At 46.4% G+C, this 143680-nt stretch overlaps 12 protein-coding genes across 12 annotated transcripts in view; 8 read left to right on the plus strand and 4 right to left on the minus strand.

The window, feature by feature from the left end:
* Positions 1 to 1628, minus strand: part of PtA15_3A822 (uncharacterized protein) — a gene marked incomplete at both ends in the record, with an annotated part of 1890 nt that extends 262 nt beyond the window's left edge. The window contains 5 exons of the mRNA XM_053167828.1: positions 1 to 194; positions 269 to 461; positions 579 to 861; positions 969 to 1449; positions 1552 to 1628. The exon at positions 1 to 194 is cut by the window's left edge and continues 113 nt beyond it. Of these exons, the coding sequence (XP_053019006.1) occupies positions 1 to 194; positions 269 to 461; positions 579 to 861; positions 969 to 1449; positions 1552 to 1628 (1228 nt within the window). The remainder of the gene's footprint in view (positions 195 to 268; positions 462 to 578; positions 862 to 968; positions 1450 to 1551) is intronic.
* A 367-nt stretch (positions 1629 to 1995) lies between these two features.
* On the plus strand, positions 1996 to 2352 carry PtA15_3A823 (uncharacterized protein; the record flags this gene model as incomplete). The annotated part of the gene is made up of 2 exons (XM_053167829.1): positions 1996 to 2170; positions 2261 to 2352. 2 exons carry the CDS (start codon positions 1996 to 1998, stop codon positions 2350 to 2352), a joined length of 267 nt encoding a protein of 88 aa, XP_053019007.1.
* Positions 2353 to 4053: 1701 nt separating this feature from the next.
* Positions 4054 to 66452, minus strand: PtA15_3A824 (uncharacterized protein; the record flags this gene model as incomplete). The annotated part of the gene is made up of 16 exons (XM_053167830.1): positions 4054 to 4215; positions 4314 to 4503; positions 4583 to 4698; positions 4786 to 4962; positions 5039 to 5227; positions 5365 to 5523; positions 5626 to 5770; positions 5869 to 5959; positions 6032 to 6245; positions 6332 to 6682; positions 6830 to 6938; positions 7071 to 7606; positions 22118 to 22356; positions 66157 to 66180; positions 66255 to 66266; positions 66365 to 66452. 16 exons carry the CDS (start codon positions 66450 to 66452, stop codon positions 4054 to 4056), a joined length of 2802 nt encoding a protein of 933 aa, XP_053019008.1.
* A 5481-nt stretch (positions 66453 to 71933) lies between these two features.
* On the plus strand, positions 71934 to 74550 carry PtA15_3A825 (uncharacterized protein; the record flags this gene model as incomplete). Its single annotated transcript, XM_053167831.1, has 9 exons — positions 71934 to 72023; positions 72121 to 72266; positions 72365 to 72500; positions 72581 to 72694; positions 72794 to 72928; positions 72993 to 73347; positions 73446 to 73691; positions 73795 to 74132; positions 74242 to 74550. 9 exons carry the CDS (start codon positions 71934 to 71936, stop codon positions 74548 to 74550), a joined length of 1869 nt encoding a protein of 622 aa, XP_053019009.1.
* A 1067-nt stretch (positions 74551 to 75617) lies between these two features.
* PtA15_3A826 (uncharacterized protein) lies at positions 75618 to 76291 on the minus strand (the record flags this gene model as incomplete). Its single annotated transcript, XM_053167832.1, has 3 exons — positions 75618 to 75797; positions 75868 to 75966; positions 76073 to 76291. 3 exons carry the CDS (start codon positions 76289 to 76291, stop codon positions 75618 to 75620), a joined length of 498 nt encoding a protein of 165 aa, XP_053019010.1.
* Positions 76292 to 76774: 483 nt separating this feature from the next.
* PtA15_3A827 (uncharacterized protein) lies at positions 76775 to 78945 on the minus strand (the record flags this gene model as incomplete). The annotated part of the gene is made up of 6 exons (XM_053167833.1): positions 76775 to 76992; positions 77076 to 77493; positions 77558 to 78095; positions 78162 to 78386; positions 78458 to 78628; positions 78713 to 78945. 6 exons carry the CDS (start codon positions 78943 to 78945, stop codon positions 76775 to 76777), a joined length of 1803 nt encoding a protein of 600 aa, XP_053019011.1.
* An 8186-nt stretch (positions 78946 to 87131) lies between these two features.
* Positions 87132 to 89567, plus strand: PtA15_3A828 (uncharacterized protein; the record flags this gene model as incomplete). Its single annotated transcript, XM_053167834.1, has 6 exons — positions 87132 to 87200; positions 87339 to 87985; positions 88055 to 88306; positions 88376 to 88670; positions 88773 to 89330; positions 89427 to 89567. The coding sequence occupies 6 exons, from the start codon at positions 87132 to 87134 to the stop codon at positions 89565 to 89567; spliced, it is 1962 nt and encodes a 653-aa protein (XP_053019012.1).
* Positions 89568 to 97179: 7612 nt separating this feature from the next.
* On the plus strand, positions 97180 to 97926 carry PtA15_3A829 (uncharacterized protein; the record flags this gene model as incomplete). Its single annotated transcript, XM_053167835.1, has 4 exons — positions 97180 to 97264; positions 97363 to 97499; positions 97627 to 97727; positions 97905 to 97926. 4 exons carry the CDS (start codon positions 97180 to 97182, stop codon positions 97924 to 97926), a joined length of 345 nt encoding a protein of 114 aa, XP_053019013.1.
* A 9854-nt stretch (positions 97927 to 107780) lies between these two features.
* Positions 107781 to 109598, plus strand: PtA15_3A830 (uncharacterized protein; the record flags this gene model as incomplete). Its single annotated transcript, XM_053167837.1, has 10 exons — positions 107781 to 107849; positions 107950 to 107979; positions 108127 to 108153; positions 108255 to 108340; positions 108422 to 108597; positions 108696 to 108765; positions 108838 to 109182; positions 109288 to 109378; positions 109458 to 109471; positions 109571 to 109598. The coding sequence occupies 10 exons, from the start codon at positions 107781 to 107783 to the stop codon at positions 109596 to 109598; spliced, it is 936 nt and encodes a 311-aa protein (XP_053019014.1).
* A 4904-nt stretch (positions 109599 to 114502) lies between these two features.
* PtA15_3A831 (uncharacterized protein) lies at positions 114503 to 114802 on the plus strand (the record flags this gene model as incomplete). Its single annotated transcript, XM_053167838.1, has 1 exon — positions 114503 to 114802. The coding sequence occupies one exon, from the start codon at positions 114503 to 114505 to the stop codon at positions 114800 to 114802; it is 300 nt and encodes a 99-aa protein (XP_053019015.1).
* Positions 114803 to 134828: 20026 nt separating this feature from the next.
* Positions 134829 to 137291, plus strand: PtA15_3A832 (uncharacterized protein; the record flags this gene model as incomplete). Its single annotated transcript, XM_053167839.1, has 8 exons — positions 134829 to 134871; positions 134976 to 135094; positions 135177 to 135408; positions 135528 to 135664; positions 135758 to 135850; positions 135922 to 136039; positions 136113 to 136219; positions 137160 to 137291. 8 exons carry the CDS (start codon positions 134829 to 134831, stop codon positions 137289 to 137291), a joined length of 981 nt encoding a protein of 326 aa, XP_053019016.1.
* A 1603-nt stretch (positions 137292 to 138894) lies between these two features.
* PtA15_3A833 (uncharacterized protein) overlaps positions 138895 to 143680 on the plus strand; it is a gene marked incomplete at both ends in the record, with an annotated part of 5318 nt that continues 532 nt past the window's right edge. The window contains 6 exons of the mRNA XM_053167840.1: positions 138895 to 139157; positions 139248 to 139367; positions 139484 to 139595; positions 139686 to 140027; positions 140098 to 140316; positions 140397 to 143610. Coding sequence (XP_053019017.1) covers positions 138895 to 139157; positions 139248 to 139367; positions 139484 to 139595; positions 139686 to 140027; positions 140098 to 140316; positions 140397 to 143610 — 4270 coding nt within the window. The remainder of the gene's footprint in view (positions 139158 to 139247; positions 139368 to 139483; positions 139596 to 139685; positions 140028 to 140097; positions 140317 to 140396; positions 143611 to 143680) is intronic.

A 143680-nucleotide genomic window follows, 5' to 3' on the forward strand; every position in this document is an offset into this window, starting at 1 on the left:
TTCCAAAAAAGCCAAACGAGAGCAGTGAGATCATCTTGTTGTGAAACGGTGAAGAAGGCTGTCTGACAGTTGCCAACTTGTGGTCTGCCGCAGGCTTTGGAGTTGCTGGAGGATATAGTGGGGCGGAGGGGCCTTGGACGGTATCGAGGAGAGTGTTAGTAGAGACGATATCTGGGATACACATTTTTTCGGAGCTTTTGGAGGGGATCAGTGTGATGATTGATCTGCTCCAAGCCCACTAATACTATAAGCATCGAAGAAAACTTACTCGATTACACAAACCTGGAAGTCAGGAGTCGGGGGGCTCGATTTGGGGAATCGATTGTTTGGTTTGTAGACGTAGTAAAAGACTTCATAGCCTCCATCATTCCTTGCCGGACAAGTTGTCGGAGCCAATGTAGCTGTTGGCAAGCGAATCTTTGGCCCCGACGGGGTCAGACTAAGTACATTGAAGACGGATTCTGGAAAGTGAATCATCATTCAGAATATGCAGCTTATAACCTGATGAGGTAAATTGAGAAAAAAGTATTTATATTTATTTATGCGGTGAGATGGAGAGGAAGTAGGGAGAGAGATACCATATGTTTTCCAAATTCCATCATGAATCAGACTGCGGTTCGCAACAGCGAGAGTCGAGATATGTTGACCGACCCAGGACTGCGAGTTTGGTTCCCAGAGTAGTTTAAGCCAGCATTTGAGCTTGAGCAGTGGCCGACAAGTGAACGAGAGAAAATTCGCAAGAAAAGAGCGAGGGGAGTATGTAGATGAAGTAGTGGTTCGAAGTGTTTGTGAACGCCAGATCGAATCGACATGTTCTTTTCGAAGGACGATGTAGCCCAAACGCTTGAGATACGCATATACCTGGTCGGGCGACCCATACAACAGGATGATCAGCATGTGACTTTTTTGAGTTTGATGTCGAAATGAAGATATTGGATTTGTAGTGCTGGGTAAGAAACCAGAAGTACCTGATATCGCTCGAGTGATAATTGACTTGTTCCCATGATCTCAGCCCATGCGTGTTGGACAGTCATCGGGACGGCGCCCTGCCCACTTGCTCGGTCCTCTGCAGTCCAACATTCAACGGTTCCTCTTTCGACCAAGTACAGCAACTCTTCCGGGCTCAATTCTAGTCTCTTTCTCTCCCGGCTCCATCTCCCAATTGAAGAGAACAAGACTCCCTTGGCCGTTCCGTCAACATAGGGGGGGACGACTGGCTCGTCTTCGTACCGTTCGCCCCTCTTGCGGCTCGTCCAAACACATCGTACATGATCCCGTGACGAGTGACCACGAACACCAGCAGATAATGCCGTAAAAAGAGCTTGGCGTGATTCCTGGAGCGCTTTGAGTTGCGTGGGAGCAAGGGCTTCGGTGGGCTCGAAATCCTTTTCGCCTCGTCGGGGGATAAAAGGGTCCGCATTTCCTGCTGCTGTTTGAGCACCTAGACTTCTGTATGATTATAAGGGTTTTTTTTAGGATGGTTAAAGAGGGCAATTATTCGATCTGTCTGGTGGCCTTCAGGATGATTGATGAGGAAGGGGTGAAGCGGACTTGGTATATTTGAGTAGCATTCGCCAGTCGGGTGCCTCTTCTTCTACTGCGTCCTCTTCTTCGATAGGTCTATCCATGGTAGCTCAGCAACGTTTTCAGATTTGTCCTACAAGAAGCAGTTGAGTGAGTAAATTTCCATTTATTGGCAAGTCAAGAGGACGAAAACGAGAGCCTCACAGTCACTGTGCGTCAAAGTTTTGGCTGGCGGCGCCGACGGAAAAAAAAGTATGTATGCATGTATTATGAGTTGGATGAATGCGGCTGTCACTGATCGGTGACAGCCTCGCCAGCCCGGTTTCACAGTCGCCGGCAACCCGCACTTCCGCTGACTCCGGTTGACAGTCCGCTTCATCGTCACCAAGCAGTCAGCAGCTCGGCGGGGAACATCAACAACCAGCTATAACCACACCATTACCGACATCCACGGAGAACAGAAACAGACAGATGGCTGCGCAACCCACACCCAGCAAGAACAGCCCCAACCGGGACCAGGCTAACCCACTCCATCCACCCCCAGCTTCGAATCCAGGGACGGCGAATAGCGGCAGTAACAGTACGAGCACTACTCCCGCCCCTCCCCAATTCAACTTGGCAGAATGTTCAAAGTATCTCTCTTCTCGTACGTCTTCTGTCTCTTTATTTTTCTTCGGCCTCAGTTTATTCCTTAAAAACGCATTCTTACTCTGTTTTGTTATCCCGGGTCTCGCAGGCAACACGGCAGCAATGGAAGCCTTGTCTTCGCAAGAAGTCCCTGCAAATGGTACTGCCAATCTCACCGCTTCGAAAAAAAAGAAACACTAATTTGCTAACTGATCCGCCCGACAGAAAAACCAGAACTGTATAAACCTCCCGGTCCGAGCTCGCTGGCAGGGGGGTGGGGATCAGGAAAATGTAAACCATCATCCATTCCCACAGACACTCTCTCTCACTTTTGTAATAACACTGGTTCGAAACTAAGAAAAGAAAAAAAAGAAGCTGATGAATTGATTCCTTGTTTATATATCCGAACTACTGCTCGATTGGATGCGGGCAAAAAGATACTTCGATGACCAATGGAGCCGATTTCGTGACCAGCTTATTCGCAAAAATCGACCAACAACAGCACCATCACCACCAATACCAACACCAACACCAACATCAACATCAACATCAACACCAACACCAACACCAACACCACCAACAGCAGCATCAACAACAACAGCATCCACAACAGCATCCACAGCAACACTCACATCATCACCACCATCAACACAAACCCATGCAGCCTTCCAATCACCATCCTCACCACTACCCCAACCATCCTCAAAAGCAACCACATCAACATTAGATCATAGATAAATAAACATTATCTTCCTTAATCAATTCCTCCCATGAATTTATCAGAATCAATTTGTTCTCTTTCCTCCTTATTTTTTTGGGAGTTGTGTGACTAATTTGTCTCACTTATCCACCTACGCTTTTCTCTATGTTCCTCCTTACAAGTGAGATGTGTGTGCGTATGTATGTCCATGTGCATATGTTGTAAATACCTAATTATGGAGTATATCAATCACCCCTTGACTGTGAGAGTGGTAATGGAGGGCTTCCTGTCAATCTGGGTACTCAGATTGTTCCAGATTATGCAGGGAAATATAGGCTTGATTGTCCCAAAGCCTAGATGTGCATAGGCTGTGAAATCTGAGAGAAAATCTGGGTTTCTAGATTGACAGGAAGTTCTCCAGTAAAAGGAGCAGATCAGAAATATGATTACTGTTTATATTTGTTGCCTGTTTCTTGTTACAAATAACGTCACTGGAAACATAACTGTGTGTATTTTCAGAGTCAACCCGTGAGCATCATGACAATAACCAATAATGGATGACTTCCTGTCATATCTGAGACCCTTCCAGTTGATGATATAGACCCGAAAGGTTTAGATTTTTGCAGAGAAATCTAGCTTTTTGAGCTTCAGATCACTTCTGGGAGGCCCTCAGATCTTGAAGGGAAGTCACCCAATGGAGGACTTCCTGTTGAGTCTGGGAGCCTCCCAGATCTCAATTTACACACCCAAATTCTTAATTTTTGACAAAAAGGAAAATGTTTTCCTAACCCTACAGTCCATCAATTTCATGTGCACTGGTTGAGTTTTTGATAGGTGTCTTAATTTAGGATTTAGAGGGGCATCTAGAGCTCTCTAAATGACAACAGGAAGTCATCCAATAGATAAATAACTGCATAACTAAATAAATAGGTAATATATCAACAACAAAAAATCCCCCTGGAAAAAAGAAGGCAAGAGAGGTGAGAAGTTTGGAAGTGGGTTTTTCAGATGAGGCCCTATGTTTATCTGTTTGGATGAAGAAAGAAGACAAATGTGTTTGCACCTAGAAAAAAGATCACAACAAAAGCTAATATATTTGAATGAGAAAAAAATGGAGTGGGATATAGTAAAGATAATTTGACTATGGAGGTAGACTTCTATGAAAACAAAACGATTGAGATGTTTGTAGAAGCTTCGATTGTTTATTCATTATCTTCGTCATCGTCCCATTCAAGACTTTCCATGTTCACTTGCTGACTATCTTCATACAATTGACTCAAGCCAGTCAAGTTTTCTAGGTACTTGGGATCGTTAAAGGCTTGCAACAACATCGAAAACTTCGACTTCTCGTATTCGTTGATCACCTGCATTTTAGTTTTAGTTTTTCAGTAAACGAATCCATTGAAGAATTAAACAATCGGCAAAAGAGGGGGTTAGAATGGGCGCAAGAAACTATCTTAACTTTGTGGCTACATCCGGTGCATTTATCATATGCAGGTCCGACCAATTTGAGGTTCTCAAATTTGGCCAAGAAGCCTCGAATTTGATGAGGCACCAATCCGAGCACAGACTCTTGGATGGATGCAGGTCTACCTGCTGCTTCTTCTTCTTTTGATCGACTCTTATCGATCACTTCAGCCAGCACTTCAACCCTATGGTAAAGGAGAAAGTGCGTTAGCCAGCTAATTTGCGAAATGTTGGAGATAGACTTAGTGGGTCTACAAGACTTGCCCTTGTGGATGTTGGAGTACCGATGCCATCATTTCTACCGCAGTCGCACTGGCAATCGGAGCCAAGCCTGGCCTAGTCACTGTACACATTTGATCGAGAGTTCGATCGGTCAAAGACTGAGCCCCCCACCGCCCCAAGAAAGGTTCATTACAAAAGCTTATGGAGTCTTATCTTAGTCGCGCACGAGGAAAAAAGATACATACGTCAGAAGGAGCTACAACGTCGTTACAAAAGTAACAGCCCAATTGTCGGATCTGTGGTAGTACCGAACCAGAAGGTTTGTCGTCGGCCACTGGGGCTGGAGATTGAGATGATGATGATCGGACGCCATGTCGCATGACTAGATAGGAATCAAAACCTAATGCGGCATTGATGACCAACTAAACAAAATTGATCAAAAAAATAGAACGGATTATTTCCAAGAATCTTTGGATGAAGGGTTCAACAATGATTTACCTTTCTTTTGCTGGCCCCAAGCAGGGTGGGGAGCCATCGACTTTCGCGGGAATCCATCAACAGATATACCACATCATGACCATCGAATAATTTCTCTAACTGGGCCACCTGGGCCTTGGTTTGTTCGACTAGATTTGGTGGGATTGGATGCCCTGGCATAGGGATTGGAAGCTCTATCCCTTCGGTTTCCTATCCAGTCATTCCAATACAACTTGTCATTCCTCAAAGTTATCCTTACTCAAAGATAGAACACAAACAGTATTACACTAAAGAAACAAAAAGGGTAGAGGTTGTTTAAAGTGAAGAGATTTCAAGATAAGACTTACGAGACCGGGATAGATCCGTTTCAGCGCGGCTGAAGCACACGCAGCTTTTGGTTTACCTCCTTCGAGACAATCCTGAAATTCGAATAAAGGTTGACGAACTGGATTGGAGAAGGACACTTTAGCCGAGTCTACAAAAGTCACTTTTCGAACTCCCCAGGCCTGATTGACGAAGGATGTGCAAAAGATTGAGACCAATCATCAAGAGGGAAAAAAAATTCCAAACATAAAGACGATTATGATGAGAGAAACGAGATAACTGACGACGAGCGTTCGGGCAACGTAGCAGCCTAAGGTTCCGGCACCCAAGAGTAGACAACGAGTAGAAGATATCTTCTCTAGGTTTAAGTCAGGTAAAATTCTCCATCTCATAAGTTTTAAATTGAGATCAACAGCTTGTTCCGCTAATCTATCAACCAAAAGAATCATAATCGATCCATTTGGGGACCAATGAACACAAGCAAAATGGGCTACTTGGTAATTTGAGTGACTGATTTCTCTATGTACCTGGTGGGATCCATCATTGGTGCGAGATCTGCCATCCGAGGACCGAGCTTACCAGCCGCATTCTTCTCCCATCCAACTGCGGCTGGGCGACCTGAAAAAGGAAATGTTGGAAGTGAGTGTAGAGGCCTCACATGGCTTTCATCTTTCGTCAAAGAAAATTTACCTTGTGTACTTTCTTGTTCAGGCAATTCGATCGTCACTACAACGCTTCGCGCAACCGCAAGTGATTGTTTCTCTGCTAACGGATCTCGATAGCCAATCAGTTTGAACTTTCGCGCTTGATTTCCGTGATGTGCCTGCAGATGGGCTAATAGATTACGTAGCGGCCATCCAGTTGCTTGAGGGTGGACAGCAGGATCAATGAAGATCAGGTATCGCTGTAACATAAATGAGTGTTATTGTCGCGTTCACCAGTAGATATGCAAAAGGAAATAGACGAGACAATAAACGAGAAGGAACCAACGTTTTCTTCTTCTACCTTTTGAAAGAATTCAGTCCATTGAGAGAGCGGGCCGAGAGACCATTGCTTCGATGCTGGATCACGTTTGCCAATCCAACAGTGATGATCGTAGTTATTTTGGAGTATTAAGCTGTTCAGTTCGAGTGTGTCTTCGAGAGGTAATATAGGCCAGTCCCCGTCATGTTCGTCTTGATCATCTAAGAGCACGGTCCACGATGGCTTCGAAAGAAATGCCGGGAACGCAAACCAATAGTAATACTTGTATTTCTTCAGGTCTGAAAACGTGATCAGAAGAAATTCCGGTGATTTGTCCTCCGCTGGAACCTTCTTCTTCTCTACCTTGTTTTTCCAGAGCTAGTTTACATAACAAAAGATGATAAAACATCAGCAAAATTAATCACAAAAGTATGACATATTCTGGTTGTAAGCCACGTGCGTTTTTGCAAACAAAGGGGCATTGTATGCTGAGTGGTGAGTATGTAGAATGAAGAATAGACGCACTTGATCTGAAAACGAATTGAATAAGCTTTGTTTGTCGCATGCTTTGAATTCTTCGATCGTGTTGAAGTTCTTCAACATTCCCCATACAGCCACCCGACCTGTCGTGGAACTATGTACATAGAAGACCCAAAATTTAGCTCGGTCTGCGATCTCTTACACCGTAGCTACTGACACTATCTATCTTGGAGTATGTTTCCAGTGATCAGGAGAGCCATGACATAATAATAATCGTGATACACACCTCGTCTGGGGATGATGATCGTCTTGATCGGATGAGAGGGACTTGCCATCAACTCTGAATTCATTTCCAAAGCCAACTTGATTGATCACTTTCGAGCTCTGGTCTCGTTCAACGGTCCATCTACCACGTTCGTACCATCCTTGGATCGGTACCGGCTCGTCTCCAAGCTTGAGGATGTCGATTTTCAGTTGAGTGAGTGAATGCCAAAAGGCCGGATCGATTGATGAGTTGAACGGGACGAACTGGAGTATCTTTGCTGTCATGGCTGGTCGAAGTGCAGTAATCAATCGGGGGTCGAGTTTTGTTGGCCCTGTCCCTGGGAGTGTTGGATTTACGACTGCGCGCGACCTTGTTATCGATATCGGGTTCGATTGTTTCTGTTTGCCTGTCAACTTGCAGTCTGACCCGAGCAGAATAAGGATCACTCCGATCCGAGCCGATCCGGCCCGTGGACGGGTGGATTTGAATATGCAGCTTCTCGTGCGCAGCTTGTCCCCGCGACGACCTTCATCACGTCGCAACCGCGTTGTCCACCGCTGGCAAGTCGCCCACAACTCAGCCCGATCCAAATCTTTCTGGTGGGGTATAAGACAGCTTGATATCCTCCGTTGGGGCCGACACCTGCAGTTGCCACCCACCATCAAGGCCAATCTATCGAGTGAGTTTCTTCTCTCCAGCTATGAAATCCAGGGCGTGTCGAAGCCATTTTCAATTCCATTCCTTTCCCCACCCCTCTGATGAAACTTGCTAAAGATTTGTAACTAGAGTCAAGCCATAAGACCTTCTAGACTCCTCAGTGGGTGAGAAGTTTGTCGATGACTATACCTAGCATTTTTTCCTGAGACTTTCACTCTTTCCCCTCCTCCCCTTCCCAGCAGCATTTTCTAGACATCGCTGACCTCTTTCACTGCTCTTTTCTACATCTGGGATTAGGAGCTTACCGACCCTAGTGACTGAGGCCCTGTTTGGCCGCGCGGCCCAAATCTCAATCTTGCGGCTGACATCAGAATCTGCCCGCGAAACACCCTGGCAGCCGAACATGCCACCGGGATGGGCTTCCCCGGACGGCCACTCGGTGGCTTGACCAACCCGCGTTGACTGTTAGCTGCCCGGTCCCTGGCCTCGTCCGCACCCGGCAGGCTACCGCCAAGGCTTTGACGGACACACGCCGGCCAGCTGTCCAGCCGCCCAGCTTGTGAACTGTCAGCCCGACCATATGATGGTCAAGCAAGCGCAATGCTTGCCAGACTTCGCCAGCTGGCCATCAAGGCTCGCATGGTCAGCTGCCAACAATATGAGTTCTGCCAAAACCGCACTCGCTCCTGCCGCTGTCTGGGTCGCTTGCCCGCTGCGGAGGGTCCATTGACCCTTGACCAAGACTAAGAGCACTCCCTGCATGCGCATCGGTGGTTAAGTTCGCGCGAGCTAACTTGCGGCCTGTACACGCCGGGAGGACACGGCGGGGGTGCTCCTGGCCAGCGGGTTTGTGTACACGGCCGGCGCGATCTGCGAACTCGCATTGGGTCAAAGAGTCGGCCAGGCCAGAAAAACAGCTCTCTGACTTGAAACCACAGCACGCCAACCGGCAAGGTTGAGGGGTCGGCGGCATGCTGCCTATTTGCCGGCCTTGGTCGGTGGCCCAGCTTTGTAAGAGATGATAGTACGGTGTGCTTACCGCCAAGGCCACCAAACAGTTGAAGTGGTCCTTGGAACCGATATACTTCAGTCATCTCTGATGCCGTCATCAGTGAGTGCCTCACTGTGCCTCATTGCAGACCTCATGTCCAGCTCGGTGACTTTGGCAGACTGATTTGGTCAAACTTTCACAACCCCATGGTCCAATTGAATAACCCCTTAGGGCAATAAGTTAGAGAACCGCAAGCAAAAACTCACCCCATCAATGAAGGGCAAGCAACCATGCCTGTGAGTGTAGCAGATGTGACGTCATCTGTTTTAGAATATAACATATAAAGTCCTTTGCCTCTCCTCCCCTCCCTGTCCCTCTTGGTCTCCCATCAATGATCTTGCCTCCATCCTCTTGCCTCTATCCTCTTGCCTCCATCCTCTTGCCTCCATCTCATCTCGCTCTCATCCTCTCCCCTCAATCGTGCCTTGCTCTAATCCCCACCCCCCTCCACCTCATACATTCTTCATTATTGATCCCTTCTTGATTGTGCTTGCTCCCCTCCCAAGCCCAATCAGGGCTTTCAATCCTTGTTTCAAGGTTGAACCACTTGTATATTGAGTCCAGCTCATCTGTTCTGTCCCATCAGACAATCTCTATTTGTTTCTCTAATGACTATGTACCATTGATTTGATCCTCAAATAGCTTGTACTTAAATAAACAAGTCCCCAGCTAAAAATTTGAATGTAATGAAGTCTCAGCCAAGTAAGCAATCGTAAGCAATCAAGAGTGTGTCTCAGTAGCCGTTCAAAAGCCTTAGAGTAAAGGACTACACCCTGGCTCTGTATCTTGAGAGGTTTGCACAATGCACTAGGCTTGGTCAAACCACTGGATTGCCTACTGTGTGCCTGTGTACCACTCCAATGACCACACAATGTTGGTCATCTGACAGATTTATGGGTTACTGTTGGCTGTCTAGATAGCGTCAGAGCACCCAATGTGATGACCAAACCAGTCAACGTTCCACTGCATGGCCAGCAGTTGGACCGTAATGACACTGGGTGGTAAGCTGTCTGCATGCTGGGATGTTTGCGGAAAACGTGCGCCCCGTACTCACATTGTCATCCCCCGCGGGGTCAAACTGAAGCGCAAGGACAGCAAAACTGCCGTACTGTGGGTGTTGAACAGCGCCAGCCGTGTAGACAACGGGATCACCGGCTCTGTGAAGCCCACGTGGATTTCGCTACAGCCGGGGAGTCCTGTGACGAGGATATCCTGAGGAATACTCGAGGAACCCCCGTAGTGCCCTAGCTTAGCACAACAGTTCCCTCGTTTCAGGGGCCGGGGGACCCAGCACGTTGAAGGCACCTTGCAAAGCAAGCCTCTGAAAGAGGGGCTTGTGAGGAAAGTCCCAGCCGTGGCCTTTTGTGGCTTTTTTTGACTTTTTGCAACTCAGACACTTGTAACTCCCAAACCATGAAGCCAATTAACATGCCTTGCACATTGGCATGTAGTATAACATCTTGGCTTTATGGCCATCCTGGCATGTGAGTGAGGGTCTCTCTTGCAGGCACCTTGTTCAATTGGCACAGGGAGCATATCAGCCACAGATCCATACAGTTACTTGGGTAGTACAAACACACAGGAAAATGAAAACTTCAATAATTTATTGACGGAGAAGTTGACAACCCCTAGCCATCTGTCTAGCGCAGAAAGATGGAGAAAAATCAGGCCATTTGGCCGGTCCATTTGGCTGAAAGAATTTCCTCTAGGAAGGGGGGGGAAATTTGGAGGGCAAGTTTTTCCCTGCCAAAGCGCCTCATGCTCTCAGGCCAAATTTTTGACATTAGTCACAAGTCCCTCCTTTGGAGGCTCGCTCTTTGCGCGAGGGGCGCTTTGCGCCAGCCCAGGCTACACCTGGGCCCTCCTAAGCAAGGGACTTGTGTTTGAAAGATTTCAAGAGACTAAGATTTGTATTTCTTGATGTTAGACTCTAGCTTGTTGCAAACAACTTTTAAGGAGAGACAAAACTATTAAGAGCTGGGGTGATTTACCTAAGAGCAGGAGTTTGAGCCGCTCTCTGGAGATGATGAGAATAGAAATGAATAACGGAGCAAAACAATAATCTAGACAATTGACCTGCGTCAGTCAAAGAAACATTGTTTTGCTTGTTAGTTGTATGTCCTTCATTCTCTGCTACTCAGCGCACGAAGTCCTTACTGTTGATGCGCTCTTGATCTTTAAGACCCAGTAGTTTTACTCTCGGCGAAACGGCGGAGGAGTGATGCGACGTTGCCTAAAGCAATGATACGTTTCACATAAGCCTATAGTTTCTGTTGCCGGTGGGGAACGCTAACTCTCACCGTCTCTGTTCATTTCTCTTTGAGAAGGATTGGTGGTTTGAGTGGTCTGATCCTCTGTGACTTTGTCCGGGACTTTGATGGATGATGCATTAGCTTTTCATCTTGACCATTTAGAGTTTGAATATGCAGCGGCTCACCTTTGGTGTTTGCTGATATTCTTGCTTGTAGTGGCTGAGGTTCGGAGTTATTCACGAGCCTAACTTTGCTGCTCGCTGGTATTGGACCTGCATACATCAAAAGTTGATGTGTCAGTTTTACGATGCCACGCGGCTGTTTTGGACTGCGGAAGTGGTTTGCTTTGCTCACCAGAATCCGCAGCTGATTGAGCTCGCGGCCGCTTTCTCAATTTATGAGCGCTGCGCCGTTTGCCTAAGTGAGAAACCTCACAGTGTTAAGTTAGCGTAGTGCCCCTGCACGGGGTTGGACCAGCAGCTGCTGGTCCACACGTTCACATGCTGTCCACCAAATGGATCACGGGTTAAGGGTGTTCCCTGGGGTTCAGGAAGGTGCATGAGGGTCATCCCAAGCCCCAGACCCCAACTATGCCCCAGTTCATGACAGTTTTTTTTGCACCGCTGAAAAATCCGTGGTATCAGGCTGTATTGAGATGGCCAAAGCACTTGCACAAATGCCTTGGCCTCTGGAACTACCTACCAACCCCACCAATCGAGGGGATTGAAGCCAAGATCACTTGCTATGTGAGGATCCCGAACCACAGGGGAGCAAGATCCCCCTGTCCACTAGGCAGCCAGTTAACAGAAAACCTATACCACCATTTGCAAATGGATTACAGCACAGAATCTTCTCTCAATCCCCGCAGCTTGCGCGGCTTCCAAATGTTTCTCCTTGGGGTTCTTACTTGCGCATCTCAACTTGTCTGCTCTTCTCTCAGTCCACCCATTTCCTTGGGGTTTTTGCTTGCGCCTCTCAACCTGTCTCCTTTGTCTCTGTTGCTTGGTGTCTTATTTTTTCCCTCAAGGTCATAATAAAACCAACTTATACACACCTGATGACCACTGGAATGACAAAACGACCATAAAATCCCAAGAAAAGACATCACATCCCCCAGTTAATCCTCCCTTTGCAAAAAAATTTATATTCCCCGGGGTTGGGGGCATTTTCAAGGCCAATCCCGATTCTCTGGACCCCGGGGCATGCCCCAAGCCCCGCTTTGGGGGCACAGCCTTATCATGGGGGCCCCTTGTGATGATCATCCAAGGATACCAATTCTGCCAGCCATAGAATCAACGTGGAGCATGGTACTAAGCTGGTGAAAAAAGGCCCCAAAAACAATGCTGATGGGAGTCAAACCAGAGCTTGTGAGAATACAACCTCAGGCAAATGGCGCAGCACTCATAAATTGAGAGAGCGGCCAGGAGCTACATCAGCTGCGGAACATGGTAAGCAAAGCAAACCATTTCCGCAGTCCAAAAAGGCAGCGTTGAGTTGTAAAACTGAAACTCCAAACTTGGTTTATGCAGGTCCGACTTCAGCAAGCAGAAAAATAAGACTCGTGGGAAATCCCAATTGTCAATCACTTGTAGATAGAATATCCGAAGCTAGTGCCATAGGTAAGCGGTGTGGTGGCCCCTCTCGTGGCCAGCTAGTCAGGAGCATCACCGCCGCCAGCAACATCAAGATCAAGACTCCACTCTCTTCTCACTCTTCAAGACTCATCAAGATCCTCAAGACCTTCAAGAATTCACCCTCTTTCCATCATCTTCCCACTTTCCACCTTCCCACTTTCAACTGGCTCCCTTCTCAAGATCTTCCCCTTTTCCCTTCCTTTTCCCTCTCCTCATCTTCCACCCCCTTCTCTTCCATACTCCTTCCCCTCTTTCACTTCCCCTGTCCCCTGCCATCTAACTCTTTCATTTTTCTTGGTCCTAACACAGCATGTGCTGTGAGTTTACTTCCTTGTTTTGTTTCTGGTTTCTGTCTCTTTCTGTTTGTTGTTTTGTCTGTCCGGAGTGTTTCTGTCTCCTCTTTCCTCTTTTCCTTTTTCTTTCCTCTGGTTCTTTTCTTTCTTCCTCATCTCACTGTGCTTTTCTTGTTTCTTTGGGTTGTTTTCTCTTTTCCTGCTTCTCTTGTTTGTTGTGAGTGTGTGCGCGTGTAGCGCGCGGAGGATGTGATGAAATGTATGTGACATGTCACCCTGAGTCCAAGTTCAGCTCAAACTTGGATGATGGGTGGCCATGGCATTCTGATCCCCAGAATACGGACCATCAAGAGTATATCGATCATATCTTCAGAGTTCAAACCTTCGAGCTCAGCTCGCCGATCTTTCTTCATCTAGAGTTTTCGCAATCCCCCTTCTTTCTCTTCGTTAAGATCACCTCCTACCCCCCCTTCAACAACAACAAACAACCGCCGCCGAGGATCCAGACCCCGGCGAACCTCTCAAAACCACCTAACCCCAAAGCTATCACCGATCTCATCCGCGCTCACCTTCACGGACCATCACCTCGAGGGCAGCCTAAACAGCAAACATCCCCTCAACCGACTGCCACCGCTAGTACGGACAGGAGTCCCTCAGCGGCTGAATAAACTTCTCACCTGCTGACCCAGATGTTGTGCCAACACCGCATCCCAATAGCTGTTGCAGCCATAGCCAAACAGGAAAAGAACTCCCAAACTGATTCCACTCAAAGAGCTGGAGAGCAAATCAGTGAGTGGTCTCATCAGAACTCAACAGAGATAAAAGCAGAAAAAAAAGACCAAAGAGCAGAACTTCTTGCTACATGAATACAGACGAAGTGGAAGCACTCATATGTTGTTTTGCGAACTCCCAGCAAACTGGAAAAAAGAGCCTCACCAAGTAATTACTCAAGTAAGGAAATACCCTTAGAGAAGAAAGAGATAAAGCGAGCTAATCAAGCGTTCACCGCCACAGCTTGTACACATCCTCAACCGCAGAGAAAGAGAATCTCTCTTTTCTCTTGCCTTATATTCTTCATTGCATAAGACAGCGGCCAACTCACCTGCTTTTAGGCAAAATCCAAATCAGATTTTACTTCACATTCTTGTGTACATAGAGTAGTCTAGAGTTCTAACACAAAATAAACTTTTAGTCCTCTGAAATCTTTCAGAGCTTAGCGCCAGGACATTGTGAGAAAGTAAGCTGGTTAGCTGGTGAAGAATGTCCGCTGACCGCCTTCTTCAAGAATATTGATGTCCAGGCTGTGTGATTGTCGGTAACTCGGCTCCGCACTGCTACTTTCCGCTAGCCTTCAGCGCTCCTCTACTGAGCCTGATCTATAGCGTAATAATCCGCAAGTGAATAAAGCTCCGCACTTCGTAAGCGCAAAAATCCGCAAGTAACTCTCCAATAAGAATAAGAACACCGATAATCTCCCAATAACTCTCGTACATCCGTAGTTGTAAGTACAATGATGAGTAATCCCCCCCAGATGATAGGATAAGGATAATGGGATAATAATAGGATCCAGACCCCAGAAAACCATGAGCCGCCCCCCATCCTTCCCTCCACGCGTGTCACCGTTCCCACCCGATCCCGCACGCCTGACACTTTCCCGCACTAGTCCTCCAGCTCCGCCCGCTATCCCGCTTGTCACTCTCCCAGACTCCGCTCCTCTCCAACGCTTGTCCTCCCACCGTCCTCTGTCTAGCCCCCGTCAGTCGTTCTCTTGCCACCGCCTTCACCCCGGTTCCACCCGCTGGTGGAACCCTCTCCGGCAGTCATGGCTCACCCGCTGACGCGCCGCTGCTACCAGTCCACGTGTGTAGTCCCCCGCAGTCCAGCCCTGTCTTTTCCGCTCCGATCCGAATACCCGATCCTAAATCCGCGATCCGAAATCCGCGTTCCGCAATCCGCAATCCGTGCATTCCAATCCCACTACCAAGATGGATGAATTTGCGATGTCGTATATTGATCAATATAGCGTATATTGATCAATTTATATTGATCAATTTTTTTTTATTATTCTTCTTGATACCTTTCTCTGTTTTCCATGTCTCCTTAATACCATTCTATAATCTCTCTCCTTCCCCTTGTGTTAGCTTCAAGCCATTGGATTTTTTTTTTTGCCTGATTACATTCATAAATTTCTAAAAAAGACATTGCAAGTTTTAGGATTAATCCAGGGTGGCTGAGGGGTCTCAATTTTTTATTTATTTATTTTTTACTTCAACAATTGATCTGTTATCAGAAGTCTGCAAATTGACTTTTTTTTCAAAAAAGGAAAAACATTGACCCCTGCCCTCTCTCATGATACCATCCTGCACACATTTTTAATTTGGTTGGTTGAACTTGCTCAAGATATTGCATATCATACTTGAAGTGCTACATGCATAGGAGGCCTTTTTTGAAATTAGTTTACCATGGTTTAGCATATTTTTGTCAGGTTCTTTTTTTTATCTACTTTTGTTATCAACCACAGATTAATGGGAATATTTCCACATAAAATTTTGTTGGACAATTTTACTGAATATAAAACCCAGAAATAATGTTTTTGGGTCACATCCATTATGCAGCAGCTGCAATCTGATTGGTTTCCAAATCTCACTACTTTGTTACTTTCTTGGTATTTCTGCAACTATATCTCAACACAGCCTGGGAATTTTTCCATGAAATTGGTACCAAAATTTTTGAAAGCCCCCATAGATTCATTGTGTACCTTGAATGACCACAAAATCCCCAAATGTAGCTGCTACAATCTGATCAGTGGCCAAATATCACTAATTTGGTAGTTTCTTGGTGTTTCTGCCACTATATCTCAACACAGCCCAGAGGTTCTTCCATGATATTGGTTTCAAAATGATCAATATTCCCCAAGGATTCATTGTGTACCTTAAATGACCACAAAACTCCCTAATGTAGCCCCCACGACCTGATCAGTTGCCAAATATCACTAATTTGGTAGTTTCTTCGTGTTTCTGCCACTATCTCTCAACACAGCCTGGGGGTTCTTCCATGATATTGGTATCAAAATGTTCATTAGCCCCCAAGGATCCATTGTGTACCTTAAATGACCACAAAACCCCCATATGTGGCAGCTACAATCTCATCAGTTGCCAAATCTCACTAATTTGGTAGGTTCTTGGTGTTTCTGCCACTATATCTCAACACAACCTGGGAGTTCTTCCATGATATTGGTTTCAAAATGATCAATAGTCCCCAAGGATTCATTGTGTACCTTAAATTACCATGAAACTCCCTAATGTAGCCCTACGACCTGATCAGTTGCCAAATATCACTAATTTGGTAGTTTCTTGGTGTTTCTGCCACTATATCTCAAAGCAGCCTGGGATTTCTTCCATGATATTGGTACCAAAATAATCACATTCCCTCAAACATTGATTGGGTATCTTTGATGACCACAAAACCCCCAAATGTAGCAGCCACAATGTGATCAGTTACCAAATATCACTAATTTGGTAGTTTCTTGGTGTTTCTGCCACTATATCTCAGCGCAGCGTGGGAGTTCTTCCATGATATTGGTGCCAAAATAATCAGATGCCCCTGAAGATTTATTGTGTCCCTTGAATGAACACAAAACCCCCAAATGTAGCAGCCAAAATGTGATCAGTTGCCAAATATCACTAATTTGGTAGTTTCTTGGTGTTTCTGCCACCATATCTTAGCACAGCGGGGGAGTTCTTCCATGATATTGGAACCAAAATGATCAAATTCCCCTGAAGATTAATTGTGTACCTTGAATGACCACAATACCCCCAAATGTAGCAGCTAGGATGTGATCAGTTGCAAAATATCACTAATTTGGTAGTTTCCGGTGTTTCTGCCACTATATCTCAGCGCAGCGTGGGATTTATTTCATAATATTGGTATCAAAATGATCAAATTGCCTCAAAGATTCATTGAGTACCTGGAATGACCACAAAGCCCCCATATGTAGCAGCCACAATGTGATCAGTTGCCAAATATCACCACTTTGGGAGTTTCTTGGTGTTTCTGCCACTATATCTCACCGCAGCGTGGGAATTCTTCAATGATATTGGTACCAAAATGACAAAGATGAATTGTGTACCTTGAATGACCACAAAACCCCCAAATGTAGCAGCTACAATGTGAATGGTTGCCAAATATCACTAATTTGGCAACTGATCACAGTGTGGCTGCTACATTTGGGGGTATTGTGGTCATTCAAGGTACACAATGAATCATCAGGGCCATTTGATCATTTTGGTACCAATATCATGGAAGAATTCCCATGCTGCGCTGAGATATAGTGGCAGAAACACCAAGAAACTACCAAATTAGTGATATTTGGCAACTGATCACATTGTGGCTGCTACATTTGGGGGTTTTGTGGTCATCCAAGGTACCAAATGAATGTATGAGGGCATGCGATCATTTTGGTACCAATATCATGGACGAACTCCCATGCTGCACTGAGATATAGTGTCAGAAACACCAAGAAACTACCAAATTAGAACATTTGCCAACTGATCACATTGTGGCTGCTACATTTGGGGGTTTTGTGGTCATCCAAGGTACACAATGAATCTTCAGGGCCATTTGATCATTTTGGTACCAATAACATGGAAGAATTCCCATGCTGCGCTGAGATATAGTGGCAGAAACACCAAGAAACTCCCAAATTAGTGATATTTGGCAACTGATCACATTGTGGCTGCTACATTTGGGGGTTTTGTGGTCATCCAAGGTACTCAATGAATCTTTGAGGGCATTTGATCGTTTTGGTACCAGTATCATGGAAGAACTCCCACGCGGTGCTGAGATATAGTGGCAGAAACATCAAGAAACTACCAAATTAGTGATATTTGGCAACTGATCACATTGTGGCTGCTACATTTGGGGGTTTTGTGGTCATTCAAGCTACACAATGAATCTTCAGGGGCATTTGATTATTTTGGTGCCAATATCATGGAAGAACTCCCACGCTGGGCTGAGATGTAGTGGCAGAAACACAAAGAAACTACCAAATTAGTGATATTTGGCAACTGATCACAATGTGGCTGCTACATTTGGGGGTTTTGTGGTCATTCAAGGTACTCAATGAATCTTTGAGGGCATTTAATAATTGTGGTACCAGTATCATGGAAGAACTCCCATGCTGCGCCGAGATATAGTGGCAGAAACACCAAAGAACTACCAAATTTGTGATATTTGGCAACTGATCACCTTGTGGCTGCTACATATGGGGGTTTTGTGGTCATTCTAGGTACAAAATGAATCTTCAGGGGCATGTGATCATTTCAGTACCAATATCATGGAAGAAATCCCATGCTGCGCTGAGATATAGTGGCAGAAACACCAAGAAACTACCAAATTAGTGATATTTGGCAACTGATCACATGGTGGCTGCTACATTTGGGGGTTTTGTGGTCATTCAAAGTACAAAATGAATCTCCAGGGGTGATTAATCATTTTGATACCAATATCATGGAAGAACTCCTATGCTGCGCTGAGATATAGTGGCAGAAACACCAAGAAACTACCAAATTAGTGATATTTGGCAACTGATCACATTGTGGCTGCTACATTTGGGGGTTTTGTGGTCATCCAAGGTACCCAATTAATGCTTGAGGGCATGTGATCATTTTGGTATGAATATCATGGAAGAACTCCCACGCTGTGCCGAGATATAGTGGCAGAAACATCAAGAAACTACCAAATTAGTGATATTTGGCAACTGTTCACATTGTGGCTGCTACATTTGGGGGTTTTGTGGTCATCCAAGGTAGTCAATAAATGTTTGAGGGCATGTGACCATTTTGGTACCAATATCATGGAAGAACTCCTATGCTGCGCTGAGATATAGTGGCAGAAACACCAAGAAACTACCAAATTAGTGATATTTGGCAACTGATCACATTGTGGCTGCTACATTTGGGGGTTTTGTGGCCATCCAAGGTACCAAATGAATTTTTGATGTCATGCGATCATTTTGGTACCAATATCATGGAAGAACTCCCATGCTGTGCTGAGATATAGTGGCAGAAACATCAAGAAACTACCAAATTAGTAATATTTGGCAACTGATCACATTGTGGCTGCTACATTTGGGTGTTTTGTTGCCATTCAAGCTACACAATGAATCTTTAGGGGCATGCAATCATTTTGTTACCAATATCATGGAAGAACTCCCATGCTGCGCTGAGATATAGTGGCAGAAACACCAAATTAGTGATATTTGGCAACTGATCACATTGTGGCTGCTATATTTGGGGGTTTTGTGGTCACACAAGGTACTCAATGAATGTTTGAGGGAATTTGATCATTTTGGTACCAATATCATGGAAGAACTCCCATGCTGTGATGAGATATAGTGGCAGAAACACCAAGAAACTACCAAATTAGTGATATTTTGCAACTGATCACAGTGTGGCTGCTACATTTGGGGATATTGTGGTCATTAAAGGTGCACAATGAATCTTCAGGGGCATGTGATCAACATTTTACCAATATCATGGAAGAACTCCCATGCTGCGCTGAGATATAGTGGCAGAAACACCAAATTAGTGATATTTGGCAACTGATCACATTGTTGCTGCTGCATAATGGATGCGACCCCAAATAAATTATATTGTAAAATATTTCTGGGTTTTATATGCAGAAAAATTGTCCGATGAAATTTTATGTGGAAATATTCCTCATTAATCTGTGGTTGATAACAAAAGTAGATAAAAAAAAGAACCTGACAAAAATATGCTAAACCATGGTAAACTAATTTCAAAAAGCCCTTCTATGCATGTATCACTTCAAGTATGATATGCAATATCTTGAGCAAGATCAACCAACCAAATTAAAAATGTGTGCAGGATGGTATCACGAGAGAGGTCAGGGGTCAATGTTTTTCCTCTTTTGAAAAAAAGTCGATTTGGAGACTTCTGATAACATCAATTGTTGAAGTAAAAAAACAAGAAAAACAATTTGAGACCCCTCAGCTACCCTGGATTAATCACAAAACTTGCAATGTCTTTTTTTCAGGAAGAATTGAGTGGTGTATGTAGAAATTTATGAATGTTATCAGGCAAAAGAAAAGAAAAATTCCTGTGGCTTGAAGCTAACACAGGCAGAAGGAGAGAGATTATAGAATAGTATCAAGGAGACATGGAAAACAGACAAAGGTATCAAGAGGAATAATAAAAAAAAAAAATTGATCAATATAAATTGATCAATATACGCTATATTGATCAATATACGACATCGCAAATTCATCCATCTTGGTAGTGTCCGCATGTGAGTTTCCGTAAGGTTTCCTGACCTCATCCTCAGTGCTTATGTCACCGGAATGCACTCTGCCTGAGCGGCTTTGTGCATTCCCCGCCCGCGCTATCGCCGTGTGGACATTCTACCGCGCTCGCCTATATAAATCACCACATCCGCCCCAGTTTTTGAAGTCCTGCCCCCAGGATCTTCCCACACATTTGCCCGCTCCCACACTCGTCACACATACCCCATACACATCAACCTCCTTTCCCAACCAGCCGCTACTGTTCGAGCCGCGTCTCGTGACTCTCCGACTCCACGCCCTCAAGACTCGGCGGTACCTATCCATCTACGGCGGCCAACACTGGGTAGTTACGCTACCAATAACGGTAGCGTAACGGTAACGTAGCGATAATATTTCGTTATCTTTACCACTATCAGTAATGCTGGTATTTTTGCGTTATCATTATCCAACCTTCTGGGGTTTTGTTTTGCGTTACATTATCTTGCAGCACATGAATGTTTTTATTTCCTCCGTTACGTTACTCAGGGAGGCGCGGAAATGTAATTACTAGTAAGGAAACGGATAACATAATGAAATCAGGGTGTACTGAAAGCAGGGATTCACTTTTTTGAAGGGAGGGTCGCCATTAAAGCCTTCCCGGCCTCGGTGAAGTCACCTGTCAATGGGACATCCTCGCGGAGCCACATCAGGCTACTGACGCAGTGTGACATGGTCGAGGGGAGTAGGCTCCCGCGACGACTACTACAAACATCTGAGGCTGCCAAGAATAATCTCTTGACAGCGCAGGAGCTTCCGGCGGCTCCCAGATATGCACGAGCCATGATAGCCAGAGTCGGGTAGCTCCTCTTGTTTGCCTGTTAATTAATTGAGTAGATCCAATGAGCATATTGTTAAAAAGCACAACAACAGAGATTCATCTTACTTTCCACCACTTCAATGGAGTGGTCTTATGCTCAATGGCCCCTTGCTTGAAGGATAGATTGGCCTTGAGGTAAGTCTCGATCTCATTCTCCTGGGGGGTTGGTTGTTGTGTCATGCGCGAAGCGAGGCAGGCCATGAGTGATGTGGGCTCCGTACTACTACTGGGTGGTTTTTTGATTTCAGTTACGTCGGGATCTGAGGTTTTTGCGGAAGCAAGTTTCTGGCGTTCCTGTTCCAGTTGGAACTCATGCTGAAGAATAGCAAGGCACTTTTTAACCTCACTTCCTTCGAGCCCATAGGCCAATTGAAAGATATGCATCCGGTAACAGGGATGTAATATTGTAGCAAGCACAAGAGTTTTGCATTCCATCGCCTCATCTAGATACCTGTCGACTCGGGCCAGCATTGCGTGGTACATTGGGTAAAGAGAGTCCGTTTCAAGCGCTTGCAAAAGTTTTTCCTTGAGACCTTCTTTCAGCTCGAGATATGTGGGAATCATGTGCGTTCCTGTCGCCGAGTTACCCTCCATCTGAGAGGTGAGCTGCACAAAGATCTGAGGTTTCATTGTGTCAGTCGGTGTCTATTCCTGACAAAGACATTGAAATCTCACCTTTAACTCATTGTTAAGAGCCTCAATCTCTTGCCAATCTTTTGGGGAAAAGAGGACGTTGTCGAAGAAGCCAACTCCTTTTTGCAGTTGATCTTCTTTGAGGATCTGATCAATCACTTCTTTTGCCTTGATGGCTTTCCGATAGCTCTGGTACTTGATGTTCCAGCGGATGCCATAGCCCGCTATCAATGGAGAAACTCTTTGCTTGAGCTGTTTCGCGACACGATCAAAGTTGGCCCGCTGGGCCGATGAGCGGGTGATCTGTTTTATCACAGTATCAAGCTATGCAGCAAAGTCAGGAGGCAAGAATAACATGTAACATGAACATTGAATTCGAAGAAACTCACCTTTTTGGTCAGAGCTTTAAGCTTTTTTGAATTAGCATGTTTACTACGATCCAATGGACTTGCTAAGAGATCTTCAAGAGTTGATTCGCTGTCTTTGGGCCCGTCCTCTCCAGCATCGGAAGCCTCATCATCAGCATTGCCGTAGTCGATGTCAGAGTCGACATCGGATTCATATTCGTCCTCCAGATTGCTACTTTCTTCCCGTCTGACCTCTTCAACATTCACAACTGGCTGGGAATCTGTGGGTTCGGGTTCCTCAGTAAGCCGCCCGAGTACTGGAAAGAAGCCTAAAACGGATTCCTTCGCCTTCCCTGGAGGAAGGGTCTTGAGTGATAATGCGGAAAGGCCCGCGTTTACGATCAAAGCCAACTTGTGGCAAATGCACCGGATGTGCATTGTCGTTGGGTCCCACTCAAGATCACGCGCTCCGGTTGTTCCGTCGCCATTATGCAGTAATTCAGCCATGTAACTCGCCATTGTATTGTTATTCGAGCCCGAATCAGTTGTCTGGGCAAGCATGTATAAAATTAGGTAGCCAGCTTGGTTAGCATGGGAACAGCCAAGAAATGTGTAACGACACAACTTATCTTTTGATAAAGCTTTTTCTTCCTGAGTAAGGTTGCAATGGGCCTTGCTAAGAGGTGCCCAGCATGCTTCCAAGGGATCATCTTAAGGGTTAAATGACGGACAACATATTGCCAATCTTGATTGATGTAGGCGGCTGCTGCACCAATGAAAGCAAATCGATTGCCCTTTGTCGTCCACACATCGTGGATCAGGGTAAATCGAGTGTCGAGGTGCTACATGTTTTTGACGCGATAATCAAACAATCAGAAAGAAAATTGGCACAGTATGAAAAAAAGCAGGTACATTTAACTCGTTAAAAACTTGAGATTTGAGGACCCAGTAGAGCTTCTTGGCCTCATCGGCGGACCATCGTTGCCCGTAGAGCACGGCCTTTGGATTAGCGAACTGAAAGGCTGCTCGGAGGAAAGGATCTTCGATCCAAGACCATGGCAAAGCCTGGCGGATCTGCCACATCATCAGAAGTTGGTTCAAGACTTGGTTGACAAAGGCTGGCTTGATGAAGACGGTGAGCCCAGTCTGCTTATCATCTTTTTTGGAAGCCAGCTTTTCTGCGACCGATGGTGGTAACTCAACACCAGCTTTCTTTGCTTTCTCCCGACCCGCGCAGCCTTTCTGATTCTTATCTGCCTGGGTCGAACCATCCCGATGAGTTTTAAGATTGGCTCGCGAAGATAGTTGTGCACAGTAGGTTTTTGGGCACCACTTGCACTTGTAATTCAAGGCAGTACCCGGTAGATCACCTTCCTTCCACACAGGATCCTCGAAATATTCAAGAACATTCAGAGACTCGGCATCGCGATTTTTCTTCTTGTCTTTTGCACCATCGGCGTCGGTGGAATCCTGGTCATAGTCATAGGGCTCGCCATCGGGGCCGACCTGGATATTGAAGCAAGAAAGGTGATGAACAATACCAAAAGCTGAACAAATGAAGGAAATGATATTGAAGTACCTCTTCTACGGCATTAGCGTTTCCTTTCTTGGGCTTGCCAGCTGGCTTTTCCGGGGCCGTGTTCTTGCTGGTTGAAATAGTTGCTGAAGAAGCCTTTTTCTTCTTTTTTGGCTTATTCTTACTCTTTGTTTGGGTTGACCTGGACACAACTGACTGCACGGATTCTACATCTGAAGAGATTTCTGCCCGTCTTTTTTGAGTGGTTGGTTGACCTAATCTTACCCAAGAGTCTTGGGATGGTGTGACCATATTGGGTACAGCTACTATGGAGGAAGAACGCCTTGAACGGCATGGTTGAGTTTTTGATTGATTGGCACCATCTTCATGAACTAAAGCAGGCATCTTGGCACCCTAGCCGTCTGTTGGCTGGTTTTCTGGCGCCATGAGCTAATATGAAGTCGGAGAAAATTATAAAACAGGGCTGGGGATTTGGAGTGGGCTTCTAACAGGGGACGGTTGACAACAATGGTTTTCTGTTCAGCAGATGAACCGTTGCGGATTCTCATCCGGTTAGGTCTGTTTCACCCTGGATACACATTATCCAGGGGTAGCGCTCCATATGGCATCTGTTTCATTGTGATAATGCGTTATCCAGGGATGAAACACATTACGCTATCCATTTTTGGAGGCAAAAAAATAGGCCTGTCATTACGGTACAGGTCACAAACAAAAATCACTCGTTACTGATAGCAGTAACGCAGCGGAGAAATAACTAAGACCCTACGTTACTGAGATAACGCGGATAACGTAGGGTAACGTAATTACCCAGTGTTGCCGCCGCCTGCCAAGCCTGCCGCGGACAGTGAAGCTGGGTTGCTAAATCGCCAACTCGCGGAAATCTCTTGCGACCTACGCGACACCTGCCCCGACAACCCCCTCTGGGAGCAAGCCGTGTTCCCCGCCGCCGCCGTACTTGACTTTGTAGCACTACCAAGATGAATGAATTTGCAATGTCGTATATTGATCAATTTATATTGATCAATTTTTTTTTATGCCTCTTGATACCTTTGTCTGTGTTCCATGTCTCCTTAATGCTCTTCTATAATCTATCTCCTTCCCCTGTATTTGCTTCAAGCCACAGGAATCTTGTTTTTTTGTCTGATAACATTCATAAATTTATACATACACCATTCAATTCTACATGAAAAAAATACACTGCAAGGTTTAGGATTAATCCAGAGTGGCTGAGGGGGATCAATTTTTTTTTCTTGTTTTTTTTACTTCAACAATTGATGTTATCAGAAGTCTGCAAATCTACTTTTTTCAAAAAAGGAAAAACATTGACCCCTAACCTCTATCAGTATCATGATACAATCCTGCACACATTGCTAATTTGGTTGGTTGAACTTCCTGAAGATATTGCACATCATACTTGAAGTGCTACATGCATAGAAGGCCTTTTTGAAATTAGTTTACCATGGTTTAGCATATTTTTGTCAGGTTCTTTTTTTTATCAACTTTTGTTGTCAACCACAGATTAATGAGGAATATTTCCACATAAAGTTTCATTGGACAATTTTTCTGCATAGAAAACCCAGAAATATTGTGTTTGGGGTCACATCCATTATGCAGCAGCTACAGTCTGATCAGTTTGCAAATATCACTGCTTTGGTAGTTTCTTGGTGTTTCTGCCACTATATCTCATCCCAGCGTGGGAATCCTTCTGACATATGGTTACCAAATGTTGAAAGGCCCCCAAGGATTCATTTTGGACCTTAAGTCAACACAAGACCCCCAAATGTAGCAGCTACAGTCTGATCAGTTCCCAAATATCACTACGTTGGTATTTCTTGGTGTTGCTGCCACTATATCTCATCCCAGTGTGGAAATACTTCTGCCATATGGTTACCAAATGGTTACGGGCCCCCAAAGATTCATATGTACCTTTACTGACCAAAAAACCTCCAAATGTAGCAGCTACAATCTGATCAGTTCCCAAATATCACTACTTTGGTAGTTTCTTGGTGTTTCTGCCACTATATCTCATCCCAGCGTGGGAATACTTCTGCCATATGGTTACCAAAATATTATATAGCCCCCAAAGATTCATTATGTACCTTGACTGACCACAAAACGTCCAAATGTAGCAGCTACAATCTGATCAGTTCCCAAATATCACTACTTTGGTAGTTTCTTGGTGTTTCTGCCACTATATCTCACCCCAGCATGGGAATACTTCTGCCATATGGTTACAAAAAGGTACATAATGAATCTTTGGGGGCTTGTTAACATTTTGGTAACCATATGGCAGAATTATTCCCACGCTGGGATGAGATATAGTGGCAGAAACACCAGGAAACTACCAAAGTAGTCATATTTGCAAACTGATCAGACTGTAGCTGCTACATTTGGGGGTTTTTTGGTGACTAAAGGTAAAAAATGAATTGTCGGGGGCCTGTCAAAATTTGATAACCATATGGCAGAATTATTCCCACGCTGGGATGAGATATAGTGGCAGAAACACCAAGAAACTACCAAAGTAGTGATATTTGGGACTGATCAGACTGTAGCTGCTACATTTGGAGGTTTTGTGGTCAGTAAAGGTACATAATGAATCTTTGGGGGCCGGTAAACATTTTGGTAACCATATTGCAGAAGGAATCCCACGCTGGGATGGGATATAGTGGCAGAAACACCAAGAAACTACCAAAGTAGGGATATTTGCGAACTGATCAGACAGTAGCTGCTACATTTGGGGTCTTGTTGTCAGTAAAGGTGAATAATGAATCTTTGGGGGCCTCTAAGAATTTTGGTTATAACCATATGGCAGAAGGATTCCCACACTGGGACAAGATATAGTGCAGAAACACCAGGAAACTACCAAAGTAGTGATATTTGGAAAGTGATCACACTGTAGCTGCTAAATTTGGGGGCCTTGTGGTGACTTAAGCTCCATATTGAATCCTTGGGGGCCTGTCAACATTTGAGTAACCATATGTCAGAAGGCTTCCCACGCTGGGATGAGATATAGTGGCAGAAACACAAGGAAAATACCAAAGAAGTGATATTTGGGAACTGATCAGACTGTAGCTGCTACATTTGGGGGTCCTCTGGTGACTTAAGGTCCATACTGAATCCTTGGAGGCCTTTAAGCATTTTGGTAACCATATGGCATAAGGATTCCCACGCTGGGATGAGATATAGTGGCAGAAACACCAAGAAACTACCAAAGTAGTGATATTTGCAAACTGATCAGACTGTAGCTGCTAAATTTGGGGGCCTTGTGGTGACTTAAGCTCCATAATGAATCCTTGGGGGCCTGTCAACATTTGAGTAACCATATGTCAGAAGGATTCCCACGCTGGGATGAGATATAGTGGCAGAAACACAAGGAAAATACCAAAGAAGTGATATTTGGGAACTGATCAGACTGTAGCTGCTACATTTGGGGGTCCTCTGGTGACTTAAGGTCCATACTGAATCCTTGGGGACCTGTCAACATTTTGGTAACCATATGTCAGAAGGATTCCCACGCTGGGATGAGATATAGTGGCAGAAACACGAGGAAACTACCAAAGTAGTGATACTTGGGAACTGATCAGACTGTAGCTGCTAAATTTGGGGGCCTTGTGGTGACTTAGGCTCCATAATGAATCCTTAAGGGCCTGTCAGCATTTTGGTAACCATATGTCAGAAGGATTCCCACGCTGGGATGAGATATAGTGGCAGAAACACGAGGAAACTACCAAAGTAGTGATATTTGGGAACTGATCAGACTGTAGCTGCTACATTGGGGGTTTTGTGGTGACTAAAGGTACATAATTAATCTTTGGGGGTCTGCTAACATTTTGGTAACCATATTGCAGAAGGATCCTCAAGCTGGGATGAGATATAGTGGCAGAAACACCAAGGAACTACCAAAGTAGTGATATTAGGGAACTCATCAGACTGTAGCTGCTACATCTGGGGGCCTTGTGGTGACTTAAGCTCCATAATTAATCCTTGAGGGTCTTCCACTATTTTTGTAACCATATGGCAGAAGGATTCCCACGCTGGGCTGAGATATAGTGGCAGAAACACCAAGAAACTACCATAGTAGTGATATTTGGGAACTCATTAGACTGTAGCTGCTACATTTGGGGGTCTTGTGGTGACTTAAGGTCCATAGTGAATTCTTCGGGGCCTGCAAATATTTTGGTAACCATATGTCAGAAGGATTCCCATGCTGGGATGAGATATAGTGGCAGAAACACCAAGAAACTACCAAAGTAGTGATATTTGGGAACTGATCAGACTGTAGCTTCTACATTTGGGAGTCTTGTGGTGAATTAAGGTCCATAATAAATCCCTGGGGGCCCTTCAACATTTTGGTAACCATATGGCAGAAGTATTACCGCGCTGGGATGAGATATAGTGGCAGAAACACCAAGAAACTACCAAAGTAGGGATATTTGCAAACTGATCAGACTGTAGCTGCTACATTTGGGATCTTGTTGTCAGTAAAGGTACATAATGAATCTTTGGGGGTCTGCAAACATTTTGGTAACCATATGGCAGAAGGATCCTCAATCTGGGATGAGATATAGTGGCAGAAACACCAAGAAACTACCAAAGTTGTGATATTTGGGAACAGATCGACTGTAGCTGCTACATTCCGGGGTCTTCTGGTGACTTAAGGTCCATAATGAATCCTTGGGTGCCTGCAAGCATTTTGGTAATCATATGGCAGAAGGATTCCCACGCTGGGATGAGATATAGTGGCAGAAACACCAAGAAACTACCAAAGTAGTGATATTTGGGAACAGATCAAACTGTAGCTGCTACATTTGGGGGTTTTGTGGTCAGTAAAGGTGTATAATGAATCTTTGGGGGCCTGTAAACATTTCGTTTACCATATGGCAGAAGGATTCCCATGCTGGGATGAGATATAGTGGCAGAAACACCAAGAAACTACCACAGTAGGGATATTTCCAAACTGATCAGACTGTAGCTGCTCCATTTGGGGCTTTTGTGGTCAGTAAAGGTACATAATGAATCTTTGAGGGCCTGTGAACCTTTTGGTAACCATATGGCAGAAGGATCCCCACGCTGGGATGAGATAAAGTGGCAGAAACACGAAGAAACTACTAAAGTAGTGATATTTGGGAACTGATCAGACTGTAGCTGCTACATTTGGGGGTTTTGTGGTGACTAAAGAGACATATTGAAACTTTGGGGGCCTCTCAACTCTTTGCTAACCATTTGGCAGAAGGATTCCCACACTGGGATGAGATATAGTGGCAGAAACACCAAGAAACTACCAAAGTAGTGATATTTGGGAACTGATCAGACTGTAGCTGCTACATTTGGGGGTTTCGTGGTGACTAAAGGTACTTAATGAATCTTTGGGGGCCTGTCAAGATTTTGGTAACCATATGGCAGAAGGATTCCTACGCTGGGATGAGATATACTGGCAGAAACACCAAGAAACTACCAAAGTTGTTATGTATGGGAACTGATCAGACTGTAGCTGCTACATGTGGAGGCTTTGTGGTCATCAAAGGTACATAATGAATCTTTGGGGGCCTGTAAACATTTTGGTAACCATATGGCAGAAGGATTCCCACGCTGGGATGAGATATAGTGGCAGAAACACCAATAAACTACCAAAGTAGGGATATTTGTGAACTGATCAGACTGTAGCTGCTACATTTGGGGGTTTTGTGGTCAGTAAAGGTACATAATGAAACTTTTGGGGCCTCTTAAGATTTTGCTAACAATGTGGCAGAAGGATTCCCACACTGGGATGAGATATAGTGGCAGAAACACCAAGAAACTACCAAAGTAGTGATATTTGGGAACTGATCAGACTGTAGCTGCTACGTTTGGCGTTCTTGTGGTGACTTAAGGTCCATGATTAATCCTTGGGGGCCCATAAACATTTTGGTAACCATATGGCAGAAGGATTCCCACACTGGGATGAGATATAGTGGCAGAAACACCAAGAAACTACCAAAGTAGTGATATTTGTGAACTGATCAGACTGTAGCTGCTACATTTGGCGGTTTTGTGGTGAGTAAAGGTACACAAAGAATGTTTGGGGGCATTTAAACATTTTGATAACCATATGGAAGAAGAATTCCCACACTGTGATTAGATATGGTGGCAGAAACACCAAGAAACTACAAAAGTAGTGATATTTGCACTACCAGCACAATAGGATGGGTTGAGGCTATCCCAGTTAAACTGGGATGCACTTAACCAATTTAAACTTGGGTGATCTGAACTGATGAAATATAAATCCAAGGTACCCCCCTTGGGTTTATATTAAATTGGTTGAGATCAACCAAGTTTAAATTGGTTGAGTGCATCCCAGTTAAACTGGGATGACTTCAACCCAGCCAAATATGCTGGCAGTGTTGGCAACTGATCAGATTGTAGCTGCTGCATAATGCATGTGTCCCAAAACACAATATTTCTGGGTTTTATTTGCAAAACAATTTTTGGATGAAATTTTATGTCAAAATATTCCTCATTAATCTGTGGGTGATAACAAAAGTAGATAAAACAAAGAACACAACAAAAATAAGCTAAACCATGGTAAACTAATTTCAAAAAGACCTTCTATGCATGTAGCACCTCAAGTATGATGTGCAATATCTTCAGGAAGTTCAAGCAACCAAATTAACAATGTTTGCAGGATGGTATCATGAGAGAGGTCAGGGGTCAATTTTTTCCTTATTTGAAAAAAAGTAGATTTGGAGACTTTTGATAACATCAATTCTTGAAGTAAAAAAGAAAAAGAAAAAAACTTTGAGACCCCTCAGCCACCCTGGATTAATCCTAAAACTTGCAATGCCTTTTTTTCATGAAGAATCAAATGGTGTATGTAGAAATTTATGAATGTTATCAGGCAAAAAAAAAAAAAAGAATTCCCGTGGCTTGAAGCTAACACAGGGGTAAGGAGAGAGATTATAGAAGACTATTAAGGAGACATGCAACACAGAAAACGGTATCAAGAGGAATAAAAAAAAATGATCAATATAAATTGATCAATATACGCTATATTGATCAATATACGACATCGCAAATTTATCCATCTTGGTAGTGCCCCATCCTTCCCTCCACGCGTGTCACCGTTCCCACCCAATCCCGCACGCCTGAAACTTTCCCGCACTAGTCCTCCAGCTCTGCCCGCTATCCCACTTGTCACTCTCCCAGACTACGCTCCTCTCAGACGCTTGTCCTCCCACCGTCCTCTGTCTAGCCCCCGTCAGTCATTCTCTTGCCACCGCCTTCACCCCGGTTCCACCTGCTGGTGGAACCCTCTCCGGCTGTCATGGCTCACCCGCTGACGCGCCGCTGCTACCAGTCCACGTGTGTAGTCCCGCCGCAGTCCAGCGCTGTCTTTTCCGCTCCAATCCGAATACCCGATCCAAAATCCGCGTTCCGCAATCCGCAATCCGTGCATTCCAATCCGCGTGTGACTTTCCGTAAGCTTTCCTAGTGTGCTTTCCTGACCTCATCCTCAGTGCTTATGTCACCGGAATGCACTCTGCCTGAGCGGCTTTGTGCATTCCCCGCCCGCGCTATCCCCACGTGGACATTCTACCGCGCTCGCCTATATAAATCACCACAACGTCCCCAGCAGTGCTAATTAGAAGCTACACTATTCCAGATTGTGAGAGACCTTGTTTTTAAATATTTGACCCACTCAAGAAGCTGTTTGCGAGTTGATTTTTCAGCAAAGTTTTTTTTTCAACTTTTTTTTTCTTCCTTTCAATTACTTATTTTCTTGAACTTTCAACAATTCAGGACCATCCTGAGCTAGTCCTGGTTGGAAGTGAAAAAAAGGTTGTGGTGGTGGAACCGACGTGAGCAACAAGCCAACATGGTCTGCACAATATGTTACAGGAGTGTGCTTTGTGGAACCAATGGGGAAAAGTGACAAATCCGTCAGTTCCAAGGGGAAAATGATGTTCTGTGGAACCAATGAGCTTACCAAGCACTTACTGAGCCAATCCTTGTTGGTTCCATGGATCAACAGCTCCTTGTCGGATCCACAAACCTGCTAGCAAGGGAGTACCCCTGGCGTGTACTCCCCCCATCAGTACCACCGTCCCGTGGAAAATGGGTGGACACAACTGACTTTTGCATTGTCTCCACCCGCCTGGGATTTCCTTGTAAAGAATGACAAGGATTCCATGGCCGCCTGTGGGATTGTGGTGGAGCCCACGAGAACATTGATGGGAATCCCTTGTCACTTCCTTTAACAAGGAATCCACCTTTTGGTGGGAATGACAAGGCAAATGGTGAGCATTAGGGCTATTTTGGTGACAGCCGCTGTGGTTCAAAACTCTGGCCCGCCTTGTTGATGCTGATGCCCAGGGCAACAACGACTTGAGCTCTGACATCCCACTCTAAAGATTTTGACCAACTGATTTGCAGCATTCCACTTGGCCAAGATTGGATTCCAGAAAGGTCAGCAACAACAGACACACACTGAATACACTGACACCCTAACACATACAGCATCTGCCGAGCCAAGCAAAAACACAGATATCCTCAGACTCAAGTACGCCACCCACCAGCCACAGATCCTCAACAACCACTCCCCCACCAACTACAAAAACCCACAAAAAAACCCAAACTAACCTCTAACTATGGTTCCAATCCGGACCCCAAAGATCCGGTGCTACCCAACCGGATACCGGGTTGAGTTGGTTCACAGGATGGCTCCCAAGATACCGGGTATCTGTAAAGCAGAGGAGCAGAGGACAAGCATTTCATTTATTGAATCCTCTGCTCAAAATAGCTTTTTCCTGCCTGAAACTATTGAAGTTGCCCATCAGGCTGGCGTTTTGAGAGCCTGCAGCCCATTCAAGGTAGAGGATCAATCCGTCTGCTTGGGCAATCAATCCAAATTTCTCGTACCCTATGGAGAATGGATCTAATCCGCCTTCAGTCTCATCAATTTTTTTTCTGCCATCTTTAAACTTTAGAATGCTGATTCATATACAGCAGTGGTAGTCAGTAGTACTAGGGGAAGGAGAGACAGTCAAGACAAGTCACTTACCAAGCCTCAATAGTCTGAGTGAATGGCTCTAGCCTGGGTATTCTCCTCAGCACGGCGACTTTCAGTCAAGTGAGATGGATGCTCTTACGGCCAGGGGTTGTCAACCACCAGCTGAGGTTTCCCCAAATCACTTGTCATCACGGCCAGCAAAAATATGCTAAAGAATTGTGGTTTCAGCACCATCCTCATGCGTCAACCGTTTGTTTTTGGAGTCTGAATCAATGACAATTGGTTCGGGGTCTTCTGCAGCGCGTTTAGGGACCATTTCCCAGTGGCGGCGGTGATCAGAAATCACAGATTCCCACCAACACCCATCAGAGCCTTTAGCTCAATTTTTGGCCATACCCGGCGGGTACCCGGCGTCAGAGCCGGATATGCCGGGTACGGATCTCGGGAAGGCGGTACCCGGACCCGTCCCGTTGGTTCTGCGGGCCCCGCAGATCTCAGTTTAGAATGGAAAAAGCTAAATCTTTGGGATCTAAATTTAAACAAGGGGTACAATTGATTTTCTAAATCCTCATCCCTTCCGGCTTCTCCACCAGATCAGCAAGCACCACCCAATCATCAAACTAACACCCGCAGATCTCTGATTCAACATAAACCCAATCAACACATGATCAATGTCAGCCTTAGAGTCATCACAGCTGACCTAAAGTCTGCCTTTTCTACTTTTTACATATGAATTACTTCATATCTTTTTCATCTTAAGAGATATTCTTGTTTTGACTTCATATTCTGTTTCCTCATGCAATTGTAACCCTAGTTACAACTCACCAATTCTTTGTAACTCTACTCCTTCCCTGAGTTACTGAGTTGAGGTGCGCATGCGCAGTTGTGACGTGTCAGCGCTACTAGGCGCGCCAAACCACATGTACATATGTAATTACATAAGCAAACTGTGAAAATTTTTGAATTCAGGATCCCCCCTGCCTGAGGAGGATCTACAGACTTCAGCACACCAGAACCACACCTCAGATAACCCAGGATCACCACCAAAGAGACCACCACGCTCCCAGTATACCTACCGTCACAGGCGCCTAGAATATTGACAGTAAGTAGACTCTTTTCACTGAACCTTGCTTATCCAGAGTGAAACTCTGTTGCTCTTGATTTTTTCTTCTTTTCTTTAACTCTTCCAATCTTAAAAGATCAAAAGGGTATCTCTGGTTAAGACCTACAAAACCAGAGCAGAGTAGTAACCCTACTTCTGAATCCCACCAACGTCTCCTTGTTGTGAATGGAGGCTGTTGCACTCTTTCTTGGCCTTGCACAGCTGGCATCCAACTTTTCCAGGTTGAGAATAGCCCAGATCAATTAATTAAGACTTAAAGTCCAGGCCTGATCTTCTCTTTCTCTCTCTCTTTCTTCCTCTCTTCAGTTTGTATTTCTTTATCACAAGAAATCCAAACTATTCCCCCTCCTTTTCTTAGTGTCCTGCTGTCACATAAGAGACACAGGCTCACAATCAACCATCCAATCCATGCTAATCCAGCCTAATGATCATTTGGGCACAACCAGCTTGGTGCTTGACTTATAACTGTTAAAACTAACAATGCATTTTGCAGACACTTAGCAGAAAATGGTTGACTTGGGCAGGATTTGAACCAGCGACCTTAGCTTGAAGCTAAGACACTATACTAGAAGTGCTGCCTTTACAAACTAGGCTACCAAGTCCATGCCTGATGTGTTAATTTTGACCACTCAGGGTTACAACATTTCAACAGATAGTGTGCCATCAACAAGGATCACCTCTCTCTTTGCATGATGTTGGATGATTCTGGTTTCAAGTTGGTGCCGGTCCCAAACCTTGGGGTTGGTATCAACAATGATCAGTCAACCCCAAAACTCCAAGGAGCCAAGCTCCTTACGCTCAAGCCTCCGGATGCCAAGTCTAACTACTCCAACTGGGAGTATCAAGTGACAATGCTATTGGACAACATCAAACTCCTCTATGTTCTCACTCCCATAAAACCAGAGAAACATCCAGCAACCTACCTGAAGGACACCAGAACAGTCTGCACCCTCCTCTCTCAGATTGTTGATCCAGCTAAATTTTGGTACACCAAGCTGTGAAGCCCTGGTGCATTGCGGTGTGGTATGCTTTATGGTTACCCATCTATCCCATTTCAAAATTTCCTTCTTTCTCATATGTACACTCACAAATCACCCAATAGGGCAGCACCACTGGATTCTACGGCTAAAACTACACAGCACCATGGAGAACACACAACCTCTCTGGATCAGAAGATACAACCCCCTCCAAGACACCATTGGTCAGTTACATAAACAAAAACACCATACTCAGGTCATGTAATCCTTCACATGAACCACACTTACCCAGGAACATGTAATCTGTTACTTAATGGACCACTCTGACAACTTGTCTACGCTTTACATATACATTACTTCATCAGCTGCACTCATTACATTTTGCTAGGCACATGTCATGCAGTGTTATGCAGTGTTATGCAGTCTTATGCAGGTACATGCAGACTAATTTAATAGGGGCTGCAGTCTGACAGTTGACAGATGACATCATACAGGATCATGCAGGTGTCAAGATAACAAAAAACCCTCATGCAGCTTGCAGATGACATCATGACAGGATGACAGCATGTGACCATGAACAGGCCAGGCAAGCCAAAACATCTCATCTCCTATTTCTCACTAGCTAAATTCTCTCATATGACATCATGAACTCATGTGAACTGTCAATAACCAGCCAAAATACCTCATTGTAGTCTTCAGGGCAGCTAAAACCCCTCATTCTCTTGTTCCCCTGGAGCTGAAATGTCCAACTCTTGTCTATTTAAGGAGGCTCTCCTGCCCCCCAGTTGTAATTTCTCTCAGCAAACTACTTGCACTCAGCTTACCCCATAACAGTACAATACTTGCTCACTCTACAATATTAGACCCACTGCATATTGTGGTTTTACACCCTTACATACAAATTAAAACCTCATTACAACATTTACACATTAGCTACATCACCATAACCCTTAAGTCATCTGCTCAAAGTAGGCTATCTTTTGATACACCTCCAGTATCACTACATTAAACCTTCCAATCTAACATTGGGGGGCTTGTTTTAGTGTCTAGTGAACCAGGAAAGGCAGAGGTTCCCTCATACATCCCTTTCTGCAGTCAGCAAAAGGTTCTCAGGAACACTTTTGAGCTTTACAGTGGGTTTTCACAACAAGATGTCACAAGCCTTGTCCCACATCAACCCAAGCTTTCTTCCATGTCCTAGCCAGCAGATATCCCTATTCCCACATCTCTCTTGGCTAGGTAAGCAATCACCTTTCTAATTCTCTTGTTGTTTACTTTCCTATCCTCTCTTCCTCCCTTCTACCAATCCTGTACTGAGAGATCCCTGTTCCTACATCTCTCCCGGCTATTCTCTTTGATCTTTTGAAATCCAGGCCCGTGGACTAGATTTGCCTCAAGCAGCATCAGCGCTTTCCATTCCCTCTATGTTGAGCGAGACAGGGGCTGGAAGCAGCAGACACAGTGCGGAGTTGAGTAAGATTGTTGTGGAAGGATTAGTTTATCATTGCATAATGGTGAAGTGAGAGCGAAAGAAAGAGAAAAAGAACAGAGAAAGAAAGCAAATATGACTCTACCTGGAAGCAGCGGACACAGTCCAGAGTCAAGTTAGATGGTTGTGGAATGGTGAGGAGAAGTCTTTCCACGCACGCTGCTCCAGGTAGACTACAATACTGGTGACATGTGTGTGAAATGTATGTAGCATAAAATAAAAAATAAGATGGAGAGAAAACATAACTCAACTATCTTAACACTCTTCCCTTGATCCAGTGAAGGACTCCTGATCAAGTATGGCCTTACACAAGCACCACTGAATTGACACAGCCAAAGCCTGGGAAGCACTCCACCTAGCCCATCAAGATTGCTTGGCCAGAGGCCACATGTACTGGCTTAAAAAACTCTCCACCTCCAAAATGGAGAAAGAAGACATGCTCTCTCACATTGACTCCATAGCAAAAATGGCCAAACAACTTGATGAATAACTGAGGAAAACCCTCTCACCACAGAAAAAATACATGCAACAGCTTCTCTCAAATATCTTCCAAGCAACTGGATCAACTGCATATCCTCTCTTGTGAATCAGTCACAAATCTTGGTGGACCATGTTGCAATGGCTCTCCAAAAGAAAGGCTACAATGGTGATGAACCTGGGTGGTATCCTTGACCAAGGCCAGATCTCAAGCCAATAAGACATCCTCCCCCAACTCATCCACTCATGTAGTTTTACCTCCCCACTCATTTCATTGCCACTTCAATTTCTGCAATGTGGACCGCCACAACTTGAATAACTGCAAGAATACTTGTAAAATATTGGCGAACCACAAAGCAGGACAGAAACCCCAATCAGACACCAGAAACCAGGAAAAACACCAAGACTGCCGCTGTGGTAGAAGAAAGGTGGCCTCTGGTATGGAATGAACGGAGCGGAACATCTTCTATGCAAGATATTTCCAAGTAGTCAAGGGAGCTCCAAACTCTGTGTAGTATAAGCACGTAATGAACTCTGTAGAAGATAAAGAAGTTTGTAGAGCAATAATATTAATAGTAATATATTGCAAAAGTAAAGTAAACCATGGTAAAACACCACAAGTAATAGCCATAAAAGAAAGATAGCCACCAGGAAACCATACTCAAGACCCTCACCAATCACAACCACACAGAAAAAAGAGAAAGAATCTGTAAAATTACTCAAAAAGTCCGTAGAAGATAGCATAATGAGAATGTGAAGGAAGTAAAACACCCCCTGTATATAGACAAATCACCACTGCTCCGCTGTAGATAATAAACCAAGATAAAGCTCTGCCACATGTCATAACCCCCATAGAAATAGAAATCCTCCTCCCACCCCATGCACTCTGCCTGCCTCCACTCCCACATTGTCATCTGCGCCCCTGCTGCTTGCCATAGACAACCACCACACTTCTGATCATCCACCATCCACACTCCTGTCTAGCCTCCGGTCTTTGGGATCCCACTTGCCACCTCTGCCCCAGCTACTTCTGCTGACATAGCTTGCTTCAGCTGCCATGGCTTCACCCAATTAAGGATTGCCAAGTGATACCCGTTTGGCAGTACCCGGCACCGGCCGCCGTACAGTGGGTGCCAGGTGCGAGTGCGGGTGTTGGAATTTGGCAAAAAAAACACCAGGTACCCGGTTACCCATGGTCAACACCCGCCCCGCAGCACCCCTCTCAATGACCGGTTGGTGCTTGTATATCCTCTTGATGAACGGCACACACCAGTCATCAAGAAGGCATACATCCCTCTTGATTACTGGAACACACCGGCCATTGAGAGGGTACACCTCCCTCTTGATGACCGGCACACACACCAGTCATTGAGAAGGCACACCTCCCTCTCAATGACCGGCACACACCGGCCATTGATCAGAGGGTACACCTCCCTCTTGATGACTGGCACACACACCGGTCATCAAGAAGGCACACCTCCTCACAAATCCCTCTCAATGACTGGCACACACCGGTCATTGAGAGGGTACACAAGCCTCTTGGTGACTGGCACACACCGGTAATCAAGAGGGTACACAACCCTCTCGGTGACCGGCACACACCGGTCATCAAAAAGGCACATTTCTTCCCAGCAAGTACCCGCGGTACCCGCCTGCGGGTGCGGGTGTCTGTTTTGGGCAAAAAACCCAGGTGGTACCCACACCCGCCGCGGGTACCCGGGTTCACTTGGCGATCCTTACCCCCAATCACCCCGCTGCTCTAGATAGTTCACACTGGAATGCCTGGACTCAGAAAGTCCACTCCCCTCCGCACGCTGCAGCTCCACCGCCTTTGACTGTGCGCTCTGCCTCCACCGTTTGAAGATCCTGGGCTGCTCCAGCTGCCTGCGGAGCCCTTGTGCCATGAAACTCCGTTGGAAACTTTGGCGCCCCACGCCTGACTTGACCACAACATCTGCCCCAGACTTGGAGTCCTGTCCCCAGGGCTCCACAACATACAACTGCACCAACTCCCTCAATATCAAAGCCAACTCCCCACCGTTTGTCAACCAACAACTCCATAACTCCGCCACAATGAAACACACCGACTTTATTTGAAAAGGGATCCTGTGTGTCCGGAAAAGCGCTTCCCACACCTGCAACAGCTGTCGCCTCGCCCGACGCGGTTGCTCGCTCCTCTCAAATGTTCCAAGGGGTTCCCGCAAACACAACACCACTGATGACAAAACTGGTCCTTTGGAAAAGCCTAACCAAAAGAAAAAGAGGTTGAAGCGCAAATTTGACAACAACTTGTCTACACCCGCTTCTGGGAATCTATCAAGACTCGGCCCTAGGCCCTGAGCTCAGGAAGCAGCAGGAACTGAACCGTTTCCCTGCAAGGGGGACAGGTGAGTCCGCGCTTCTCTTAGGCACATGCATATGCATGCTGCTCCCAGGCAGAAGGATTAAGCTAACACTAATCCTCTGCTCTAAACCAGCCACATCAGCAAAAGACAAAGAGCATCAACGGTACCAGCAAACTCACCAATCAACAAGGTATGAGTATTGTGGTTTGTCACAGATAGGTCAAGCAGGGCTAATAGGAAACTTTGTCTTGTCACAGCACGCTTGTCACCGACGCCAACCCAGACCTTAAAGGCTCCAGCCTCAGCGACAGGATAACCAATCCTCCTCAAGGTGGTAACTCCGTCACTGCAGAGCCAACTAGAGGCGCCAAAGCTGATTGTGAACTTCATGAAAAATATAGAAGACATCAGCTCCAGCAGTCTTGCAAGTCAAATTGGCTAGTGTTGAGCACAGTGCCGTTTGAACATCTGTAAGAGATCCATAATCTCCAGCTTCCCGTGTGGGAAGTCCAAGCACTGACTAGGATCACAGTTGCTTCTACCAGACGAACTTTTCCTAATCACTCAATTGTGATTGCAGCTGCATTGCAGCCCAATCATTTCCACCTTTCTATCTATTCTCTCTATTCTACCAGAGACGGCCCCATTCCGCTCTTAGGTGCATTTGATTTTCTTTATTTCATTTCTCACTCCATATCACTGTCAGCGCAAGATTTAATAGTAAGAAATACAATCTTATTTCTGTGGGATTTTACAGAATCCTCCTCCTTGGGCATTGTCCAGCCAAGACCGTTGTCCCGCGTGATCTATGTCATCATCTCTCTACCTCCCAAGCGCTCATTGCCTAAACCAGACCGCCTTGATTTCCTGGATTTTGCAGCCTATTTGAGAGCTCTGAGATATTGGTCAACCCAACACAACATTAACAGACCTCTTCTCAATCCTTGCTTTGCCCAACAGGCTCAGCAGTATTGTGATTGTGTGTTGTTTTCTTGGTCCGGTCCAGTTCTGCAGGGCTCCGCCGCAGCCACCTCATCAAGAGTTTGCACCGCAAGCTCCATCGCCACCACCTCCTCAAGAGGGGGTTCCGCAAGCTCTGCTACCACCACAAACACAGCACCCCCATTCCGCTGAAAGCCCAACACCTCAAACTCCAGTTCACAATTGGAACCGTCCACCTGCCAGCTGGTCAACGTAAGTTTATTGGCTTTCTTTGTAATTTCCTTCTCAGCTGACTTCCTTGTTAAATCTTTGCAGCCCAGACAGCTACTGATCGATCCCTGCCAACAACCCTGAAGCTACACTTAGTTGCCACAATAGGCCGGCTAACACCACTTCTCCGCTGCTGAACATGACACCTGAAATAAATTAGGAATTTGACCACCAAACACAAATGTGTATTTCCAGTGCATCTTGTTGTGAACTTGAATTTATTGCAAAATCATTCTTGGGTCCAGATTTAATTCCTCATTTGTTCTTCTCACACTGGGAGAATTTTTAGGAACCTGACTGCTGCAATGGGAATCATGAGGACTAATTCTGTTGAAATTGACCAGATTTGTTCCATAGTACAACATTGTGTGAATCATCCTCAACAATATGCACTAGACTTTCAATGAGGTTTCATTGGAAATCTTCTTGTGGCTAGATCTTCAAGTAGGCTGTGGCCACCAACACATGCAAAAGTGCTAGCTGCCAGTTTTAATGATGTAGAATAAGATTAACATACCCCTGGTCCAGCAAGTTCAGAACTAGCACCTTCTTGAGCCAAAAAATCTCAGTAGTGAGAGATGGAAATTGAGTTCCTGGGCTGGAGGGTCTCAAATTCAACCAGCTTCTGCACAAGGGTGAAATTGAAGTATTTGATTTGTTTTTTAAATTTGCCTTCTGCCTGTAAGGAGCTGAATTTAATTCCTGTTCTGCATGGACCAAAGTCACTCCATGAGTGTGGCCCTGGGTTTCAGGTGCAGTTATTCCATTTTTCAGTTGTCCACAGTGTTCAAATACTCAAGAGTCTTGATGGTTGAAATTTGTTTCTCCTCAACTTGGTTTTTCAGGCTTTCATGTTTCTTTTTACTACTCTCTGTGTAAGGAAGAATTTAAGTGGAGTTCCAGGCAATAAATTTTAGGCTTTCTGGGAGCTTTATGTTATTAGATTGGAAGAAAAGAGTTCTGATAGAGGGGTCTTGATGGTGACTTTTTTTATTTTTACCTCTAGATCTGATTGGTGTAAAGTCATTGCACTTTTGTCTTGAAACATCTGCAGTGATCAGAACAATTTGCCATCTCTTGAAAGGAACTGTCCTGCCAATCAAATCACAAGACTACCATTTTTGAGAGTCATGCTCCGGTGAGGTGGAAAAATGTGAAGCTATGGAACATTAATCCATTGGAATCTGTAGTCTCACAAGCTCAGAATTTTCTCCCCATTCTGCAATTCAATTTTTATATGTAAAAATTATTACATGTGTGATTACGCATTTATGTGTGTAGTAACTTCCCCAAGTTTGGTTGTTGCCCATGTCCACCCTGTTGAGTTACACAGACCTATCACAAGATACTGGCAATTTGGCCGAGTGAGGAGGATTGACTGTGGCATACTATCATCTATTTAGGTTTCCCATAGCTTGTATACAAATGTGAAACCCAATGTGTGTAATTATCAAGAAGGTGGAGTTCAGCTGTCAGAAACCAGAAAAACATGCACTAAAACATCTGCTAGCACTTGTAAGAAGGCAGTAAAATGCCTGGTGTTGGATAATTATTTAAAAATCAGGTTTGGGTGTTCAAAATATAAGAAAAATGTGAGCAGAGAGCCATGATTCTCGCACATCTTTTGGGGTAGCTCACTTGGCCTCAAGTATGGTTGTGTAGCTGCTACATAACAAAACATAACAAAAGGTCCAAAACACCCTTCTGCTGCCTACTGTTTTGCAAGGTAGGGCGTGTCAGGTTGTAGTTCTGCTACTCTTAGCTTTATCATACCTTCTGGTGTCACTCATTCATTACCTGTCATTAACAGGTCTTACCCTCAACTAGGGATCTTCATGTGACACCAGTGGATGTTCATTCACCCACCTGCAGCCACTCATATCCAAGTGTTGTGGTGGCCCCTCTCGTGGCCAGCTAGTCAGGATCATCGCCGCCGCCAGGATCATCAAGACTCATCAAGGCATCAAGAATCCAAAACCTCAAGATACCCTCTCATCCCTCCCCATCACCTTCTAACCTCCAAGTGGCTCCCCCTTCAAGATCTCCCCCCCCCCCCTCCTCCTTTTCCTTCTTTCCATCTTTCCATCTCCCCTCCTTCTCAGTCCTCAGTCTTCTTCAGTTTCTTGGTCCTAAAACAGCACCTGCTGTGGGTTTATTCCCAGGTTTGTTTCTGGTTTCTTTCCCTTCTGTTTGTTTTGCCTGTCTTAAGTGTTTCCTGTCTTCTCTTTTTATTTCCTTTTCTTCTTCTCTCTGCCTCTTTTCTTTCTGTCTCATCACACTGTGCTTTCCTTTATTTTCTTTCCTTGTGTTGTCTTCTTTTCTCCTGCTTCTCTTGCTTTTTGTGAGTGTGTGCGCGCGTAGCGCGCAGAGGATGTGATGAAATCTATGCAACATGTGGCTCCCCCGGAGTCCAAGTTGGCCGAACTTGGATGATGGGGGAGGCATGGCATTCTGATCCCCAGAATACGGACCATCAAAGAGTTTATTGATCAGATCATCAGAGTTCCAAACCTTTGAGCTCAGCTCGCCGATCACCTTCATCTAAAGTTTCCCAGATCCCTTTCTTCCTCATCATTAAGATCACATTTTCCCAACCTCTCAAAACAAAACAACCGCCGCCAAGGATCCAAACCCCCGGCGAACATCTCAAAACCACCCCAACCAGAAGCTTTCTCTGATCCCTTTTTCTACGCTCATCTCTACGGACCACCGCCACGAGGGCAGCCTAAACAGCAACCATCCCCTCAAGAGACTGCAACCGCCTAGTACGCACAGGAGTCCCTCAGTGTCCCTAGTACAGCGGTTAGTACACTTGACATGGATATAAGAGACATGGGTTCAAATCCCATAGGAAACATAATATTTTATGGAGTTTCACAGGTTATGAGCCCAGCGCTACCACATGATACCTAGGAGATTATGGAGTCTTGGTATGATAAACCCCTTTCATATCACAGGGGGCTGTCAGGTTGTGATTCTGCTACTCTTAGCTTTATCATACCTGCTGGTGTCACTCTTTCATGACCTGTCATTTACAGGTCTTACCCTCAATTAGGGATCTTCATGTGACACCAGTAGATGTTCATTCACCCACCTGCAGCCATTCATATCCAAGTGTCCTTAGTACAGTGGTTAGTACACTTGACCTGGATATAGAGACATGGGTTCAAGTTCAACTCCCATAGGACACATAATATTTCATGGAGTTTCACACACCCTCACATTTGAAAGATTTTAGACAACTTAAAGGGTATATTTCTCTAGTATAAGTATTTTGTATTTACAATTTTTGTTCTTTATAAAGATAAACTGTTTTACCTTAAAGGCAGATAGTATCTGCTAGCTATCTTTTGCGGATATTTACGAGTTAATAATAATAATAAGAAATAGTTGAAGATAATCTAGCAAAATAAAGAAAGTAATATTAGCTTTTGTCAATGAATAATCTTTTGATTATAAGTTTAGCTTTGTGCTTTACTTGGTAATAGGTGCGAACTTCTTCACACGACCTGAGTAAGAAGGCTAAATTTTCTTTGATGTTGATTTGATTACTGATAACAACTATATTTCTTGTCAGTAACTTATCTCTCTTATCTTCTCATTAAAGTATACTACTCACCAATAGGTGAGCTTATACGATTGATGAGGTTAAGGTTGTTTTGTTTATTGAGTGATTGTCGGCTTTGATGTTGTTAAATGGAAAGTAAGAGACAATTAGTTCTCTTTTCCTTAATCAACATCTTGATTGTTAACTCACTTCAAGTTCAACAATCGCCGATGATCATTGTCATTAATGACGTCACTCTGCCAAGAGCTCTTTGCTCTTTTTCCGTTGCCAATTGATTGTTCTACATCAGAACAAGCCGAATCTACAACGTTAATGATAAATCATCATTTTAGTTTTATGTTTTTATTGTTTCTAACCTTGTGAGTATGTATACTTCATACAACTCACCTAGGTTGTTTCTCTTTCGAGAAAAATCCCCAGTAGACAAATTCCAACAACATTTGGGCAAAATTCATGGTGGACTTTATCAAACAGCCTTGTGAAATTGCTGGCCCTTGTCACAGACTGGGCCATTGAGGGGTGAATCCCTGTTAAGGTCTGTTCTGTGGAGAGGAAGATGAAGTCTGGGGCCTAGGGTTTGGGGTTCTGGATTCTATATGGTACATTGCAGGATGATGAAGCAGTCTGGGATGTCCATGCTCTTGAACCTTGATAGTGCTGTCTGTGAAATGTATGTGTAAACCATGTACATGGAAGCCTGCGCTGCCAAGCCTGCATCACAGATAATAAAACTCCCTTTGAAAGCCGGGATGTGCAGGCTGTTATGAGCCGTAGCGCGGGCTCCGCAGCGCAGACTCACATGTACATAGACTACACGTACATGTCACGGACCATACTCAAGGTTCAAGAGGCTGGAGATCCAAGCCTCTTCCTCATCCTACAATCTACCATCTTGGATCCAGAACCCCCAGAACCCCAGAACCCAGACCCCATCTTCCTCTCCACAGAACAGACCTTAACATATTGCAGGATCTACTTAACGGAGACGAAGACCAAGAACCCAACAGACCAACAAGAACCAGATCGCTCCGACTCCGAAACCTTGAACATCCCGACTCCGAAACCTTTAATACCCCGCAATCCACTCCTAGAAACCTTGAATATCCCGCTCCAACATCACACAGCAATACGATGGATGCCTCCAAAGCCGCCAAACTCCGACAACAACTGGCGGACATTACTAAGAAGGCCAACGACGAGGAGGAAAAACGCCGCCAGGCCGAGGCCAAGTTGGAGGACGCACTCCGCACTCCAAATCCACCCCCTCCCCCAACCGCAACCAAGACCCCCAAGATTGCTCAACCTGACAAGTTCAATGGAGAACGCGGAGCGGTGGCGGAGACGTTTGCCCGCCAGGTTGGCATCTATATGACTGTGAACAAGCACTTGTTCCCGACCGACACAACACAAATCCTTTTTGTGTCCTTGTACATGACAGGACCCGCGGGCGTGTGGGCAGCCCCGTTCCTTGACCAGGCAGCAGTGGAACCACCCACCCTGACCTACGCTGAGTTCACGGCGGCCTTCCGGGGCATGTTTTTTGACCCGGAAAAGAAGGCAAAGGCGGAACGAGCCCTCCGAGCGCTGAAGCAGACTGATTCTGTGGCGGACTACACCCACACCTTCATCCAGCACGCCTCCCCAGCGGGATGGGAAATCCCCACCCTCCTCAGCCAGTACCGCCAAGGTCTGAAGCGGGACATCCAGATGGCGCTCATTGTTTCCCGCACCGCATTCACAACCATTAATGAGGTTGCTACCTTGGCCCTGGAGCTTGACACGGCAATGAGCGGAGCGGAGGCCGGAACAGCGCCAGCTAAACAGAAGATCGACCCCGACGCCATGGACCTATTGGCGTTAAACGGACGACTATCACTACCAAGATGGATGAATTTGCGATGTTGTATATTGATCAATATAGCATATATTGATCAATTTATATTGATCAATTTTTATTTATTTAATTATTCTTCTTGATACCTTTGTCTGTTTTCCATGTCTCCTTAATACTATTCTATAATCTCTCTCCTTCCCCTTGTGTTACCTTCAAGCCACAGGAATCTTTTTTTTTGCCTGATAACATTCATAAATTTCTACATACAGCATTGAATTCTTCCTGAAAACAAGACATTGCAAGTTTTAGGATTAATCCAGGGTGGCTGAGGGGCCTGAATTTTTTTTCTTTTTTTTTTACTTCAACAATTGATCTGTTATCAGAAGTCTGCAAATCAACTTTTTTTTCAAATAAGGAAAAACATTGACCCCTGACCTCTCTCATGATACCATCCTGCACAAATTTTGAATTTGGTTGGTTGAACTTGCTCAAGATATTGCATATCATACTTGAAGTGCTACATGCATGGGAGGCCTTTTTGAAATTAGTTTACCATGGTTTAGCAAATTTCTTTCAGGTTCTTTTTTTTATCTACTTTTGTTATCAACCACAGATTAATGAGGAATATTTCCACATAAAATTTCATTGGACAATTTTTCTGCATATAAAACCCAAAAATATTTTAAAATATAATTTATTTGGGTTCACTTCGTTTATGCAGCAGCAACAATGTGATCAGTTCCCAAATATCACTAATTTGGTAGTTTCTGGCTCTTTCTGCCACTATATCTCAACACAGCCGGGGAGTTCTTCCATGATATTGGTATCAAGATGATCGATAGCCCCCAAGGATTCATTTTGTACCTTAAATTACCACATAACCCCCAAATGTAGCAGCTACAATCTGATCAGTTGCCAAATGTCACTAATTTGGTGGTTTCTTGGTGTTGCTGCTACTATATCTCAACACAGCCTGGGAGGCCTTTGATGATATTGGTATCAAAATGATCAATAGCCCCCAATTATTCATTGAATACCTTGGATGACCCCAGAACCCCCAATTGTAGCAGCTACAATGTGATCAGTTGCCAAATATCACTAATTTGGTAGTTTCTTGGTGTTTCTGCCACCATATCTCAGCGCAGCATGGGAGTTCTTCCATGATATTGGTACCATAATCATCACATGCCCCTGAAGATTCATTGTGTACCTTGAATGACCACAAAACCCCCAAATGTAGCAGCCACAATGTGATCAGTTGCCAAATATCACTGATTTGGTAGTTTATTGGTGTTTCTGCCACTATATCTCAGCGCAGCATGGGAGTTCTTCCATGATATTGGTATCAAAACAATAACATGCCCTCAAAAATTCATTGAGTACCTTAGATGACCACAAAACCCCCAAATGTAGCATCCACAATGTGATCAGTTGCCAAATATCACAAATTTGGTAGTTTATTGGTGTTTCTGCCACTATATCTCAGCGCAGCATGGGATTTCTGCCATGATATTGGTACCAAAAAGATAAAGTGCCCTCAAAGATTCATTGTGTACCTTGAATGACCACAAAACCCCCAAATGTAGCATCCACAATGTGATCAGTTGCCAAATATCACTAATTTGGTAGTTTCTTGGTGTTTCTGCCACTATATCTCAGCGCAGCATGGGAGTTCTTCCTGGATATTGGTACCATAATATTCACATGCCCCTGAAGATTCATTGTGTACCTTGAATGACCACAAAACCCCCAAATGTAGCATCCATAATGTGATCAGTTGCCAAATATCACAAATTTGGCAGTTTCTTGGTGTTTCTGCCACTATATCTCAGCACAGCATGGGAGTTCTTCCATGATATTGGTACCATAATCATCACATGCCCCTGAAGATTCATTGTGTACCTTGAATGACCACAAACCCTCAAATGTAGCAGCCACAATGTGATCAGTTGCCAAATATCACTAATTTGATGGTTTCTTGGTGTTTCTGCCACTATGTCTCAGCGCAGCATGGGTGTTCTTCCAAGATATTGGTACCAAAATGATCACATGCCCTCAAAGTTTCATTGAGGGCCTTGGATGACCACAAAATCCCCAAATGTAGCAGCCACAATTTGATCAGTTGCAAAATATCACTGATTTGGTAGTTTCTTGGTGTTTCTGCCACCATATCTCAGCGCAGCATAGAGTTCTTCCATGATATTGGTACAATAAACATCACATGCCCCTGAAGATTCATTGTGTACCTTGAATGACCACAGAACCCCCAAATGTAGCAGCCACAATGTAGTCGCAAAATATCACTAATTTGGTAGTTTCTTGGTGTTTCTGCCACTATATCTCAGCGCAGCAGCGGTTTTCTTCCATGATATTGGTACCAAGATGATTGCATACCCTCGAAGATTCATTGTGTTCCTTGAATGACCACAAAACCCACAAATGTAGCAGCCACAATGTGATCAGTTGCGAAATATCACTAATTTGGTGGTTTATTGGTGTTTCTGCCACTATATCTCAGCGCAGCGTGGGAGGTCTTCCATGATATTGGTACCAAAATGATCACATTCCCTCAAAGATTTATTGAGTACCTTGGATGACCACAAAACCCACAAATGTAGCAGCCACAATGTGATCAGTTGCGAAATATCACTAATTTGGTAGTTTCTTGGTATTTCTGCCACTATATCTCAGCGCAGCAGCGGTTTTCTTCCATGATATTGGTACCAAGATGATCACATGCCCTCAAAGATTCATTTTGTTCCTTGAATGACCACAAAACCCACAAATGTAGCAGCCACAATGTGATCAGTTGCCAAATTTCACTAATTTGGTAGTTTCTTGGTGTTTCTGCCACTATATCTCAGGGCAGCATGGGAGTTCTTCCATGATATTGTTACAATAATCATCACATGCCCCTGAAGATTCATTGTGTACCTTGAATGACCACAAAAACCCCAAATGTAGCAGCCACAATGTGATAAGTTGCGAAATATCATTAATTTGGTAGTTTCTTGGTTTTTCTGCCACTATATTTCAGCGCAGCATGAAAGTTCTTCCATGGCATTGGTACCAAAATGATCACATCCCCTCAAAGATTCATTGAGTACCTTGTATGAACACAAAACCCCCAAATGTAGCAGCCACAATGTGATCAGTTGCCAAATATCACTAATTTGGCAGTTTATTGGTGTTTCTGCCACTATATCTCAGTGCAGCATGGGAGGTCTTCCATGATATTGGTACAAAAATGGTCCCATGCTCTCAAAGATTCATTGAGTTCCTTGGATGACCACAAAACCCCCAAGTGTAGCAGCCACAATGTGATCAGTTGCAAAATATCACCAATTTGGGAGTTTCTTGGTGTTTCTGCCACTATATCTCAGCGCAGCATGGGAGTTCTTCCATGATATATGTACCAAAATGATCACATGCCCTCAACGATTTATTGAGTACCTTTGATGACCACAAAACCCACAAATGTAGCAGCCACAATGTGATCAGTTGCGAAATATCACTAATTTGGTATTTTCTTGGTGTTCCTGCCACTATATCTCAGCACAGTGTGGGAGGTCTCCCATGATATCAGTAGCATAATCATAACATGCCCCCGAAGATTCATTGTGAACCTTGAATGACCACAAAACCCCCAAATGTAGCAGCCACAATGTGCTCAGTTTGGAGTATCACTAATTTGGTAGTTTCTTGGTGTTTCTGCCACTATATCTCAGCGCAGCATGGGAAGTCTTTCATGATATTGGTACCAAAATGATCACATGCCCTCGAAGATTCATTGAGTACCTTGGATGACCACAAAACCCTCAAATTTAGCAGCCACAATGTGATCAGTTGCCGAATATCACTAATTTGGTTGTTTATTGGTGTTTCTGCCACTATATCTCAGCGCAGCGTGGGAGTTCTTCAATTATATTGGTCCCAAAATGATGGAATGCCCTCGAAGATAAATTGTGTACCTTGAATGACCACAAAAACCCCAAAAGTAGCATCTACAATGTGAATGGTTGCCAAAGATCACAAGTTTGGCAACTGATCACATTGTGGCTGCTAGACTCGGGGGTTTTGTGGTCATTCGAGGTACTCAATCAATCTTTGAGGGAGGTTGATTATTTTGGTACCAATATCATGGAAGAGCTCCCGGGCAGGCCTGAGATATAATTTGGCAACTGATCACATTGTGGCTGCTACATTTGGGGGTTGTGTGGTCACTCAAGGTACACAATGGATCTTGAAGGGGGTTTGATAATTTTGGGACCAATATCATGGAAGAACTTACATGCTGCGCTGAGATATAGTGACAGAGACACCAAGAAATTACAAAATTAGTGAGATTTGGCAACTGATCACAGTGTGGCTGCTACATTTGGTGGTTTTGTGGTCATTCAAGGTACTCAATCAATCTTTAAGGGCATTCAATCACTTGATACCAATATCATGGAATAATTCCCATGCTGCGCTGGGATATAGTGGCAGAAACACCTAGAAACTACCAAATTAGTGATATTTTGTAACTGATCACAGTGTGGCTGCTACATTTGGGGGTATTGTGGTCATTCAAGGTACACAATGAATCTTCAGGGGCATGTGATTCTTTGTGTACCAGCATCATGGCAGAACTCCCATGCTGCGCTGAGATGTAGTGTCACAAACACCAAGAAACTACCAAATTAGTGATATTTGGCAACTAATCACATTGTGGCTGCTACAATTTGGGGTTTTGTGGTCATTCAAGGTACAGATTGAATCTTCAGGGGCATGTGATGATTATTGTCTCAACGTCATCGAAGAACTCCCACGCTGCGCTGAGATATAGTGGAAGAAACACCAAGAAACTACCAAATTAGGGATATTTGACAACCAATCACATTGTAGCTGCTACATTTGGGGGTTTTGCGGTCATTCAAGGTGCACAATGATTTTTTGAGGGCATTGGATCCTTTTGGTACCAATATCATGGAAGAACTCCCATGCTGGGCTGAGATATAGTGGCAGAAACACCAAGAAACTACCAAATTAGTCATATTTGGCAACTGATCACACCGTACCTGCTACATTTGGGGGTATTGTGGTGATCCAAGGTACTCTATGAATCTTCGGTGGCATTTGATCATTTTGGCTCCAATATCATGGAAGAACTTCCATGCTGCGCTGAGATATAGTGGCAGAAACACCAAGAAACTACCAAATTAGTGATATTTGGCAACTGATCACATTGTGGCGGCTACACTTGGGGGTTTTGTGGTCATCCAAGGTACTCAATGAATTTTTGAGGGCGTTTGATCATTTTGGTACTAATATCATGGAAGACCGCCCACGCTGCGCTGAGATATAGTGGTAGAAACACCAAGAAACTACCAAATTAGGGATATTTGGCAACTGATCACATTGTGGCTGCTACATTTGGGGGTATGGTGGTGATCCAAGGTACTCAATGAATTTTCAGGGGCATGTGATCATTTTGGTACCAATATCATTGATGAACTCCCATGCTGGGCTGAGATATAGTGGCAGAAACACCAAGAAACTACCAAATTAGTGATATTTGGCAACTGATCACATTTTGGCTGCTACATTTGGGGGTTTTGTGGTCATTCAAGGTACACAAAGAATCTTCAGAATCTTCATGGGCATGCGATCATTTTGGTACCAATATCATGGAAGAACTCCCATGCTGCGCTGAGATATAGTGGCAGAAACACCAAGAAACTACCAAATTAGTGATATTTGGCAACTGATCACATTTTGGCTGCTACATTTGGGGGTTTTGTGGTCATTCAAGGTACACAAAGAATCTTCATGGGCATGCGATCATTTTGGTACCAATATCATGGAAGAACTCCCATGCTGCGCTGAGATATAGTGGCAGAAAAACCAAGAAAATACCAAATTAGTGATATTTGGCAACTGATCACAGTGTGGCTGCTACATTTGGGGTTTTTGTGGTCATTCAAGGTACACAATGAATCTTCAGGGGCATGTGATCATTTTGGTACCAATGTCATGGAAGAACTCACACGCTGCGCTGAGATCTAGTGGCAGAAACACCAAGAAACTACCAAATTAGTGATATTTGGCAACGGATCACACCGTAGCTGCTACATTTGGGGGTATTGTGGTGATCCAAGGTACTCAATGAATTTTCAGGGGCATTTGACCATTTTGGTACTAATATCATGGAAGAACTCCCATGCTGCGCTGAGATATAGTGGCAGAAACACCAAGAAACTACCAAATGAGTGATATTTGGCTGCTACATTTGGGGTTTTTGTGGTCATTGAAGGTACACAATCAATCTTCAGGGGCATGTGATTCTTTGTGTACCAATATCATGGCAGAACTCCCATGCTGCGCTGAGATGTAGTGTCACAAACACCAAGAAACTACCAAATTAGTGATATTTGGCAACTAATCACATTGTGGCTGCTACAATTGGGGGTTTTGTGGTCATTCAAGGTACAGATTGAATCTTCAGGGGCATGTGATGATTATTGTCTCAACATCATCGAAGAACTCCCACGCTGCGCTGATATATAGTGGAAGAAACACCAAGAAACTACCAAATTAGGGATATTTGACAACCAATCACATTGTAGCTGCTACATTTGGGGGTTTAGCGGTCATTCAAGGTACACAATGATTTTTTGAGGGCATTGGATCCTTTTGGTACCAATATCATGGAAGAACTCCCATGCTGGGCTGAGATATAGTGGCAGAAACACCAAGAAACTACCAAATTAGTCATATTTGGCAACTGATCACACCGTACCTGCTACATTTGGGGGTATTGTGGTGATCCAAGGTACTCTATGAATCTTCAGGGGCATTTGATCATTTTGGCTCCAATATCATGGAAGAACTTCCATGCTGCGCTGAGATATAGTGGCAGAAACACCAAGAAACTACCAAATGAGTGATATTTGGCAACTTATCACATTTTGGCTGCTACATTTGGGGTTTTTGTGGTCATTGAAGGTACACAATGAATCTTCAGGGGCATTTGATCATTTTTGTACCAATAACATGGAAGAACTCCCATGCTGCGCTGAGATATAGTGGCAGAAACACCAAGAAACTACCAAATTAGGGATATTTGGCAACTGATCACATTGTGGCTGCTACATTTGGGGGTATGGTGGTGATCCAAGGTACTCAATGAATTTTCAGGGGCATGTGATCATTTTGGTACCAATATCATGGATGAACTCCCATGCTGGGCTGAGATATAGTGGCAGAAACACCAAGAAACTACCAAATTAGTGATATTTGGCAACTGATCACATTTTGGCTGCTACATTTGGGGGTTTTGCGGTCATTCAAGGTACACAAAGAATCTTCAGAATCTTCATGGGCATGCGATCATTTTGGTACCAATATCATGGAAGAACTCCCATGCTGCGCTGAGATATAGTGGCAGAAACACCAAGAAACTACCAAATTAGTGATATTTGGCAACTGATCACATTTTGGCTGCTACATTTGGGGGTTTTGTGGTCATTCAAGGTACACAAAGAATCTTCATGGGCATGCGATCATTTTGGTACCAATATCATGGAAGAACTCCCATGCTGCGCTGAGATATAGTGGCAGAAAAACCAAGAAAATACCAAATTAGTGATATTTGGCAACTGATCACAGTGTGGCTGCTACATTTGGGGTTTTTGTGGTCATTCAAGGTACACAATGAATCTTCAGGGGCATGTGATCATTTTGGTACCAATGTCATGGAAGAACTCACACGCTGCGCTGAGATCTAGTGGCAGAAACACCAAGAAACTACCAAATTAGTGATATTTGGCAACGGATCACACCGTAGCTGCTACATTTGGGGGTATTGTGGTGATCCAAGGTACTCAATGAATTTTCAGGGGCATTTGACCATTTTGGTACCAATATCATGGAAGAACTCCCATGCTGCGCTGAGATATAGTGGCAGAAACACCAAGAAACTACCAAATGAGTGATATTTGGCAACTTATCACATTTTGGCTGCTACATTTGGGGTTTTTGTGGTCATTGAAGGTACACAATGAATCTTCAGGGGCATTTGATCATTTTTGTACCAATAACATGGAAGAACTCCCATGCTGCGCTGAGATATAGTGGCAGAAACACCAAGAAACTACCAAATTAGTGATATTTGGCAACTGATCACATTGTGGCTGCTACATTTATGGGTTTTGTGGTCATCGAAGGTACTCAATAAATCCTCGAGGGCATGTGAACATTTTGGTACCAATATCATGGAAGAACTCCCATGCTGCGCTGAGATATAGTGGCAGAAACACCAAGAAACTACCAAATTAATGATATTTCGCAACTGATCACATTGTGGCTGCTACATTTGGGGGTTTTGTTGTCATTCAAGGTACTCAATAAATTTCCAGGGGCACTTGATCATTTTCGTACCAATATAATGGAAGAACTCTTATGCTGCGCTGAGATATAGTGGCAGAAACACCAAGAAACTACCAAATTAGTGATATTTGGCAACTGATCTGGTTGTAGGGGCTACATTTGGGGGTTTTGTGGTCATTTAACGTGCACAATGAATCCTTGGGGGCTATTTATCATTTTGATACCAATATCATAGAAGAACACCCAGGCTGTGTTGACATAAAGTGGCAGCAACAACAAGAAACTACGAAATTAGTCAGATTTGGCAACTGATCAGATTGTAGCTGCTACATTTGGGGTTTTGTGGTCATTTAAGGTACACAATGAATCCTTGGTGGCTATTGATCATTATTATACCAATATCATGGAAGAAATCCCAGGCTGTGTTGAGATCTAGTGGCAGAAACACCAATAAACTACCATCTAGTGATTTTTGGCAACTGATCAGATCGTAGGGGCTACATTAGGGGGTTTAGTGGTCATTCAAGGTATAAAATGAATCCTTGGGAGCTATTGATCATTTCGATACCAATATCATGGAAGAAATCCCAGGCTGTGTTGAGATATAGTGGCAGAAACACCAAGAAACTACCAAATTAGTGACATTTGGCAACTGATCAGATTGTAGCTGCTACATTTGGGGGTTATGTGGTAATATAAGGTACAAAATGAATCCTTGGGGGCTATTGATCATTTTGATACCAATATCATGGAAGAACTCTCAGGCTGTGTTGAGATATAGTGGCAGAAAGAGCCAGAAACTACCAAATTAGTGATATTTGGGAACTGATCACATTGTTGCTGCTGCATAATGGAAGTGACCCCAAATAAATTATATTTTAAAATATTTCTGGGTTTTATATGCAGAAAAATTGTCGGATGAAATTTTATGTGGAAATATTCCTCATTAATCTGTGGTTGATAACAAAAGTAGATAAAAAAAAGAACCTGACAATAATATCAAGGCTGAAACCGCTGCACTAAAAGTAGTGCAGCGCAGCGCAAAGCACAGCAGAAATGGGCTCGCTGCGCTGCACTTTTTTTATAGCGATTTTCCGCTAACGCTTCAGCTTTTTGAAAACGGAGGGAAAATTCCTCTTTTTTTAGCGGACCACAAAAGCGCCTCAGAAGCGCAAAACTGCTGCGTGGTAGCGCAGCGGCACTTCGCTAGAAAAGCGGGATTTGCAGCGGCAAATCCCGCTTTTATAATCTGGGTTCCCGCTTTGCACGCTTTCCCGCTTTTCACGCCTTATTAGTGCAGCATAGCTAATATTACTGCATGTTTGCCGCGATAGAGAGAAAATATACTCAAAAAGAAACAGAAACTAAAAAAGTGACCTATACCCCCCAAGTCTTGGTTGATTCTTTTGGCTGTTTAGTCTTCTTGATGTTGGACGGAGAAGATAACTTGAGGTTTTTTTCGGCAGCATCCAGAACAGCCTGACAATCTTCAAAAACCCCACCCAACTTGACTCTGCCGCATAACCACAAGTGGCTGCTGATAGCACGTTCAATTGATTGTATCGCAAGTCCGGCCTGCCCTGATGAACAAACATCGGCGGCAGCTGAGAAGGTGCGCTCCACCGTTGCTGAGCTAGCTGCGCAAGCAAGATAATTGCGCTTGCTTCTTGAGCTGAATTAACTGCGCAGCGCCAAAAGTGCGGAAGAAGTATCAGCTAAAAAGCGGTGCAGCGCGCAAAAGCGCCCCAGTAGCGGTTGAAAGCGCACACCGCTATCGCTGCGCTTTCCCGCAGAGAAAGCGCACACCGCTATCGCTGCGCTTTCCCGCAGCGAAAGCGCCGCTTTTTTGGCTGCGCTTACGCTATGTCATCCAAGGAAATAGCGGTGTTTCGCTGCAGAAAGCGGTAGCGCAGCGCGGGGACGCTACCGCTTCAGCTTTTTGGGCTGGGGGGTTAGCGGCGCCCGCTGAGCTGCGCTAAAATTGCCGCTTTCTGCAGCGTAGCGCAGCTTTTCAGTCTTGAAAATATGTTAAACCATGGTAAGCCAATTTCAAGAAGGCCTCCTATGCATGTAGCACTTCAAGTATGATATGCAATATCTTGAGCAAGTTCAACCAACCAAATTAAAAATGTGTGCAGGATGGTATCATGAGAGAGGTCAGGGGTCAATGTTTTTCCTTTTTTGAAAAAAAAGTCAATTTGCAGACTTCTGATAACAGATAAATTGTTGAAGTAAAAAAAAAAGAAAAAAAAAATTGAGACCCCTCAGCCACCCTGGATTAATCCTAAAACTTGCAATGTCTTTTTTTCAGGAAGAATTGAATGGTGTATGTAGAAATTTATGAATGTTATCAGGCAAAAAAAAAAAATTCCTGTGGCTTGAAGGTAACACAAGGGGAAGGAGAGAGATTATAGAATAGTATTAAGGAGACATGGAAAACAGACAAAGGTATCAAGAAGAATAATAAAAAAAAATTGATCAATATAAATTGATCAATATACGCTATATTGATCAATATACGACATCGCAAATTCATCCATCTTGGTAGTGATATGAGATCGACCTGACCCTGAATGAAGAACCCCGCCCTTCAAAATTCATCATCACCCGACTGAAAGACACGTACAACGGCATCCTTGGGATGCCATGGATCCGCAAACACGGACACCAAATTGACTGGACCACCCGCACACTCCGCTCCGACCACTCCGACATTGCAGCTGCCTCCGCAGCTTCAACCACTCCAAAAACATCCTCAACAGAGGGCCAAGGGCCCATGATGGGGAAAGCTAGGATTCGTGACAAGGGGGTGTGTGTTTTACCACCCTCGCAATGTGAGTTCAATAGACCACCCTCTTCCATACTCCCTGAAACGGCTGGCAAGCTTTTTGTCCCCGTAGATAGTACTCCGCACCCCGACTGGAATCCCGCCCCCCCGCAGCTGGAATGGAACCCCACCAACCCTGCCAACAATTTTGCTGCCGCTTCGGCGGTATCGTCCACTCCGCAAACATCCTCAACAGAGGGCCAAGGGCCCATGATGGGGAAAGCTAGGATTTGTGACAAGGGGGTGTGTATTTTACCGCCCCCGCAATGTGAATCCGATAAAGTTTCTCCGCAATCATTTTCCGAAGCAGCTGGCAAGCCCCTTTCTCTCCTAGAACTGTACACTGCAGAGATTAGTGCCGCCAAGACATTGTGGTCGACCTCCGCCCGGCTAGCAGCGGCGGGAAAGGCCGCTATTGCAACACGGACTGTCGAGGAACTTGTCCCGCAGTGCTACCATTGATTCATTGACATGTTCCGGAAATCCAGCGCTAAGAGCCTACCGCCACAAAGAAAGTATGACTTCCGTGTTGACCTAGTCCCAGGAACCACACCGCAAGCAAGCCGGATCATTCCGCTTTCACCGGCGGAGAACCAGGCACTCGACACACTGATTGCGGAGGGAGATGAGGATAAGCTAGCGTTCATCTGCAAGGCGGGGCAATTTGCTCTGCTCACCATGCCGTTTGGACCCACAGGAGCACCGGGATACTTTCAATACATCATGCAGGACATTCTCCTTGGACGAATTGGAAAGGACACCGCCGCATACCTGGATGACATTATGGTATACACACAGAAAGGCTCCAATCACACGGCGGCGGTCAACGGAATCCTGGAGACCCTGAGCAAGCATCAATTGTGGCTGAAACCGGAGAAATGTGAATTTTCAAAACCGGAGGTGGAATATCTTGGACTCTTAATTGCGTGTAACCGGATTAGAATGGACCCCGCAAAAGTGAAGGCGGTGACGGAGTGGCCCGCACCGCAGAACGTTACGGAACTTCAGCGGTTCATCGGATTCTCCAACTTTTACCGCCGGTTCATTGACCACTTCTCGGGGAAGACCAGACCTCTACACGACCTGACCAAAGCAAAAACCCCCTTTGTCTGGGATGAAAAATGTAACTCCGCTTTCGAATGCCTAAAGACCGCCTTCACCTCCCCTCCAATACTTAAGATTGCGGACCCATACAAGCCGTTTATCCTGGAATGTGACTGCTCCGACTTCGCGCTTGGAGCAGTCTTGTCTCAAGTCTGCAACAAAGACAAAGAACTCCACCCCGTCGCTTAATTATCCCGATCATTGGTGCAGGCAGAGAAGAACTACAAGATCTTTGACAAGGAACTATTGGCCTTTGTTGCCGCTTTCAAAGAGTGGCGGCAGTACCTGGAAGGAAACCTGCACCGCCTGACCGCCGTTGTTTACACGGACCACAGGAACCTAGAAAGCTTCATGACCACCAAGGAGCTCACTCGGAGACAGGCGCGGTGGGCGGAGACCATGGGTTGCTTTGATTTTGAAATCATCTTCCGCCCGGGCCGCCAAGCCACCAAGCCCGATGCCCTATCAAGAAGACCGGACCTAGCCCTCGCCCCTGGTGAAAAACTGACCTTTGGACAGCTGCTGAAGCTCAATAACATCACGGAGCGGACTTTTGCGGAGATATCGGAGTTTGAATCCTGGTTCGAGGACAAATCAATTGACTTGGCGGAGGCGGAGCACTGGTTTGAGGTAGACGTACTGGGGTTAGACGCGGAGCACGGAGCGGAAAATGAACTGGCAATGGCTGATGCGGAGATCATTGCAAGAATCAGAGAATTGACCCCACTCAATGCCCAACTGACCGGATGGATAGAATCCTTGAAAACCCCCACAGGTAACCAGAACAGATACATGGAGACTGATGGCATCTTGTCGACAAAGGGCGGATAGTGGTACCGGCGGACCCAGCACTGCGGACCGAGATCCTGAAGAGACGACACGACACCAAAGCGGCGGGCCACCCAGGCCGATCCCGCACCCTCGCCCTGGTCCAACGGAGTTTTGTGTGGAACGGCTAGAAGAAGTTCGTCAACCAATACGTGGATGGATGTGATTCTTTTCAAAGAGTTAAAGCCTTGACGCAACAGCCATTTGGGACACTGGAGCCGCTGCCAATTCCGGCGGGGCCGTGGACGGACATCAGCTATGACCTCATCACAGACCTACCTGAATCCCGCTCCCACAACAGCATACTGGCTGTTGTTGACCGTCTGACAAAGATGGCACACTTTATCCCCTGCAGGAAGTCCATGAATGCGGAGCAGTTAGCGGACCTGATGGCGGAGCACGTTTGGAAACTCCACGGCACTCCAAATTAAGACTATTGTTTCCGACCAAGGGAGCATTTTCGTATCCCAAATCACCCAGGAATTGGACAACAGACTTGGCATCCACCTCCAACCATCTACGGCGTACCATCCAAGGACAGACGGACAGTCGGAAATCGCAAACAAAGTGGTGGAGCAATATCTCCGCCATTTTGTGAGCTATCAACAGGACGATTGGGCTCCGCTCCTGGCAACGGCGGAATTTGCTTACAACAACAACAATCACACGTCAACAGGGGTGTCACCATTCAAGGCAAATTACGGTTTCAACCCATCGTACAGCGGAATTCCATCGGCGGGACAGTGTGTACCAGCGGTGGCGGAGCAACTCCGCCAGCTTGCGGAGGTACAGGACGAACTGAAGCACTGTCTAGAAGCGGCGCAGGAGGCCATGAAAAGCCAGTTTGACCGCGGAGTGCGGAAAACACCGGAATGGAACAGTGGAGACAAGGTTTGGCTAGATGGGCGCAATATCTCAACAACACGCTCCAGCCCCAAATTGGAACACCTCTGGCTTGGACCATTCCCAATAGCTAGCAGAATTTCAACCTCCGCTTGCAAACTGACCCTTCCGCTTTCCATGCAGGGAGTCCACCCAGTTTTTCACGTGTCAGTACTCCGCAAACACAAGCCCGACAAGATTGCCCACCAACAGCGGCGGACCCCGGAGCCAGTAACAGTCAACGGCGGAGATGAGTGGGAGGTTGACAGAATACTGGACAGCCGGCGGAGAGGGCGGAAGACTCAATACCTTGTCAGCTGGCGCGGATTTGGACCAGCGGAAAATTCTTGGGAGCCGGAGGCAAACTTGAAGAACAGCGGAGACCTATTGGCGGAGTTTAACTCAAAATTTCCGGAGGCGGCAGCCAGGCATCGGAGGACGCGGAGAAGAAAGTGAGAGGGCAAGCTTTTTCCCACTGGGTTTTTTAATGCTGCCCGGGGACAGAATGCAGAGCCAAAAGAGGAGGATTTTTTTCTCATTGACCAACCAGAAAAGGGGGCGGCTTGGACATTAAAGGGGGGATAATGTTATGAGCCGTAGCGCGGGCTCCGCAGCGCAGACTCACATGTACATAGACTACACGTACATGTCACGGACCATACTCAAGGTTCGGGAGGCTGGAGATCCAAGCCTCTTCCTCATCCTGCAATCTACCATCTTGGATCCAGAACCCCCAGAACCCCAGAACCCAGACCCCATCTTCCTCTCCACAGAACAGACCTTAATACAGGCCATCATTGGAGGTGTTCAGCTAGAAAACCTGTGTTTTTCTTTCTCTTTCTGTTTCCTTTTCTTTTCTCTGATTTTGTGCTTTCTACATGTCACATGTCTTCCACTCTCATGTCACACACATATATTGTATACTACCTGAGGCAGCCGGTGTTGAAGGAAACTCTCCTCATCATTTCACGCATCTCCCACTTGGCCCACCTTGTGCTTGCTGCCGTCAGGTAGAGTTCTTTCTTTTTTTTCCTTTCTCTTTTCTTTTTGTTTTTCTTTGTTTCACTGATGAAATTAATCCTTCCACACATCTCCCACTCGGCCTGCCTTGTGCTTGCTGCCCTCAGGCTCTCTTCATCTCATCAGGAGGTGTATCTTCAATGGCCAGTGCAACACTGCCATTGAGAGGAGTACATACGCCTTTTGATGGCTGGCACATATCTGCCATTGAAGGGAGGGGGTACTCCTTTTGAAAGCTGATACAACCCAGCCATCAAAGGGAGTTTTAACTCTTCCTGATTCCTGGTACAACTTAACCATGGGAGGGAACCTGCTAATGATTACTGAGTTGTACCAGACATCAAAGAGTGTAATGTCCTCTTGATGGCTGCTAAAACTCGGCTTTAATGGCTAAGTTGTAAAAGCCATTAAACGGAGTGTGTACGCCCTAAGGATGGACAATGGGCAGCCCAAAAAAATCCAAACAAGGGGTTTGAGCTATTTCTTGAACTAGAGATCGCCAAGTGGACCCGGGTACCCGTGGCAGGTGCGGGTACCTGCGGTCATTTTGGGCATATACAGATACCCGGACTCGGACCCGGCACCCGTAGGGCGGGTACCGGCGGTACCCGTGGCGGGTATCACGGGTACCGCCTACAATTCAACCCTCTAGCCAGTCTATGCCGGCTTCGAGGGTGGTGTAACCTCTTGATGACCGACACAGGCCGGTCATCAAGGGTGTATATACCCTCTTGATGTCCGGCACAGAGCGGACATCGGGAGGGTGTGTGTACATATGCGCTCTCGATGTCCAGTCTGTGCTGGACACCAAGAGGGAATACAGTCTTGATGGCACAGACAGACATCAAGAGGGTGTGTGTTTACCCTCCCAATGTCCGGTCTGTGCCGGTCACCAAGAGTTTACACCACCCTCGAAGCCGGCATAGACCGTCATCAAGGGTTTATATACCCTCTCGGTGCCTGGTCTGGGCCGGATATTGAGAGGGATGTCTGCGTGTGAGTTCTCGATGTCTGGTCTGGGCTGGACATCAAGAGTGTATGCCCTCTTGGTGTCCAGCACAGACCGGACATCGAGAGGGCATATGTACATACACCCTCCCGATGTCCGCTCTGTGCCGGACATTGAGAGGGCATATGTACATACACCCTCCCGATGTCCGCTCTGTGCCGGACATCAAGAGTGTATGCCCCCTCAGTGTCCAGCACATACCGGACATCAAGAGTGTATGCCTCTTGGTGTCCAGCACATACCGGACATTGAGAGGGCATACATACACCCGCTTGATGTCCAGTCTGTGCCGGAAATCAAGAGTGTATGCCCTCTCGGTGTCCAGCATGTGCTGGACACCAAGAGGGTTAGGTTACGGGGGCGGCCATGATCACGCTGCAAAAGTTTGTCCGCGACTGCTCATCTCCAGACCTTTTGCAGCGGGTACCTGGACGGGTACCCGCCATCCAAAATTTACATACCCGGACCTGCACATGGCACCCGCAGGCGGGTACCCCCCACGGGCAATCTCTATCTTGAACAGGCCTCTCATCTAAGTAAATGGTCTAGAGCCCCAGAGGCTGTCTTGTCTGGTTCATGATCAAAAAAATTGATTGGTACAATTGGAGCCCGCAGGTGGCCCATTGGAAAGCTCGCCCATTAGCCATCCTTAGTACTCCCTTTGATGGCTGGTGCAACCCGGCCATTGCAGGGAGTCTGTGTAAGGGTTGGGAGACCCTTCAGTGATTGGAGGCGGAGAGGCTTGGAGGGACAAGGCTCAAGACCTGGGAACGTTCTAGAACCAATTTCCTTGGGGGCTATATTGAAATTGTGCTAGCCAGGCAGAGAGAGAAAGGGGTTCGGGTCTCTCTATTAGTCTAAATACGGGAGAGGGGAGATAGAGAAGGAAACTTACCTAGCCAGGCAGAGAGAGAAAGGTGGTCCGGTCTCTGCTGGGCTAGGTGGGGAGGGGGACAAGGCTGGACTAGTACCCCTATCATGTGATGGGTCATGTGTACCCTTATGAACCCTGCAAGGAGTGCGAGTATTCACAGTCTCTCTCTCTTGGCCGGTGCAACCCTGCTGTTGCAGGGAGTCTTCCTCCAATGGCCTATTTGTATCCGCCATTGGGAGGAGTTTACAATCCCTCCAATGGCTGGGCTATCCAGCCATCAAAGGGAGCACTCACTCCTTTTGATGGCTGGGCTGTCCGGCCATCAAAGGGATGTGAGCCCCCTCCCAAGGTGTCACAAAAATATCACAAGACACAGAGCAGGACCCATATAGTCCTGGCTCCTCCTCACCTACCTAGCTCTGCAGAGATACTGATCTCTCAAAGCTAGGTATGTCCTCTTTCTCTGTTCTCATTTCTCCTCCTCTTTTCCCTCAGTTGTAGTTCTGCAGAGATACTGATCTCTCAAAGCTAGCTCCTTCCCCCTTTGAAATAAATCACAGTTGGGCACTAGAAACCATTGAGACGAGTTTCTCAGCGCCTTTGCAAGTCTTTAGTGAAGAGTCCAAACGGGACTCTTACAAGGGAGTACTCACTCCTTTTGATGGCTGGGTTGTACTGGCCATTGAGGGGACACACTCCCTTTGAGGGCTGGTTTGTACCTTGCATTGAAGGAAGTGCACCTCTCAAGGGTTGGTACAGCCCAGCCATTGAGAGGAGTACCCACTCCCTTCAATGGCAGTACAACCCGGCCAACAAAAGGATTGTGATCTCCTCTCAATGGCTGGGTTTCACGGGCAATCAAAGGGAGTGCTGTGGTAGAAGAAAGTGGTGCTCCGTCACATGATGACCACTGCGCCATTCCTTCCGCAAGATTCCCAAGTGTATTGAGGGTTCTCCGAACTCGGCGGCGTATAAGAACTCCCGGAAACTCCGCTCTGGATGAAAGCCGCAAGAACCAATGAAAATAGCAAAAAATAGTAATCCATTAAAAGCCAATGAACATATCAATAACGCCGTAAATAATCCCAATAACCTCCTCCGCATCCGTAACCATAAAGAAGAAGTAAAATCAATCCTCCAATGATCCTCTGATGATGGGGAAAACTCTCCCCCCGTCCTCTGTACATAAAAAGGAAAAACCATGTGAGAAAGAAAACTCCTCCTCCCTCCGCCGTACAAAGAAATCCCCCCCCCATGAGAAAACTCCCACCGCATCTCATACCCACATAGAACTAGAACTACACAACAGCAATGCAATAAAACAGATCCTCCTCCCATCCCACGCACGCCCTCACCACCGCTCCCACGCAGTTCTCTGCGCTTCCGTTGCTCGCCATAGACAGCCGCCAAACTCTGCCGCATCGATCATCCACGCCCCTGCCTAGCCTCCGGAGGCTTGGCATCCTACGCGCCGCCTCCGCCCCAGCTGCCGCGGCTTCCCCCAGCTCCGCGCCGCTACTAGAAAGTCCGCGCTGGACTGCGCAGCCTGCTCTGCTCGGCACGCCGCAACTCCGCCGCATCCAACCGCCGCTCCGCGTTCAAGTAATGCGCCCCCCTTCCTCAACTCTAATCCGCGCCGCGCCTAGGGCATCCGTAGCCCCCTTCCTCCGCAGCACCGCATACCCGGAAACCCCGTCAGCCGCTCTGGCGCCCCGCGCCCGTATTTGTCACCACAGTGCACATACCCTTTGACGGCCAGGTTGTACTGGCCATCAAAGGATGTTTGAACTCACTTTGATGGCAGGTAGAACACAACCATTGAGATGCGCTTACACTCCCTTCTTTGGCTGGGCTGTACAAAATGGGACACAAAACACCAATTTTTAAAGTGCTCAACAGAGCAGGAGATGAATAAACCAACATTTAGGGCTCTAGAATAGGGCTCAAGGGTCTATAGGATCATTTCATTTGCAGCCATTCTGAATAAAGATGAAAACTTTGATTTCATGAAAAGCATCAGTAAATTTGAGTTAAATTTATCAATGTGGAAGGCTAAGAGATTTTTTAGCATCCTTTAGCATCTGCTTCAACCTTTATGTCTATAGGCCATCTGAAATCTCTCTACATTTGAGTTTCAGAATGTGTTCCAGTTTTTCTTTAAGGTTTAAAAGGTCTTCATAGTTTTTGGGTATCACCTTTGGAATTGATGAAGCAATTTGACAGCTTATTTTTATAACTGAATCAGCAATTGGGTATTCATTGATTTTCCCATGTCTTAGTTTAGTATCAAATACAGAGGCTTTATTTTCCATAGCTGAGTCTGTTAAGTATATCAAGTAAGAATTCACTTGTTTTTGTTTGCTTGAAATCCCTAGTTCTATTTCCTTTTCAGATAAATTTTCTAATACTTTTATGTAAATTTGATAGACAGTCTTCAATACCGTGGAATATGCTCTTACCGCTTTTGAAATAACTTTTACTGAAGGGTAAAGTTTGTGGTCTTTCAGATGTGCTTTGAATTGGTTATGAAGGTCATATCCATAATTTGAATATTTATTAATCACAGGTCCCTTAATGTATTCAAGCATGTTGAGAGCAACCTTCAAGTAGATCAACTTTTCTTCAGAAATGATATCATTTTGAATAGATTGTTTTTTAATGAAAAGAAGAATCTTATCTGAAAAGAACTTTATACTTAATCCAACACACAATGGTACTCTTTTTAAGAATGTAGGTGATGTGATAAAGATGAATTCTCTAGCCAATGAAGCAAATTCTCTAGAATCCTGAGTCATTTCACCCTTCTTCTGAATGTATCCATGAACTTGCACTGCCAAATACACACGGTAAATTTTATCCCAAGTATTTTCATTTAAAACTGGTATTGAACAGATAAGAACATTGATTTCAGTTTTAATCCAATCTTTTTCTTTAGATCAGAAATGATGGGTGAACATTTATCTTGTTGAATTGAAAGAAAAAAAACTAACATCCCAAGAGAGTATGAATCTCCTCAGTGAAGGGACTTTCTTTCATGGTTTTAATAAAGTCAAAAGTAAGGTAGAATGAGGTGGAATCCATGAATGATATTGGTGGTAATTTCCCCCAGATGTAGTGAAAAACCATTAGCCAATTTTCTTCCTCTTTGCTGTTGATGAATTCTATAAGTGAACCCTGAGGAATCAGGCGGTATTTTGCTAAAGTAGCAATGAATCCAACCAAAAAATCACTCAAATTCAACATTATTGCATAATGCTTGTAATTTTCGCCTTCAATTTTTGAGACTTCAAAAAGCAATTGAGAAACAGATTTGATTTTTAGGAGCATATTGGAAAGGTTTTTGTCTACCTCAATCTTGAAGATCTCATCATTTTTCATAAACATTTTATAACCCCTAAAAAGTATTGGAATGCTCTTCCAAATTTCAGCCAGATGCTCACGAAAAATCTCCCGAGAAGTTGGATCAAGAGGATATTCCTCATCAATGTCAAGCATGTTGAGTGTCTTCAGCACTTTTTCTACATCTTCATTTATTTCTGAGAGCATCAAACCAAAATAAGCTATCCAGATTGGATGGACACAGGCTACAAAGTAACCAAGAAATACTGCTATGACTTACGAGTTAGGGAAACTTCTGGTGGTACTATAAAGATATCAAGTTCATCATGGTATTTAAGTAATAAATACTTGGTTATGAGAAGATTTTCTTGAACTCACATGTCAATTCCCCTGTTTTGGAAATCACATCATCAGCAGTGTGACATGCATTCTTGATCAGTCAAGATGCTAAGCTGCTCTTTTTTTAGAAATTTTTCATTGTGACTTACGATTACCAATTTCTAACATGGAAGGATATTCATTGTCATAGCATCTTTTTTGGGCATCTAATGGAGAAGTGGTACAGAAGGTTTTCATTCCGCTGGCTCACCCTGATTCCAAGTGTTGTGGAATTTCTAACCCCCCTACTTACATTCTCTTGCGTCGTATACATATCCTGTTCCGTCAGCAGCACGATATATGGTCCTTTCAGAGCTTGTGAAGGGGGAAGTACTATCACCTATCAACATCTGCAGTAATCCGAGAGATAGAAGCCACATTCGCGAAGATGAAATGTACATGATTTCAATTGTATTGAAGATGAAAGCAGGGTATTTACTATTCAGGGCTTTAGTGATCTGAGGTCTAGAAATTATAAACAGTAGATATCATCTCGGCCAGAGAAAACCTGCGCGATGAAACTTACAGGTGGGGTTGTATGTATTTGATTTTACAGGAAGAACTCTGCGTTTGCATGTCAGAAACTTCAAACTATAGCTTCCCCCCTCCCCCCCCCCCCCCCCCCCCCCCCCAAAAAAAAAGGACCAGGGATACATTGCATATCTGCAGTATATCAGTATACTTGGTGCGTGCAATATTATGAAGCTTGCCTCAACGAGGAAAAAGTGTATTTGATTGTAGGTAAAGATAATGGTGGACCGGACATGACTCCCTAGAAATCATGTTTCCCCGCAAACAGTGGTTTGCAGGCATGTAAAAAGAGATTCCCTCTCCGCCGTAGGTATTGTATCTGCGAGGGTGCGGTTTCACATCAGTCAGGAAGACAGCATCCAAAGAATAAAATATTTAGGATAAATCATTAAGATCATTGATCACAGCTGGATAAGGTCCGACAGCGGGTTTTCCGCTGCGCTGCCGCTGAATTCAGTGCTTTGAGGCTGATTTCAGCGGCAGCGCAGCGGTTTGACGCTGATTGGCCGCTGATTCAGCGCGCTAAAATACAAGTTTTTTTTCCAGTGAGATAAAAAAGTGTTAGCGCAGCGACCCAACCCCTGATTATCAGCGCAGCGAAGCGGCCCCAAAAACCGCTGCGCTGTGCTTTTTGCAGCAAAGCGGTTACACCCTTGAAAGAAGCAGTTGGTCATGGAACACTAAAAAGTATAAAAAAAAAGTTGAGTGAATCACATTTTATAGTGGTTCTAAAATAATGCCCTGCCAAATGAGTAGGTGGGGCAGGGTGGTATACCGCGCAAGTCCCTCCTTTGGAGTCTTGCGCTTCGCGCGAGGGGCGTATCGCGCCAGCCACAAAGGCCCTCTGAAAAGAGGGACTTGTGTATGTTAGGAAAAAGTCAGGCCGTTAGAATTTGACATAAGAAGGCCTCTCCCTGTGGCGGGTTGCTGAGGCTCCTTCACAGGTCAAGTTCCCCTGCTGTGTTTGTGCAGGTTGAACTAGTCCTTGTCCTTGAACTCTCCCGCCTTTGCACTTGCATAGGTGCAAGGGGTTAAAGCATTCACCACCATCTCTGTAAAACCTCTCAATAAGGCATATTTACTGAGTATGTAAGCCATTTTCTACCCCCGGGACCTTCTTAGGGCTCTTTAGCTAAACAGTTGTTTGGCAAATCTTTAAGGCTTGCTAGATTTACCAATGGCTACAGAGCCTCTGTAAGGAAGATTTTGCAGAGCCTACATAATCCCACATATCTACATTAACATATGTATAACCCTCACCCCCCCCCCCCTCTGGGCCTCCACCAACAAAAAAAATATACTAGGATGACCCATCATCAATAGACCAGGATGTACAAAACAACCATCAACAGGAGAACCGGGTATCAATAGGATGCCAGGGTTGCAATACAATCACCAGGGGAGACTTTGACGCACTCTCCAGAGAGTGCCAGAGTCTAATTTTATGTTGTTCTGGGTTGGATGTGAGTCAGATGTGGATTAGTAAATGATTTATAAATTCTTCAGAAGTCAATGGGAAGTGGGTCAGCAGTGATGCGGAATCGTCACAGGACCTTGTGCAATGTTGTGCACAACCGTTTAATTTTCTAAGGATAACTTAATAACAACCTGTAATGAAATGATAGTTACTCAATGCCCAACTATTAATCATTTGTGGCAAATTTCTGTTGATCAATTTCTCTATTTGCAAGGGGTTTCACACAACGTAAATGTGACTTGCAGGGGCTTTAATGGATTTCTGACCAGTTTGTACTTGTAATGGAGCTGCAAAAGGCCCCTCCAGTGATCTGTCACCCTAAATTTACGCGCGTACACAAAGGTGACATTGTTGAAGTGGAAAACAGCTCACATGCATGTGCATAGAGACATTTGAAAATAAACAAACAAAAAAACAACTCACAAGCTTACATCTGTTGAGAAGCCAGGATGTCTAGCTGAAATCTGGTACCATACACCTCCAAGCTTGACTTGACTCATATTTTCACCCTAATTTCATCCTTTGCTGGCTCAATTCTAGATGATACCGGCCTTCTTTTGGGAAATATGCCAATTCAGATGGGCCTTTCACATCATTCTAACAGGGGTGTACATGTTTTTGATATGCGGGGGGCCCAACCTGTGATTTGTAAAAAACTTGTATGTGCACACATGAGGGTTACTGTAGCAAAGTGAAAACAATGACCACCTTCATGTGCATGTAAATAATATGAATTGAACCCCAAGAATTCATCTCAATCTGCTGCACTGTGCTGAAAAAAGCGGAACTTTTAGTGCTGACACCCAAGCCCAATCAGCATTAGCACAGCGCTGGAAAGAGCGCCAAGGCTGACAATTAGCGCAGCGCCGCGGAAAAATAGCTGAATGGCCGCTGACTGCCGCTGACCGCTTTTCTGGTGTCAGATTTTGCTGCACCCTGCTAGCAGCGCTGACTATTGCCTCAGCGGTAGCAGGGCGGGACACGTCAACCACCTTTGACTACACACTTTTCTGATTGGATGATATATATATTTATATCCCCATTCACCCAATTGACTTACCTAAAACCCCTCTGCTTCCCATTTGACCTCAAATTATCTGTATCACCATGTTGGGGCGCAACAAAATCAGCGCACTGACGCTGAAAAAGCCGTCAGCAGGTTTTCCACTGCGCTGCCGCTGAATTCAGCGCTTTAATTCAGCGCTTTGACGCTGATTTCAGAGACAGTGCAGCGGTTTGACGCTGATTGCCCGCTGATTTAGCGCGCTAAAATACAACTTTTCTTTCTGGTGAGATGAAAAAGTGTTAGCTCAGCGACCCAACTGCTGATTATCAGCGAAGCAAAGCGGCCCCAAAAACTGCTGCGCTGCGCTTTGTGCAGCACAGCGGCTACACCCTTGGCATGTGTGAGGGCTTATTCAAACTTCGACCACTTTCTGTCCCATTCACCACCCCAAGAAGGATGGCAATGTGTGCACATTGCCATGCTCTAACATTCCTCTAAAACAACTTTTACATGTATCTTACTTCCCTCAAAGAGACCTCTTACTTTCCTCAGACAACCCTCTTACTTTCCTCAAACACCCGGCACCGCCCCAAAAATGAAGGAAATGTGTGCTTATTGCCATGCTCTAAAGCTTCTCTTACTTGGATCATTCCATTGTAGAGCCAGGGTGCTCAGTAGGGACTTTGGACAATTGTCCAAAACCACTTCCAGGATGTATGTGCAATATGAGTATGGAGGGATGGGATCAGTTAACCAAGTAAAAACAAGCTCAAATCTCAGTTACATGATTGTATCACAAGGTTATACTTGGTGGTAAGACCAGGCAAGACCTATGTAATAGCAATGTATTGATCATGGCAATGTGTGCACATTGCCATCCTTTTTGGGGTGGTGATTGCAGTTGCAATGGGCCCAAGAGTGAAAACTCATTTCTTTTTTGTTCCCCTGCTGCGCTTGCACAGGTTGAAATCACTTTTTAGTTTTGATCCGCTCTTGACCATGTTATTTTCCCCCCTCTATCCCCTTGCATTTTCAACAGGCCAAGGGGGTTGACACTGGTCCCTTTTCATCCATGGTTTGCAGAATGGGGGTCCAGTCCAAGGCATTTTTTATGTTTGGGGACTTAAAAAACATTTTTCACAGCAAACAGTCTAACATAATCTTGCCTGAAAAATAAGGGATTTTTGGGGCTTTTCAGAAAGGGACATGGGAACCCTTGATCCCAATTTCCACAATAGTGTGGATTTAATATACTTAGAATCTCTCAAAAACCAGTTGAAGGCAGCCTATTGCCTGCTCTTAGGTGCATATTTCACCACTCTTTCTTAACTCTTTAACTCTCTTGACTTAGTTGTAGTTAGAATTGAAACACATGATCTAATAAGAATTGCTTTTTGGCTTCTTTCATGGACCAAGTTCATTTTTCATCCTGAATGCACTCAGAAAGGAGTCCCATTTGGACTCTTCACTATATAAGGCAAAGAGGGCATGGAGAACATGTCTCAAGGTTTCTAGTGCCCAAGAATGTATTGCAAATGGGAGAAGAGCTGACTCAGGGAGAATGACAATCAGTTCTCCCCTCAAAGACAAAAGGAAGGAGAGCTTACCTGACTCAGATAGAATGACAATCAGTTCTCTGCTGAGCCAGGGAAGAGAGGAAGACTGGCTATGCAGCTTTGTGTGACATGTGATGGGTCCTTGTGAACTCCAAGGGAGTGAGGGGGTTTACATTATCCCTAGGAAAACACTTGTAAACCTAGTTGATCAATACCCCAATGCACACAAACAAGTGTTCTGAACAGGGACGTTCTCCAGGACCCCAGAAAGCCCTGACCAAGCCGCCTCATTTAAATTCTGCTAAATCCGGGTTTTGGATATGTGGGGCCATGGGAAATTGGGTTTTTCCCAATTGGACCTGGTTTAGATACATAGTACAAAAGGAGGATTTTTTGGGAGAAAGGCCCAGCAGGGCAAAATTGGACAAAAAAAGCTTTTTTTGGTTGGGAATTGAACCCAAGACGTGAATATTTGGTTTTTCTTTCCAGGCAGACCCCAAAAAATACCAATTACATTAGGACCATCTTGGAAAGATGAATCAAATTGGATATGTATCCGGTGACTTACATGAGGAGCATTTTGCAAAAAAATGTCCCCCAGATACGTGCTACATGAGGCGGCTTGGTAGGGGCTCTCCCGGGTCCTTGTTCTCCAGCCCCGCATCAAAGTAAATTTCATTGAGAAACTCAAACCAAGTTTGCCTTTTGTCTCCATCATTCCACAGGAGATGTTTCAACTGATCAACAGAATTAATTATTAGCCCAGAATAATCTGGTAGTGCTTGAAGGACTGCCTTCCGCTAACTGTAATGTTAGCAGAAATATAATTTTTATTTCTTCAAGTGAGGATAAGTGGATCATTGACCACTGTTCTGTGATCTGACTTGCTTGATAATACATAATTGGATTCATTGATTTTTCAGTGTGAACCCGGCAGGCTGAAGCGATCGAGTGAGGCGGATTACGTCAGCCTGGGCTAGGACCTCCGAGTATGCTCACCAGCCCGCGCCTTCGAGCTCGCCCAGTTGCCCAAGGTTGCCCATCACCAGAACGAACAAGCTCGAAACACAAGAACCAAGCAACGACCTCTTGTCGCAAGCTGCTGTACAATGATGGCTGAACCTCAACATACCAACCCACCCCAGTTCGACCCTGCCCTCGTCCACCACTCTGGTCTGACCGGAATGCATCCACTCGCAGTAAGAACGAACGCCCCTCAGCCCAAGAGACATTTGCTGATACATACCCGATCTCTGACCTGCTTCTCCTAAACTTCTCTTCTCCATCGATCGACAGGTGTTGATAGACGAACTCAAATCGGACGATGTCTCAGCTCGTCTAACTTCAATCCATCGATTAACTACCATCGCACTCGCACTAGGCCCTCAAAGGACACGTGATGAGCTTATCCCCTTCATCACCGAAGGCATGGACGATGAAGAGTTTGTAAACTTCCGATCGTCTCCAGTGAAAAATGAAAAAGCAACAAATCATGCCATTCCCCCTCCATTCTGAGCGTTTTCTCTTTCCATCTTATCAGTGAGGTCCTTCTAGCTTTGGCCGGCGAACTAAATGCCGCTTTTGTCGAGTTCCTTGGCGGCCCCGAGTATGCCCATCTCTTACTCGTCCCCCTCGAAAACCTGGGAACAGTCGAGGAAACTCTGATTCGTGACAAGGTTTGTCATCGCTTAGTCGTTGCGCTTGGGAACATTCACTTACGCTCGAATTCATTGATCTTATATTTTTCATGATTAAGGCTGCCGAATCACTCACACAAATTGCCGCGCTCCTATCAGCTCAGCAGCTTGAAGAGTACTACGTACCGGCCATGAAGCGACTCAGCGTGGCTGAGTGGTTCACCAGTCGAGCAGTCAGCACTTTTCTTGCGTTCATCCATCTCTCCCCAGAAAGTAGCATCAGCTCACAAGATTATTCGGATCCTCTCAATACTCCTTATCCAACTCTCTAGACTTCTACCTCCCTGTATGCAGCAGCTTATCCCAAAGTATCCGATGCCACGAAAGATGAAATGAGGCGAATGTACTCCGCACTATGTGCCGATGAGACACCGATGGTCCGAAGGGCTGCTGCCAAAGAGTTAGGGGTTAGTCGTTCTTAACGTATTGGACTGCATCCCGCGTGAGTTACTAACTTCATGATGAGTTCAGCCGTTTGCCAAAGCCCTGTCCCAGAATCACTTGGTCGCCGATGCGGTCCCAGTCTTCCGCAAGCTTGCCGCAGATGACCAGGATTCGGTGCGTCTCCTGACGGTCGATGCGCTAATTGCAATCGCATCATCCTTGCCCGATAAAGCTGTGTGTAAGCAACAGCTGGGCTCGACCATGAAAGCCATGGTCAGCGACAAAAGCTGGAGGGTTAGGTACATGATCGCCGACCACTTTGTCCAGTTGGCGGAAAGCGCCGGTGAGGATGTCGTGCGGGAGGAACTCGTCGGGGCCTATGTTCACCTATTGAAAGATAATGAGGCGGAAGTTCGAACCGCTGCCGCCGGTCAAATTCCAGGTTGGTCAGAAAGAAGAAAAGTTTTCTCTTACTCAAGATTGGCTGTTAATCATTCAGTTTTGCTAATCCTTGGTTATCTTGGTCTCCTTAATGAATAGGTTTCTGTAAGTTGATCGACCGAGAGGTCATCCTGTCGCGTGTCTTGATATGCGTCAGGGAATTAGCATCGGACACGTCACAATACGTTCGAGCTGCGCTCGGAACTCAAGTCGCGGGACTCGCACCTCTTCTGGGTAAAGAGGCAACTATCGAACACCTTCTATCCCTGTTTCTTCAGTTACTCAAGGATGAGTTTGCCGATGTAAGATTGAACATCATTTCAAAGCTGGAGCAAGTCAATGAAGGTAAGCAACATTTAGTTTATCGTCTTTCAAATGATTTCCCAGCAGAGAAACGATTACTTATTTTTGTTCATCGGATGAATATGTGATTTGTGAATGAGAACAGTGATTGGAATCGAATTACTATCACAAGCATTGTTACCGGCCATCATGGAACTATCAGAAGACAAACAGTGGAGAGTTCGCCAAGCGATCATCGAGTACATTCCACTCCTAGCCACCCAACTCGGAGTCTCATTCTTCGATGACCAACTGGCCGCGCTGTGTATGGCTTGGTTGAACGATGCAGTCTACAGTATTCGGGAGAGCGCGACAATCAACCTCAGGAAATTAACTGAAGTCTTTGGGGTCGAGTGGGCTAAAACTACGATCTTACCCAAGGTCTTGGCGATGGCTAAGGATGCCAACTACCTGCATCGAATGACTACTATCTTCGCCATCCGAGTGAGTTCCATGATTTATTTGTGCTCATGGATGGTCTGCAATACAGAACGCCTTTTGATTTTATGAATCTCTACTATCATTGTCGCGTTCCCAAACAAATCAACCAAAGACGATGGCGCCAGCATTAGATGTCGAAGTCATCAAAGGCCCGGTGTTAGATACGGTGATCAGTTTGGTTGGTGATCCGATTCCGAACATCCGGTTCAACACGGCCAAAGCCTTCCAGACGCTAGCGATCACCGTCGCGGGCCAGCCAGGAGGTAAAGAAGTGGCCCGGGATAAGATCCTGCCCAACTTGGCTAAATTGCGCGACGACCCTGATGCCGATGTTAAGTTCTTTACCGAGGAGGCCCTCGCTGATGCCGCCGCTGTCGCTTCGGGTGAACAGGCTGGCGCTAGAGATACTCAAATGAAATGATTTCAAAACTGTTCCCTCTCGGCATCCCTCTCCTATCTTTCTCCTCTTCCCTTCCTTTTGTCCTTCTCTTTATGCTTTTTTTTCTGCTTGTTGTCCTAATTATTCCTTATCCCATAAGCCTTGTTTGGGTTTCGCCATCCATTTCCCCCATTTTTTTCAAAAATAAAAATCCAATTCCACCGCTTCTCCTTTGTTTTTGTTTTCCAAGAGCTTCATTTCAATCCTTAAAAAAAACTGCAAAACAATGCAACCATGTTTATATATACATGTATACGGATATATACACGTATATATGCGAACATGAAAGCATAGAAATTGATGGACATTGGGTTAATGATCATTATGTCATGAGAATACAAAAAAACCGTCACATCAGGGGAGAGAAAAGTAACATATTTGTTATAGATAAGCCTCGTTTTAGATACATGCCCAGCCTATGAGGTCACTAAATATGGTTTTGATTATGCAGGGGGAGATGTTGATCAAGCTTGAATAGCAAAGAACTGGTGATGCCACCATAAATCTTAGTGTTTGGAGCCTGGACTCCGCTGGAAGGCTTTCCCCGCATGAAAGTGACCCTGACCAAGCCCTGGAGGAGTCGTGTAGGTGCGATAAACCAACCATCAGAAGGCTGAGCTCAGCTTAATTCGGTGGTTATACATAGCAGAGCTCATGCATTGGGGCTTTAACTTGGTCCAAGGAATCAACCAACCCGAATCCAATTTGAAGGAAATGGGGGCCACCTAAACTTATAACACCACAATCAAAAGCCTCACCTACCCGCAACTAGATCTTCCCACCTCCAGCCGAGGCAAGTCTACTCCATATCCTCAGAACATCTATCTACACGCGCTCACGTCAGCATCCATATCATTGCCAACGTCTTACGCATGAATTTAAGCACATTTCCATGATTTTGTAATTCCATGACTTTCTGTTTTTGTTAGTTTGGAAAGTGTGTCTCCTTGGCTTATCTTAGCTTATCTTGATGGTTCGCTAACTTTCTCTTTTTTCTTTACTTTCAGGATTCAAAATTATACAGATAGAATTACAGGTTTATACTTTTTTTATGAATGTTGATTAGCATTTTTCCATCGTTCAGTCCAAGCCAAAATATGATGGATATTAGAGTCGATGGCGTTGATAGTGTCACTCTCTAACTCGATCACGATTTCTTCATCATAATTCTCTCTGGCCTCCTCGAGACATTCGCCCATGATTTCAGCTTCGTTTTTCTCTTGAATCTTCTTTAATGAATATTTGCGTTTATCCAATCGATCCAAGTATAATTGTATGTGTTGTCCGTAGAACGATCACCAAATCAATCCATCTCTCGGGGAAGATTTCTGAAGAAGGCCAATCCAATATAGTTCCTCCTTCCGGCAAAGACATCAGAGGTTCCAATTCGTCTAAGAGCTCGGTAGTCGCCATCATCATCATCAGAATAAAGGTTTGATTAGATTTTCAACTGGAAGATATCAAATTTGTCCCAATACATAGTGCAAGGAGATGACCGACTGACTTTTTCATCGTCCACTAACCAACTCTGCCATTCCTCATCCCATCCTTCGTGGCAAACATGTTCGTTCACAAAATCGCCGATGTTGATTGCCTTCATTGAGCCGTTGGATTCCTGTGCCAGCATCCTCGCATGGGTAGTCTTGCCGGTGCCGGGCGTGCCGGTGATTCGGATATTTGCGTTTCTCCGTCTACACGAACCTTCGTCGTCTACGCTCATCATCAGTTATTCCTCGCAAGCTGATTTTCAAATGTTGTTCAAGCAGTCGTGGGTTGCCGGCCTGGCTAGTGCTGCCCAGGCTCCAGCCCCCCCGAAGAGGGGATACGACAAATGGTCAACTTGGATTGGTGTTACACCCTCATCCACACCTTCTTTATCATGTCCTTGACTTCCACTTTGTTTCCTTCTTGTTCATATATATATTCTTCAAGTTCTTTTTTTTTTCAGCAAATTGATTGATTGTAAATTTAATCAGAGTGTAGGGTTTTACACATTCTTGGGGTAGAAATTCCTGATGAAGCGGAAGCCTAAGGAGGATGAATTTTCCTGAGAGGAAGTGAGGTTACAAATCCGTTGTTTGGATAGTACAAATGTTGAAAGGAAGGATCGAACTAAAAGAATAGTGGATTTACAAAAAGAGATTCATATTCACAAGAAGGCTTGGTAACAATTTACATGTATCAAAAAAATCCTACTGTTTTTTTATCATCCTGTTTGTTCAAGATTTGAATGTAGCTTCCCAGAGCCAACCATAATCCTTTTTCCAGGGCTGGGTATTCCGTTGACTAAGATAAAAAGCCAGCCATATCCCGGCGGATATATTTCTGGTGAAGGTGGCATGACGACGTGTAATTTGTTGGTATTAGAATCAAACTTGGTTCGTAACTTGACTAGGCGAGAGTTCATGTGTGTCGAATGTGTTACTAATAATGTCAGAAAATGAAATTACGTGTTCGTTAGTTTGACTCTCAGGTCAAGATAAATTTCAAGTGAGGGGGGTCATTACCGAATCCAAAATCTAGCAGCACTGCTTCATTATGCTGTTCTGCTATCTTGAGGTCCATATCATCAAGTTTAACTGTGATCTTCTCCCGGTGGTTTGCAATCTTCGGCAGGGTCAATATTTTCGGTCGATTAGGGTTTTTGATATAGGGAGGACTTAGCCATTCGATGCGGTATTCCGTTCGGTAGTTTTTTGTGGTAAAGTCTGGATTTGGATTGCTCCCGGCAAGCATCACTAGACCGCTAGGTGTTAGAGTGGCAACAGAATGGTAAAGTCTTGCGATGTTTGTCGTCGGAAGTCCCTTGGTGCTAAACCTTTGACCCAATGGCGCGTCAGGATGATATAGCACGGGTGTGAAACTTGGGTTGTCTGCATGTGAGTTTCCAGTCATGTTTTGAAGACTTCCAAAACCACCTACGCCCTGCTCAAAAACCATGTTCTTGAGTGACAGAGCTGCAAAAGCGCATTGAAAGGAGAAAACTCACCGTTTTGGCTCCATTCACAATTAGAACCTTCCCATCTGGCATCGTGATCATATCAGGCATTATTCTTCCCTCAGGCATGTGCTCCACTTTCCAGCCTTTCTTTATCCCCAATTTTGTGAGGACCATCCGAATGCATTGAGTCGTGGCAGGATCAGATACCTTGATTAAGTTTGTGGCTAAAGTGTCATCCAAATCACTTCCGCCACAGATCAAAACTTCCGGTTTATATTTGTTCTGGTGGGATAATGGAAGAAGAATGCCACCACCCGTCATGGGGTAAGTAACCCTGACACCATTTGGAATCCGTGGAAGTCGAAACTCGTGGTTTGATGTGTAGTTGTAGATGATCGCGTCTCTATTGGCAGCCAAGAAGACCAAGCCAGGCTTTGGAAGAGTGATTACGATTGGAAACAAATTGGCTATTAGAGTTCTTTCCAAGAAAGGTGAGGATATCTGTGTTTTTCCGGAATTAGTCGCAAATGGAAGCTGTCTTGGTGGGAAATATTCAATCGTTGGGTTGCTGATTTTAGCCGAATTTCTATGCACACCATTACTAGTCATGAGCATTCTTTAAGCCAACATAGCGAGATTGGTTTGGACTAACCTGAAAGTTGCCGTCTTACTTCCTCCCACGATCATGATGGTACCATCTGGAAGACGCGCTGCCGTCGCATACCAACGGGCACTCGCCAACTTGATAGAATCGTATTCGTCGATAGTGCATTTGCCATCATCGCATGGTGTATAAAATCGAATTGACTGCAGGCCGTTGGTAGGTCCAAAGTTGCCTGTTTGCAAACGATCTTGGCCTACTGGATTTCCACCGAAGCTTTGATGGAAAAGAAGAATAAAAAAATCAGCTGATTCAGCGGCAGCAACGGAGCCGATTTTGTTTCTTACTTGATCAGAGTGCCGTTACCCAGGAAACTTCCACCGGCGCAAAACGAGTTGGATTTCAGGTCTAAGGGTGTGACTGCATCGGTCTCAAAATTGTAGAGCGCTGCCCAGGCTCGATGGCCGTTGATCCGGAGGGGATTATGTTCAACCTGTTCACAAACACAGAACATCGATCTGTTAGAGAAATTGAGAGAAACAGCACTTTCAAGAAAATTTGTAAATGAACAGCTACTTGCTTTATCAAGAATTACAGCATACTTATCGCTGACAACGGTGATCTGCATGGCTGCAACCCCAGTGTGACCTTTGAGTATACGGGACCAACGAGCTGGTGATGTAGTATTGCTATCCCTTGCACCAAAAGGGTTTAGGACTTCTGGAGCATTATCGTCGTGAGGTTTGGCCCCCACACGTACAGGATCCAACAATAGGCAAATTCCCACTACAGCGAAGGGAATCAAGCAGAAGGAATGTTGACTGGTGATCATCATGACAACTGGATATATAGACCACGTCTCTGGAGGCGATAGCAATTTAATCGGAAGGATGGCTGAATGTCGATTCGAAGGGACGGTGGATGTGTTATTGTGTTTCTTGTGAGAGCTCAAAGAAAGGAAAGACGGAATTGAGCCTAGACTGCAGTATGATTTTGCTTGTGAGCTCAAAAAAAAAGAAAGACAGAATTAAGTCTGGATTATCAAGTATTCTTGCAAATGTGGCCACAGAGCTGGAAGAACAATCGCTCACTTCCTCATCGACCTTATACTGTTGTCGCGAAGAGCAAAAGTGACAAATGATTGATGGAGCTTTGGCTGTTCTGTGTACAACCAGTGTTCTTTTCAAAGTCATGGTGGAAACAAGCCATATAGAGGAGACACGAATTTCTGGTGTTATTAATGAGGATTTGTTGTAGGCTTTGTGTGGATGATGCTAGTGCCCATAAATATCAAGCCAACGCCGTACACATCCTGAATTTTAACTGGACTATGTACTACATATGAACGGGATTCCATCGAGTACGAAGGGATGGCAAGGCTTGCACTCTCTTGCACTGCCAGTGATTGATATGACTTCATGGCTGTCACTTCCCAACCAACCTATGTATTGTGCTGGGCGTCTCGTAGAATTGATAGTCGCCACCTTCTGCAAGGAATTCTTGTGGAGTGGCGTACGGTTTCAAAACTTGATATATATTTAAATTTGTGCGTTTTGTAGAACGCCATCATCGATAATATTTCCTCAAGATACGCAACATGTCGGCCCACCAGGGCCGATCCGCTTGCCATTTGTTGTGAATTCATCCATACAGCTATTCCGAGGAAGCTGAACCCTGTCATCAGCCCAACTTTCAGTCCTCCCTTCGGAGTGCTATTTTCTGCGGCCAGTGGCAGCGTTCCGCTAAGTTAACTAAGGCCCCGTTTGGCACCAATATAATTATAGGTGATATAATTGCTGATTAATTCAATAAAAAATACAAAATTCAACATAAAGCCTCCAAATTTTTTTTGTAGGCAACCTACAGTGCTGGTCTCTTCAACTGTGAACCCAGAACCAACTTATCCAGCCATCTTCAGCACCATAATACCATTATATCACTTCATATTGGTCAAAAAGTGATATAATGGTATTATAGTGCTGAAGATGGCTGAATCAGTTGAATCTGATTTCAAAGTTGAAGAGACCAGCACTGTAGGTTGCCTACAAATAAAATTTGGAGGCTTTATGTTGAATTTTCTATTTTTTATTGAATTAATCAGCAATTATATCACCTATAATTATATCGGTGCCAAACAGGGCCTAAGCCTTATTGGTGAAACTTGCCTGAGAGGCCAATAGTCCTTCCTTTTTTATGCTAAGGCCCCTGCACGGTGCCGTCTTGGTGTAATCACCCTCTACATTTATACTAGACTCATCAGAAGCCTGCCACCTTCATGTGGATTTGTATCCATCCCAAACTCAAGATACAAGGCATGTAGTAAAAAAAAAAACTCATGCTGGCTAAAACAGTCGAGGCATCGTTGTTTTGTGATTTGGCACCCTTGGTATTTGGATTGATCTAGGGCAAATGCATGTTCCCACAAGCATCCTGCACCTTTAGGCACCTTTTCTGTCATTTTTTTTTCTCGAGGCAAGTAATTATGGATTTGTATTTGCGATGCTGTCTTGAGGAGCTCGCGGTTGGCTTTTGCAGTCCACCATCTTCAAGATGGTATTCTGAGCAAAGCAGGAGGACCTACATTGATGTTAGTGCATCAAAAATTAGAAAAGATGCATAGCTGTCAGACCATCAAGAAATATTGATGGATTCCTTGGAGGTTGTGGAGCCATGGCAACATTTGTGGGTCATGGTGTGGTTTTGGGCATTGCTCTCACTGACTGCGGTGGGTAGTTACAATACGCTACAATAACCGCCGTGATCTGTGTAGCATAACACTTGCCGTTACTGCGCTCAAGCGTTAGCTCTACTGGTAACGACCAATTTTAACCCCAGGCCTGATTTTTTTGGTGTGTTACTTGTGTTACTAATAGCGTAACACGTTAACCACCAGTTGAAAGATAAAGAGGGGCAAATGGCCCCCTCTGGATCATATATAGTCCAATATCTGCCCCTCCGTGCGGGCAGATATTGTAACGGATGTCAAAAATTGAACATCCTGGGTGTGTGATATTGTAAATTTAATGCACCTCCATTACAGTTAACGGTAACGGTAATGAGGGAAAAAATTGTTACAATATTGGTACAGTACCAATAACCGTACCATACCTACCCACTGTTGCTATCAGTCCTAAATCACCAATAACGCACAAGTCCCTCCTGTGGAGGCACTTTGCACTTCCATCCGCTTCCATCTTTGGATGTAAGACTGCCAAGTAGGGGTATTCACTGAATGGTCAAAAGGTAGCACAAGGGACAGGCTGAAGGGCGTTGGAGCAATTCTAGTGCCAATGTATACTGGATTGCAGGGGACTAGCCAGTAGAGAGAAGGGATCCAAGTTCTCTGTAAGTACAACTAGAGTGATGAAAGAGAAGAATGAAAAGGCTTACCTAGCCAGTAGAGAGAAGGGATCCAAGCTCTCTACTGGACTAGGGAAGAGATGAACTGAGACTAAGTACAATAGGCTTATGTAATCTTGTGAAAGGCTATGTGAAAGTCTTGTGAGGGGTTCTTGTGAGACCCCCAAAGGTGAGGCTCACATTGGACTTATTTAATGCTACTCTGTGGTGTTTCTGACACTAACTTTGTTGAGACAGGGATCCCATAGGATCCCAATGTAGTCCTTGCATGCTTGTACACAGTTATATCATGCTTCTACAAAGTGTTCCAAACTTCCTACTCCATTACCATATTCTGTCTCTGGATCTTTTCCTCACTGAATACCAATACTATCAGCGGTGGGTAGTTATGTTATGTTGCGTTATCCGTGCTATTTGCATAACATAACTACCTTTGTTATCCACCGGGCCCTGTTACGTTATGAGTAACAGGCCGTTTGAGTGGCATATGGATAGTGTAACGGGTCTTTTTCCGACGCCGTTATGCTACATTATTGCTTGGATAATGCAATAACACGCCCTCAAGGGCCGTTTTGGCGCTGAAATCAGCTTGTTATCTGGCGCGCCGCGGGCCTGGATAACGTAAAAAACAGAAAAAAATGGTCCAAGCAATGGCGCAATAACTGTCAGGCGCGGTGATCCCAAGAGTACAAATACTCTTCTAGCTACACCGGCAACAGAGCACGGTGCAGTATAGCGCGCAGCAAATGTGCGGTAGAAGTGTGAAATAGCTTAGAAAAAGCTATTTCTAATGAACCCAAAAAGGGGTTAAAGGAGGGGCCAGGGGCGCCTGGGGTGGTTTAGTGCCCTCCGCGGTTCTTACAGGGCCTGCGCACAAGATGCGCAGGGGTTGTTGTAGCCTGTGACGTCTGGGGCCCTTAACAAGGGGGTATTTGCGCGATTAATTGCTCCCAGGAGATATGTAGGGATATAGATCCCGATAGAAAGGAAAAAACACAGACTTACTTGAAAAAGGAAGTCTGCGGCAAAAAACACAATTGATCCAATAGAAACTGAAGTCGAGGCGATGTCAGGCTGGCGTACTGGTCGGTGAGACGAGTGGCGAGACTGGCGAGGCGACGAGCTGGTTATAAAAGGTATCTGGGGGACCTTTAATAACCCAAAGGCCCCCATTTATATGGACAAGCTACAACCGGTAGGGTTGTAGCTCTATGTGGTTACACTTCCTTTGGCTTGTTGGCCGGAGGAATAGCGCTTTGACAGGAGCTTCCAAGGATTCTATGATCCAAGTCGCTCCTGTCAGTCATCTATTGGGGATGACGGGTTCTCTCCTCAAACCAAGGGATGTTTTACTGTTCATCTGCGGCCGGAGAAGTACAGTAGTCCACTTTACTACTACACTCCTCCGGCCGTTTCACATCAATTCTTTGGTTGATGTTTCTCCTAGTTCGATCGAACTGGAGAATGTCTTGCGACCCGTTCTCTTGGCCTGAGAACGGGTTTTTAACCTGTTCAATGCTTTTTCCTCCGGCTGATTCCTTTGGCGGGAGTTCTGTTGCCCGCTCCTTAGGTTGTAGTCGCTAAGGCCGGGTAGTTTTAGCGACTGCTTGGTGCTCTGCGCCGCAGTTTAGCATGTAGATTTAATGTCACAGCTAGATTAGTTAGCCGGGCTCTAACTTAATATAGTAGCCCGGCTGACAATAACATAGCGCACCACCATTACGAGTAACTTTAAAAATAACCGGTTAAAACCCGTTACGTTACCGTTATTGGTAACATAACTACCCACTGTTGATACTATTATCCCACTTTCTTAAATCCACAAAATCCTAGACCCTTAGATCTAAGTTTTGGGATGTTTATTTCTCAAAAAATGCAACAAAAAAGTCACATTCATCTCACAGCACACATTGAAAATCCCCAAAGGCCCAAAGGCCCTATGGATGACCCTCCAGCTGTGCCATAGCAACAAGCAAAAGAGGGATGGTTGTTAATGTTGTCCAGGGAGGACCTACCCAAGTGGTTAGGGTGCTTCCAGGGAGGGGTAGGACAAAACTGGATCCCCTGGGCTCTCAAACTCAAAGTCCTACTTGCATAGTCAACTGCTTGACTCAATGACAGGAATCACCCACACAATTTATCTCCCCTCAGCTGTTGTATAGAGGGGGATTCAAAGTTGGCCATGCACAACTTGCATGCAATTTTGCAAGCTGTTGTTCAAGGCGTTTATTGAACACCAAATTTTAAAAAAAAAATTCAACCAGGTTTAGGTGGTGTAGTACAGTGTGGCTTGCATGCACTTTTGCAACTCAGTTTTCAAGAATGAACTTAAACACTGACTTGCAAAATTGCATGCAAGTTGCATCTGGCCAAATTTGAAACCTCCGACTTACATCAAGCATGTCTGGGCACATACCCCAGTCCTGCGCAGCCAAGTGCCACTGGGGGTTTGGGGGGTGCCCAGGAGGCTTGATTGGGGAGGTTGGGTGGGCGGCCGATCTTGGCACATGCCCAATTCCCGCTTGGCCGGCCCCAAGCTCTGGGCTGATGGGATCATTGCGGTAACATCAGTGTCTAGACTGGTGTGTGGCCAGCGGATGTATCAATATGTCTTGAGGAGGAGACCACCCATCAAGAAGAGAAGTACCCCTCATTGATGGTTGGTTTGCAAACCATTCATCAAGGGGGAGAGACGACTCCCTTCTTGGTGGTTGGATACACCAGAGATGGATTTGTTGCACTCTCTAGAGAGTGCCAGACTGTAATTTTGTCAGTTGCTTGGTATGATGTGAGTTCAATGTCAACTTTAACTTGGTTCAACTGTCTTCCCAATAAAAGGGTAACTGTAGGTGAAGTTGTAGTGAAATGATATTTCACTCAATGTCAACACATCATTATCTCTCTGTAGAATGTTTGTGTTTGGTTAATCCTGATCACAATTTTGTTTGCAAGCTTCAATGCACAAACGTTTTTCCAAGAATGTACCTATCCTTATGCTAAAATATTTCCTTAGCCAAGTAACAGGCAGTGTTTTTGTTGGAATTTCACTTGTCACCGCTCTCCTTTTTTTCCTTTTCTCATATCACAAACATGTCCCCTCCTTTATGCATGTACTTTTTTTCCTTATTCATTTTGTCCTCTAAAGCGCGCCCACAACTTGAGCACATTGTATGTGTTCTATTTAAACACAACAGACTACTCAGGAATTCATCATCAGCTCTGACTATTTTGATCCTTTGTGCGCACTTGAGCCCACACTCTGTCTTATCTGCGAAGGCACATAAGCCCCTTCGAGTAAGTTTATTCGGTCCTTTTTCAGACTATTTGTCTGCTATCGGCTAAGCCGATCTTTCTCCCTTCACCCGCTCCGCTCGCCTCTGGTATTAATTCCTTCAGTTTTGCATTGTGGAATGGTTTTTATTCAAAAAACAAACAGCACCACATTATGAAAAAGACTTGTGAAGTATAGCAACTTCAGAGGATCAGCCAACCAGTGGATGGATCCTAGTGAGTGACATATTTCCGCCATTATATTAATGGGCAGGGAGAGTGTTTTGAAATCAAATTTATATCCTTCAAAAACAGGGAAAAAGCTAGAAAAACCTGTGTAACATGCAATTTGACTCCCAGAAATATGAAATGTGAAATTACTGGATTTAGTTTTCCCTAACATTTTTACAAAGCAATCAAAAATTTAAGAATTTTGAATTCTGAAGTGTGAATAGCTTATCATTTGGGAATATGCAACTTGTGTTGTACAGGACCCGCCAAGCAGTGCCGGGTACCACTTGACATTCTTTAGCTGCGGCCTACCTATTCTTTAGCTGTGGCCTACCTACCCTTGGGTGAACGGATACCTGTCCGTATACCCGGGTATCCGCTGTATTTTCCCCAGGATCTCAGACATCTGCATCTGCTGGCGGGTATCCGCCCACTCTGGCGGGGATACCCGCCAGCGGATAGTGGATACCTTCAGCGGGTTCAAAGTGACCATCTCTAGCTTTGCTTACCTAAATATGCAGCTGGTTTAGATCCCAGTGTCTTTCTCAATTTATGTGATTGACACTGTTCACCAAGTTGTGTATTCCTACATACATAATTGATCTTGGTGGCTCTTCTGCCAGCTTAAGTAGCTGGATTCTGTTGCTAGTGCAAACACTTTCCATGCCCCTTAGATTAGTGGTTTCCTGCTATGCTATCAGTTTTTTTTTAGCAAAGTGTAGCTCTTGAGATTGCTAGCACTCATGTCTGGTTTGCAAACCATGAGGCTTGATTGCTTTATGACAAATCAATACACCAAGTGTGTAAGGCAAGTAGTGGACAGTTCAATTTGACTGACTGTAAGTCCTAAATCAAGACCACCGCAGTCAGGCTTCAAGAAGGATATTCCTTTCCACCAAACATGAAGGATTTCTAGGCCATGTTTTAATTTTATCAATCTGGGCAGCTTTCAGACCAGTAGATGTCTTGATTAAATGATACTGTATGCAGATCTGGATGAGGATGCTTGTGTGGCCTATATGGAACACATTTAAAAGGGTTTTAGTAGTATATATGCAGTTGTTGGGTGTCAGCTTCAGATGGTGTGATCAGCAGACAGATCCCGTGGGCAGGGGTATGTCCTCATGGGGCCGTGGTGGTGGTGAGGAGCAGCAATGCAGATTGCCAGCTACTTGATGCTGCGGCAGGACTATCATGGTATTCAAAATTGCATAAGATTTTTTCTTACATACAATCATAAACTGCAATTTTGGCTGGGAGATGTCACTTTAAGTTTTATGCACGCTGACATCTCCCAGCCAAAATGGGCTTTATGATTTTATGTAAACAGTGGCATATGCGATTTTGAATACTATAATATATGTACGTAGACGAGCAAGTCCCGGAGCTTTTAATTAGTACCAAGGGAAGAAGAGGAAGGATGGATGGGTGGCTTGTGGGCTGATTTGGCGCCCCTTTGTTTGATCGGCGCGGGTGTATCGATCTGGATGGGACAGATACAGTGGGGGATCGATGGGAGGAAGAAGCCGGCTTATGTATTTGTTCGGTCGGGTGCTCTTTTCGAAAGTTCTTCATCATGAAGTTCTCCAGTGACTCCGTCAAGGAGCTGGGCGATCAGCTCGTGGGAGATCAGGTCTCTTGGCAACGGAGTATGCATGATGTTGTTCAGCGGCTGTTTGTGGTGTCTGAGCGACAGAGTGGTCGCCATACGGATGTTGATGGAGTGGATGGAGCACCGAGAATATATATGAGCACGGCGTCTTACATAGGGTGATCACCAGGCAACGGTTCACATACTTTTGATGGGGATGGGGTGGATTGGCAGGTGTTTGGAGTAATATGTATGTAAATATGCCAAGCCAGTGGATGGTTCGGGTGATCAGTTGACGAGACTCCAGCGGCTGCCGAGGTGGGCTGGTCATGGTGGCCGCGGCCATCAGCTGCTTGATGCTTATCGGGAGGTTTCACTAGGGCGGCTGAAACTGTGCAGATTGCCAAGCGCAAGTGGTGATCGTGCCAAGCGGAGTTTCCTTCCCTGGCCTGACAACCGAGGACAACTTAAATATGTACATATGTATAACATAGTCCACACTTAAAATAATAAAAGCACTACTCACTCCACTCCACACTCCCCCTCACTCCCCCTCACTCACTCACACGATGATCAACCTGCTCAGCCGCCCAGCACTGAACGACCCCCACTACCTGCCCTCGCCCTCCAGAGCAGCAGTCACCCGCCCAACCAACTACAGCAAACCCATCAAAACCCAACACAACACCACCACCACCACCACCACCACCACCACCACCGACGAACAACAACAACAACAGCAGCATCAAAACCAACTCAACTCCCTCCACCACCAGCTCTTCTTCAGCCAGCCATCACCCGCCATGCCCCACTTCTCCAGCAGCCCAACACCCTCCGAAGCCCCCTCCGAACCCAGCACATCCACCCACCACCCAAGCATCCTCCACTCCAGATCAACCCCCCATCTGCCCTGCCTCGCCCACGACAGCCCCCCGTTCCCCCTGCCCACCCCTCACACCAAACTCAGCGCAGCCAACAAGGCCCAGCAGCCACTCCCTGCCCTCCAAACACCCCCACAATTCATCTTCGAAAACCCCTCCCTGATCCGCGCACGCAACCAGTCCGCCACCCGCCGCCCCTCAGACGCCCGCCTCACCCCCGAAGCACTCGCCAGCCTCGACAACAAGGCCCTCTCCACCCCGCACCACTCCCAGAACAACAACACCCCGCTCAGCGAGCTCCGCAGATTCCTCAACAACACCTTCCTCAGCCCCCCCGCCTCCCTCAGGAACCAGGCCAGCTCCTACCCCGGCGGGCTGGCCACCTCCCCCCCACAGGCCACCCTCTCCGCCCGCCCGAGCGGCTTCTTCGCCGGGAGAGCCTCCTTCTCCAAGAAGCACAGCCTCTCCCCCTCTGCCCCCGCCCCCCTCGACATCCCCGCCCTGCCCACCAGACCCTCAAACTCCAGCCTCAACACCCCCCAGCCCGAGCTCCTCTCCTCCTCCTCCTCTGCACCACCACCACCACCACCACCACCACCACAGCAAAACAGTCTGCACAAGAAGTATGGCAAGTTCGGAAAGGTCCTGGGCTCTGGCGCCGGCGGAACGGTCCGGCTGATCGGCGGCAACAGCTCCGAGTCCGGCGGGATCAACTTCAAGCTCAAGTCGTCCGCCGCCAACAATAGCAACAAACACGAACAGGTCTACGCCGTCAAACAGTTTCGGGCTCGTAAGAAGGAAGAAGGCGAAAAGGAGTATCTCAAAAAAGTCACTGCCGAGTTTTGTATCGGAAGCGCATTACAGTCAGTCTTCTCTCTCTCCTCATCCATCCACACCAGAAACACTGACCATCCCCAACTCACTCGCCACAGCCATCCCAACATCATCCGCTCCGTCGAGATCATCTCCGAGCGAGGGAACTACTACCAAGTCATGGAGTATGCAGAGTACGACCTCTTCTCGATCGTCATGACCGGCAAGATGAGCCGGAAAGAAACCTACTGCGTCTTCAAGCAGATCGTCTCCGGGGTCCACTACCTCCACTCCATCGGGATCGCCCACCGGGACCTGAAGCTGGACAACTGCGTGATGTCGCGCGAGCGGCGGGTGAAGATCATCGACTTCGGCGCCGCCACGATCTTCAAGTACCCCGGTGCGAACAAGCCCGTCCGGCTGCGCCGCCCCGAGCTGTACTCCTCCTCTTCCTCCTCCAGCGAAGAAGAAGAAGAAGAGGAAGAGGAAGAAGAAGAAGAAGAAGAAGTGATGAAGACGACCGACGTGGTCGGCAGCGACCCCTACCTCGCCCCGGAGATCCTGATCCGGGACAGCCAGGGCAACCGGGCCTGCGACCCGCGGCTGGTCGACGTCTGGAGCGTCGGGATCATGTTTGTGTGCATGATCCTGCGCCGGTTCCCGTGGCGGATTGCGGACTCGCGGGCGGACCTCTGTTTCCGGGAGTTTGTGCGCAAGACGCATCCGCTGAAGATCGCCAGCCCGCTGGTGGCGCCGCCGCACGGCGGGCCGAAGCCGGCGCCGAAGGGCTCCTCCGACGGCTCCTCGTCCGCCTCCTTCACCACCACCACCACCACCACCTCGTCGTCGTCCTTGTCATCATCGGCGGGCCTCAGCATACAAGAAGCGTCGTCGTCGGAAGCGGCGGCCCGGGAGAGGCGGCCCAGTCGACGGCTGGCCGGTGGGCCGGCCCCGCTGGCCTGGGACCCCGTCGAGCTGGAGCGGGAGGACGCAGAGCTGTCGGAGCAGGACACGCTGTTCAGACTGCTGCCCAAGGAGTCCCGGCTGACGCTCTCGCGCATGCTGCGCGTCTCCGTCGCCCAGCGCATCCGCTTCGACCAGCTCCTCTTCCACGACCCGCGCGCCCTGCCCCTCCACCACCCCCGCCCCCGCGACCTCCGCGTCCGCCAGTTCAACCACTCTGCCCTCGGCTGGCTCAACTCCATCCACACCTGCGTCGACCCCACTCCCTCCGACCAGCAGCACCAAGCCAGCCCCGGCTGCGACCACGACCACGTGCTCGTCAGCAGCATCAACTCCAAGTCCTCATGACCATCTCTTCTCCAACCTTCGTTGTGTCTTCGTTTCTCAGCACTTGTTTCCGTAGGCTATTTATGACACTCTCATCGTCGACCGCTCCTGCCCCCATATCCCATCCGGGCCCCTCAAAAGTACCATCCACCCTCTGTGCAAGGACCCTCCCGCCTAATATACATATATATAACCACCCCCACCCCCAACACCACAAAACATCCTTTCTTGCCCCTGTACTCTCCGCCCCTCTGCCCGTCCGCACACATATATCGTAATCGGCCCGTTCGTTGTCCTTAATCGTCTTTTGTTCCTCCCTTCGGCCCCGTCCATCTTCTTTTTTTCCCTTTTTTTGTACCTATGTGTTGTTGTTGTTGATGATGTTTTTGTTGTTGTTGTTGTTGTTTGCACGGCTGGCGACAGCTTTTGGTGGTAAGAAATCGCGAAGTGTTGAGACATCTAACTTAACACAAGCCCCCCCTGGCGGGAGGCTCGCTGTGGCTGGCGGCAAAGCCGCCCCTCCCGCAGGGAGGGACTTGCGCATTATCCCAAATTATGCGCGGGAGCAGAAAGTTCATTTGGCTGAGAGGTTTTCAAATTTTTTATAGTTCCTCCCCCAGCCTCTCCACCAATGTGCGAACTTAACGCAGTCCCTGACCTGCGCAGGAGGGACTTGCACGCAAGCGGTGAATGGTGGCACAGGAGGAACTTGATTTTTTGCCGAATTCCCGAAATGTTCAGTAATCTGCCAGTCCCTCCCTCAACTCAGCAAATTCTTTCCCTTTTTTTGACCAAATGAAAGATCTCCATGTTGCGGAGAGGACCACATTTTCAAAAAAATTGTTATCCGATTTCTTCAACCTGTAATCGGAGCAGTAAGTCATCCAGCTCCCTTCTTAGGTGGAGGGTTGAGTAAATCTAGAAAGTGCCCTCGGATAGGCTTGAATCCTTTTTGGACCTTCAAGCACCAGGAAAAAACAATGTTCCCTTGGCAGCAAGTGACATTTGAACAGCTCTGGCCATCTATCCAGCATCTATCCACAGCTGGTACATCATAGCACAAATGCAATAACAAAGTATACATTTGTTTGCCTTGCACAGCCAGCAGCAGCTAGTGTAGCTCATTCTGCCATGTGCACACACAGCTTGTGATGTGCATCTGCTCAGGACTAATCTGCTCAAGCAACAGGTACTTGAGTTGTTCAACACCCCTCTCTCTACATTGGCACTGGGACAAGGGTGTTGATAAATGCATGCCCATCCCTGTGGTGCATGCCCATGCCCACACCCTTTGAAAAGGGCGTGTGGGGCCGCACACCCTTCAAAAAGGGCGTGTAGGGCCACACGCCCTGTATTTGCGGAGGGCGTGCACATCCCAGTATGGGGGTGCAAGGCATGCCCCTGTATGGGCGTGCAAGGGCGTACACGCCCCTACATGGGCATGCAAGGGCGTACACGCCCCTACATGGGCATGCAAGGGCGTACACGCCCCTACATGGGCATGCAAGGGCGTACACGCCCCTACATGGGCATGCAAGGGCGTGCAGGAGGCTTGCCAAGAGAGATACCTCTCGGCGAGCAGGCATCAGGTGTACGTATACCTGCTCGCCGAGGGGCTTGCCTCTCGGCGAGCAGGTATACATACACCTGCCCGCCGCGTCTGCTCACCGAGAGCCCCTTGGCGGGAGCCTCTCGGCAAGCAGGCACACATGCACCTGCCCGCCGAGCAAGTATACCTGCCCGCCGAGCCTGCTCACCGAGAGCCCCTTGGCGGGCAGGTGCAAGTATAACTGCTCGCCACGTACACCTGCTCGCCAAGGGGCTCTCGGCGAGCAGGGATGTGAATGCCTGCTCGCCGAGAGCCCCCTCGGCGAGCAGGGATGTGAATGCCTGCTCGCCGAGAGCCCCCTCGGCGAGCAGGGATGTGAATGCCTGCTCGCCGAGAGCCCCCTCGGCGAGCAGGGATGTGAATGCCTGCTCGCCGAGAGCCCCCTCGGCGAGCAGGGATGTGAATGCCTGCTCGCCGAGAGCCCCCTCGGCGAGCAGGGATGTGAATGCCTGCTCGCCGAGAGCCCCCTCGGCGAGCAGGGATGTGTATGCCTGCTCGCCGAAGGGCTCTCGGCGAGCAGGGATGTGTATGCCTGCTCGCCGAGAGCCCCCTCGGCGAGCAGGGATGTGAATGCCTGCTCGCCGAGAGCCCCCTCGGCGAGCAGGGATGTGTATGCCTGCTCGCCGAAGGGCTCTCGGCGAGCAGGGATGTGTATGCCTGCTCGCCGAAGGGCTCTCGGCGAGCAGGGATGTGTATGCCTGCTCGCCGAAGGGCTCTTGGCGAGCAGGGATGTGTACGCCTGCTCGCCGAGAGGTATCCCTCTGGGCAAGCAGGCAAGGTGCACGCCCATACAGGGGCGTGCACGCCCTTTGACTTGCACGACATTGGCAAATACAGGGCATGCGGCCCCGCACACCCTTTTCAAAGGGCGTGGGCGTGGGCGTGCCCCCAAGGGACGGGCATGCGTTGATCAACGCCTGTTTTGCAGATCAGGGGAAGTATTTACATACATATAATGTGTTTAACAGCACAAACTTCCCTGCCTTTGCTGTATGTACATCTATATAGCAAGACGCAGGTCTAGGCAGGCTTGTTGAACTTGCACCCAACAGTCATAGGCTCATAGCTCAGTGGCTCAAACTGTGCCAGAATGAACAATGCTGGGTGGCACTGGGGATCCTTGAGCTGGGCCGGTGAGCACTGAGCCATGAGGATATGTATGTACATAAACCACTAAAACACACTGAGCACCAAGGACACAGGTGGCACAGGATCAGAGCTACTTTGGAGCTGCAACCAAAGCTGTCAAATGTCACTTGTCTCCAAGGGACTATTGTTTTTTCCTGGTGAAGGTTAGACAGATTGGTGACACATCATGTTCAGTTTTCTTAGCTAATCTTGCTTTGTACGTTGACCTCATTCAACTGTCAGTGATCGTGTGAGTTTATAGTCTCTCCGGTTTCCAGTGCATTCCTTGATCATTTTTGCCTTTGAAGCACCCGGACAAGTCAGAATGTAGGGCTGAAGGAAGGGGGAAAGGATAGGAATGAAGCCATGCTTCTTAGGCATCATTTGATCCAACACACCATGCAGGAAACCTTTGAGGTGGGGGTTTAGAACTGATTCAAAAATAAAGACCTGCCATTGAGGCAGATTTTCTGGTCCTGCCACCCCAGCTTTCACCGCTTAGGTGTCCCCCGGACACTCCGCCCAAGAGGCTTTGTTAAGCTAGACGGCGGTGGCACCCATGTTTGCCCCGAATAAATACTAGCACCCTAGCTTACCTAAGCCTCTCAAACGGAGGGTCCGGGGGACCCGGCCCGGAGGGCTCTCTGTAGGAGAGGCTTATGAATAAGGTCTGCAGGCTGGCAGACAAAGGAAGGATTTTCAATCCTAAAAACACAAAAACACAATTTAATATTCAACAAAACATGTACAAGAAAACCTGAATAGACAGTTTCCTTGGCAGTGCTGATGGGCACCCTCCCCCACGTTTTTGAGGCATAAACTCCAAAACTGATCGAAGGGATCCGTTTTGGAGGTCAAAGGAATCCTGGAGGATATTCCATTGCACTGAAGATCCAATTCTGGATTTTCTGATAATATGCACAATTGAATATCCTATCTGCAACAATTGGGTGGCTACAGGTGTAGGATCTGCAGATATCTGCAGGCTTGTGAATCCAATATCCACAAGGCATGATGGTTGTAATTCCTTGGTTCACATTCCATTGTGTTTTTATTTTTATTTTTAAAACATTAGTACAGCAAAAATGATAAGGATTGGGGAGAGGAGACCAGCGCCATTTGAAAGCTGAGATGGAGAAGTGTAATTTGGCTCTGGGGCAGGGCCACAGGAGCTGAGGGGGAGGCTGGGTGATGCTAAGTATTTTTCCTCCAGCCATTGGTGGTTTCTTTCTCAGCCAAAATTCTCACTTTGTGCACAAGTCCCTTGCGGGAGGGGCCGCTTCGCCGCCAGCCACAGCGAGCCTCCCACCAGGGGGGACTTGTGTCAAGTTAGACTAGCGCCCGATGCGGATGGTCGCCACCCGACCGGTCCGCATATTCCCTCCTTGAAGGATTGTTCCCGCGCGCACGGGGGACATCCTTCAAGGGTGTGTTACACCCAACAGTGGCATGCCAAACTTGCCAAACATGGCAGTTTGGCTGTCATTTACAGTCAATTGACTTTGCAAAAGTCAATCGACTTTGTTCCTCTTGTCAACATTTTTTCATATCCCCCCCCCAGGACCTAACCCAGGACCTAACCTAAGGGCTGGTTGGGGTGGTTGAGAGGTGGAATGTTGTCCGAACTTAGCAAAGTCCATCATGACTCCGGGCCCCCGGGGGGTAGGCTGAACTCGCAAAGCAAGCCTCCGTCAGGAGGGACTTATACCGTACCTCCCCATTCTGGCGCACAGAGAATGGGGTTTTCAGGTCTTTTTTCCTTTTCTTTGTTGTACATCTCGCATACCACGACTTTTTGTTGTTATTTTTTGCTCCAGATCAGCCCAACATGCTACCGCTGATTCTGGTTTTTTTTTTTCTTCTTTTTGTACTGGCTCATATGTATCCTGAGAAATTATAGAAGAGAAACAAACCTCATGAACGTTACTGACTCTGTAACCCAGATTTGCAGACATTCATTGTGAGATTAGAGCACAAACCCTCATTTGAGGACTGTGCTCATAAGTGGCAATGTAGCTGGACAACGCAACCATTCAATGGACGGTTCATTACGGGATCACCACCCGACCGGCCATTAGGTGTACACTCCACTCAATGTTGAGTTATCAAGTGGAGTAGCACTCCATCCAATGACCGGATCTGACGTGGCACTCCACCCGATGACCGGTCAGGTGGGGTATACACCCCACTCGATGACCGGTCATTGAGTGGGGTGTGCTCAGTCCACACTCCATCCATTCCGATGACCGGTCATTGAGTGGGGTGTATGCCCCACCCAACCAGTCATTGGGTGGAGTGCCGCTTTGCGGTCATCGGATGGAGCACCACTCCACTCAATGACCCATGATCCCCATCCAATAAGTGGTTGTTGAGTGGAGTGGGACTCCATCCAATGACCGGTTGTTGAGTGGAGCCGGGTCATTGGATGGAGTTTGGAATCTACTCAATTGGATGCCCCATTGAGTGGGGTGTATGCTGTTGTATGGTATACTGTAAGTTGAAAAAAAACTACATGTATTTAGATTTCATTGAGCACAGATGATCTCTGTTACTCAACTTCAGTAAACTCCAAGGTTTGATTTTCTTGGATAATTTATTTGTACCAGAGAAAAAGGTCTAACATAACTCAGATTGTATGAGATGATAGGCAAGAAGAAAGGCTTTATGCCAAGCAAATTTTTAAGGTTAAACATGTTGAAAGCAGGAAACTGTGATGGTTTGAATAAACCACCCAGCCAAACTGGGATTCTAGGCTCTGCACAAGGGGGTGATAGCGTGCAAGTCCCTCCTGCCGAGGGCTATTGGAGGCTTGCTTTGCAAGACCAGATGCCCGCAGCAGCGAGGGACTTGGGTTAAGTTTGGATGTTGTTGGAATCCGACTTCGTCAAAATCCAAACTTCAAGTCGCGCGAGGTATGGCAGCCAAACTGCCATGTTTGGCAAGTTCGGCATGCAGCTGTTGGGTGTAACACACCCTTGAAGGATGTCCCCCGCGCGCGCTGGAACAATCCTTCAAGGAGGGAATATGCCAACTACTCAGGTGATGGTTGCTCACTAACTTAACACAAGTCCCTTCCTTCCAAGGAGGCGTGAAGCGCCTCCGAAGGAGGGACTTGAATATAATGTCCCAAATCTCGCGTGAGCGCAACCAGCCATTTGGCTGGGGAGGGCATTACAACCTCAATATCCCCCACAACCACCCAGATTCATGTCACGCCTCCTAGACCATTGAAAAGCTGGCCTTTTTTTGGTATCTGTACAGCCCTCAAAAGTCCACATACCCAGAGCAGTTGGCAACTAGGGGGATGGATAAGTATGACAGCTTTGCACAATCCACCAAATTCAGGCCCAGATACAATCCCGGATAGATCCGGTCCTTAGTGCATGAATAGTATAAGGTATACATCAAAAGCCATAGACATAATTTTTTTGTTTATTCACCTTTGGCTTGCTCAACTCTCTGCTCGCCAGCACAATTCTGGTGCCACCATAGCCCATCATAACCTCAAACAGCAAATACTTGACTTTGAGCTAGATAAATGGCCGGCCTACCACGTACCAGCGCAATTGAAGAATTACATGATGTAGACGAGCTATACAAGATGGACAACCATTCAAATATTCAACCACCACGTACCAAAGCCAAAAAAATTCTGCACATCTGCAAAGAACTCCAGAAGATGAAGATGACACCAAAGGTATTCATCACCGGTTTTCTTTGCTCCAATGATTCAGATATTGCCTTCCAACAACGATACTGGTGCACCAGTACTGGGCTAAAAGGAGCTCTGGAAGTTGTTCAAGCTGTTAAGACTACAGCTACCAGTACAACTGAAGGAGCCGCTATGTGGAAAGAATTTATCAGAATTCTAGCTGATCAATCATTGCGTCGTCAAAGTTGTCTTGGGTTGTTTCCTTGAGGTTCTGGACAAGTTTGTCTCAGGATTCAACGTTGCAATTGCTGCAACTGCATGGTAGAAACTTCAGAGCTTTCTTGCGTTAAATCTTGGCGATGTAGTGCGGATCATCCTTGGAAAGAGGGATATAGCCGTGTTTGTTGTCTATTGCGAATACCACTCGAAGGCATAGAGGGGTAATAGCAAGTGCGTCCACATGATCATCATCGGACTGTTGATGAATATTCGTAAAATCATTCATTGTATTTTTCCCCCCTTCCGATTTCCTTTGACAAAGAGGATTGCAAGACCATTCTTCCCATCTCTCCCACACTTGGAGGTGTGATTTGCCGTCGGGATGTGTTTTGATTTTCTAGTCATTGTTGGCAGAGTTCAACTGTAAAAGTTGATTGTGGACCCAATTTAAAATTTCCATCAAAATTGTATGTTTGTAAGTTGATATTTGAAAAAAACCGTGAGACTCTGTCTGATCCAAAGAAATTATAATCCGGAGGGTCAACAAACTTTAATTCACCAAACCTGTAAATGCCCTTGCAAAAAAGTCTGCTGAGCAGGCTATTTATGGCCAAATTTTACCAAATAAAAGCCAGCAGATTCCCAAGATGGGCAGCTATAACCGTGCCAAAAGGCGTTGAAAAAAGATTTGTTGTTTAGTTGGAATTCTGTCTTGAGTTTATTTTTTATCATTTCCCTGCCAAAATTTGGCTGTCCTCAGGCCGCGGGTCCGACTTTACAAGTAAGCCTCTCCTTCGGAGAGGAAGGGACGCGGGGTCGGCCCCCCCCGACCCTCCGATCGAGAGGCTTAGTTAAGCTCGGGTCGCTCACTCGGCTCGCTTCGCGAGGTCACCCCCGAAGCCTCGAGGGACTTTGTGAAGTTCGGGGCAAGTCACTCCTGCGGGCGCTTCGCGCGGAGGGACTGCGTCAAGTTCGCATGTGCCCCGATTCCCGATCTGCGCAATCGATCGAACAGGTGTGATCCGATGTCCTCTTCACTCTCATCATCGAGTGGACTGCCGGAGGCGACTAGGGCCCTCGACGAATTCAAGCAACGGGATGGTTCAAAAGGTATGTGAAAGACGACGGGGTGCAATGTTCTTTGGCGGACTCCTGCTCATGTTGATTGCCTTCTGCTGATCTATCCGCCCGTCTCGTCATGAGTCTAGTCGTCGTTCGATTCAAAGCAACGGGCTCGGCTCCCATCATGAAGCAGAATTTCTTCAAGATCACCTCTTCGAATCGCTTTCAAGCTGTGATCGCGTTTCTGAGGAAGGAGTTGGCATTGAAGCCGACAGATCCTGTGGTACGATCAGAGTCCTCCAGGCTACCAGATTTCATCTAAAAACGGAGCAGGAAGTAACTGAGACCTTGCGAACGGTCGACCCGGCTGATCTCCACATTGTTTTTTTTTTTTTTTTGGTTTTCAACAGTTTCTCTACATCAACTCTTCCTTTTCTCCAGCACCCGATGAAACGGTCGCCAATCTATTCAAATGTTTTTCCACTGATGGCCATCTGATTGTGAATTATAGGTGGGTAGATCAAACCTTATTCGAGATCTGCAATCAACCATCTCTTGTTCCTCTTTCTATGCCGGACCGGCCTTCCAATCCCCGGTAAACACACACACACCCAAAACAATCGACCGAAACATTGCGGACGAGCTGCTGATTTTGTATTGCTTTGGATGCTTAATTCCCGGGAATCAGCTCGACAGCGGCCTGGGGATAATGCCATTTTCCCTCGAAATCGGACCTTACTGTTTTTGTTGTTTTATAGACATATGTACCAACATAAAATTTCAACCAGCCATGCATTGAGTCACTGTGATCCCAGCGTGCTGCTCATGCTAGCCTAACTAAGCCTGTTGAAAGCAGGGGGGGCAGGGACTCTCTGTAGGAGAGGTTTATGACTTCTGTTTCATCTGTTGCCTGGGAGTTCTGGGCTTTTGTGGCTTTTCCTAGCACCTCCCACAGAACAAAAACTAGCCCTCCTCTGCTGATACCTTGAGGGGCCAGGATAGCTGACCGTCTTGGCTTCAGTTTTCTATTCTCATAAGGAGGAATGGATGCACCAGTTGGAATGGCCAAGGCAGCTTAACCAGAGCACCAGAGCTTGGTTCTTGGGTGTCAGCCGGCTTGCTCTTGTGGAGAGCAGACTGGACAAACACCAGGATAAGAAAAAAAGTCACTTGATGACAAGTGACATCATGCCAGCTCCAGCGGGCTATCCACCATCTACCCACCATCTAACCACATCTCCCCCCATCTACTTACCTCTCAGGATTTCCACAGGAGATCCTCAGTTTTGGATGGGCACCACTAATCCTCATTTCTGGTCAGCTGATACTCAGCTTTAGCTCCCAGCTCATGCTCAGCTTTGGTGCCCAGCTCATACTCAGCTTTGGTGCCCAGCTCATGCTTAGCTTTGAGCCAGTCCTGGCCCAGCTGATTCTCAGCTGTGGAACAACCTTGGCTCAGCTGTGGACCAGCTGTGGACCAGCCTTGGCTCAGACAATGCTCAGCTATGGACCAGCCTTGGCTCAGCTGATGCTCAGCTGTGGAACAGCCTTGGCTCAGGTGATACTAATCTTTTGAATAGTCTTAAAACATCTGATTCTCAGCTTTGGAACAGCCTTGCAGCCAATGCTCAGCTTTGGACCAGCATTGGCTCAGCTGATGCTCAGCTTTTGAAAATTCTTGGCCCAGCTGGTGTTAATCTTTGGAACACTATTGTCCAAGCTGATCCTCAGATCTGCACCAGCCTTTTCCAAGATGATGCTCAGCTTTGGACCATTGTTGGCTAAGCTGCTTATTCTTGGTCCAGCTGACACTTGGATATGTATCAGGCTTGGAATAGCCAATGATCAGCTGTGGCCCAGCAACACCACAACAGCTGCACTTCACTGACAAAAGCGCAGAAATAGTGCAGCACAGCGGCCATCCACTGTTCCTGGAGCCAAACAGCGATAGCGTCAGCGGCCGGGCGCTGTTTTCAGCGCCAGCGCAGCAAACTTTCCGCTGAGCGTAAATTGGCCTGCGCAAACGCAGCATTTGTTTCCCGCTTTTGCTACAAAATAGCGCAGCAAAAGCGGGACAGCAACTGGACCCTCTTTTGACCACTTTTAGCGGATTTTTGCTGAAATAGTGTGGATAGCACACTGCGCTGCTGCGCTTTTGGCTGCCAAAGTTGATTTTTGCTAGATTTCAAGCAAATTTACACTAAGAATAGCGCTACCAGTGCAGTGTGCCACCGCCGTATTGGCAGCTGAGTCACTTTTTTGCCAAGAATGGAGTCCAGAGCGCAGACAACCCTGCGCTGTTGTGCACTGAAGAGCTGGGATCAGCAGAAATTGCCAATTTTCAGCGCTCAGCGCGCACAGCGACCAATTATCGCTATTTCAGCGGTTTTCCCGCTTTTTAGCGCCCAGCGCAGCGGTTTTCCACTATTTCAGAGGCCAGCGCAGCAAAAAACCACTGCGTGCCGCTGAAAAAAGCTTGGTGAAATCTTCACATTTTTCCGTGAAGATGAATCAGCAAAAAGCGCAGCAGGCCACCCGCTGCTAAAAGTGTAGCGTAGTGCGGCAATAAGTGCTGCGCTTTGGCTACGCTTCCTGCTGTTCTCAGCACAGCTTTTGCGGTGTTGGGACCAGGCTCAGCCAATGCTCAGTCAATGCCTACTTCTCAGCTTTTGATGAGCATCAGCTGTTCCTGGGAAAAATTTAGATTCAGCAGACTGTGCCACATTGAGTGCTCTGGTGCAGTCCTGCAAGCTCTACAAGTGCTGGTGGAGCAGACTTGAAGCAGCGCTGGAGTAGCTCTGGAGAAGATGTTGAGTTATGGTTCTCAGGTTTTCTTTGTTCTTTTTCTGCTTTACACATTTCATCCACATTTTACACCTAGTTTCACATGTATGTAGTATACCTGGGCCCAGCGGACGTGGAAGGACTCTTTCCTCATCCTTCCACTACCATCTCCACTCGACCCGCATCGTGTCCACTGGTCTCAGTCCGCTGGTCTCAGCTCTGTCTAGCTCATCAGGTTATGAGCCCGCGCTAGGCTCCAGCTCCACAATCGACCAAGCACGTTAAATATCGGTCTTCTTCGAGTGAAATCTTACAAGTGGACTATCAAAAAGGATCAAAATACTCTCGTCGTCTTGCTCTTAGCTATGTCTGACGATAAGAAACTCTCAACCTCGGGCAAAGCCCCCGCATCCTCCGTCGGTGCGACTGTGACCATCAACAATGACTCTTCGGCAGCCTCCTCTCAAAAATCGGCTGCCGCTCGTCTCCCCATTCTCACGGAACCCGGCCCAGACTCAAACTTCCCGGACTGGGACCTCGTGATGACCTCCTATTTCGACGCCGTCAACTTGGACTATGTCATCGAAAAGCCGATGCCCGAACATCCGCCAGCCTCGTGGGTAGCAGACAACAAAACAATCTGCGCTATCCTCACGCAAACAGTCGTAGGTTCGAACTTACTCACTGTCCGACCCTACAAGAAGAACGCATACGGCATGTGGCAGGCGCTTGTTCGCTCTCACCTGGACTCGTCCACAGGCGGCAGAGTCTACTGGCTTCGCAAGCTCCTTCTCGCGAAAATGGAAGGTGACGACCTTCTCTCGCATCTTAACACCATGGCGAAGGCATACGATCGCCTCAACGCTCTCATCACTCCGGATAAACCTCTCACTCCATCCGATGTACACGCCGCCGCGCTCTTAAGTTCAATTCCGGACGACTGGATGGCCTGCGTTTCCCATCTCATGAATCAAGATGGTGTACAGTCCGAGGCGATTGTCTTAGCTCTGAAAAACGAGCACACCCGACGACAGTCTCAAACCGAGGTTGTCCCCTCGGCCTCGTCGGCAAAGGCCAGACCCCGATCTGACAAACGACCAGGTGATCGCACTCGTAAGCCGCTTCACTGAGATTTCTGTAACGCAGATGGCCACGATCTCAATCGGTGCAACAACACTCGCAAGATTCTCGCCGAGCATAAGGCAAACCAACGACCCCGGGTGGATCCCAAGGATCAAGGCCAAAGCAAGCCGGCCGCACGAGCTGGTCGAACCTCTGCAGCCACTCTCGGCCAATCGTCTCATACCTACGAAGAAGATGAAGAATCCGACTACTCTGGTTCCCAGATCGACGTTGTCGCTGGTAACGCGGTTGCCGCTCTCTCAGCTTCCTTCGGCGCGTTTACTGCCGGAGATGCGAACCTGGACTCTGGATGCTCCATGTCAATGACACCGGACCTTGCCACCGTCGAAAACCCCAAGCCGGACCACACTCCTGTCCGCCTTGCCGACCACTCTGTGGTCGAAGCCACTCACAAGGGCACGGCCAGACTTCCAATAGGCGGCGATGTCAAGGTCAAAACTCTAGTCGTCCCCTCTCTTCATGAACCGCTCCTCTCCATCGCTGCCATGTGCGACGCGGGCGTTACTGCTGTTTTCACCAAATCCTCCTGCGATCTCTACCGATCGGACTCCATCCACATCACTGGCTCGCTTTCCGGTCGTGGTTATTGGCGAGGAAATCTCTATTACCTGTCCTCTGAGCCTGTGAGCTCATATTCCTCTAATCCCATTATTTCTCCACCTGTTGACAACTCTTTGCTTGCATACCACTATCGACTCTCTCACATCGGCCTCAAACCCCTCAAAGCCTTTCTGAATCGTCACGATATCCACCCGTCAACGATGAACGAGATTGAGGTGCAAAAATGCCCCATCTGTGTCCAATCAAAAATGCCCCGCAACGCTTTTCGATCTCGAACTCTTCATCGATCTTCAACCCCGGGCGAGCTAATTCACTCGGATGTTTGCTCCTATGAGGTCGTCTCTCGGGAGGGCTATAAGTACTTTATCACCTTTATAGACGATTGTTCCAAGTTTCTCCAAGTTTTTCCCATGAAATTAAAAAGCGATTCGTTCGCCTGTTTCAAAACTTTTCGTGCATTCTTTGAGAAGACGGGTTCCCACAAGATTCTTGCTCTCCGCACAGACAACGGCGGAGAGTACTTGTCAAGTCAGTTCACTTCGTACTTGTCCTCCGCAGGCATTAAGCACGAACCGGGTCCTCCTCATTCGCCGGAATTGAACGGGGTCGCCGAACGAACCAATCGAACAATCAGCAATCTGGTGAGGTCATCTCTCCTGCAAGCCAAGCTTCCGAAATCATTCTGGGCCGATGCCCTCAGACACTCGATCTTCCCATACAACTCAATCCCTTGCAACACCCCGCAAGGTTTTCTCTCACCATCCTCGATAATGCAACATCAAGAGATCGACATTGAGCGGCTACATCCTTTTGGATGCCTTGTTTGGTACAAGGTACCTGAGGCAAACCGTAAGAAACTCGATCAAAAGGGACAGGCCTCCATTCTTCTCTCCTACCTCTGTGACGGGAATGGGTTCCGCCTGTGGGACCTAGAAAACCGCTCGGTTGTCAAGTCGCGTGATGTTATGTTTGTTGATTCAACTTTCCCTTACGGCGCAAAACTGAACACTCCATCTGATCCAATCACAGTGGAGATGCCGTGGTCCCAACTCGAAAAGATTCCTCCGTCTAGGGATCTCTCTCCCCTCAAGATTACTCAACCGAGTCGGGACGTCAACAACCTGCACCCACCAGCTCCAGATGCGTCTTCCCCTATTGATCATTCTTCTCCCACCCCATCTCCACCACCTCGGGTAGCCACACCGGATCACCCGCCACTTGACGTTCCCCTCAAACCTCGCTTTGATAGGCGCTTGGCAGCCTCAATCCATGCCCCAGGCAACGCTCCTCGCTCTGTAGAGTCAATTCCATCAGATTCAGACTCTTCCCGACACTCCCCGCTGTCATCTCCCTCGCTGCTCTCCCCGGACATCTCCATCATTTCTCTCCCCCCACTCCCTGCGTCTCCGTCTCCCCCTCTCCCCCCCCCGCGTCCCCTCGACTCCTCCCCCTTCCTCTGCGGCAAAAGCTGAATCGCCAAAATCTCCATCTCTTCCTCCGCCGAAGATTCCGTCGCCGAAGCCTGCACCACCGCCGAAGCCTGCACCACCGCCTCCACGCCGCCAATCAACACGAGAACGCAAAGCGCCGGAGCGCTACGGTCAATGGTCAAAGAACGCATCTGCTGGTGGCGATGTTGACACACCAAAGACTTGGCGTCAGCTTCTGAAATCCCCAAATAAACACCGTTGGATGAAGGCCGCCGAAGACGAATTTGCATCACTGTTGGGAATGCAAACCTGGAAACTCGTACCGCGCCCAGAAAAGAGGCGGATTATCAAATCTAAATGGGTCTTCAAAGTCAAACGTCGACCCGATCAAACCATTCAGAAGTTGAAAGCACGCCTGGTAGCCATGGGCTATTCTCAGATCCAGGGACTCGACTATGATGAGGTTTTCTCCCCAACGCTACGCTTGGAAACACTCAGACTAATATTCTCTCTTCTTGCCAGTCGTAGTTGGAAAGGCCGTCAAGTAGATTTCAAGACGGCATTCCTTAACGGACACCTTGACAAGCCCATCTACATGGAACAGCCACCGGGCTTTGAAGACCCGCAACATGCCGATTGGGTCTGCGAGGTGAGCCGCTCACTCTACGGCTTGAAACAATCTCCTCGCCAGTGGAACATTGAACTCCACAAGGCGCTCCTAGGCCTAGGCCTGAAAAACTCGAAGTACGATCCCACCCTATATTTCAAACTGGACAACGGCAAACTCTCGGGTGCCCTTACAACTCACGTCGACGATCTTGCTATTGTTGGCGAGCCATCCTTTGTTGATTCTCTTATTTCCTCAATCGGCCGACAATTCAAAATAGGAGCCGATGAAGACCTCAACCACTTTCTATCTTTGAAGATTACGCGTGACGTACCCGCCCGATATGTCTATCTCAATCAAGGACACTACATCTCGGATCTCAATGATCGCTTCCTCGCCGGTACTCACGTGTCTGTTCCAACACCAACTGACGTCAACTTCAAAAATCTTACTCATCGTCAACCGAAAGACTCCCCGTCGCCTGGACCATATCCACAGCTCATCGGTGCACTGCTCTGGGTCTCACAGTGCACCCGCCCAGACATTTCCTTTGCAGTCAACCGTCTGTCTCAATACCTTCGCGATCCTTCCGCCTCCCACTGGTACGCCGCCGTACGAGTTCTCAACTATCTCATCTCCACCAAAGACCTGAAGCTACGCCTCGGTGGGGATCTCTCATGCTCTGGATATTCTGACTCAGACTGGGCTGAAGATCGTGATGATCGCCGTTCAACCTCAGCCTACACGTATCGCATAGGGGATGGCGCAATCTCCTGGAAATCCAGAAAACAAGCAACCGTCTCGCTTTCAAGCACCGAAGCCGAATACAAAGCCTTGTCTGATTCGTGCAAGGAGGCCCTCTGGCTCAGACATCTTCTGACGGAACTTCGCCTTCGCCCGGACACCGCGATTCCCCTTCACGTTGACAATGAGGGTGCGGAAGCACTCGCAAAGAACCCTGAACATCACGCCCGCACGAAACATATCCACGCCCGATATCATTTTATCCGAGAATGTGTCAAAGAAGGAGACGTCTCACTCCTTCATGTGTCGACAAAGGATATGGTCGCCGATATGCTGACCAAACCTCTGCCTTGTGTTGCCCTTGAAAGACATAGGACCCTGTTTGGAATTGTTGGATGATCTTCTCTTCTCTTCCCTTATTCCCTCTCTCTCTGATTCCCTAATATTTTGTTTTCTTTCTTTCTTTCTTTCCTCCTCTTTCTTTTCTTTCTTTCTTGTTCTTCATGTGTGCAGCAAGGGGGGGTGTTGAGTTATGGTTCTCAGGTTTTCTTTGTTCTTTTTCTGCTTTACACATTTCATCCACATGTTACACCTAGTTTCACATGTATGTAGTATACCTGGGCCCAGCGGACGTGGAAGGACTCTTTCCTCATCCTTCCACTACCATCTCCACTCGACCTGCATCGTGTCCGCTGGTCTCAGTCCGCTGGTCTCAGCTCTGTCTAGCTCATCAGAAGAAACCAAAGCTGCATCATGTCTCAACAACCAGCCATTGAGTGGGTTGTGCACTCCGCTCAATGGCTGGTGTAGTGGTAAATTTGGGTTGGGGACTCAAAATGACTGCACAGAGGTGTGGAGGTTGCGGACTGTGGGTCTGCAAGGCTGGAATGGAGGAAGTTCTTTGAGGCAGAGCGCGGGGTGATTGTAGACGCCGCGGAAGTGGGCGGAGCAGGACTTGACTTAAGCTGGCTAGTAGCCGCGGTGACCAGGGGAAGCCGTGGCAGCCAAAGCGGGTGGAGGCGGCGCGTGGGATCCCGGCATTGTAGCCAAGACAGGGGCGGGGAAGCTATGGCAAGAGGAGTCCAACAGTGGGTGATGATGTGCATAAAATTTGACAGGAGATTTGTGTGAGAGGGGAATGGACAGATGACGTGCATGGTTGTGGGAGTGTGGCTTGGCAGATTGCATGCGTGAGAGGCGGGTGGAGAATGTTGGTTTCTTTCTCTCATGTTTTCCTTTTCTATGTAGGGGGGAGGAGGGACTTGTACAGACATTCTTTTTCTCATTATGATTATTATTATTCTGTTACTACACATATTCTTTATGTGCAGAGCTCCTTTTACTTTACTTGTGGCGGAGTTTCTTTATTTTATTTTGATGGCGGATATTTCTGTACCTACAGAGCCTCTTTTTACTTTACTTGCAGCTATTTGTATGTTACTTTATGACTTGCTTTGTGTATTGTGCCTCACTACTCCTATGCAGAGCTGAGCAGAGCTCTCTGGATCACCTGACTTTCTCCTGGAACAATCTTGCGGCGGCGGTGACTGGGCATTTCTGACACTGTGTCAGTGGTTGCTTTTGCTCTCCACACCGTCAAACTTGCAGTTCATCATTTTTTATCTCAGTCTTGCCTTCTTGTTTCAGTTGTGAAGTTTATCATTTTTCTCTATCTACCCTCAAAACATACACCTAGTTATAACTTACACCCAGCAATCCTTAAATTTTTTAGATTTCTCTTCAGCCATTTCAAAGGGTTTTTTCTGATTCTATTTTCTTTTCCCTCCGGCTTTTGTTTTCCGCTGAACTAATTCTTATCACTATTGCTAGGCTTGATTTAAAACAAATGAAAAATGGGCTCTTCTGGACACCCCTGCAGATTGGATACTGCCTGCAACCGGGCTCAGAACCAAGGCCCCGTTTGGCAGCAGTGATATTATGTAATAAACACTGCTTTTCTATAACCGGGCCTCACCGAGGCCCATATTGTATCACTCGCGTGTTTGGCAGTTTTGAGAAGTTATGAGGGTCATCACGAGTTGGACCATGTATTCCCTTTGATGACCAATGGTCATTGATGGGACTATGTGTTCCCCAAAAGGGACTCTGTATTCCCTTTGATGACCATGTACCGGCCATCGTCAAGAGGAGTTAAACACTTGATTAGCATTGCCGGTATGTACACTCAATGGCCGGTATTTACCAGCCATGGAGCTTGTTATGTAGGCAAGCTGTATGACGCGAGTGGCAGCCAAACACTTGTGTTATCTTGAAATATATGAATTCAAGAGTGATGTGCATCACATTAGGTAAGTGTGCAATATCACATAACATGATTGCTGCCAAACGGGGCCCAAGGTTCCATCTAACTTAACACAAGTCCCCCTGGTGGGAGGCTCGCTGTGGCTGGCCGCGAAGCGGCCCCTCCCGCAGGGAGAGACTTGCATATTATCCCCAACTTCATAGGGGAGTAGAAAGTACCAAATGGCTGTAAGGTTTTTAACTTTTTAATAGCTCTGCCCCCAGCACCTCCAAAGGTCTGAGCCACAGCTTTCTGACCCTTTGACATCTCCTCTACAATTCTGTCTCCTCAGAATTTTTGTATCACCATCAATGTATTTTTCATAAATTTTTGAAAAGTGACTTCTCAAGAAATGGATCTGCACAAGGATTCACAAAGCTGTATTCCTTGTAGATCCTGTGGACCAAAAAATCTGCATGCTTTGTAGGTTGTATGTAAATTGACACATTGTATGTACATAAGCTAAGATCACCACTGTGCTTCCCTCTGGCCAAATGCGGATCCACACATGGATCTTCCAAACTTAAGACATGGTTTGGAATTTTGTTTTGCTGCCTTGACCAGATTCCTGGGCACTTTTGCCACTAGGGAGTGCAGTCTTTGGATTGAGAGGCTGGAACAGGTGTCAAACTTTGCGCATTTATCAAGGCTACAAGACTGTCTATTCAGTTTTCTTTTATTGTTTTTATTAAAATTTATAGGGCTGTATTTTTATTTTTTGCACTGAATATCCCTTCTGCTCCTGCCAAAATTGAGGGATAGCGAGTAAACCTCTCCTACGGAGAGCGCTCCGCGCGGGTCCCCCGGACCTCTGTTCGAGTGGCTTTGTTAAGCTAGAGGTTCCATTGCATTCCATTGGGGCACGATCAATCTGCATACCCCATACATATGTGTTTACATAATCAGCCGGCCGCTGACCGCGATGATGTCCTCTCCAGTCCTTCTTCACGCAGACTGTCTCAATTTCTTTCTTTAGCAGCCGCAATCTTGACCATGGCCCCAGCAGCAGCAGCAGCCCCATTGAAGCCGGGAGAAAAAAGAGGTGTCAACTGGTCTAATGTCGTGAGTATTGTTTCTCATATCCGCTTCTTACGGTATTCGAAAAGTCGAGTTTCCTGCGGCGATGGTTGACACAAGTAATCTGTTGACTCTTACTCCCCAGGCCGTCGGAGGCATCATGAACATGTTTGAGGTGAGTGTTTATCCGCTTCAATACGTAAACAGCGAAGCGGTACACTTCCCGAAAATATACAATCCAAAAAAATGACGTCATACTATCTCAATTCGCAAATCAATCGCCACCTCAATCCTGCGATGTATTTTAAAAATCCATGCAAAGGTGACCACGTTGGGACAGCCTCTTGAGGTCAGTAACCCCCTTGTGATAGTCATCTCAATCATTCATTTTTATTTGGATTTACTTCCGACAGCTAACTGTGACAATATCTTATTGACTTATCTTGCCAGGTTGTCAAAACTCAAATGGCTTCCAACCGATCTCAATCGATGGTCAATGCTCTCAAGACAGTCTGGTCGCGAGGTGGTCCATTAGGGTAAGTAGGCGGGAGCTTATCGTTCGATGCAACATGCCACGGGGACTGGTTAAATTTCAACATCTTTGTTTTGACACCCAGGTTTTATCAGGGACTGATCCCATGGGCTTGGATCGAGGCTTCGACCAAGGGAGCCGTCCTGTTGTTTACTGCAGCTGAAATCGAGACTGTCGCAGTTTCAAATGGCATCAGTCCTGCCGTTGCGGGATTACTCGGCGGAATGGGAGGTGGAATTTCCCAAGCTTATGCTACGATGGGTATGTTGTTGAGCTGCACAATTTTCAAGTTTCCAAGCAAGCAAAGCGAAAAGACGAAAAACGACCACTGATCAAGCCTAAGTCGGTTTAATCTTCAGGCTTCTGTACGTGTATGAAAACAGCTGAAATTACTCGTCATAAACAAGCATCAGCGGGTATTAAGCCACCGTGAGTAAAAAGTAATTGACTTGCCCTGGCAAGTGTTTCCGCCGCTCATCTAGTCTTGTTCATTCTGAACAGCTCCACCATGGCACTCTTCATGGAGATGTACAGGAAGGATGGCATAAAAGGGATCAACAAGGGAGTGAATGCGGTCGCTGTTCGCCAATGTACCAACTGGGGTTCCAGGATGGGCTTTGCCCGACTAGCAGAGGAGCAGATCCGAGTGTTACGCGGTAAGACTGACGGCCAACGATTGAGTGCTGCCGATAAGATCTTGAGCAGCTCAGTCGGCGGGGCGCTGGCATGTTGGAACCAACCGATCGAAGTCGTCCGAGTCGAGATGCAGTCGATGGCTAAACAAGCGCCTGGTGGCACTCGACCCGCCAAGCTTACCGTCTTCAACACCTTGGCATACGTCTACAGGTGCGTTTTCTGCCTCAGCTCCGACCATCCATCTTCTATTGTGGTTTCCCCCCAAAGCACTCGCTCACTTTTTCGCGGAGCTTGTCCCGCCCGGTTTCGATGCAGAGAAAACGGAATCACAGGACTTTATCGAGGCGTGACTCCTCGGATCTGTCTAGGGATCTGGCAAACCATTTGCATGGTTTCCTTCGCTGATGTTCGTATATCCTATCTACCCATTCTCTTCTCGGCTGATGTGCTGACAAACCAACAACTGTTTTTTTGGATCTAAACAGTATGTCAAGGAATGGTGCGTTTCCAACTTTCCCCTAGCTGTGCTCGGATGTTTTTATCAAAGTTAAGTTGAATGCATAATTTGTCATTTATATTTATTTGTTTGGTTTCACAGGGTCAAAGCCTCCAAAGAGAAGATTTGAAAAATGAAACAAGGTCAGGCCGTCAAGAGGAGACAAGCTCGATTTGTTAATGTAAATGCCCACGAGCGAAGGGAAACAACTGCTCGAAGGCCCTACTTGACCAACGATCATTGGAGGAAAAAATCTAATCAAGAGACAAAAGGATGGGAAAATACCTACCACTTGTTGAAGTATGCTTATATCCATTTCACTGTATGCTTCAACCATAACACTAGCAACTTGTATATAGCTTATACTAAGTTGCTCTAGGAGTTTCCTTCCTTTTCCTCAGTGAATCAGATCATATCCTTTTCTCACTCCTGAGTGCCACTCCTGAGTGTCACAAGACTGTTTAGTCTGTGAACTTCAGTGTTCATCCCATTGTTCCCTCAACAGGTTATGAGGCCCATTCGCTCAACCTGCTCTCGACAAATTTTTTTTTGCCATCAATCGGTCTCGCGCACTCTAGTCATCAACCCGGAACCACCTTACTTTTGACTAGATTCAATGCCTGCTTGCACCACTCAGAATCCCGCTGCTCTTATTGGCAATGTCCCAGTCCTGGACGGCAACTCGGTCGGTTTCCCTGCCTGGCGCACCCGACTCGAAGAGCTCTTCGCCATTCAGGGGGTGCACGATATAGTAACTGGAAGGCTCCTCCGCCCTGAAAGCGACTACAAAGATAAGGACTCCAAGCCGGTAACCCAAGGATCTCATCGACTGTACTACGCTGAAGAATCCGGGTCCAACTGGGACGCATTATCGGACATCGCCAGAGCGACGCTGAAAATGACTTTGTCTATTGATCTCGCGATTCGTTACAAGGATACTAAGCCTGTCAGTGTCCTCTTCAAAACAATCTGTGATGCATATGAAAAGAACACTCGAGCGCGCCGCATGATGCTTCAGGATGCTTTTTGGACTGCTCGTCATGATCCCAACAAACCAATCGCCACATGGATTGCACAAATCAGAAACTCGGCTTCTGATCTCAAGTCGGTTAAACTGCGGACCAACAAATCTGCGATCGCCTCCTTCGCGGACTAGACGAGTCGTGGAAGCCTATCCAAGATCATCTCGTATACTCTCCAAACAAGATGTCTCTCGATGATGCTATTGGAGCGCTCGAAGCACACGAGGTCTCAATGCAGGTGTCGTTTGATCATACTCCTGAAGCCTTTGCGTCCCCGGCGGTTACAAGGAAGAAGAAGCCAGGCTGCTGGAACTGCGGCAAAATTGGGCATCATTCGTCAGCATGTCCCAACCCTCCGGCGAAGAACAAAGGGAAAGCTAGATTTGAAACTCGGGCAGGCGCGGTGTCTACGGTTCGTCTCGGCGGCGGCGGTTGAAGTGAGGACAAAGAAGATGAAGAAGAAGACGATGACTTTGATAGAGAAATTGACGTCGTTTGGGGGTGAACCTGAAGTAGAAGAAGATTTTTTTTTTCATAGGAAGGGCAACTCCGGCACAACCTGATAGTTAATTCCTCAATGGCATTTTAGAGTATATCTATTATCATGATAGTTCCCTCTTCTTTAGTGTCATCGGATCTCTAACTTGATTGTAAACTTTTAATTTCTGTCCCCATGAGAAATATGCCTTACTAGTCACCTTAAGTAGTCTGGGTATTTCATTTATAGTAGTTCTGGTTTTCAGCAAGGGGGTGTGTTGAAGTATGCTTATATCCATTTCACTGAATGCTTCAACCATAACACTAGCAACTTGTATATAGCTTATACTAAGTTGCTCTAGGAGTTTCCTTCCTTTTCCTCAGTGAATCAGATCATATCCTTTTCTCACTCCTGAGTGTCACAAGACTGTTTAGTCTGTGAACTTCAGTGTTCATCCCATTGTTCCCTCAACACCACTCAGTCCAAATAGATCAAACCTAACTTAACTAAGTCCCTCCTTCTGTGGAGGAGGGACGCCGTCCCGCAGGGACCCTCCGAAGGAGGGACTTATGCGCTATGTTGCCCCTCTTGCCTGAGAGCATCAGGAAAATTGAGCTTTTTTTTCAATCTGCTGCACAGCCGCCATCTCTTATTGGGTGATTACAAAGTCACCCAACAAAATGAGGGGCTCATCCAGGAGAATCTCTGTGTCTTCTTCTTGAACTTGTGAGGGCCTTCAATGTCTGGTTAATTGTGTTTTTTTTTGATTTCGTTCCTCCAAAAAGACCAAAACAGCAAATCCTGTATGAATTGCCACATCCCATGGAACAAATATTCCGCATGAAATACAGAAGTTGAAATGATATTAAAAAAACACTAGAACCCTTGCAACATCACTGTCATATGTATACCAAAAAAATTGTCAAGAGTGTTGGCAATAAGGATAAGGCTCCAGATCACCTTTCCCATAGTGCCCAGAACCACAACCAACACTTTCACTGTATTCAGCAACAATGGAACTCCTACCAATACTCACGGTCAAGCCAAAGCCCAACAAACTACCCAAGGTCCTCACAAATATGACTGAAAATCAACTTGCCAAGCATATCACCACCAAATCCATCTAGCTGTATCATGACCAGCCCAAAGCTCTTCAAGTTAATGCAGTTTCTTTGTTGGTCCAAGGGAAAACCACCTTTGTTTGGGCAGGGACTGGGTTTGAGAATATCCGAGATGTTTTTTGGCCTGTTCAAGAAAAAGGTCGTGGTCCTAGTATTAAATCCATTGGACTCTTTAGGTGATGACCAGGTAAAAGTTCAATTTCTAGATCCAGATTTTCCACTTTTTTCAAGACTGATATGACAATTGTGATATTTATTAACTAGGTCCGCAAGAAGAAGCTGGTCAACATAACTGCAATAAATCTCAATAAGATGACTTTGAACTTGGAAACAGTAAAAAAGATCAAGAGAGGTTTATTTAGCTTCATTTATCTGGTGAGTTCTACAGAAAAAATACTGTTAGGCTGTCAGTCAATCAATTGATCTTGCATTATGGGTGCAGAGCCCAGAGGTTTTCCTCAACAGCTCGCTCTTCACAGAAATTTTTTTTAGCAATGAATTTCAAGACATCTTATTGTTAATTGTGGTGGATGAAGCCCACATGATTTACTTGTGGGGGCTTGTTGCGTCAAAAAAGAGCAAGACCCTTATCATCTTTGCGCGTCACAAAGATAAAGCCATGTTTAGACCCGGTTACGGGAACATAGGCATACGGCTAATGGCAACCAACAATGTACCGCTGCTTCTCCTATTGGCAACCTGCCGACCAGTGGCTGTATCAGCAATCACAACCAGCTTGATGCTTAAACTGACCGATATAAATATGATTAACGGCGAACTGACACGTCCTGAGATTCGGTTCATTCGCATAGCAATGACCTCTACGCTGAACTCCTGCGATGATCTCCTGAGGATCTTTGCGCTGCACACTACAACCCCGGCAGTCGATTCAGTCCCCATGATCATCTACTCAGGCACCCGCAATTGGACTTTTCAGGTCATGAAAGTAGTCAATGAGGCTCGCAAGACAAAGAAGCACAAGTATGACCCAAAGGATGATTTCATTTGCCGATACCATTCATTCACAAGCGATGAAGACAAGGTGCGCACTATGGAAGACTACAGCAGTGGGAAGTTCCCTGTTATTTCTGCAACAATGGAATTGGGGCTGGGCCAGAATCTCAAGCGTGTTCGGTGCGTAGTTCACATGGGACACGGGGACCCCGCATCCATTGTGCAGATGGTGGGGAGGTGTGGAAGCGATGGGAAGGCTGGCTTGGGGTTGTTATTTATGAAGCCTACGCGGAAAAATGGGAAGAACAGTGCGGGTGATTTTGAAGATGGAATGGTCCAGAATGATGATGACAGAATGGATGCTTTAGCTGTGACCAAAGTTTGTATCAGGATAGCCTTGACCGTGGACAACAAGTATGTATATTAATCAGGCTCCCTTGAATTAATAAATCCTGGAACTGAGATTCATTTATTTTGTGTTAGACTGGGTTAAATCCCCCTATCGCATGTGGACCCCAACTTTTTGGTAGAGAAGTTTTGCAAAGAAAGCCTTAACTTTAAAAAATGTGATTGCTCAAATTGTGAACCACAGGAGGCAGAAAAGCTCATGCAAGTCATCCAGCAAATGAAGGTCTCTAACTTTGATGCGCTTCTAGATGACCCTTTGTCTATCCGGCAAGATACTTCCATTATCACAATGACTCGCAAACACCAAACCCCGACACCCAAGGGTACATGTAGTTATCCACAGCACATGGCCACAGATCTGGAGCAACATTTGCTTCACAGTTTCCATGTATTCTACACAAATTTCTTGGGTCCTAGGCCTGAATTCCCGCCGTCCACATTCTTTGGGATTGAACATGCTAAAGCAATTGTCGATTCTATTGATCAAATTCGCAACGGAGAGGAACACAACATTTCACTTTTAGGGAGGCTCATAGGCGGACAGACATTCAACGGGCAGATTGATGCCCTTGATCTGGCAATCACCAAATGGATGGACAGCGAATTCTATCAACATCATCTTCTCACAATTGCGGGGCTGGATTCATACATTGAAGCCGAGTGCATTCGGATCCGCGATGAAATGGCTGCAAAACTATCCCAGCTGCAATCAGATGCAGCGGCCCGACGAGCAGACGAGAAGAAAGCCAAAGCATTGGCAAAGGATGAAGCCAAGGCACTAGTGGCCGCTGAAAGAGCCGCCGAACGTTTGCGCAAGTCGGACAACCAAGCCGCGGAAAGAGACAGGTTACTAAGCAAGAAGGCCGCGGATAAATTGCGTAAGGAAGAAGAGAAACACGCGAGAAAAAAGCAAGAGGCACAAGATCGTGCATTGGCCAAGACGCGCGCGGCCGAGGAGAGAGCCGCAGCGAAAGCAAACACACTTGGATTAGCTGAAGAGGAAGCCGCGATTCAGGCGCGGCAAATTGAAGAGCGGGAGCTGGCGCGGACAATGGAAGAGCGGACACTGAGGCGCTTCAGGGCAGAAGAAGAGAACCGGTTGGATGAAGAGGGAAAGGCCGCCGATCGTGCCACAAGGAGAGCGACCGCCGATGCAGCCCGTCAGGCAAACGCAGATCAGCTGGCCCAAGGAAAAAAACATCGTAGATTCACCCGCGAGAACAAACACGTGGGCGCTTTAGCTCGAAAAACCCAACGAAACAGTCAGAATATGGCCAAAGTGAATCGCGAGCGTCAGAATCACGCAAAATTTGCAGAGATGCGAGCCGAACTGGCCCGGGGCGGAAAGTGAAGGTGCGAGGGACACGCACAGTTTCAGATGTTGAGAGAGTCAAGACTTTCTGCAATGGATGATTTGTCACTGAAATCTCCAAGCTCCAGTTCAGCCGGGATATCTGTGTCCATCATTTCCTCCTGTAAAGCATCCTCTTCAAACATTGACATGATACCTTTGGAGTAAGGGAGGAATCTAGCCAGTCCAGTCTTCATGAATTCTTGCTGCATTTTCTTCATACCGTTTGAGTAGAAATCTTCCACAGCCTTGGGGTCACCCCCTTCTGGTGGTGTTTTGCCTAGCCGCTCGCACTCTGCCATGCGGCGAAAGTTGTTTATTGAGTCCAATTTCAGTTTGTTCTTGTGTGACTGGTGTACCACTTCAGCGCCAGATTCTAGTTTGATGAGCTGGAGTAGGTATTGGAGCTGAGCATAGGGATTCATCAGCTATGCAACACTGCAAGAGCTACGCTTCGCTACAAAAAGCGGCGCTTTTGCGTAGCGAAGCGGAAACACGCTACTCTGGATCCAGAATAGCGTTAGCGCTAGCGGAAAATCGCTACTTTGAGCGGTAGCGAAGCGCCAGAACCACTACTGCAGTTTTGGCCTGCGCGTAGCGAAGCGCTTTTTTTGCCGCTTCGCTACAGTATAGCGCAGCGGAAAAATTGACGCTTTTTGGCGCTAATAGCGCTTTTTAGCGCCAAAAGCGTAGCGAACCGGGTCGCTTCTGTGTCAAAAGTGTAGCGGGCATCTCTGCCTTTTGGTGGAAAATGCCAGAAATAGTACACAAACGTCAATCCTCCATCATTTTATGATGTGCAGTATTGATGTTTGACTGGTGCTATGGTAGCGCAGCAAAATCGCTACAGTAGCGTTTTTTCCGCTACTATAGCGAGAAGCGTAGCGAATTGCCGCTACTCTGCGCTAAAAAAAGCGTGCTATTTTCTTTAATTTTTTCCCCTTAAAAAATGTAGCGAATAGCGAAGCGCCAAGTCCGCTACAAAACGCTTAGCGAAGCGAGGCTAAAACCGCTGCGCTTTCGCTACGCTGCCGCTTTTTGTAGCGTAGCTCTTGCACTGTTGCAGCTATGCCAGAAATCGGGAGTATCCAAAAGGACGCTGGTGCTTACAAGATGAATGTTACTAGAGAATATGTCTTTTAGCCTGTCAATATCTGTGCCAATTCCTGAGTGATTGAAGAAGTATTTCAACCACTAATTTTGTACCTCAAGGTAGAAATCGGTGGCTACAAAGTGTCCCAGCTTCCCTGTAGGCGACATGAGGAGTGTATTCAAAACCAAATGAGATAGAGATTGTGGAAGAATGTATTTTAACAAGATGATCAGCTTTGGAAGGTGTTTTGAATAATGTGGCATTCCCCCAATCCCTTGGCTCATCACGGCCCATTGTTGCCACATGAACATGAGACGTCCATAATCCCCATCCTTCATTGGCCGATTGGCCTCTATTATGGTTGCAAAATCACGGATTCAAAGTAAGAAGTTCATGTGCGATGTGCAGTTGAGGGCCAGAGCCGTCTGGCGAGCTTCACCTGAGCAGAACCGCTCATATGTGAGCTCAGTCCAGTCATGGATTGTTTCACTAGAGATATTGAGCAATTCAGCAGAAAAAGGCTCATGAGCCCGGTTTGCTACCAGGCTTGCGGTCCCACAATCAGATTTGGATCAGCTCTTTGCTCATCATCTGAGACTCAAAGGTTTACAGGTGGGTGGAACTCACAGGACGCAGTACAAGAGTGTTACCTCGTGAAATTTTTCAACGTGTGACAGCATTAGGTTGAAGTCTTTCTTTGTTACCGGCTTCTCTGTGGGAATTCCGAGTGCATGAAGTGTGCGCCATGCCCCGGTGTCCCGGTTGTGCTTTTCATTCCCCCAGTGACCCAGGAATATTGCTTGGGAGAGGTTCCACAGAGTGTGTGCGGCGCCAGGGATTGTGAGCACATTATCCAGACTGTTGTGGTCACCCAGGGCTGGCATCCGCTGCTTTCTGAGACTGTCAAATATGTTGCAAGATCCAAGATCCCCTTTGATGATCTGGAGGCGGGAATGGAACTGCTCTGTGTTCCGGCCACTTTGCTGAATTACGCCGGTGAAGACCTCACCAACGCCAATTGCTGAGTTGTCTGAAGCTAGCATGAGCTTGAGCATAGATATATTTGGGTTGTCCGGCGCAATGGGATTAACTTCAGGTGGGTTCTTCTGAAGCGGGACTTGTGTATCGGTGGGATTGGCAATGTACCTCAGAATGACCCAAGTGATTTGAGATTTCAAAGTCTTTTTGAAATGACCGGTGCTCTCACGCGTTGGGGCAAACATGTCTGGTCGAATCACAAGTTCTTTGCTGGCATGTAGGGCTTGGTTCATGGCTTCAACAGTAAGCTCGTCCGGATTAAGATTTGATACTATGCTAGGGGGAATCGAATGGACATAACCCCATGTTCCATGGAACATTTGGCTAGTGTGACCGATTGATTTCATGTGAACTTTTTCTTGAAAATCTAAATTGTCATAACATAGTAAGGGAGCAATCAAGGGGGATTTTTCCAACTCAAATCTAGCCTTCAGCTTTGTCTCAGCCTCCCGTCCAAGACTCTCAAGGGCAGCATGGGCTGTTCTCCGGGACGAGCTGATACCGATGAAGTTTAGGTAGCCGCTCACACGCTCGGTAACTCCTGCTGCAAGAAAAATTAGAGGGTTACTGAGTTGGAACCCGTTGGAACGACGATTTTCCCCAAAAGCAACCATTGCACAAATTGTGCAAGAAATCTGGTCATTAAAACAGAGAGGTATGTCAAACCCAGCTGCCATTTGGTGAACGCATACACCATTTCACAACATGACCCAACCACTCACTGTCTGAACGCGGTTGGCTCTCCTGGTTGCTGGGTCGCGACTTTTTTTGAGGACAGAACCATCAAAATCAGGCATATCATCCGATGGGTCGGCAGCATCTTCCTCAGTCGAAAGCTCCTCAACAGGATCAATTTTTTGATTTGCAGGGGCTGGGGCCTTTGCTTTTGGGACAGCCTGCTTTCGCTGAAGTTTGGCACAGAGCAGGTTGTACAGAAAGGGCATCCGTTCCGTAAGTTCATCATTGCGAAGCTTCCGTTCTTCCATTGAGAAAAATGTATTGGATAATGTTGTAGAATTGTGATACAAGCCATGGGGTGCCACCCCGCCGCGAGGCTTTTGGGAACAAACAATTTCGGTTGCCTGAAAATCGAAATTTGTGAGTCCAACAATCAAAGAAATCAGACCAAAAAGGAATATTGTCTACCTCAGACAAGATAAAATCTTCCCAGCTCTGACGTGTGTCCACGTGCAAACACGTAAGTTTTTTGATTGGCAAAATCAAGTCCCGGGTTGAGTCCCACCCTTTTTTGGTCCACAAGTGGCGTCTGATGTTCACGTTTTCATGATGTTGCTCCAGGAATGCGGCTAAGAAAGACTTGGGAGTTAGGTTATATTTTTGTATAACCACACAAATTATATCAAGCTTCTTGTTCATAGTCACCCAAGGTGCTCCGGGGCTCGCTTCATGACCAATGGTGGATGGTTCAACTCCAGGAGTGCTTGTGGTTGGTTCCGCCATGAGCGCCTGTTAATTCGTGACCTGGCAATAAAATAGAGGCTTGATGCTGGTTGCTTATAATGCTGGAGGGGAGGCCAAGAGCGCAATGAATGTGGCTCAGGTTAAAGCTACTATTGGGTATAAGGGCTCAAAAATTGTGAGTGGTGCTGGTTTTTGGATGGCAACTTGGGGATGATATCAAATGATCATGTGTTCATAACATGTTATAAGTACTCATGGGCTACAGTCATTGAAACAGCATAGTATGTTTCAGCACTGAATACAGTTTTAATGCGCGGAAGCGCCTGGAATTCAAGTGCCATACCCAAGAGGAAATAAAAATGTCACACAGCAAGATAGTGAAGATAGCTGATGGGATGGAGACAAAAAAAAATAGTAGGTACATGGGGACCGCTTGCGTGGTCCCAGAAATCAACGATGGGAAGTTACATACGTTACAATATCCAGAGGGATTTTTGTAACGTAACTTCCCACTGTTACCAGATAATGTGTTACTGTTATCTGGGAACATTGCTCCTTGGGCCGGTGGGTAGCGTGACAGAGGGTGTTTTCACCCTCAATACCCGGAAAAATAACGGAGATAACGCGTTAACCGCATTACCAGAGGTCAAAATGCCCTAAAAGGGGGAAAACTCCCCTTTTTTGCGCAGGTTGTCCTCCTATAATTGCGAGGGATAACGTAACTAAGCTAGGAAGAGAGGGAAAAAAATTAAAGAAAATGTAACGGAACCTTTGCCGCCGTCATGGTAACAATAACGGCAAGGATTCTGTTACTTTTTTGTTACGCTACCGTTACGGGTAGCGTAACCTCCCATCGTTGCAGAAATGAAAACAAGAAGGAAAAGCGTCCAGAGACGAGTGTGTGAGGTTGATTATGAAAAACTGCCCGCCAAAAGCTGAAATGCTCTCAGGCAGTCAACTTAGTGTAAGGGTCAGGTTCTGGGGGGGGGGGGGAAGGAGACGGGTTCTGGGTCTTCAGTCTGGGTTTCTAGCTATGAGATAAATTGCTAGATGGGGAGAGTATAGAGATCTCCCCCCGGCTCCTCTTTATGATGAGGAGCTGTGACATGTATGTGTAGCTACAAGACATGTCTAGGGATAGGCTATGGCGCGCGGGCGCGGCTCATAACATTATCCCGCCTTTAACGCCCAAGCCCCCAGCTCTGCGTCCTCGTCCCCGGGCAGCATTAAAAAACCCCGTGGGAAAAAGCTTAACCCTCATCTGAATCTCCTTGACCTGGTGTGCCTCTTCTCCGCCTCTGGGAATTTGATGTCGAAATCCTTGAGTAGCTGTTGACAGTGAGTGAGGTTGACTGCTGGTTCCCATGAGTTGTCCTCCGGCCCATATCCTTTCCACGCAATCAGATATTCCCGTTTCCCTCTCTTTCTCCGGCAATCCAAAATTTCCGCCACCTCCCACTCCTCTTCGCCCTCGATCACTACCGGTTCCGGCTCCTCCCTGGTGCGCCCGTTAATGGTGTCCTGAAGGTGTTTTTTGAGCACTGAAACATGAAATGTTGGGTGTATCCCTTTCATAGAGAGGGGAAGCGTCAGCTTATACACTGACTGCGAGATTTTAGCGCAAATAGGGAATGGGCCTAGCCACCGGTGCCCTAGTTTGGGACTTGGCCTTGTAGTCGAGATATTTTTGCTATTGAGCCACACGTAGTCGCCCACATTCCACTCTGGAGTTGATCTGACATTCCGGTCGAATTGTTTTTTCATCGATTGTTGTGCTTCCTCCAATGATGCGGTTAACTCCTCTTGTACCGTTGCCAACGTCTTGAGCCTTCTTTCCACTGACGGTAAACACTGTTTGGAAGACGGTATCCCTCCTATTGTCACATCAAAGCCGTAATTTGCCTTAAAGGGAGAAATTCCTGTTGATGCGTGTCTGTTGTTATTGTGAGAGAATTCGGCCAACGCAAGCAACGGTTCCCAATCGTCTTGATGGTAGCCGATAAAGTGCCTCAAGTATGTTTTGACAGATTTGTTGGCGATTTCTGATTGGCCGTCCATTCGAGGGTGATAAGTTGTCAAAGGCTGTAGTCGGATGCCTAATCTCTGACTGAGCTCCTTGGTGATTTGAGATACAAAAACGCTTCCCCTGTCGGACACTATAGACTTTGGTGTTCCATGGAGTTTCCAAACATACCGGAGCATAAGATCGGCTAAATCATCGGCAGTCGTGGACTTCTTACAAGGTATAAAATGGGCCATTTTTGTGAGACGGTCCACGACTGTGAGTATACTGTTGCTGCCGTTAGATTCAGGTAAGTCGGTAATGAGATCATAGGATATGTCCGTCCAAGGGCCCGCTGGTATCGGTAGCGGCTCTAGCGTTCCAAAAGGTTTCTGCGTCGACGACTTGACTCGTTGGCACGATTCGCATCCGTCAACATACCGGTTGACAAACTTCTTCTGTGACGGCCAATTGAAACATCGCCGTACCAACGCCAGTGTCCTGGCTCTCCCCGGATGCCCCGCCGTACGACAGTCATGACGGCTCTGCACGATTGCAGTCCTGATTGTCTTGTCTGCCGGGACTTCTATCAGACCTCTCTGGTAGAGTACGCCGTCCTTGAAGCACCACTCCTCTGTCCCACCCGATGTGTCCTGACACTGTCCAATCAACTGAATTAGTCTTTGGTCTTTTAGAGTGGCTTTGCGGATGGAATTTATCAACTCTACGTCCGTTGGAATTAATTCTCTGTTGTCCTCCTCATGCGTGACCCCCAGTACATCCACTTCGAACCACCGGTCCGCGTCTTGGAGGTCAATTGAGTCGTCAATGAAGCAGTCGTCCACCTCGACGTAGTCGGGCCCCATCTCTGCTATTGCAGTGAACGTCTCCGGAGTGATGTTTTCCGGCTTCAACAATTGGCCGAATGTGAGCTTCTCCTCCCCCGTAGGGGCTAGGTCCGGGCGTCTCGATAGTGCGTCAGGCTTAGCACTTTGGCGTCCTGGTCGAAAAACGATCTCGAAGTCGAAGTTGCCCAATGTTTCTGCCCATCGGACCTGGCGGCGAGTGAGGCTTTTAGTCGTCATAAAGCTTTCTAAATTTCGGTGATCCGTGTACACGATAGCTTTCAGTCGATTCGGATTTCCCTCTAAGTAGTGTCGCCACTCCTTAAACGCCGCCACAATAGCCAAAAGTTCTTTATCAAATATTTCGTAGTTCCTTTCAGCTTGTATGAGGGACCGAGAGAGGTACGCTACGGGATGCAATTTGTTGTCCTTATCACAGACTTGCGATAGTACTGCTCCTAGTGCGAAATCGGAGCAATCGCACTCCAGCAGGAATGGTTTGTATGGGTCGGCTATTTTCAAGATTGGCGCCGTGGTAAAAGCGGTTTTCAACGTCTCAAACGCCTCCTGGCACCGTCCGTCCCACAAGAATCGTATGTCCGCGCGTGTTAAATCATGCAGAGGCCTGGTGATCTTGGAGAAATTGCCTATGAAACGTTGGTAGAAGTTGGCAAATCCTATAAACCTTTGCAATTCGGTCACTGTCACTGGGGCTGGCCATTCGGACACCGCAGTCACTTTTGCCGGGTCCATGCGCACTCGGTTGCATGATATCAGTAGGCCTAAGTACTCGACCTCCGAGCGCGAGAATTCACACTTTTCCGGTTTGAGCCAAAGTTGATGTTTGCTGAGAGTATGTAAGACACTTCTAACCGCTGCCTCATGCTCCACGCCCTTCTGGGTGTAGATCATGATGTCGTCCAAGTACGCCGCAACGTCCTTCCCAATCCTTCCCAATAGAATATCTTGCATGAAGAACTGAAAGAAGCCCGGCGCCCCTGTGGGCCCAAATGGCATTGTCAACGGCGCGAATTGTCCGGCCCGGCAAACAAACGCTAATTTTTCTTCGTCGCCTTCTGCCACCCGTAGATTACCGTAAGCGTTGCGTAGGTCTAGCTTAGTGAACTTGTCAGCGTCGAGCAAACTATCCACAAGGTCCATTGTAAGAGGTAGTGGATACTTGTTTTTGACTGTCACTGCATTTAATTTGCGGTAGTCAAAACATGGCCTTAGGTTGCCATCTTTCTTCCCAGTGAATAGTACCGGTGCCGCCCAAGGGGAAGTTGTCCGTCTTATGGTGCCGCTTTCCAAGCCTTCTTTAATGAGTGTGTCGAGTGCTTCATTCTCGGCTGGGGATAGGGGGATGATTCTGCTGGTCTGTGGGAGCGTTCCTGGAAGTAACTCTACTCTGAAATCATACTTTCGACGGGGGGGTAGCCGCAGAGCATTCGACTTGCGAAACATATGCAAGTAGCTGTGGTAGCATTTGGGCACTAGCTCTTCTGCCGTCAATGCTGGTGTCGAGGATTTCGCCTCTGCCGCTAATCGAGCCGATGTGGACCACGAAGCCTTGGCCGCCCATACATCCGGCGCCGCTCCGCTGTTTGTCTGTGAGAATCCTAGAAAGTGTACCCGCTTGCCAGTTGTTCCTAATTGGTACAGTGGGTAATGAGGGATAGTGGAATCACATCGCGGGGGTGTAATCACGCACGAAACGTGCACCCCCTCGTCATTTAACCTAGCGGACCTCACGGGCTCCTCCCCGTCTCTTGAGGTGTTTGGCGGTGTAGACGAAACCTGTGCGGTTGCAATGCTGTCTTCCACTGAGCCTAGTGTGGCGCCCGCGGTGCAATCCAGGTGGTCTGGCTGTGGTAGTTCTAAAAGGAGATCCTGTTTGCCAGTTGTCCCTACCACATCTGATGAAAGAGAATGGAAATCGGGCTCACATTGCGGGGGCGTTATCACACTAAAAGTGTGCACCCCCTCGTCAATTGTCCTCGCTTTCCCCACTACAGGCTCCTCCCCGTCCTGCGAGGATTTTTTCGGACAAGACGACACCGCGTCAGCGGTGGCAACCCCTGATGAATCCGTCCGGAACCGGCGTCCACGCCAGTCGATAAGGTGTCCATGCTTCTTGATCCACGGCATGCCGAGGATGCCGTCATAGGAGTCTTTGAGTTTGGTTACTATGAAAGTTGAATGCGTTGGGTCATTGTCGAGAATTAGGTCTATTTCGCGGGATGAAAGACTTTGGGACCCGTCGAATCCGGTGATAGTCCGCTCAATCCCTGCGGGTCTAGTGGTGAGGCCCAGCCTCTTGGTGAATGATTCACTCAAGACATCGTGAGTGGCTCCTGAGTCAATAAGAAATGTAGCGTGTGGGGCGGTTGTGGCACTGGGATGGTGTAGAGGAAGAAAGGAGAGGCATACGAAAAGCCTTGGATCGATTGCATGGGGTACTACAAATCTACAAGCTCCAATCTGAGAAACTACATCCACCCTACCGCTCGGGGGAGGCACAACCTTCACACCCGAGCGTCGCCATTTTTTGATCCCTCCGCCCTCCCCACCTCCTCGGTCGTCCTCCCTTTCTCCGATAATCGTCGTACTTTGTCCTCCAACTCCGCAATCCTGGCCGCTGCCTTGCCTTTCCCCTTTGGTCTCAACGGGCACTCCCTCGCGATGTGGCCTTGGTCGCCGCATCGAAAACACAATCCCGCTCTCATCATGTCAGTCTTCTCCTTGACTGACAGGTGTCCTTTCATCGCCGACTTCATCGCCGAGAGGTCCATGGCATTTGGGTCCGGCGTGGGGGTAGCATCGATGGGAGCGGAATCAGTGCCGTTGATTTCGTTGTTGATCTTCAATGCGAGGTTGGCGAGGTCGGAGAGCGCCGTGAATTGGGCCCTCGCGATAACTAAGGCGAGCCAAACATCCTTCTTGAGTCCTTGCTGGTATTGGCTCATGAGGGTCGCGGTCTCCCATCCTGTATCCGGGGCATACTGGTTGAACTGGAAGGTGTAGTGGGCGACCGATTTGGTCTGTTTGAGCTGGCGAAGCGCCTTCTCCGCGCGTGGTTGTTGTTCGGTGTCGTAGTACATCATTTGAAAGGCGGTGGAGAATTCGACGTACGAGATTGGCTGACCCGCGAATAACTTTGCCGTGTAGGGTTGTGCCCAGGTGCTAGCTTGGCCGGTCAAGTAGGAGATGGAAAAGATAACCTTGCTGCGGTCGTCCGGGAACAAGCGAGGGTTGGATATGACATAGAGGCCGATCTGAGTCACGTAGACCTTGGCCTTGGCGCCCCTCGTGCCATCAAACTTATCCGGAACGCCTATCTTTGGTCCTTTCGCCGGGACTTCGACCAGGTTCTGATTAGCGGGTTGTTCAGGGATCACTGGAACAACGACCGGGGCGACCATTCCAGCTCGAGCCGCCGCCAATTCTGCCTCAGCTCGTTGACGAAGGCCGCGTTCTTCCTGAATTGTTGTTGACAATTCGTCCAGCCGGGCTCGGAGTGCCGCCATTTCGTCGGCCATGTCAGTGTAAGGATGTGGGGTTTTCTGTTGTCGATCTGTTTGGTCTTTGTTTCTGTGTCAGTTTGTAGTTCAGTGTTCTGGTTCGTTTGCCCGGTTCTGTTGGTGTTCTGGTTCTGTTCTGGTGTTTGGTTCTGGCCTCGTTCCCCGTATGGTGGTCTAGCAATATGTAAGGGTCAGGTTCTGGGGGGGGGGGGGGGGGAAGGAGACGGGTTCTGGGTCTTCAGTCTGGGTTTCTAGCTATGAGATAAATTGCTAGATGGGGAGAGTATAGAGATCTCCCCCCGGCTCCTCTTTATGATGAGGAGCTGTGACATGTATGTGTAGCTACAAGACATGTCTAGGGATAGGCTATGGCGCGCGGGCGCGGCTCATAACACTTAGCACGTAAGTCCCTCCTTCGGAGGTCGCTGCGCTCCCCCGAGGAGGGAAATTAGCTAAGTTACACCACAGGTGCAACAAAATATTTTGAAAACCAGTTTGATTGGTTTTCAGAATATTTTTTTTAATTGAGTCCAGACGTCCTGAAGAACGAGTCGGACTAACCATTTTCAGATATTTTCAAAATATTTCTGGAACCACCTGAGGTGGTTTTAAAAAGATTTTGGAAACCATTTTGGTTTGAAAAGTATTTCCAGAACCATTTGAAATGGTTTTTGAAACCATTTGGATGCTCCTTCTCTCACGGCACGGTTGTTGGGACCTTTTTGGCAACGGAATTTGTCCACAAACCAGATTCAGACCAATTTGGTTCTGACAACCACTATCCAATCAATTTGGTTTTGACAACCATCCCAAAAACTTTTGGTGCACCCGTGGTGTAGAGATCAAACAGACTGGGGAAGATGTGTGGACTGCTACATCGAATGCCTTTGGTTTGTTTGACGGTTGCTTGGGTTCTTGCAGTTCATCATTTTTTTATCTCAGTCTTGCCTTCTTGTTTCAGTTAAGGTGTTCAAAGTTGAAATCATAAAATTTTCATTACATAAAATCATAAAATCATAAAACTTTCAAATGATGATTTTATATGTACCATTTTAGAAATGTTGCTCTAATTTGAGTGTTTGGGTGTACATATTTTTTCACCTCAGAATTTTATGATTTTATGGTGTTATGATTTTATGAATGTCAACTTTGAACACCCTAAGTTTAAGTTCATCATTTTTCTCTATCTACCCTCGAAACATACTCCTAGTTACACCCGGCGATCCTTACAATTTTTAGATTTCTCTTCAGCCATTTCAAAGGTTTTTTTTCTGATTCTATTTTCTTTTCCCTCCGGCTTTTGTTTTCCGCTGAATTATTTATTCTTATCATTATTGTTGCTAGGCTTGATTTAAAACAAATGAAAAATAAAATAAAATTCTGAACTGTGGCTTTCTCACCAACGGTGCCCCTTGTTGTCTGGCTACATATTGCATGCAGTGATGCCCCGGAACCTCAATAACAACTGTTGCACCCCGCGTCGGCTCGGCGTCAGCCCCGAACTTCAGTTCTGGCCGACTCTGCCAACCAGCGTAACGTTGGAATCGAGGAAGAAGTCCTCCGAGAGGGAGACACCAGCCAACTACAAAAAAGTGGGATCCACGCCAAATTTCGCCGCATACTCCCACCGCCCCACAGAAGAGGGACTTCTACTTCGAAGTCAACCTGCGGTCCGTGTATGAAAGTTTGTGGTGCACTTAACCGAGTGCACATATCGGAGTCTTGACCCGCGAAATTAGGAATTTGAAGTGTTCAAATGATCCAAGTATATAGACAGAAGCTGTTAACAATTCATGTTTTCCTTGATGTGTGAGCAGGGAAGATTCAACTTGAGATCCCCCCAGCATCCGTCTGTCCACGTGTCTGCTTGACTTGGTTACTCCACACAGAGCGCAGGTGGGTTGGCCAGCTTGGTCTTTATATATGCTGAAAAAGACCATGGTTCTCACCCTCGACATAGCTGAGGCAACAAGCAGCATCACTTCGTCCTACTCTGCAAACAGTCCTCGAGACCACTGTTCAATCCCTGATAATAACAGTCCTGTTGCCTGAAAGTTAAATTGACATGAAGTGTTTGACATTGGCTACGGTCCTCGCATTAGCTGCGCTGGTCCCATCCTCAAACGCAGCCCTCCAATTCCTCGCCGGTCCCACCAAGGACTGGTGCCGCGGTCAACCTGACGACACTGTGCAAGCAGGGACTGACATCATCAATGGTGTGTGCGCGCGCTGCCGTGAGTTGAAATACAGATGTGGCAGATATTGCCCAGCCTATGTTGCTAGTGATGATGAATCATGAATAATCATGTTGCCAGTGCACAGAAAGAAAACTGAAGGAAAAAAAAAAAAATCCACAAAAAAATATGAAAACACAAGCAAAGAACACTGAGTAAATAAGAAAATGAGAAAACCAGAAAAAAAGAGGAAAAATCCTGAAAATTCAAAAAAGGAAGAAGAAAAAAAAAACACAAAGTGGTCACTTATCAGTGCTAACAAACCTGGGACCCATATGCACCACCACCCAATCAACACTAGCTGCCGCGGGGCCTCTGGCCAACCTCCCCTTTTGCTCAAGCTTCCTGTACCACGGGGGGGGTTCAAATTTTAGGGATGCATTCAATTTTACATAATAGCTTGAGACCCTGGAGGGGGTTAGTAAGTGTATCTAACTCACACTGGAAGCTCACTGATTACTTGGAACCATCCATTGTAGAAGTATACAAGGAATTTTGTGTTGCACATTTCACTGATCTAGGTCTGATGTAGATTAACTGCAATGTCTTATTTTTTATTTCCCCCTTGCAGAACTGCCACCCCTCCCAATAGAGAAAAACTGTTTGGACCTGGGTACTAGGTCTTTTTTTGCCCAAAGCAGGGACCAAGTACTGCACCCGGCACTGCTGTGGTGATTTATATGGACAGGTGTGGTAGATTGTCCACTTGATGATAGCGCGGGCGGGAATGCAAAAGCATCTGAGGTCAGAGTGCACTTTGATGACATAAGCACTGAGGATTATGTCAGAAAAGAATGTTAAGAAAGCTTATGGAAAGTTGCGCGTGGACAGAATGCACGGATTGGAAGTACGCGGAATTTGGATCAGAGTTTGGACCGGAGTGGATGGGCGGGGGTGGACCAAACTTGGGGACTGATAGCAGTAGGTGAGACAGGACAGGCAAAGTGGGTGGAGCTGGTGAGGCTAGGCAGAGGACGTGGGAGGTCAGGCGTCGGAGAGGAGTGGAGCCTGGGACAATGACAGGCGGAAAATTGGGTGGAGATGACGGACTAGTGTGGGAAAGTGTCAGATCTGCGGAATCGGGTGGGAACAGAGATGTGTGTGGAGGGAAGGAAGGGGTTGGAGTTTTATGGTTTCTCTTCTCTTTTCCTTTTCATTATCTTACTTACTACTCATAACTGTACTTACAACTTACAACGTACAAGATTACTAGAGTTCATGGCGGCTTCGCCGCTGCAATCTCAGGGCTCTCTCCTCACATTACACAAAAACCTTTCCAGGTGCAACCACACCAAAATGACTGCAGTGAAGAAAAATTGAAATCTTCATTACAAAGATTCAATAGTCCAATATTCTCAGGGTTAAGCCCCTGTCCAAATTTTTCCAGTATAATCTTCTTTTTTCAAAAATACATAAACTACCACTTATCATATTGGAGACTCTTATTTTAAGGCCTTCATCAATTTTCACCCAGGACTGATTTCAAGGACACAGATAATTTCCCTTGCCCAATATTGAGGATTTGACTTTTGCTTTTAGCATCAATAGCTGGCAGCTAAGCTGTACTAACAGGTCTCAACCTTCAATCCCCAACAGTTCAATCACCTGTGCAAAATCTTCCCAAGCCACAATTTATCCTCTATGCTTGCTGCATCTCCAACTCAAATTTCAAAGTCAGTTGAGTTTGTCATTTATATCATTCCACAGCAAGTTCTTTTTGTGAATTACCTGTTGAATCTTAAAACTACCCAGATAATAATACCTTCAGAGGATTAATAGTATACAAAAGAATGAAAGAGTAAAGAGATGAGGAAAAAGGCACGACACAGAGAGAGAGGAAGCGGAAAATCATAGGAGACCAAAGAAGGAGAAAAGGGGCATTATCAAAGGAATAGAAATCACTCTTGTCTTATGTTTAGTCATCATGAGCAAAAAGAAAAAAGAAACCAAGCAGAAAAACTGAAAGAAAGAAAAGAGAATACAAGCTGTAGACATTTTTACTTTGACTTGGTCTACTTCTAGTGCCTTCTTGATATCCTTTCACAAATAAATAACTCAAGATAATCAAGGGGCAAAAAAACAGGCTTGGATAACAAAATGATCTCTGCGCGCTGCTGCGACAATGATATATGGCTAGGTTTCAAAATGCTTCCTGGGGTCTCTTTTTGAGGATTTCCCCCTCTCCCAATAACTTGTTTTGTCTGCTTGGGATTGGCTGGTTTTCAAGTCAGCTGGTCAAGACATGCAAGACCTTAAACAAGTGGCCATCATTTTTTCACTTGTCTTTGATTTCGAGTCCTTTGACTCGTTGCAAGATAGTCATGGGTTGCTGGTCCATGGATTTGCTAGATTGTTCTTCCTTTCCCAAAGATTGAGGTCCTGATGTATGCAGGGGTAGCAGTCGCATTGGCGGCGGCAGTCTTAGAAAGCGCAGCAAACAAACTGCCTTCCTTACAGAAGGACGACAGAATGAGAGACAATGGAGAAGTATCACTTTTAGAGGTGGGTGGGGCGGCGGCTGCGGGAGCGGGGGCAGTGGCGGAAGGTGGAGAATTGCCATTTGTAGCCGGCTTGGAAACGCTCAATTTCAGTTGAGTTGCGCTCCGTCATTGGTGCTCTTCTCAAACTGCCGCCGGACGCGCTGTGACCATCTTAGGATCCCACCGGCGTGACCCGGCTTGGAACGCAATTGCTGCCCCTTGGAGGTGGGCCTATGTCCTTCCGAACTGGCTCGTCTTATCGGGACTTGAATATTCCGGTCTCGTCGTGTGTCTTGCCGCACCGGCTAACGGCTGTTGATAAAATTGGAGCAGGGGCCTAGCTTCCGAGGCGTCCTTGGTCTCTTGATGACCAATTCATTGAGACTCTAGATTAAACTGTAAGATGTGACTTGCGCATTTTCTCTGAATGCCGAGTTGCCGACCACCAAGACAACATCTTCCTTGACCTGTAGGCATTCTGCCTTGCAATAAAATTACATCCAAAAACGGTGAAGAACTTATACTCCTCGATAAACTGATCCACGTTTGCGTTGTGGAGAAGCATCCACTGGGAGAATTCTGTCTGGAAAATCGTGAAAACTGCGCAGCGCTGATTTCATGATTGTTCGCCACTGCTCCTGTAATCTTCTCTCAAATGAAACACGGCGGACCCCCCGGTCTGGCCCAGCTCAGTATGCTCGCGTGCTTGGACCTTGGGGACCTCCCCTTGCAGTCCGGTCACCTACCATGCCAAGATAAAACAAATGGCCGTGAGGGCCTCATCAAGACGAAGGCAGAGGCGATGCCAGCATGGTACGGCGAGCCCCTGCCAGAAAGCCAGGGAATATTGGACTGGTTACAAATACATACCAAGCTGTAAATATTTGGGCCTGGATAAGTCATTTGGGATGGGACTTATGAGTACGCAATAGAGTTATGACGTCAACATCTGCCCTGAGTTTCCTGACTCGGTGGCAACTCCCTCATTGGGTGGGAAGGAAGGCGTGTTGGCGGATTGGCAAGGCAACGGGATCAAATGAAATCGCGTAGTGGTCGCCATGTGGCTAGGGTACCGTGGCTTCAATGTATTGCCACGGCGCTGCGAGTAATGGATGGACAATTCGTGGCCAGACAGAGCTGGGGCAAGGGTATAAATAGCTTCAATTGGTGGTTCATCATCCCCCCAGGGCAGTCGAGGATGCTGCACTTCCAGCTAACCTTTGCCCTCAACCCCTCCGCTGTTGCGCGTGCGCAGTCTGAGGGGCAAAGAGTGGGCCCCCCACGGGTCTGCAGCCTTTGCTGCGGGCTGGGGGCCTTCACGTCCAACCTTTTTGACCCGCGCGCTTGACGCGGGCTGGAGGTTGAGCCTGGGCGCACAGCACTGCTGATGTTGGAAGGCTAGGTTGACAATTTACAGTGCTACATTTTTTTTTTTTTTGATTCATGTTGATTGAGGAAAATTTGTGGATTTTGAATTGGTTTTTTGTACAATGGGGAAGCCCTAGATTTTTTTTCTTCTATTTTGTGTGTTTACAGGGGGAACCCTTGATTTTTTTTTTTAGGGTTCTGGGAAATCTGTGTCTTTAATAAACTTGGATTAGAAGAGTTTTATGTGACCCTTATTTTTGCTTTACTTGATTAGTTGCTATTGCAGACTTGTGCTTGTGGAGTGTGTAGCTTTTACCACCTGTGGATTATTAAGCTATAGATCAGGCTCATTGCAGAGTGCTGAAGGCTAGCAAAAAATAGCAGTGCGGAGCCAAGGCATCAATAATCATTCGGCCTGTAAATACGTATTCTTGAAGAAGACAGAAAGTGGTCATTTCTACCCACTAACCATTATTTATTCTCACACCGCCTGGCGGGTACCAGCAGTACTTGAGGCGGGTGCCAGCGGTACTGTGCCTTTTCTCAGCTAAGATCACTTAAAAGTGACAGAGTAATTTTTTTAGAACTAAATATGGAGAGGGACTGGAGGGTACTGCAGTACGTGGCTTGGAAGATGTGTGTTTTTGTGTGGGATGGTGTTCAGATCAAGCACAGATGAGGGAGAGGAGAGGGAAGGGTGGCAGAATCAAGCTGGGCACTTTTCCATTCAATGAGCATCCACAGTCCATGGGAGCAGTACTTCAGCTTGAGCAGATTGTAGGCTGAAGGGGAGTCCAATGGGTGGGTTCCGCTTAGGGTACCTGGGACGTACCCCCCCCCCCCCCACTTTTAACAAAAAAACAGGCAGCTGGAACTGCCTGCACGGGTGCTTGCGGTACCCACCAGGCAATGCCAGGTACCTAGAGTAGAAACAGGTCCAAAAATTTATTCTCTACCTCCCAAAGGAGTTCTCACACCAGAATGAATCCCTTCCATACAATGAGTTTATAAAACCTTGTTACCAGGAAGAGATTCCTTCTCTCACTGAACAAAGTACCTCCCTCCTACCTGTAGATTGGTAGGTAAGGACTATATTTGGGCTATGTGGAGCCTGTCACCTGAGAGAAGTAAGTATTTTGGTGGGCCCTTTTGCACAATCCCTCTCACTCACTCACGCATTCTTGAATTTTGTTTCCTCTTGTTTTCATTTAAATCAAGGCCCAACCTATACCTATCTCTGTACTATTCTCCCACTTGTTCAGACCATTTACTTGATCTACAATCATTGTTGTAACACCATGAGTTTTGGATTGTGTGCAGTGAAATTTGTTTAATACGGGATGAAGCAGAAGGGAATGTTCTGAAATTTAACAGGTAAACCCCAACTTGTTTCAAATGATGATCCCTATCTAGAGTAGTTTCCCCAAATCACTCCTACACCTATCTAATTTAAAGAATGTGCTCTATTCAACGGAGGGCTGATATAAATAAATTCATTGAACCAGCCTGAAAAATACTGGTCCCTTTGATTTTTTTTGATTAGCTTGATACTATGAAGTGAGATCTATCAGAAGATACCATTGGAATTTGGATCAACTTTCAATTTCCAGCTTTCATCAAGAAATGAAGGGCTGTTGAACATCATCTCAAAATTTGCCACACTTTTTTCCTTCCCAAATTCATGCTAAGGCCCCATTTTCTAGTGTGGTATAGAAGTCCCTGTTTTACAGTGTGATATATGTGGTGTAAAATGTTATAAGGGGGTTGATTAATTGACTCCCAAAACCTAAAAATCCAACTCCCAAAAGCTGTGGATGTCAGGAGTACCAAATTTCAATGTCCTAGTACTCCAGTCCCCAGGACCAAAAATTTCAGGGGAGTTTTTGGGAGTTTGAAGTCAAATTTCAAAAACAAAAATTGGGAGTTCAAATTCAGGCCCCGTTTGGAGCCAATATAATCCGGGCAATATATGAGTTTTTTTGTGTGACATCCTATGTGACATCTGATCAGGTCCGCCAAAACTTGATCAGATGTCACAAAATTCCAGATTATATCACGCAATTATATTGGCTCCAAACGGGGCCTCAAATTTCAAAAAAAGCAAAAGGAGTTCCAACCCCAATTTTGCAAAAAATCACAAGAATAAAATTAGGGGCTTGATTAATCAACTCCTGGAAATTCAAATTACAACTCCCAAAAGTAGCAGAAATTGGGAGGACCTAATTTTGATGTCTGCCTCTGGTCCCCAGGACCAAAAATTGTTCTGGGGATTTTTTGGGAGGCAGAGATAAATTCCAAAAAACAACTTGGGAGTTGGAGCTCCAATTTTGCAAAAAAATGGCAAAAAAGAAATCATATAAACTCTTTACTGTGGGCCCCAAAGTATACAAATTTTTAATAGCAGGAAGAAAACCCTCTGAAGAGCATATGTACTGTGCTCTTCAAAGGGATGGAGATCAACATGTTGATCTTAATGGCATTAGCAGACCCCAGGAAAGGGTTGTGTTACTGTGGGTCCATTTTGGAAGGTGTCCTAAAAAGGAAAGCTACCAAAACTTAGCCAGGGTGCCCCAAAACTGTGTGCAAACATTAGGGGGGTTCACAATAGGATAAAAGTAAAATTTTAGAGTCAATTTTAAGGTCTTTATCAACAAATTTTTAAAAATCTGGCAAGGTGTACAGGACTGGGTATCCCCTGAGAATCAGAGCAACATCTTTATTTTTTAAAAAGTTGTTCACAAAGGCCTTAAAATTAGCTCTAAAGTTTTATTTTTATCCTATTGTGAACCCCCCTATTGAAAATCTGTTCTGCACAGTGCTTTTTGCAATGCAGGAATGAAATTTGCAGTGCTGAAATGTGTTTTGCAGTGCAGAAGGATTTGCCATGCAGAAGTGCATTTTAATTTTTGCAGTGGTAAGTGTGTTTTGCAGTGCAGGAGTGCATGGAGTTGATGGGACAAAAGTAATTCATGAGCCATAATAATTTGAGCCGTGGGGTGTATCACTTCTTTGTGGTGTGGCACATTTGTTTGGTTTGAATCTTGGCCAAGCAGAGATTTGACCTGCTGACTTTGGTATGTAGGCCAAGTACTTGAGCTTTTTCATTCATTGGCAAAACTTTGGGGCCTATACTGGCCTATACCATGATCTAACAAAAATCACTGTGAAAAAGTCTGGGATTGCATTTTCCTGATTTTGCAACTTCAAATTTGGAATTGAAGATCACCATGATTATTCACCATATGATGCTCTCCATGAATTCAGTTTTGGATATTTGCCAGAATAGACTTCTTGAAATTGGAAAATTTGCCCTGATTTTTGAAAAATGTCTGTATGGTACAAGTCTTTAGTGTGTGCTACATATGACAGCTGGCGGGGTTGAAAATATGTCGCCAGTGCATGATGCCCAGTCTGACAAAACCACTGCCCTGTGGTTTTCCCTCAGATTCCAAGGAATGGCTGCTGAAGTACATACATAGTTCATCAGAAAGTTGTGTGGTTGTAGCTTTCTTTGTGAACTTGCGGTTGATGGTTACAAATCGGAAGATGCATGGGTTTCAGCCGGGCTGTGACGACAGTGGCGACCCTCTCGACCACAACAACCAACAACAGCAACGAGCTCATCGACAAGCATATCAATCCTGGCATTACTTTGAGATATCGACCATTCGCATGTAAAACCTCGAACTCAAGCCGAACTGATCACCATGAAAATCACCTCAAGTCTTCCGCTCCTCCTCCTCCTCCTATGGTCATCGATCAGCCTCTCAAATGCCTACCAGGTGTTAATCTCGGATACTGTATGCCATTCAATCTTGTCGGACAGAGACTAGCTCTCTAATGAGTCCTGACAATCTTGTATCATCGTTTTTTTTTCTTGAAAAACCGTTTGTAGGATGATCTCAGGCAAGGTGAGTGCTCTGAGCAATAGTCGTTGAAGGATCTGTCTTGGCCTCTTTTACTGATTCATAATTTCTCCTACTTTTCTCACAAAAAACTTCAAATGAACCAGTATGTTCCGGAATGTGGCAAAAATTCGCCAAATCAAGAGATCCTTACATTGAAAGTAAGTGAGATGCCTTAACGGACAATTTAATTTATCAAGAAACTAACTCAAAATTACCGTGTTTTATTTTTTTTCTCTTTCGGTTGCCTTCTTGGATTTGTTAGTCATCTTCGGGCCGGCCTCTTCTGGACAACTCGCTCTGGTAGTCTATGAATGGCAAGATGCAAAGTGGCTAGGCATCAACCCTTCCAATAAACAAGCAGAAAACTCATGGCAGGAGGATGTTCGTAGTTCTTTTTTAACCCTTTCCCCCTTCAGTGTCCAAGTGTTTGACAGCTCAATTTGGCCTTTCTGATCATTTTTAGAGAGTGTATGTTTGCACATTAGATGCTATAGCACAATCACTCTGTACCAAGGCGGAGCTCGGAGAATTTATCATCTCGCCATTACCGTCCGACGTAAAACGAGAATCGCTAAACATCTGGACTCAAAGGATCAAGCTGGAAGCCAAACCCAATCCAGCTAGCTCATCATCAGATACCGGGACGCAGATGGGCTCGGGACCGTATCGATACAATGTTACCAAGACTGGTTATTGTGAGTTCATCGTCCCCGTCAGCAGGATTTTCTATCTTTCTTTTACTTCTATTCACTACTCTCACTTCCATCAAAACTCGTCCTCACTCTAAACCCCTCCCTTCTCAAACCGTTCTCAGACTGTGTAGGAGCCGTCCCGCTTACCGTCGGTCTCCCATCGACTTCAAATACCACCTACAGTACATACACTGGTGTCGTGGCGTTCGAAAATGTATTCAAAGGTAATCTGCCTGCTGGTGAATACCCTAAAGTAGCTGTAAGTCAGCGAGCACATTTCGGTTTCTTTCTAAGGTGTCGAGACTCATGATTTCGGGATTGGTCTATTTACTTTTTTTCGTCGACGGAGTAGTTCTATGGATTTGTTGCGGTAATCTACGTGTTCGTCGGAATTCTCTGGGGATATAACTGTCATCGACATCGGACAGAAATCTTACCTGTTCAGGTAAGTCTTTTGATAATTCCCGTCCGAATTCCCGACATCTCATCTGATGACTCGTGCATGACTATTTCAAGCATTATATCTCAGGAAGCATAGTGTTCCTGATCGTCGAATTGACCACTGTATTTGGATATTACAAATATTTGAACGACTTCGGAAACCCTTCGATGACCAGGGCGTTGCTTGTCTTAGGTCTGTTCTATTAATCACAACAACTTTTTGTCGGGTAGATCGTACTGATATGTCACTGCTCTCTACCACTTAGTTTCAATCCTCAGCGCCGCAAGAAACGCGTTGTCATTTTTTATGTTGTTGATTGTCTCCTTGGGCTACAGTATCGTCAAAGATTCCTTAGGATCGGTCATGTTGAGGGTTAGACTCTTGGCTATTGCACATTTTATCTTTGGTGTAGTGTAAGCAAAATCGCATGAGTTTAACTTTTGAATCCGACAAGCTCACTAATCCCTTTTCTTTTACTGTCCGCACACCACATTCTTTGGATTAATAGATATGCGATTGGCATGGCTGTTTTCCCATTTGAAACAGCTGGTTTGTGGATATTCTTCATGGTCTTCCCTCTAGCATTTACTTTGACAGGGTTCATGATGTGGATCATGGCCGCTCTTGCTCACAGTAAGCTATCGCTTGAAAACCTGAACTCATGACAACTACACATGTTAACTACATTGATCTGTCTGATATGATATTTCAGCAATCCAGGACTTGGAAGCACGTAAACAAACATTCAAGACTCAGAGTAAGGAACTTGGCGGACTTGGATGATTTACTAGACAAGGATCTTACACATTGTTGCTCTTGTTCTTTTTGGAATAGTGTTTGTTAGGTTACACCGGATTCTAATCGGGGCGGCCATAGTGATTGTGATCTTCTTCTTTGTATCATCCGTCTCGTTCTCCAATCGACTACAGCAAGACTTCGCGCCGGACACTTGGCGGACGCGATGGTTCCTGCTAGATGGTTGGCTGTCGCTATTGTACATGGTCTGTTTCGTGTCGATCGCCTACCTGTGGAGGCCGACGGAGCGGAATAGATACCTGGCGATGAGTGATGAGCTGGCTCAGGACGAGGAGGCAGCTGATGAGTATGATGACCAGGCGACCGCGCGGGATGGGGCTCTTGGGGAAGAGGACGATGGCGGAAAGGAGTGGGTGCCTCAAGGTGATGGGCGGGATGCTGTGCCCCTGCAACTGCGGAGAGTTGGGGAGGAGACCGTTGTGGTAAATCCACTTTTTTTCTGCCTCTTTTCCCAAACTGATTATGTTCAACTGACCTGGTATCTCAATCCTTCCAGTTTGATATCGGCGAAGATGACGATGATGGTGAAGATCTCCATAAATCTAAAGATCAGTTCAATGGAAATGACAACGAACATCGACCGCTTAGAAGATCAACATCCACCGAGCGACCTCCGGATTATCATTGAAAGAATAATGAACTGCGGTTGCCATTAAATTCAAAAAATATAGAATATCTGCTTTATTAATTTTGTCTTAGTAGATCTGCGTTTTTTTCCTTCCCTCCAGAAAGTAGACCGTTCTAGGTTTTTGGACTTGTGCAAAGCCTTCCCTATTTCCTCTCAAGAATAACAGAAATCCGACAGGTCCATCTCGTCACAAAATATTTGCAGCGTTTCCCTTCCCTTTTTCTTCTCCTGATTAACAACAAAATAACAAAAATGAAAGCGAAAAATCACAAAGGAAATCAAATCAAATATGAAAGCAGAGCCCCACAAGCTTGTAAATACGTATATCAATACAATTTTTTTATGTTTTTTTTAAGTAGAATATGTGCAAATATCAAGGTGTGAATATATGAATCATAAAAAGTGCAAAGATTTGGTTTATATTCTTTTTCAGCATCTAGGGTTCTCAAAGTTCACATGACCTGAAATCAGAGTGACATAAACAGATTTAAAATCATAAGGGATTCCTGGTCATGCTTAATTATGTCATCTGGATTCTGCATGTTTCCCCCAAATGAAGTTTTATCATGTTATGTGTTGATATTGCTACAATTTGTATATGTTTTTACTTTGAGAACTCTCTTGAACTGAATCAGACAAAGCGTGTCCCTTGTAGGAAATCATGGGATGGTCGCAGGGAAGTCGACCAACGTTGTGAGTTGTTTCTACAAAATCCTGGGAGTTGTTTGACAGACTCATCCTAGCCTGTTAAACTCATTCATGAGTATATGCAGTGGACTTTAAACACCACTGGCAATATTGGTAGGTTTGCCGTTTGACTTTCACCATGGCCCAAATTTTCAAAACTTTGGCATCAATTTTGAAAGAAAAATATGAATAAATTTTTCTAAAAATCAATTGTGCACCACCCCTATTGGGTAAACCTTAGGTAAATATCTTGATTAAATTTCTTGAACACAAATCAGATTTTCACTAGATGGTGATAGTCCATGCAGTAGGGAGATTGAATGTATCATGGCTATCTGAACTGAGGCAACAATAGAAATGTTGATTCAGAAAATTTGTAAGGACAAAATATAGACTACATCTAAACCCCTCTTCAAATGTTTCTGGAAGGAATGAAGTCCTTCTTTCAAGGCTCAAGCCAAAAACTGTTTGCAGGACAGTGTAATTTATTGAGAGAGATTTTGGATGCTAAAATTTTAGAAAACATGGGAACCACACTTCAATTATTTGGGGAAATGATGTGGCTTTCAATCAATTCTTAATGTTTTTGTCTGGTGGAGTGGTTTTGTAGCTCATATTTGTGATCGGTCCGGTGACAAGAGTGTGTGATACGTGTGCGTGTCATGTTTCGGTCGGTATTTCGTCATCGATCGTCACCCGGTCCCCGGGGCCCGGGCCCCTCGAGGTTCCAGCCAGACGAACTCTGTGCTTGTAGCCTTGTTTACCACCGCCCAGATTCCTCCTTCCCTCGCCTTCTTCCAGCATTGAAGCCTTCAACTTAACCAGTACAAAATACTACCACTGACCACCTCACACAGTAGTGTCACCCTCCCCGTTCCCAACCAGCCCCTCACAAGCCTACCGATCAGCCCCAGTCATGCGCTACACCAGTCTCCCTCGGACTGCCACCTTTGCCTGGTCACCTGCTCCATTTGTCCAGAACCCTTCGTCCTCTGCTTCCGCCAATACTAAGTCAGAGCACCAGGCCGAACTAGACCAATTCAACTCCCCTCTCCTTGCCACCGGTACTGCAAGTGGCGTACTTGATTCTAGCTTCAGCACGGACTCCAAGCTCGAAATATGGTCTCCATTCACCAACGATTCGGCCGAGGCCAAAGGTACCGTGACCCTCCAATCCAGGTAAGTCGAGCCCCTTGGAGCGGCGTTTCTGTCGCTTTCATACCTAAATTACTCATTTTTCATCTGCCCAAACAATTCAAATATCAACAGGTTCCACCGTCTAGCTTGGGGTCATGCGGCTGGACTCCGACCCCGAGGTGTGATTGCAGCTGGTATGGAAAACGCTGAATTGGACATCTGGGACCCAATCAAAATCCTTGCTGGTCAAGCGTACGTCTTTATATTTTCCCACTTCACACACACGTTCTTTAAGGGCTCGATCGCTAATCTATTTTCTTTCATTTTTTTATCTGCCCTCGATCATCTACCCCTTACGTATTCAATAGCTCTGAAAAAGCGCTGGTTAGCAAGATGAAGAACCACAACGGTCCCGTCAAGGGCCTTGACTTCAATCCGGTCAAAAACAACCTTTTGGCCTCAGGTGCTAGCAAGGGAGAGGTGGGTATCAAATCTGTCTGGATCTCGTGTTTTCACCTCGATTGGCTAATACACATCATTGACCCGACCCTCTTCGTCAAATCTGATCAGGTCTTCATCTGGGATTTGAACAACCCCGTCAAGCCGTTTGCCCCTCCATCCTCACGATCGTTGGACGATGTTACTTCGGTCAATTGGAATCATATCGTCCAATCAGTCCTCGCCGCCTCATCCAATAACGGATACACCGTTGTTTGGGATATTCGTGAAGCCAACGGTCAAAAAGGGAGGGAAGTCGCCACGTTGAGCTATAGTGGCTCTGTAAATCAAATGCCTGCTTACGGGCAACCCCAGCCTGGCATGATGGGTGGTCCGCAATACGGTTCTCAATGGATGGGCCCTGCCGGTGGACGCCCCGGTAGTGTGAGCTCAGTAGTATGGCACCCCGAAAATGTAAGTTCGAGTTAGCTGAAAGATCATTTCAGATTTCATCAATCTCATTGCTGCCTCTTGTATGTCCCAGCCCACCAAATTGGTCACCGCTTCTGATGACGACGCGTCCCCTATCGTTCTGGTTTGGGACCTGAGAAACGCTCGAGCGCCTGAAAGAATCCTAGCCGGCCATGAAAAGGGGATTCTCAGTCTAGCGTGGTGCAAACAGGATTCAGATTTGTTGGTCAGTTGCGGAAAAGATTGCCGAACAATTTGTTGGAACCCTACTAGTGGTGAGATAGTCGCAGAAGTATGTGGTTTTCCGTGTCATACTCTTGTTCTATGTCGTCATCGAATCTAAATTCTCCTTTGCATCGAACTTGTGTCCAGCTCCCTCCCAGCAGTAACTGGTCCTTCCAAAGCGACTGGTGTCCAAGGAATCCTGATTTGATAGCGACTGCATCTTTCGACGGCAGAATAGCGATCAACTCGCTGCAATCAACGGGCGAAGAATCTGACACCGCACAACCCCCATTGAATTCAGGCCCCGCAGTCGATGGTAGCGATATCTTCGGTGATCAAGGATTGCTCGCGCTAAACAGTGCCAAAGCAGCCGTAAGCTGCAAGCAAGCGCCGAAGTGGTACAAACGTCCATCCGCTGCTACTTTCGCATTTGGTGGCAAAGTGATCACGATCGACAACATGATCCCACCGAATCCAGCTCAGCAAGCCTCTCCTGATAATACCTCGCCGAAGATTTCGCCAGTCGTAAACATTAGACAAATTGTCACGGAACATACGTTGGTTGAACGTGCCTTGAAACTAGAGAATGCGAGCCAGGCCCGCAACTTGCAAACTCTCTGTGAAGAGCGGGCTAATCGCCTCCCTTCACACGCTTCAACGATCGAATTACAAAGCTGGAAGCTGCTATCGACTTTGTTCAAGACAGATTCGTCCGAGGAACTAGTAAACCTCCTAGGATTTTCTAAAAGTGAAGTGAAGTCGATGGTTGAACGACAAATAGAGTCATACAAACCGTCCAAAATCTCGAATTCTCTATCAAGGACGGCTAGTGAGATGGGCCCAACCTCAACTGCCCTTGAGACAAGTCATTCAGATAATGACTCTGTTCCCCGCGAACCGTTGGTCACTTTTGCGGATACGCCTCGCGAGGGATTGTCTGCTTCTTCCGAAGGTGGTGGGGATGCTACTGCTAGTTCGGCAGATGCTGCACCGTCTGAAGCTAGCGTAAGTGCCATCTCAGATGGAACCAAGCTAGCCGAAGCCGAATCGGAAATTACTGAACCAAGCCTATTTGGCGACGACAACGCAAACGCCGCCGGGCAAACTGCCGCCTCCGTGGACTTTTACAATTCCATGCGTAGCAACCGTCCCGCTGGACTTCCCGATCACGTGTTCAGTAGAGTCAGCGCCGCCGCTTCTTCCGTCGGTGCCACCGTCGGATCTCAAACCTCATCGATTGCATCCGAGACCACTCGGAATAACACATTTCAGATATATCCGTCCGAAGAATCGAAAGGAGACCGACTTATCACGCGGGCCCTCGTTGTTGGCGACTTTGAAAGCGCAGTTTCTCTGTGCATATCGAGCGAGCGTTGGGCTGATGCCCTCCTCTTGGGTGTCAAAGGTGGACCTGAGCTACTCCAAAAAGCTCAAAAAGCTTACTTCGGAAAGCAAACTGTCAATCACCCATACCTCCGTCTCTACCAATCGATTGTTATGGATGATCTGATGGATGTGGTACAGAACGCTGACCTCTCCGAGTGGCAAGAGATCTTTGTGGTTCTCTGTACATTTGCGAAGAAAGAAGAATTCCCCAATCTGGTCGAGCAGCTGGGCCAAAGGCTTGAATACATGTCACATCCATCTACTCCTACCGAAAGTCCAGAGCAACAACCAAGCTTGGTCTCAACTGCCGAGTTTCGCAAAAACGCCATTCTTTGCTATCTTGCAGCTGGCAAATTGGACAAGGTTACTTCTATTTGGATTGAGCAGATGGAAGAAGAAGAAGCAGCACTACTCAAGAGCGTGGATACTGACGACCAACAATCTGCATTCAGTATACACGCTGAAGTGCTTCAGACTCTCATCGAGAAAGTAACCGTATTCCAAAGTGCCATCAATTATGTTGATCTCGACCTCGCTGACGCCAATGACGCAGGCGATCCCGCCAAGACTGGTGCGAAGGAGTACAAACTGTCGATGCTGTATGACTGTTATTGTGAATATGCGGAATTGTTAGCTTCGCAAGGACTTTCCAATACCGCTTTACGTTTTGTGGCCCAAACTCCCTTAGGCTATACTCCGTCTCGCACCTCGCCTTCATCTTCCACCCGCGAAAGGCTTTCAAAATCTGTTGGTTTGGCATCACTAGTAACCGATCGACAGTTTCCCCCTGAGCAAAGAACCCCTACCAGCGCTACCACCGTCCCACCCCTGGACAAGCCGTTTGCCGAAGTTCCCCCGACCCAAAATGTCTACCAAAACTCTTACAACCAGTCCAACAATCTGTCGGCTTACTCGAACGCTGCTTATCAGCCATCCTCTATGGGTGCTCCAGGTGGAAACATGGATGTAAATTACTCCAATCCGTACGGCCCGTCTTATGGTCAAATGCCAATGGGTCAAAATAACTATGCACCCATGACAACCGGCTCGTTTTTACCCCCTCCTCCAGCACCGATCGGCACCTCTCCAATCCCGAGCAGAGCCTCTAGCGTGTCCCAGCTCCCACCCGCCGCTCGACCACCCCCCAGTCAAGTGGGAGGCTGGAACGACGCGCCAGTCGTCAATAACACCCGGAAAAATGTTCCGCCACCAGGTGGACCGAAGGCGGTGATTACCTCGCCTTTTCCCAATGCTCCCCAAACAATGTCACCGGCACAACCCTATCCTAACCAATTTAGCGGGTATGGTGCCCCGCAAACTGGTCATCACCAAGGATCACCCAGTGGACCACCGCCCCCGCCACGTGGGGGCTCCCGCACCCCAGGGAACGCTTCCCATGTGGCCCCGCCACCTAAGTTCGGACAACACCCTCCCGGAGGAGCTCCGCAAACTCCTCAGCAGTATGGCCAACCTGGTCAGTATAATGCCCGGTCAAGTTCACAGGATCAACATACATCAAACGTCGCTCCATACGGACCTCAAGGTGGGAATGTACCTCCTCAATCTGGGCCTCCAGGGCCTTACGGCCCGCCGAAGACACAGCACCCTGGAGCAGCTCCTGCTCAATCAAGACAAGTGAATTTCTCGACTCCTACTCAGCAAGCTGGTTATTCAGCCCAACCTGTCATGCAAAGTCCGATGCAACAACAAACTCCATACGGCTCGAGTGCACCTCCCCAGATGTACCCCCAACAACGCGGATCTTTATCAGGTGGGCAGGCCGCCGGACAGTATGGTATCCCGCCTCCCGGCCAGGGTATGCCGCCAAGCGGACAAAGCATGCCTCCCGGCCAGGGCCCTCCCCAGGGTGGAAACGGTATGAGAACTGGCGGTTTCCCAAATTCCAATAGCGAGTCGCAACGCCCTGGTACCGCTCCACCAGCACCCAAGCCTGAGCCACCCAAGTCCAAGTATCGTTAGTATCATGATCCCTCTTTCATCATCACCAAGTTCATTTCGAAAATTGACTCAGCCAACCCCTCTAC

Source organism: Puccinia triticina, chromosome 3A (assembly GCF_026914185.1).
Source record: "Puccinia triticina chromosome 3A, complete sequence".
Classification (NCBI taxonomy): domain Eukaryota; kingdom Fungi; phylum Basidiomycota; class Pucciniomycetes; order Pucciniales; family Pucciniaceae; genus Puccinia; species Puccinia triticina.